This window comes from Balaenoptera physalus, assembly GCF_965194825.1.
Source record: "Balaenoptera physalus genome assembly, chromosome: 15".
NCBI classification, from domain to species: Eukaryota; Metazoa; Chordata; class Mammalia; order Artiodactyla; family Balaenopteridae; genus Balaenoptera; species Balaenoptera physalus.
The window spans coordinates 48,721,432-48,865,610 of NC_138894.1; positions in this window are offsets into that span (position 1 = coordinate 48,721,432).

The following is a 144,179-nucleotide window of genomic DNA, read 5'->3' on the forward strand; positions in this document are numbered from 1 at the left end:
AATAAATAAATAATATGCTAACTATTAAAAAATATTTGATCTTAACAAAGAATATTTGAGATCTTAAATTAGATATCTTAAAAAAAAAAGAAAAAGATTTTCCTATCATATTACCATACTTATGCTACTAATAAAAAGTCAATAATATATAATTAAAAGTTGCATGCTTGCTGTTATTGTGCCATAGAACTTTGTTGTAACCTTGAACATTTCTTTCTATGCTATCAATTTCAGTTAATATATAGTGATCGATCATTTAAAAGTAATTTTAAACAACAGTTATAATACTTTTTATTTAAAATAATATTTCTGGAAGTTTAAAGTAATTCTTTCTTTTAAAAACCTATGATGTTTGCAGTATTTATTGCAATTTTAGAAACGAGGTTAAGAAGGCTGCCCTGGTTATTAAAAAACAAAACAAAACCGAAACCAAAACCAAAGGCAGAGCTAGAGGCCATCCAAGCCCTGTACACTCAACTCATTTGACTTGCTCTCATTACAGCTTTTGAAAATTAAGAAACACTGTGCTTGAAAAGTATTAGCATTTTGGTTTAAAATTCAAAAAGAAAGAAAAGTTAATGGCAGATGAAAAACTATGTAAAAAGAGATGAAAAGATGGTTGAAAAAGAATAATTTCACCCTCTTAGAAAGCTTCTTGTATTCTTAACATGCCACTTTTAACCTCAGAGTAATCCATGGTTGCAATACTGTCAAATAACATATATCTGATCATTTGACATATTCCGTTCTGTTCTTCCTTTTGTACCCAAGAGGGTGCACATATGCGTGAAGAGGAGACCAGCCTCTAGGAGACACCCTTTTACTCTTGATGGCCCATTATTCTCCCTTAAAAGCAGAATTATTTTGATGATGTATAAAAGTATTTTAATCTCACCTTGACATTGATCATAGACATTTTCTTCAATAAATCACAGAGGAAAACACTGTAATTATTCTTAAAATACTATAATTCCCTTCTCCAGGTCCTCTATTGTGAGTATTCAAACACAACACTTCTTATCACCATCTCCAAACCCCCCTGCCTACACATACACACACACACACACACACACACACACACACACACACACCTTCTTTCCTGTCTTTACTAAGAGAGTAGGGAACTTAAGTATTAATCAAGCAGCAATATATGGTTTTCATTAAATTATGTGATTCTTCCTTTCTTTAAGGAGGAAGAGATCCACTTGGGTACTCAGTAATCAGAGGCAAAGTTAGTTGGTTTATGCATTTTATTAAATGCTCTACCTGCTTTCGGCACTTCTTAATGTTCTTTAAAAGGGGCGGGGAGATGATTAAAGCAAAAGGATGGTTCAAGGTGGTTCCATAGTCAACACTCATACATTATTAAACAAATATGTACTAGGTGCCAGAAACTCAATTTATTATTATTCGACCCATATTGCAGAGGTGAGCAAAACCAGACTTAGTCACTAGGCTCATAGACACTGATCAACTAATTAAACAAATAAAGGCATTATACAAACTATGGTACAAGGTGTCAGACTATAAAAGAGCAAGATGTGCCTTGGAGGAATCAGAGAAGGCTTTCCAGAGGAAGTGAAGAAAAAATGGCCAACTAAGGTTAAGTAAGACATGACCAGGTAAATGGGGGGAAGATGATGGAGGGATAGGGTTCCTTGCAGAAGAAAAAGAAACCATTTTTCAATGGTCACGTAGTGGAAAAGAGAAATGACTGGCTAGAGAACTGAAATATGTCCAGTGTGGCTGGAGAGCAGCATGTGAGTGGGAGTGATGGAACTGGAGGCTGATTAACTGGACATCAGACTACACAAGGCCATAAGGGGCTGGGAAAGGAGGCTTTCGATCTCTATTCTTAGAGCACCAGGAAGTCACTAAGGAGTTTATTTACATGTAAATGATAAAACAGTAGCTTAAGCAGAAAAAAATCTGCCCAATTTATACAAGTAATTAGAAATATGGCACTTAAAAATATTCTACAGATATATGCAAGTTGATCTTTGTTGGAAAACATAATAATTATCTACCTAATCATCACACTTTACAGTTCAATGTCAACAGTCATGATTCCACAGACTAAAGAGACAAGAAAGGAAGACAACTGAAGAAAAATCTGAATATAAGTATGTGAACTGAATTAACTGAATTGAGGAATATATAATACACAATGTAAATAAATTATGCATATGTATTTTATATTAATAATTTGGTAAAGGAAATTATTTAGTTTAACAAAAACTTACAATTCTACATTAAAAATATAACAGAAATGTATAAAACCAAAAATTTCATACATTTATAAGCTAATACCCACTACACAGAAAAGAATAGACGGCAGATTTGAAAACTCAATGTTTAAATCCGTAAAGTTTCCCTAAGTGTTTGATGTTATCACTTTTATCTTTATCTAGACCAGAATCGTTCAAAGTAGCACAACTGAAATGGACTTATTTGTTGAGTGAATTAATGAACTTTCTCAAATGTTTAATATACAATAAAGCAACCTAGGTAATTTAAAAATATTGTGCCTGTTTATAGTAGCTGCTGTTAATAACAAGTTGAAGCAGAAAAGCAATGCACAAATGTTTGCCTTTTCTCTGCCTCGAAGCATATCAAGAATCCACATTTAAGAAGGGAAGGAGGGAAGCTCAGTTTCATTCCACTATTGATCTATCAGACAGGAACTTAATCAATCTTCTTTATAAGCTATTAAAGCTGAGCTTGAGAAATGAACTCACCTGATGCATTCAACATTGATTGCCTCTTTCTAAAGACTGAATGCGTCAGTCTTATCTACTACTACAGCTGTGATTCAATTTTTAAGGGGTAAGATTTTCCCTTCATTAGTTTCCCCAAAATGCTCCAATTAAGAAAAAGCAGTTTTGATAGTGGTCCACAGTGAATGACAAAAACAAAATGAAGACCATCACCCTCAATTTCAGTCACAGCCTCCAGAGAAAATGAGAGACCAAAAGCATACGTTCACCAAAGGAAATTCAGCACTAGTCCCAAGACCCTGCTCTCATGTGAATTCTGGAGAATGCTCTGGCAGCATAAACTAAAGTTGAGACCTTAAGCTCAAATAAACCTTGGAAATTCAAAGGGAAACTCAAGACAGCTATAAATCTGTCTTTACTGCATATACATTTCAGCCAGGGGCTTCTATATGTAGTATTAGGTTATGTGACATCCCATTCAGCATCTAACTACCTCATAAATAGAGGCAGAGAGGTCATTTTATATTTACAGGGCACCCCCAAAGTGCTAGATGCTATACACTGAGGGTGGCAGGAGGTGGGGGGGCGGCCCTACATTTTCAGTTTATTAGGAAAGGTTAATAGCACAAATCCTCAATGACCAAAGAGAGTTCCCTTCGGCTCAGCTTTCTGGTTTCCATTTCCTCTTTCTAGGTCCCCTAACAGTCAAGAAATTAAATACTGGGAGAAGCAGCAATAAAGAGTTGTCTCTTGAGGGTATCTGCCCAGTTCAATATGGAAATATTGCCAACTCCCTAATATAATAAGAACAACATTTCCCCTGGATTTGTTGTTAGCTTGTCTTCCTGTGGTAGATAAGAGGGGACAGAAATATCTAGTGCGAACCCCGACTTCTCCTGCCTTTCTCTCTCCTCTCTGCAGATGTAACACAGCTCCATCACAGGCTTTTGGGTGGCTTTGACAAGGTCTGATTTTCACTGGCTCCCCAGTCATACTCACCTGAATCCTTTCACAACATTCCTAATGAATTCACCCACAGGCAGGGACTGGAGCCAAGTACAGAGAGAAGCAAAGAGCCTAGGGCAACATTCCATATCAGAACTGTCTCCTGCACCCTCCCTCCCAACTGTCTTCTGGAAGCTTCTCTAAAGCAGGTTAGGAAAGGGATTAGATGGAGCCACACTAAGGGCCACACAGCCACTGGCTAGTTGAATTCCTTCCTCAGCATCTTCACCCAGCCTCAGTGCTCTTCAGCTTCATTCTCAGTAAAAGAATCAACCTCTTCGCTATTAAAGATGCTGTTCTATGCATGAATTCCCTTAGAAATCCAAGGAGTTAATGGCCTCAATATTTCTAGAATACCTAATACATTCAGGAGGATGGGATGCAGTATGGGGTCTAATGTTTATTTATTGCAAAAGTCAAGAATAGCTGGAAGTCCATTAAGAGGATGTTCAGCAGATTATATTAATTTGCAATTAATTTTCAGTGGTATTTATGAGAGAACCCTTTAATCAGCATAATTCAGACTTTGGAAATTATAATATTAACTAATATTAATTAAATAATAATTTATAAATTTCAATAGTTTTAATTATCTTTTGATTAAATTACCTGTTAGTCAATTCCACACTGCTTTTGATATTAATTAGCTAGCTTAAACATGATCTACTGAAACTACTCCCCCATGGATTAAGGCATATTGTCTAAACAGGTCAACACTGAGATACTTAAGTGTGACAATTTAGATTGCCTGATTAGGGAAATTAATTGTTAAAGGCACTGGCTTTTTCATTCTCACTTTGCCAGCGGGTAAGGTCTTTAAAATATGCCCTGGGTTTCCCTAGGCTCGAATTCTGAGACAACCCACATTCTGTTCTTCCCCCTCTCGTCCGTCCCCCACTCCTTCCTTCCCTATCCTGTTACGGAACATTCCAGTCTTCTGAGACCTAAATTAGTGTCAGCCTATTAATCAGCCAACAAAATATGTCAGAGGAAAATGAAGTTGCAATCCCACCTCCCTCTACAGGCCGATGGCTCGGCCCCTCTCAGCGGGCTGTCTCTGCCCGTGGAGCTGGGACCACAGGGCCACAGCCCAATTTAGGCCTCCTCTGTGCAGTGACAACCAGCCCAGACCTCATTTTTTTTTTAATGTTAATATTTAATTTAAAGCCACCGACCCTCAAGTTCTCACAAATGAGCGCGGCGTCCCTGCACGTGTTGCCCTCTCGCGTTGGCTGGAGCCCCAACGCTCCCTGCCTCCACTGCCCAACCCCGCCTCCCTCTTCAGAAGTTCAGATCTTCTGAAAATGGGTCTTTTGGAACCAGTTGTCAAAGTGACAGTTCAGATTACTCATGAGTGTTACCCAGAAAGGCAGAAGGATATACACTAAACAAATAGTAAGAGAGGGATTTTATTTTTTTTTGCCCCCTGAAACATAAAAAAAGCATACTGGTTTCCAGAAGCTCCAACTGACCATCTCCTCTGAGGAAACACCAAGTGAGTACTGAGGCTCACACCAGCTAAGGGGACATAACTTTGGTCACAGATAGTTCTGATACAGGGGAAAAAAATCCTCACCAAGAAGGTGTTACAGTTTTTACAAAACAGAAGGTGCAAGTGGTCATTTTAGGTTATTCATATTATAACATGTTTTATATGCTAAATAATTTCATCCCAGAACTCATTATTTACAATGATTTATGAGGATAAATTATATTTTAGAGCCCTTGACCTTCTCCAGACTGTATCTGATATGAGTGTCCTGCACTGGAGCTGAGAATAGTATAGTACTTGCACATGAAAAGCCACAGCAGCACATGAAGTAAAATAAAATTTCACAAACAAGAAAAAAAAAATTTGTAATTTCCAAATGTTGGTTGTTACTTCTGACTTATGTCACATAGTTTTGCCATTTATATAAGCTAAGCCTCTAAAATGTACATATGATATAAGCAGGGATATATTGCGTACTTCTGAATTATTTTTATATCTATTATGGTTTTCTGTAATTCAGGGTCTAGTGATTTTCTTTTGGTTTTACCTTCCATTGCTTAGCCTATTCTTAAAAAACAAAAAAAAAGTCATGAGTTGTTTCCTTACCAGACACAATATAGAAAATTCTTCTCTCTACAGATTATACTTGGAAAGAACATTGTTGTTTGTTTTTCCAAAAAGTGATTTTAAATGACTTGTAATTATTTGAACAGTGTTAAACTTATCTTCATGGTGTATTTCTGGATGGATGATTGATAAATTGTTCAAATGACAGGGAGTTTTTGTATAAATACAAATGACAACTTCTGTTAGTTATTTTGATAAAGGGAACAGGGAGTGGCAGGGATAGAGACGAATGACCATAACATGAGAATTTTAGAAATATATAATTTTATATTTATTAAATTCATAAACATGAAATCATGAGTTATGAAAAAAGGAATTGACTGTCTGAAAATACTTGCTCTAACATGAACTCAAATCTTCAGTTACACAGCACAAAGAGAAAGCTAACTACAGGTGGGGCTCATTGGGAAAACAGCACTTAAAATAAAGCTACATCTCAATTGGAAATCACTTATATATAATGTGTGAAATACAAAATACCTGAGACTAACCATAATGAGAAAGGTCTAGAAATGAAAAAAAAAAAAAAAAAGCTTTACTGAGCTATAAAAAAGACTCAAATAAATGGAGAGACATAGTTCTCTTGAACTGGAAGACCCATCATTGTAAAAAATGCAAAAAGATTTCCAAACTAATACATAGTTGTACATAATTTCAGTTAAAATCCAACTTTTTTTGAATTGGTCCTTCAAATGCTCATCTGTCAAAACTAAGTAAGAAGAATGGGCAATAATCAATAAGAATTTGAAAAGAGTATTGGGGAGGGAACTGACACTGTCAGTTATTGAAACGGATCACAAAACTATAATGGTTAAAGCAGTATGATGCTGGTTCCAAAACACCAATCATATAAAGGGATAGAATAGAAATCTCTGCAAACAAATGCAAAAGAATACTACTGTTCACTGTTACAATGATGGCATTTCTATCAGTGAAAAAAGAAGCAAGGTCCTGGGATCTTTGGTAAACTATTTGGGAACAAAAAATGTGTCACACTTATGTCACATTATATTAAAAAGAAAAATAATTCCTCCAGTAACCTTCCAACGAAATTTTTATCAAGTGCCTCTATGTTCTAGGCACTAGTTGCACTTCCCAGGTATAGAATAGTGAAGGAAGGTAGGAACGCAGGTGGGAAGGTAGGAAGGAAGGGGAAGGGAGAAGGGAAGTCCTTGACTTATATGAGTTCATATTCTGGAGCAGTCAGACATATTGGGGCAACCAGATAGTTAACCAAGCAACCAATTAACTGATAATATCATTTTAGATAGCAGTTAAGTGCTTTGAAGAAAACTAACTATGAGAGTAACAGGAGGGTCAGACCTTCGGATAGGATGGTCAGAGAGGGCGTTTCTAAGGAGCTGATATTTGAGAGGAGACCTAGATGAAGTGAAGGCACAAACTGTGTGTTTGGGGGCAGCGTTTTCCAGGTAGAGGTGACTGCAAGAACAAAGGCCCTGAGGAGCGAACATGCTTTCATGTTCAACAGCTGCAAAGTGGCCAGTGTGGTTGGAACCCGGAAGCGGGGTGGGAAGCAAGGAAGCCTGGAGCCAGGTCATGCAGGGTCTCACAGGCCATGGTGAGAACTTAGCATTTTGTACTATGTGTGATTGGGGGGGCGGGGGGGGGGGGGTTGACATGATCTAATTTACACTTTGAGAGAATTACTTTTTTGCGAAAAGTAGACTATCAGAGGCCTGACTGAAAGCAAGGAGACCTATTAGGAACTCTTGCTGTGATCCAGGTGGGAGTTGTGGTGACTTGGAGATAAGGTAATCATAAATGGTTGGATTCAGGACACTTTGAGGGCAAAACCAACAGGTTTTGCTTATATATTGGATGTGGGACATAAAATAAATTATCTGCATGATGCAAGAAAAAATAACCAAAACAATATCATCATATTGATAATATAAATATTTTAGCCAAAATGAAAATCTTGGATAGGATACAAAATAAAGGCTTTTCAATAAGCAGAAAAAAATAGTTTTTTTCACTAGTGAAAGAATAGTGGATGATTCCATAAATCATGTATTCAGAATCTGAGAGGTAGGTAGACAGTTACTTTAAGGTTCTGTAGGAGGCACCATTGTCTATTTAACTTTAGTTTCCTCTTCTGACCTCTGTCCCCGCTAGTAGATGCTACTTGATGCATTAGAATGGAGTTCATAGTAGGAAAAAAAAATTTAAATCCATGGTCCCCAAAGTCTCATTTCAATAATTCTTTTCAACCTGAGCAACCATCAGCTGCTTTGCCAGGGGTGCTGACAAGGTGATACAGTTGATGATTTAAATTTCTACTCCTTATTTTCTCTGCTCATATTCTAGAGAAGGGGCTATATGCTGTGAACTGGTCAAAAATTAACCATCCAAATAAAAAATAAAGATGTGACGGTGGCACATATTCACGTGATAAAATAATCATATTGTGCTTAGAAGTAGCTAAAGTCAAATTCAGCAACAGTGCTAAAGTTCTGTCACAATTCCTAGAAATTTTTAAAGAAATTGTGATATATAACTAAGGATAACATTACATTTGGTTCTTTGAGTTTACTGACATAATTATTTTTATTTGATTGAGATAAAGATAATATGTAATATTATTACACACAGTCCGACTTACCAAATGTTATTAGAGAGATAAGAAACAAAAATTGATCTTGAAAACTGAGCTAAAAATATTGAATTTGAAATACTGCCCTTTATTTTCAAGCATATGTCTATATTCATATCCTTACATATTTCAAATGTTCCCACAATATCTAACTATTAGATGTGAGATATACAGATTTATCTCCTTTCTGGCTTTTATCTAAGATTTTACATAGCTCGTAATAATATGTCAACAAAATTGGTGATTGTACCTTGACTTGTAAAATAAAACTCATTTTAAGAGTATCATAAATCTAACAGAGCATGTCTTGTGTTCTGATTGGTAGAAAATTGGGTATTAAACACTAGGGACAAACTGATCTTCTAATTCTGGTACTTGAGTAAGTACTAAAAGAAAAAAGAAAAGGAGAGCAAAAATCATTACCTGGAGTTGATAGTTTAACTGATCATGATCAATTTGAAGTGCTTATTGCTTAAGTAAATGACCTTTGGGGTGATTTCATTAGCTCCACATACTGCAAAAGGTTATATCTGAATTCGATTTTATGATTGAGTCTAGGCATATAAAATCTCCGAATAGTTTGAAAGGGTGTAAAAAAAGAAAACAAAAAAACAAAAAATACAGATTCCTTCTGAGACAAAGACTGGACTGTGAAAATCCTGCTTGCTTCTCTAATTACTGGCTTTTTGTGTGAGTAAACATTTGAAAGAGGAATGACAGTGCTCTAATACCGTCATCACTTTGATGTTTGCGGTTAGGAAATGACTTTTAACATTAGCTACCCGTTCCAAATTCTTAATACTGTAAATTACAGATTTGGTCCCCCTGGATCTATTTTATTTGTTTGATGAAGTCTCTTCACCTTTATAGAATTGTAATACCCTATGATGGTTTGATAGGGTTCTACCTTCCTTTCCCTCTTAAAAGTGCTACAAAGCATATGCTTATTATTTTGTTAAATTAAGATACATCTTAAATGCTTGTGGAAAGAATTTTACATGCTTCCTTGAGACATACCAGGCAGAAGAACCAAGAAAGGATGTTTGAAAGAAAGATTAGGCATAGAAACTTCCAATTCTCACATGTTATTGGTAGATGAAAAAGGGCCAAATGTTGTATCCCCAAATTAGGAATAATAGGGTTGGAGAAAAAATGCAGAAATTTATTTTTTAAAATGAAACTCTATTTTTATCCAACTGACCTTGAAACCAATATAGCGATTCATTTTTTGATGTTTCATTCTCTTCAGTAATCACTGCTTTTTAGGATATTTCAAAAACACTATGATAGTCCCCATCTTTTATATGAGCCTGTTTCCTAGTAAGTCTCTTGCTTCAGAGTTCAGGACCACTTTTGTACTCCTTTTCGCTCTTGTGATCTGCCCCCTGCCACCTTCTTCTCTGTCCCCACCGCAGGCTTTTTCACACCCAGGGCAGCTTGCTACAACCTCAGTCTCAACCTCTTCCGGAGTCTTCCCTGTGGTCAAGGACAGGGTCTGTGGCAGCAGTGGTCAAAGGGGAAGGGAGGAGGAAAGGATGTGACCCCCTCAGTGGTCCCTCTTTCCTTCCTCCTCTACCTCACTCTGGCATCCACATAAAAGACTTCACTCCGTAAGTCACTAGATATGTGACTTAATGCAATTACATTGCATCTCTGAACCACCCCAGCTTTTTCACCAAGTGAGACTCAAAGTTTCTCCTCTGGGCTTCCCTGGTGGCGCAGTGGTTGAGAATCTGCCTGCCAATGCAGGGGACACGGGTTCGAGCCCTGGTCTGGGAGGATCCCACATGCCGCGGAGCAACTGGACCCGTGAGCCACAATTACTGAGCCTGCGCGTCTGGAGCCTGTGCTCCGCAACAAGAGAGGCCGCGATAGTGAGAGGCCCGCGCACCACGATGAAGAGTGGCCCCCGCTCTCCACAACTAGAGAAAGCCCTCGCACAGAAACGAAGACCCAACACAGCCATAAACAAATAAATAAATAAATTTATTGAAAAAAAAACAAAAAACTTCTGCTCTGCCTACCTTAGTAGGGCTGCTAAGATAATGCTTATCAGTACACTAGAAATGAAATCCTCCTCTGAGGTCTAGCCTTGCTCTTCTGAAGCCCAGGAATTGCTTCTTATTTAATCAAGTTTCTCAAGTCCTTCTTTGAGTCATTTCCCTGTTTAGGAATAGGTACTGCTAAGAAGTCTCCTGAATTAAAAGCACCTGGTGAATTATTTGTTACTTTAAAACGTTAAAAGACGGCTATTAAACATTTTATTTTAAAAGAAGCAGGAGGATCAAGCAGAAAGGGCGGGAAGCAGAGACCTGGCTTTGAGTCCCAACGGTGCCATTTCTTCCTGGTTATGTGCTCCTGGGCACTTCACCCAACCTCTCTGCACATCTTAAGAGTAGTAATAATGATATTAGCTCATCTATCACCCATAAATTTCCTATTTCCTCATCTGTAAAAGGAATAATAATGATATTAACTCATCTATCACCACTAAAAGGTAGTAATAATATTTACCTCAATTTTATTGCAAGAACTGAAAAAAATATTTCAAAAGTCCTTTGTACAATACAAATAGAATATAATAGTTGTTAAACTGACTCCTAGCCCTTGTTACATAAAGTATAGGATACTCTTCCTTAGTGAAGGGCAATGATCCCTGAGGAACAAACAGTATAACCCTTTTTTTTTTGAAACACTGGTAACTTTTTAATGAATTTTATTTATGAACCTAGCACTGCACAGTATGATTCTGTGATTATTAAACTAGTGAGTCAGTGGACTGATAGTATGGAGTAAAACAATTTTTAGGCTTCTGTGGTTTGATGGATATTTGATGATTTTAAAAAAGAGTTAAAAATAGGGCTTCCCTGGTGGCGCAGTGGTTGAGAGTCTGCCTGCCAATGCAGGGGACACGGGTTCGAGCCCTGGTCTGGGAAGATCCCACATGCCGGGGAGCAACTAAGCCCGTGAGCCACAATCACTGAAGCTCGTCCACCCTAGAGCCCGTGCTCCGCAACAAGAGAGGCCGCGACAGTGAGAGGCCCGCGCACCGCGATGAAGAGTGGCCCCCACTTGCCACAACTAGAGAAAGCCCTCGCACAGAAACGAAGACCCAACACAGCCAAAAATAAAATAAAATAAATAAATTTATTAAAAAAAAAAAACTGACATAAGCAGAGTGGCTCGCTTTAGGGAAAGGTATGGGTCGTGACTGGGTTGCTAAGTGGATGGAAGGGAATTTCTGAGGTGTTGGGAATGTCCTTTTCTTGACCAGAATGAGAGCTGCATGCACGTTCACTTGGAAATACTCATTAAAGCTGTGCTTTACGTTTTATATGTTTTTACTAATTGTGTGATATAATTTAAAAGTTTTAAAAATTGAAAAAGAAAAATGTCACTGACAGTTTTGACAACTTTCCAAATTTACCGTGCTCCATGGAAAATAGGGGTTCAACATTCTTTTATACTTTTTCACTTTTTTTTTTTTAAATAAATTTATTTATTTATGTTTTGGCTGCATTGGGTCTTCCTTGCTGTGCATGGGCTTTCTCTAGTTGTGGTGAGTGGGGGCTACTCTTTGCTGCAGTGCATGGGCTTCTCATTGCGGTGGCTTCTCTTGTTGCAGAGCACGGGCTCTAGGTGCGCGGGCTTCAGTAGTTGTGGCATGCAGGCTCAGTAGTTGTGGCTCGCTGGCTCTAGAGCGCAGGCTCAGTAGTTGTGGTGCACGGGCTTAGTTGCTCCGTGGCATGTGGGATCTTCCCAGACCAGGGCTCGAACCCGTGTCCCCTGCATTGGCAGGCGGATTCTTAACCACTGTGCCACAAGGGAAGCCCTTTTTCACTTATTTTTTAAATTAATTTTTATGGGGTATAGCTGCTTTATGATGTTGTGTTAATTTCTACTGTTACAGCAAAATGAATCAGCTATACGCATAACATATATCCCCTCTTTTTTGGATTTCCTTCCCATTTAGGTCACCACAGTGACTTTTTCACTTATTTTAATGGCAAGATCTCATTCACACTGAATTTTCCTATATAGTGAAGGATGTATGAACATAAAGAACCATGGGTCCTGCATGTCAATACTGTCATGACACACAACAAGGGGTTATTCATTTTGCACTTAATAACTTGCACTAACCCATTCCTCAGAGTTGATCTTTCCATATGACTGAACATACAGGATATGGGATAATTAAGTTCCATACATTTTGAAGATTTAGGAAAATAAATGATTACTTTGGCCAGGTCTAGAATTTTGGAAATTCTACTTTTCCCTTTTTTTAAAAAAAAGAAACACACATCCTCTTCCTGCTTCCACCCCCATTTCCAGGAAATCTTTCCAACTAAACATTAAAATTAAAATAAGACTGTTTCATATAGTGCAGTAGGTAAGATTCAGATTCTGGAGCTAGACTGCCTGAATTCAAATCTCATGTGCCCTTTTTATTCGCTGTGTGACTTTGTAGAACTGTGCCTCAGTTTCTTCATCTGATAAATGGGTATAGTAATAGTACCTATGTCATAGGGTCGTTGTGATTTAATACATGCAAAGTGCTTATGACCAGGCCTCACACACACATAGTAAATGCTTATCCGTACACTAGAAATGAAATATTCCTTTGAGGTCCAGCCTTGTTCTTCTGAAGCCCAGGAATTCCTTCTTATTTAATCAAGTTTCTCAAGTCCCTCTTTGAGCCATTTGCCTGTTTAGGAATAGATACTGTTAGTATTATTTATTTTGTTGCATTTCCTCTGGTCACTTGCTACCTGAAGCAGATCTTATAATGTGTTTTTCTTTCATGATATGAAACCTAAAACATTTTGGGGTGGATGGTTCATTAAAATATCAGTTATTTTCTGCCTTTGAAAGGCCAGAGGGCCTCTCATTCATCATCATCCCATCCCACCCTTCCTCCTTCTCAGGCAGCGGGATTCCACAGTAAGTTCTATGGTTCTCTTTCGTCACCCAGGCAACACAAACAAGTGCTTTTTAAACCGTATAGAAAACATTTCAAAATATTTGGAATAAACCACTTTGTATCCAGGTTGATGTGTTTGCTTTTTGGTAGAGATGGAGAAAAGGAGGAAAGATGAGGTGACTAAGAATGTAGAGTACCTAAGAATGTAACCATTACTACAGTATTCCTTCAGATGGTACAAATCATAGACTATGATTGCTAGGAGGAACCTAAAAAAATTATACCAGCCCTCTGCTACAGGTAAGGACACTGAGTTTCTGAGAGGCCACTTCCTTCCCTAACACAGTCAGGAATACACACAGAATAGAACCAGGCGTCATGCCTCGGGCCCAGCATCCTTCCTTTCCTCTAGCTCATGGTGTCTCTCAGCTGAAGTGTCTATGCTGTGATATCTCAGAGGAAGAGCAATTAAGTATAACTATCCACACAGCTGAACAACAAAGGTACATGGCTTTTATACAGCAAGGTACAATCTGGTGGAAATACCACTTCCATCTTCAGCTGTTCAGATAATTAACACTTTTAGAATGCTTAAATCATACTCACATACATTTAATAATTCCAATAACCCTATGAGAAAACGTACTTTCTCTTGCCCAAAGCCACAGAGCAAGTAAGTAGTTAACTCCCAGGCTCAAGCTCAAGTCTTCTTTAAACACTGACTTACATTCTTAAACAAACCACTCAGCAGTTACAGAGGCAGTATTAAGTGCTTGGTGCAGAGAAGACAGAGATTAAAGAGCTCAAACCAGGTAAACAACTACACAAAATCAAGGTAAGCACAGCGATAGAGGTATGCGTGGGATGCAATGGAAGCCCAGAGGAGAGGGTCAGAGAACTTTTTTGGAATATGTAACGCAAGCTAAGTTTTAAAGAAAGAAAAGATGTTAGCTAGACCAGGAAGTAGGAGAATGGCAGTTGAGTGACTAAAGAATGTGTGATAGAAATAATAACAGCTGCCTTATATTGAGCACTTGCTATTCTTTATGCTTCACCCATTTCAACTATCCTATCTTGTAGATATAGTTGAAAAACGCCAGGACCAGCGAGATGAAACAATTTACCCAATGTCACACAGAGCCTAGATTTCAACTTAGACAGTCAGGCTTCAGGAGTCCACATACTTAATCACTGCGCTACACTCCACCACTCACATCATGTGAAAGAACAAGACAGTGCTTGCTCAAGGACAGACCAGTTGTCTGGATTGCAAAAACACAGAATATGCATGAAGAAGTGTCCTCCAGTCTCCTAAAGGCTGGAGAAATGGGCAGGAACCAGGTCTTAAATCTGCATTCTCTGCAAGAATGCTCCAGTGCTTGGTGCTTGGTGTTTGATTCTGCCCTGACAGTGTTGGGAATGCATGCACCTAAACGAGTATTTACCACGGAAGAGGCATAATTCCATCTGTGATTAGACAGGTCCTTCTAGAAAACACAAAGGTGATAAATTAGAGGGGGTGAGAATGGAGACAGAGAGACCACTTAAGGGTTAATAATAACACAGGCAAGAAGTAGCAATGAATGAAACTAAGATAGTGGTACTGGGTATGGAGAAGAACAGATGGATTCAACAGATATTTAGGGTGTAATATACATAAGACTTGGTGTTTGAAGGAAGAATCTGAACTCACACCGGTAAATGGTGGTGTTATTCATTTAGACATCAATTATAGAGAAGGGGAGAAGACTGGGGGCTTTGTGTGGAAATTAGTTCAGCTTTGGACATGATTTTGTGGTACAGTGAGAGAGACCGGAGAATTATCTAGCAGTCAGTTAGGTACGTAGGTTCAGTACTAAAGTTTGCAGAACAACATGTGGTGTGTCGTAGGGAGGGTCACGGATGTGAATAAGAGTAGCCAGGCAGCAATTTTAGAGTCAAAAGAGGAGCACACCAAAGAGGGAGCCCTGAGAAATGACCATTTAAGGAACTTGCAGGAGAGCGCCCAAGAGGCTGCTTGAGAGAGAGGAGAAACCCAGGAAATTCTGGTGTCACCCAAGTTCAAGGGAGAAGGAACTTCAAGGAGAGAGGATGGGTCCATAGTATCAACTGTTACAAAAAGGACAAATAAGACAAAAGCAACCTGGAAGTTAATTGTTGACTTTACACTCACCATCACATTTCTTCAAACCATGTGAGAGCAAAACACCAGTAAGGAAAAATGCAATGGCTCCTTTGATAATTCAATTTGTTTATATGTGGAATCTCCACTGTGTATATAATTATATACTGCTCCTTAAAGTGTAAGAGAAATTAAGCAGGAATATAAAAAAGTGCAACTTAACAATTTATTTGGCCATGCTATACACAATTAGAAAACAATCTGAACCAACAAGTTGGATATAACAGAGCCATGCAAAATTGCACTATGGAGGAAAAGGTATGAGTTAAGATAGGCAGATTCTGAAAGATAAACATTTTATAACAGGTATTACGGAAGTATATTGTCAGACAGCAGTTTAAGAACTGGTCAGCAGCACCACAGGCAGGGGAGCTCTAACAAGTTAACCCACCAGTGCATCTTTGTTATGCGTCCTCTGGGCTCCACACTGCCAGAAGCACTGTAGATGATACCCCAGAGTATAAGACAGGGTCCTAGATAAGGGGACAGGCAAGGCTAACACAGAGACAAAAACAGGGGTCAGGAAACAGGGAAATAAGAACCAGAGCTTCTCTGTCAGACAGACCAGGGATGGAGTTCCCTGTTCCACCCTTACTAGCCTTTAGGCAAGTTAGGAAACTATTCTATGCTTCAGTGTTGTAATTCATGACATAAAATACTCTATTGTTTCCTGATAATATCGTAAGAAAGTAATACCTAACATCTACTGTGTACTTTTTTTTTTATTTTAAAGTTTTCTTTTATTTATTTATTTATTTATTTTTGGCTGTGTTGCGTCTTCGTTGCTGCGCGTGGGCTTTCTCTAGTTGCGTCTACTGGGGGCTGCTCTTCATTGTGGTGCACGGCTTTCTTGTTGCGGTGGCTTCTCTTGTTGTGGAGCACGGGCTCTAGGCACGCGGGCTCAGTAGTTGTGGCTCGCGGGCTTATTTGCTCCGCGGCATGTGGGATCTTCCGGGACTGGGGACCAAACCCATGTCCCCTGCATTGGCAGGCAGATCCTTAACCACTGCGCCACCAGGGAAGTCCCTGTCCTACCTCATTTAATCAGCACATCTATCCTAATTGGTATGCTACTATCATTATCCTCCTTCTCCAGATGAAGAAACTGAGGCACGAAAGTGTTCAGAAACGTGTTCAGGAACATACAGAACGGTAAGTGGCAGAGTTGGGATTTTTAACCTAGACAGTCTTAGCCTGGAGGACTTGTCGTCTATAGACCATATTGTCCTGATTCTCAATAAGCATTATGTGGGTTCCAGTAAACACAAATGTCTGTTTCATGAAGGCAGAGGGATGGGATTATGAGACAACGGATTTGAATAGGCAGAGAGTGTTCCTAGCAAGCCTGCTGTCCACCAGGCCCTTCCCAAACCCAGGCACATTAAAATTCCTATGGATATATATATATCCATAGATATATATATATATATATACACGTATACATATACACTCACACACATATATGTACATATAAGTAATTCTATTTTTATATGTGTGCACATGTATGTATAAAATAAAGCACTATTTTAAGAGAAAATATACTCCCATGACTGCAGTGAAGCTTTTCCTTGCTCAAGTGAAAAGTGTTGGTGGGAGTGAAGTTTAAATTCTCAGCCTCTTCCCCTGCTCAAAAGCAGACAACCTGTCAATCAGCAGGGAGGTACCCCACCCAGGAGTAGAAAGGCAGTCACCTAACTGCTCCCTACCAATTTAGTCAGGGATTCGTCCTAACTCTTATTTGAAGTGCCTAGAAATTAATGTAATATTTCCTGTACTCATTTGCATTGCCTGCGGGCTGGAAGAGCCCCCTGTGAGGGCCACCGAGTTAGGCAGGGAGCTGTATCCAGGGCAACTCAGCACCAAGTTAAAGCAGGAGGAGCCCTTGTAGAGAGAGGCTGACACTGGGATTAGGATCTGTTCTATGAGACCGTGCCCAGCTGATAAATTGAAGTGGTAATTTGGGATTTAACCAGATAGAGCAATAAATGTATTAGAATGAGGAAAATCCAAGGGGAGCAAAGACTGGGGGAACCATACAAGTTGGTGAGTGAGGTTTTGTTTTGTTTTGATTTTTAAAATCCAGTCTCTCCTTTTGGCTTTGCATTTGAATCCTGAATTTGAGCATCTCTTCTGCTACAGCAAATTATTAGTAAAGTGGATTGCCTTTGTTAGTCTAAATTGCTGTGTGTTTGCAAATACATTTCGAGAGAATGACACTCCAGAGAAAACTTCTCTTGGACCCAAATCACAGTGTCTACAAGTAACTCTTGACCTTGATGCATCTATGCCCTGTGTGTAATGAAAGTAGGTGCAGAAGCAGTTGAAATTTTCCCAAACTATTCATCTCTTATTGATTCACTTGTTCTATTGTGAGCAGAGAGACACCTACACACTAGTTTAAAATTAGGAGCTTCCAAGACTGTGATGAATGAAAGAGACATGATTTGCCCTCTGGGATTTAAAAGTACAGAATTTTCTCAGCCAGGAATTGTTGGGGGCCTTATTATCCTGACACATCCTAAACACATTCATTAATTTATTTCTTTAGCCTACAGATCCCCAGTCATTTCTAGGATCACTATTTTTTTAAGCCCAATTACTTAGCAATACTTCAAAGTGCTATATAATTTTTAAATGAATAAAAAATAATTTTTGAGAATTTGAGTTAATTAGGGGAATATTATGAAGAGTTGGCTGGGGGAAGGCAAAAGGTTTGGAATTCTTCTACTAAATTAGAATTTAGTAACCCACAAAGGATATTGCTGCGTACACACCAGGGAAAAACCAACCCATTCACATAAACAGTTTGTGAAAGCATCATAGACCACTTTAAACATATAGAGTGTCCTCTATTTCCACTGAAAATATTTCTCTCAATTCTAACACTTTTATTTTTAAAAACTGGGTAAAATAAACATAGTCACCACCACGCTCATGGGAAATTTGTCACCTCACTTTCAGAGCCAGGGTTTATTTTCAAGCTTCTTCCCCGGAAATCGAAAGTAACATTTGGAAAAAGCCAGATGACTTATCAGTTCCTAAACCCTAAGAAAGACCCATATGGCAAGGGAAAAGTTACAGGGGTATGTGGCATGTGGCAATAAGTTTTCATTCTCATTATCATCTTCTTTGGTCTTCCGTACACACAGTTCTGTAACCCCCAAAGCATTTCGACCCTGCTCCTTGGTTCATAATGCTCCATCCACGCAGAATGTCTTCCTAGAGGCAAACGTGCCAGGAAGCATTTGCTTGAGCCCCTTACAAGTCCCCAGTTTGTATTTATAATTTGCACTACTTATCTTAAAAAGTGACCCAGCAGTGTACACATTTCAGGCCCCACAAAACCTAGATTCTTCCTAGGCCTGACCTATCCTTTCTCTACTTTTTCAAATCCTATTCACCTCCTAAGACACTGGCCAGGTCCTGCTTCCCTCACGTCACTGACTCATGTCCTGAAAGCCTTGCAACAAAATAAGGAAAGAATAAAATCTGGACTGCAAAAATATCAGACTGTCCTTTCATTAGCTTAGCCTTCTCTAAATAGTATAAGATATATAATGTATATAATGAGAACCATTTTAATTTGCATTGTGTGAAAATATTACATAAATACTAGGCAAACTTCATGTTTACTTTAAAGTCACTGATCTACATTTCACTGAGATAAATGTTTTGTCAACAGAGGTCATTTGCTTACATACAAATATATTACTGATTTTGTATTGCCTTCATCTGTCTCTAAAATTGTACATACAAAATTGATTTTGAGCTTTTCGCACTATGATATCAAAAACTTGGATTGAACCTAGAGGACTAAGCCTTACATGAAATAAAGATAAACCTGAACACTTCTGCATTCCAAACAAAGAAGGATCCTTAACATCGTGAATAGCGTGTCTATAATGTATCTGTTCATTTATTTTTTCCTAAAATGGCACTTTATATACTCCTGATATCTGGCATATTTTATCTACTCCTGATATCTGGCCTATAGAGAACAATTTTAAAAAATACAGCATTTTATAATTCTGAAGGAGAGATTTCTTTCAGAGGGTTCTAATGTGTTAGAGAAGAATTTGTAGAAGCCACTTCCACTTTTTCAAAAAGCTAAATCTTGACAACCTGTTACTTAAAGACATTTTTTGCATTAGAAAAAAAGAATTGATGGGAGAAAAGCAAACAAAAAATTCATTCTCCTTACACTGTTGATCTAGAGCAAAGCTTCGCAACTATAAGGTGCACACACACCATATAAGGATCTTGCAGATTCCTGGTCTGGCCTGGAGCTGGGGAATCTGCATGTCTCACAGGCTGCCTGGTGATGCCGACCTTGCAGGCCCCTGGATTACACTGTGGAGCAAGGGCCTAGAACACATCTCCATTTTCCTTCTTCTGCCTCTTCCAACTTACTTTTTCTCTTTTGAAACACAGATCAGAAATCCTATGACATTCCCATCTCATTAATGGGAGCTAGAAAACTCTTTGTAAAGAGCTCCAGTTCTTCAATGATTTGGGTAATAATTAGTATGTGAATGGGAAGATATGGCTAAGGAGAAGATCTGAATCCTAGGCTGGAAGTAAGGAAATGTGAATTTTTATTACTGAGTCTAAGACTAATAACAGTATGATCCTGGACAGGTCACTGGGTTTTTCCAAGCCTTGGTCTCTTCATGTTTAAAATCAGGATGTTGGACAAGGTCCTTGCAGAGACCTCTCTCCAGTTTCTAGATTCTATAACGTTCGTTGGCCATGTGTTTGCATGTGTCATGAAGGATAACACATAATTAATCTGTTTACTTTGCCCATTTTAATAATCAGTGCAGATTGCCAATCAACATATCTAAACAACCAATATAATGATACTGGGGCTTAGTATCAATTAGGAAGATTGCTGAATAAATACTTTGTTTATTTCTTTCTTTGTTCATTTGTTGCCAGCTATAGACTCTGCTTTTGTGCTTTACTCATAGTAGAGGGTCATTCCCAAACTGAGAATTAGGAGGTGTGAATCAAGACTTGTCTGTACCACAATCAGCTATGGGGCTTTGGATGAGTCACTTAAACTCTCTGCAAATGGGCTTTTCAACCCCTATCCTAAAAAAGTAATACCTGGCCCTACAAACTCACAGGACCATTAAGAAGCCAGAATAGGACACAGTTTACAAAGCTGCTTTATAAAGTTTTTAAAAGTGCCTTGCAAATGCAGGTTATATTTTTATCATTCCCCATCTCTTTTCCAAATAATTTATCAACTAGCAAACAAAAATACACTTTGCATTTTGTTATGCAGGCATTTTCTTTTCATTTATTTATTGACTGAAATAAACACAAAGAGGCAGGAAAAACAGAGGGATGAGTAAATGAAAGAAAACATTCTCCAACAACACACAGAAATCTATGGAAATAGATTTTCTCTGAAGAAAAGAGTCTATTAGAATATTCTTAATGATCTAATACAAGAAAGGAAAAAGACTCAAAAGTTTCATAAATCATCTTGCACTTATTTTGTTATTAGGAGAAAAGGGAATTGTGTGGCAATACACAAATTATGAACAGAAGAAATTATAAAGTGCACATCTGCAAAGGAAATACATGTGTACTTCACTGGGAATATAGTTAATAATTATGCCCATACCATTTTACATTGTGATGGAGTAACTACCAAACTATTATGAAAACAAAAAATTTCCTTACAAAGATGCATTTTTAATAGACTCATAATATGTAGGATTTTTCTCTTTTTCTTCCTACTAGATGAGTACAATGGTAATTATACTAAAAGTGATCTGGTTCCATTTCTTCTCACTGCTCCTCTAATGCTCAAAGTTTATGTAATATATTAAAATATGAAGAATATGCTAACACCATCAAAGAACCTAGAGAAATTGTTTTAGGCATTTGTTTGGATTCTTTATAATTCTAATACAAGCAGAAACACAGACCACTCCCGAAAATATCAAGTAAACTTAGTGACCGTGCAGTCTTGCTAATCTGGCTTTGCTGCCCTACCTAAAAAGCAAGACAATTCTCAAGTCCCTCACACACGTAAGTTTTAGTCACATAATTGAATAAAGGTAGAATTTCCATACTTCCTTCTTGACATAAAAGAAACAAGTAAACAAACACAAAACAGGTGTGTCTCTGGATTCTTGAGGTTAATTGAAGTTTCTGCACAACTAGCAAACAATATTATTGTAAAACCTTATTCTGTTAGCCCTAGTTGAAAGCGTTCTTCTAGATTTGTCCCGGAAAATGCAGTCTGGTTAGCACAATGAATTCTTATTTCATAATTAAATATTTTGCACTACCTCAGTATCATTACTTCCAAACATCGTCTCTCATTGTCCAGGATGGTACACATAAAAGTTTAAGATGTTCACATCTTAAGTATCCCTGGAATTTTTTGTTTTCACACATAACATTATTTTCATATGGCTGCTAAAATTAAATAATAATTACAATTATTAAATAAATAAAATTAAAGAATAAAGAACTGCCCTAGTTCAAACTCTCACCATCTTGAACCCAAACTAGTTTCACACCCTCCTAACGAGCCTCCTAGCCTCAGTTTCTCCTCTTTCTACCCTCCATCTACTGCCAGAGTCATCTTTCTAAAGCACAGTTCTGTTAAGTCAGCCCTTGATCTTGATTCCAGCTCGAGAAAGCAAACCAAGCACTCATATCTACCTTCCCTTCTTTTCCAAGTCACACTGAAATGGCAGAAGAGGTTGTTTTATTTTGTCTTCCAAAGAATAAAACCCTAAGAGCCCTGGTAAATAAGAAAACAAACCAGAAGCAAACCATAAAGTTGGAGGAAACTGATTCAAAGAAAATGGAAGTAAATTAAAGGAGAAAAGACTAGAAAGAAAACTGCAGTCCAAAACTTCAGAGAAAAAATCAGCCCAAGTTGAGTCAACAAGCTCAAACAGTAGGAGAAGGCTGTGAGGCTGTCGGCAGGGAGGGAACTGGATAGTTACATTCTGAACAGCTGACCCACGAAGATCTTTCTCCCTACTCTCCCTCTCCAGCATGTGATGTGAGCAGTAGCAAACTATAGTCCCCCCCAAAAAAATGAACAATTGCTTTCTAAAGAAAGTAAGTGATATGGCTGGTAAGTAAGCCCAGTGAGGGAGTTGGGCCTGAGAGAGAAACAGGGCAGAGTGGATGTAATATTAGACCTTCTTACCAGCAACCAAGGAGAAAACAGAGATCAAAGTGCCCCATGGCCAAGATAAAGCATCCTATGTGCCAGTTACGGGAGTCCCTGAGTGCCTGCCTGCCCCCCCACACACACCTCCTTCAGAAAAACCTCACAAATACTTAATAAAGCTTCCACGTGACGGGAAGTTCTGTTGGAAACTTACACAGCTGCAGTGGCAACACACGTGGAGGATCACCATATTTGATAGCATTTTATTCAATAGCATTAAAAAAAAGAACCAAGAACTTGCAAAACATATGAGTGAATGGAGAAAAGCATTGTTCAGCAAATAAAACTTTAAAAATTATAATTAGTATCTTTAAAGAGATTTGAAAGAACATAATATCCATTAACAAGAGCAGACTGTTTATGAAAAAGTGAGAAAGGAAAAATTCCTGGAAATTAAGAAAAAAAAAGACTGCCGAAATTTAAATATATATCCATTGGACTTGGAAGCTTGGGATCCCCTCCTTCCAGCAGTGGGAGTTTAGTGAAATATTGTTTACTTTGCCTAAGTCCAACCAAAATACTTGGTCCTGGTTATAAATATTGAAAATATTTACATAACGTTAATACTGTTTTATTGGGTTAAAATATATAGTATCATCCTATAGTAGTGAAGAAGATGAGGAGGAAAAAGAAGAAAGAAGAGGAGGAGGAGAAGGCTTAATTCTGACTGCAGAATAGAATGTACATGTTATCAAACTTGACAAAAATCAGAATTTGGAGAAGTAAGAGGATATGGAAGGCAGTGATTGTGTGAAAAGAATTCGCCGTTCATCGTAGACAATCATCTGAGTGGTCGAAGATTGATAACTCAGAAAATGAAAGAATAATTTTACTACCTGGCAATATAATTGAGTAGAAAACAAAAAGAAAGGGAGAAGGAAAAAGAGAGAGCTGGCTGGAGGGCAGAAGGGAAGTGAAGAGGGAAAGAAGCATAAAAGAGTTAAAAGTGGTTTCCAAGAGGAGTAAAGCTGTTGGTTAAGGGAAACGTTCACTTTTCATTTCTGCCCCTCTGGACAGTTTAAATTTTAAAAAAGTTAAGTACAGGTATTATTTTTACTTTTAACCCACAAATTAATCACAAGTGCCTATGAATTAAGTTAGCTGAAATTTCAGTGTATGTACAATTTTTCCCTGGCAAAATGTCACAAAGACGCAACATGTTTTTCTCTCACTAGCCTTGACAACATTTTTCTCATGGACTTTACTATAAGACTGAAGCCTAAAAGGTTATACTATAAAAACATGGAGCCCACAATCATATTTTAGCCTTTTATTTTAGTTTTAAATTTTAAAAAGTCCGGTTTTATATGCAGTAATTACTTAGATATTAGAAAGACTAAGGAAGTTGATGTGATATAAATCATACATATTCAATATTAACATTTAAAAGTAAGCATTACTCCAGAAACCATACCCTTTTTGTGTTTGTTTTGCTTTGCTTTTAATTCATGACTTATACCCGACTTAGGACATCTCTGGGCTGGTCCTAATCACACGGAAGACTTGGCCAGTTACGCCAGTTTGACACTCACACACACACAGCTGTATATTTCACTTTTGATGCTACTCTATTGGTGTGCGTGTGTGTGTGTGTGTGTGTGTGTTTGCATTCACATGTCTATAAAAAAAAAAGCATGTTTACACCTTGGCTGCCCTGGATGAAATTATAAATGATTGGGCTTCCCTGGTGGCGCAGTGGTTGAGAATCTGCCTGCTAATGCAGGGGAGACGGGTTCAAGCCCTGGTCTGGGAAGATCCCACATGCCGCGGAGCAACTGGGCCCGTGAGCCACAACTGCTGAGCCTGCGCGTCTGGAGCCTGTGCCCCGCAACGGGAGGGGCCGCGATAGTGAGAGGCCCGCGCACCGCGATGAAGAGTGGCCCCCGCACCACGATGAAGAGTGGCCCCCGCTTGCCGCAACTAGAGAAAGCCCTCGCACGAAAAGAAGACCCAACACAGCCAAAAATAAATAAATAAATAAAGTAGCTATTAATTAAAAAAAAAAAATTATAAATGATTTATGCCTCAGGTATTTATGGAAATGATAACCACTCAGAAGCCCATCTTTAAAGGATACAATTTTCCCAAAAACATACTTAATAACTGCTGTCATCCATGAAGTTGTTCCCAAAAACTGCCCAAGAGGATTTCCTATATTCTTAGCAGAGCCAGAGCCCCTGATAGGAGTTGGGGCCATCAGATCATGGGAAAGGTCATGGCTTTGAAAACCTCACATTTTCCATGGCCTAGAAAATACAAGACAGCTTTCTGAGGATTATTACTCCCATTCCCAGACAGAGAGTTAACAGTGCAGTCCATACTACAGCTGTGTTCCAGGTAGTATGGTATGTATTCCACTTGAAATACAAGAAGGCTTCCCTAGGACTTGAAATCAAATCACCACTTCACTGCTTGGTTAAACAGAGTGGAGGCTATCGCTTGGCTCAAACTGAAAGACCCCATTTAAGTCTTTTGAGTTTAGTGCACTTTCTTTCCTACCTGCAATGCAAATGTCTCATATTGGTTGTCACTCTTCTAGGTTAGTGGGGAGGCTCAGGCCCCCCATCAAGGATAACTTCTTTAAAAAAAGACTAAGAGAAAAATCTAAAACCAATTGCAAGAATTATAAAACTGGATCCTGATGTCGTCAAAGAGCAATGAGTAGGAGGATAATGAAGGAGAAAGACATTTTTCTCTTTTCTTCATTGCTGGGGAAAAATTTTTAAATTAATCAAATCATGTCTACCGTGTGTGGTTTATTTTGCTCTGCATCATGACAGATACAAAGTAGTATATGGAGCCATTACTATGGAAAAGGAACTTAAAAACCAGTTGATGAGATAACAAATAAAAATAGAGAAAAAATTACTGCAACATGGCAATACATGATGTGTGCCAAATGAATGGTCCAGAGCCCAGGGGCTCAAGGAGGAAGAAAGAAAATTATTATTATTTATCAGAGGCCAACCATATGCCCAGCTTACATATAATGCATTTAATTCTTAAAAGAACCATATGGAATGAATATTATAATCTCCTCTTTAAAGTTGGAGTAAGTGAGATTACTAAACTGAGGTTAACTAAATCGCCCAAGGTCATGTAGCTAGTCTGTGGTATATACCAACAAAATTTGTTTGACTCTATGTTCCCATTAAAGCACATTTTGTGCAGGTGAGCAGGTGACCTTTTGAAGCAATGGTGACAAGTGAAATTGGGGCTTGAAGGATTGGCAGAAATTGGACAGGTGGAAAAGAGAAAGGAAGGATGGAAGGGCATTTTAACCAGGGGAAGGGGGTGAATGAAGAAATGCACAAGGTGTATTTGGAAACACCTGAAGTCGAAGATTTGTTCAGGGGAATGCAAGACAAGAGCAAAAAGCCAGTTTGAAGACCCATCCCTCCAATTTTAAACGCCCGGGAGTAGAGTTTCGATTCTGCCCTTTAGAGCAGGGAAAAGCCAAGGAAAACTTTTAAGGAGAGGGGAAGTTCCAAGCAGTGGCAATAATATAAGATTCTCCTGAGAAGTATGTGGAATGTATTGGGGCTGGCAAAAAGACAGGAGGGGTGGAATGAAGAGGTTCAGGGGCTCCTGTTATTACTATAAGTGTCTCAAAGACTGAGAACTTCAAAGAAGCACTGACACCACTTTAACTCTGTCCCGTGCATGTTCTGTATCTATTAAAATCTGGTTCCATTTTCATTTATCTTTCTATTTTTACTAAAAGAAAAACAGAACTTCAAAACGGAGCCCCAGTCCTAACCAGTACACTTCAGACCCCCAATGTTAATGGGTCAAGTCCCCGGCGGGCTCCACATTTAGAACAGACTGTTTGCACATGTGAACAGGGCTCATACATTTTGTCCATGCCCCTGAAACAATTGATGTACTCCAGTATATGGTGTATGTTTTTTCTAATTACACCAGAAGAAAGCATTCTTTATGGAAATAAATGTGCTTTTTAAAAACACATTTCTGAAAAGCAGCAGGCAAGGCATTAATAACAAAGTGGAATGATAAACTGAATGGAAGTCTGAAAAGAATTCTATATTTGTATTATACAGGCATTGTTTTCATTCCTGGCACCTTATTTTTCATGTACATAAAGAGAATGCAAGCTACAGCAGGGTGAGACAAAGATCAATGCTGAATGTATTACTTGGCACTGGTCAGACGCAGTTTAATAAGAAAAAAATTGATCCATTAAACTAAACCTAATTTTTGGCCGAAAATGGTTGAAATCTCTTCTTTATATTGCTAGCTTCATAAAGACCTATAATATTTGGAAGAAACAACTCAAGGCTGAGTTTAATAAGATTAAATGTATTGCAAATATACTTAACAAGAATCTATCAAGTTGTTAATGATTGCTATTAATATCAAACAATTTTTGTATAGAATTCTTTATTAGAGCAATTGTAAAATAGAGCCACAAGAAATGCAATATAAAAAGGTTTTCAGGTAATCTGTAACAGCTACAGTTGCAGAACTCAAATCTTAACCTACAAGATATAGTAATTTATTTTATCAATCAGTTTGTAACACAAGCACAATTCAATTTGTAAAGTATTTAAGTGCTGGTCTTAGGCCTATGTAGCCAAGTTCAGAGGGACCACATCCACAGCAGGCAGTAGAGCCATTACATGTCAGGAGATTATAAAGTTGAGGATTTGGTGTTATAAGACTTGGAATTATTTTTGAAAAGGCAAAGCTAATTTCAAAGAAATTATTTTAATTCAGCCTCAGATCATTAAAAAAGCAGAAGTTTTAGTCTCAAATGTCATTGAATCATGGAACTTTAAAGATAGCAGGGAATTCAGTGACTGGTTCCATCTGCCCATCTACAGATACAGAAACTATAGCTACAGACTGAGTTTGTAAAATAATCTGCCAAGTGTGCATACACTGGAGGAATACTGAATGTTTTTATTCGTGAGATGAAAAATGCAGCTAATGAAAACTGAGACAACAGAAAAGTGAAATAGACACTTGTAGCCATAATCACGATATATCAACTGAAGAACACATGGACAATAAATACCTTTTTACCTAAATAATAAACTTTGGTTTGAATACTCTAATTCTATGCTTTATTTAAACAGATATTCACTAACTATTACATTACAATAAATCCAGAAACACACATACGCACACCCACATACACACACACACACACACTCACCTATACACATTTTGCTCAGAAGTTAAATAATCAGTATTTAAAATGGATCCATGAAAATTAGAATAATTTAAAGATCATGATTTATATAAGCAATTATACTAATAACATATTTTTAAATGACTATTCCTAAAAATTGGGAAAGGAAAATCACGTTCTTGTATCTGTTCAAAAAAAAAAAAAAACAGTCCCCTACAGCCTGGGCACTGGGTGATGAGCTATGCCCTTTTACCTTCAGGGTACCAATTTAAATCTCTTCTGCATCAGAAAGGAGAAAATATTGTTTCCATTTTAATGGCTGTCCAGTGTTCTATGCAAAAATGGATAGGAGGTTTCAGTTCAGTTCTTAGTAGATAGATGCTTACATTATAGAACTGTCACCCAGGAGAAAAGACAAGGACTGAAAGATTATGGTGGAGAGGCACCCTCTCACCCTACATACAGCATATCCCGAGTGTGGGAAGGACACCTAGGGTGCTTAAGAGTGCCTTTCAGTTCATGGGAGCTAACTGACTATACCTCATAATTACTGGATTTATTACAATTTGTAAAATCCAAACATTTGCACGTTCATATGTTTTTACATACAGGGCACCAGCTTGCAGGATCAATGCTGGTGGTCAAATACTCTGATCATGAGGCCACAGGGCACTGAGAATACCTTTTTCTGAATTTTAGCTCCTGAATATTTTAACTGCAAAGTATGATATAAGAACTCTATTGATGATTAATTTGTATCTTAAAGCATATCAATCACCTCTTGGTTGCCACGCGAATACTGATTTAGAAAAATACACACTTCAGTTTATATTGATCTGTTGTTCTAATTTGTCATCAGAAGAGTCTAATATGGTTGCTTTTGCAATTTACTTTCAAAGTTATCCTTTTAGGAGATGAAGTAACCAAAAGATACTGAAAATCCAAAGTAAATTACATCGCACCAGTTAAACTTCCCTGAAGGAATGGATACACCCCTGTAATCTGCTCAGCACACAGCTAATAGGCAGGGGATTCAGCTCTGTCTTAATCTTTACTAAACTATGACTCTCTTCTTGGCACACAACATTTGTCTTCAGGACATCTATCAAATATTTAGTGTATCTTCTAACACAATTAAATTTCCTATTAAATTACAATCTGATTATGAATCAGAGCTTTAAAATGTACATACAATCCAATATTATGTTGTGATACTTATCAAAGCACACCAAAAAGGGATGCTCTGGAAAATACGGTGCCTCATTTTTAAAGCCCTGAACATGTAATTTAAAAATTTTTTTAAATCCCTGGTTTCTTGAAGCTGGTTTACTTATAGGAGTTGAGTTATACATAATTTGCTAATGGAGAAAGGGCCTAAACATACACCCCTAAAGGAAACTAGAACTTGAATACTGCCATAGGAGAACACACAACAGTTGTCATACAAAACAAAGTGAAACTGAGTCATAGCTGAATATATATATATATATATATATATACATACATTCACACACACATACAAATCTTGCATGAAGACAGATGGATCAAATATGCATATATTTAATGCCTTTAATACCATAAAAGGAATGTTAGAGAAGGAGGTACCAGATGATAAAGACTACTAAAATTTTTCAAATTAACTAAATTTAACTAAATATAATCTCTAGAGTAAAAATAACGTCAGAATAGGAAAAAGCTTACTTTACTGGGTCTCCTATCCCTCTATGTCATCTAGAGAAAAAAAAATTGCATGTAAAACTGTAAAAAGTAGAGTATCTAGAAGTAATCAATGTTTCAGAATTCATTGAAATTTGAAAAGGAAATTAATATAAGAGAGCTCAACACTAAGAAAAATACAATCATAAGAGAAGAGATCTAAAGGAATCAAGCATGGTGAAGGAGCTTTAAAAGGGTAGCAAGTTTTGGAAATTTCTGTAAAGCTATAGGTTATACCAGGGAACTCGTGGGAGGGCTGAATGGCAGTTTAGTGCGTGGTTCAACAAGGAAAGAAATGTAAGAGAGGAAGACAAAAATGAATATTATTAACCATCGCATAAGATCATTTTCTTCCTTTCCATGAATACGAGTTGCTGTCAACCAACATGTGTCTGCATTCCTTTAAAAATTTATAACAAACCTATAGAACAAATCTATAACCACATGTCGTCTGCCATATGTTTACTGCTGTTAGTGTACAATTGTTTTTGTTAACTCACAATATCTAAATCCTGAAGCTAGAAATAGAAACTAGGTCTTTTGATTTTTAGTTTACCTTAAAAGTTAATGTTAAATGCTGCTTTCTATGAGGTTTCCTAATAATAAGCAGTCAGTTTCCAGTTAATCAGGATAATGGGGAGACAGAGGTCATAGATCACCAAAATTATGACTAAGACAAAGCATAAAGATATATTTTAAATGGAGTCAATGTAAACTTACTTGGTTAAAAGTTCATCCAGTTGGCTAATTTAATTATGATGCATGTAGACAATGAAATACATGCAACTGTTTATTAAAAGATGAGGTTGATATATGTATATATGTATATATATATGTATATATGATTGATTGTATAAATAAATGTATAAACATATACATATATTGGAATATAGAGGCAGAAATACATTGTAATTCATCTGAAAATTGTGTGTGTGTGCACATAAAACCTGACTTCATTTTTTACATCTGCAAGGATGTACACCAAAACAGAGTGATTGCCAAAAAAATATGTTCAGTATCAGGAGAGTCTAATCTGCTCTTGTTTTTGCTAGCTAGTTCCTCCTGCAGATCATGGTTCTCTGTTCCTCCTCCCAAAACACTCTCACTTCAATGTCACAAACCCTGGCTCCAGCACATCAACATATTTTCATCCACTTGTTAAACATGAATCCCAGGGTGCTGTTTGTTTCAGGCTAACCTACCAGAATGTTCACCAAGGTTACCTTCCATTCTGAAACCATCAAACAAACACTTTGCCTTCTCAGCCCAGATTAACACTGATTCTGGCATTCCCTGTGCCCCATTCTGACTGAAAAGAGCCTAGCATATCTTTGTCAAGATCACCATGAGGGAGTGTCCTTTCACGGCTTTAGGGCTTTATCTCTTTGTTCTCCAGTCTATTTGAAGAACTTATGCCTCAAAAAAAATTCATTTATATTTTCTTAAAATGTTTTCCTCTAAACTATAATGCAAATTGCTTAATATTTTCCTTTTTGTCTAATTGTTTGACCATTTCAAGATTTTTTTTTCTTGAATGTTAAGCATTATCCTGTTTACGTTAGGTTGACAACATTTTAAGTGCTTGGCTACTCATCTGATGGGTAAGTGGCATAGACATTCGCAGGTAGCAGGAAACATTGTGTGATATTTATTAGTTAATACATATTTCTAAACAGTAAATGTCTTCTAATATCTAGGGAGTTTGTTTTGAATCGACTTATAGTGGTTCTATTTCATGTTTAACCACAGTAAATTTGCAAATTGATTAAATATTAATTAATTATATTTACTTTTTAGCTATTGCCTCTGTTGCACCACTAGCTAGTACAGTGTCACATAACTAAATTGAGTAGATAGATAGTACAAATGCATGAGGAAAGGCATTTACTGGGGTGTTGAGACTCTTTCATTTTGTAGAGTCATCATCCCACCCCGTCAGTCCTTTCTGCTTCTTCCCCACTGAGAAAATGAGAAAGAATGAGAGAGAGAGAGAGAGAGAGGAGGAGAGAGAGAGTTTTTTTATTCTTTGGTTCGGGTGTATATTTGTTTCATCTAGGACATTGTTAATGCTGCTCAAAATGTTTGCAAAAGATATACTATTTTACTTAACTAGTAATTATTTTACTTAATTTGTCTTTCCCTCAATCACCGAAAACAGATTTAAAGAATGTCAACGGTAAAAATGGAAATAGGATATTGAAACGCTAAGTGTAGACAAAGTCTTAGCAGTGATTCCTCCAGGTCTAGAAGTGTATGTGGAGTGTTTTCAGGATTATTTTACCTATGCTGACCCAGCACTTTTGGGAGAAGTCTAGTCCCTAAAATTAACTGTATTCAAAATGACTGAGAATAAGTATATATTAACAACTATGATGTTTAATCAGTAATACCACTCAATTTGATCATTTTAATATAGATTACATATAAATCTGCATTTCAATTACTGAAACACATAGCTATCCCTAGGCCTACAGGATTTTACCTATGTAATTTTTTTACACATATGTATAGATACCACCTGTGGTGGTGTGAGCACCTATAAAGTTGTCTTTACAATATTTATGATCTTACTTTGCATAGTCATATACCACATGGCCTATGTATTTTAAAATGTTAGAAATAAAAATTACTGCCTTATATTCCTGAGTGGAATAAAAAGTACGTAAAGGGAAAAAAGGAACATTGGATCCACATGTTCCTTTGAAGCCCTCACAGAATGAAAAATTAAATGGAATAAAACAAAGAGATCAAATGGGAAAAGCAAGGGGAAACAGAGGAAACTAGGTTATAAATTCCTCCAGAGAATTATCCTTATTTTTTAGTTCTTTTGTAACTACCCTCAACACCTACATTGCTGTTTAACATATGGTGGGCTCTCGCTAAATATAGCTAACTTGCTGGGAAGATAGAGCAGTAAGTGTATCTGTTAAGGAGAGAAGAAAGGAATGCCTGGGCAAGATGCAAAGTTATCATTATTCACTCTCCATATTACCTAATTCATATTTTCACCTCCCGTATCACTGATGACATTTTATTGGTTTTCATTTTTTATACCCCCAAATTAATATCTTAATCATTAAGAGAGGCATATTCTCTCTAACATGAACATGCCTAAGTTTCCAAAAGAAAACTTTCTCAGGATCCTACGCAAACACAAAGGACCAAAATAAAACAAAACTACAATATAAACATAACGTACAAAAATGTTATGTCTGGTGACACTGGCCTTAAAAACAAATGCTTTTACTATATTGGATTTTAGACCTTCCTACAGTCTACAGGCTGAAAGAGAAAAGGTCCAATTTCAAAATACTAAAACGGGCTACCTGTCAACCCTTCTTTTCTCTCTTTGCAATCAGAATTGCGGAATTCTCACTGAAGGAATTAAGATTATATTTTCCAGCCTTGGAAATAGAAGATACTATCTTCTTAAAGAGAACACACATCTCAAAAGTTGAGGCTCGAGTATTCAGACAACAGAAAAACCATTCACCAGAATATGTGGCCTTAAAGACGGTTAAAAATATGCATCTCTTTTTTCCTATGACTATTTCCTGTTGTTCTTCTAGGAAGGTAGGAAAGCGAACCTGTCAACCTAGTTTGGCAACCAAAGATCATAGGAGAAATTATCCTTCAGGGAAACAGTCCTAATACAATTTTTTTTTAAAGTAATCAGCTCCAAAAATCAAAATTGCAAAATATTCTGAGTTTGTGGAAACATAAAAAAATTTTAATTCAGAGAAGTAAACTTGTGGTTACTTTCATTACCATAGAGAGCATAATATTTCAGAGGTGACATCTCCATTACCAACAGGTACCATAACAAGGTTTGTAAAAGCATGGAAAAAGAATTTTTTTTAATGCATGAAAAAAGAACATTGTTATATATAATTAAGAGGCAAAGTCATTTAGGAGACAGTCCAGTCCAGTACAATAAGGGTGTGGGTTTGAATCTCACCTGTGCCATTTGCTAATTATGTGACCATGAGCAAGTCATGTAATTTCTCTGTAACACAATTCAGTAAAATTGGGTTATTACTATAAGAAAAATACAGCTACCTAGAGTTTCTATTTCAGATCTGTTCAGTGGAGAAAGTTAGTCCTTGCGATTCAAGTTATTTCTTAGCCCAATGCCATAAATATTCTTAAAGTAGAAATATATGCAGGGAATTTCAAAGAACAAACATCAAGCACTTTTGGTTCATAAGACCATATCTATGTGTGTATGAATATGTTAAATATACATCAAAAATCTCCCAAAGTCTACATAAGAAATGATTGGTAGTATTTCTCTGTGGGAAGTGAGACTGGGAGTTTTAAGGGGGAAGAGCTCAGGAAGGGAGATTTTAACTTTCATTTTATTCCCTCCTGTAATGTTTAAACCTTTAACAATGTACATATATTATTACATAATTCAAAAAATAATTTGGAAGACAAACAAATTATCTCAAACATCAGCAAGAGGTAATATATCTTTTTCAGTATATGAAAGTAATTAATCCATGCTCCTTTTCTCACAAAGACTGAATGATCTATGAAACTTAAAAGTATAAAAATTACCAAAAATAATTCATTTCTAACAGGAGATTAAAATGGCAATAAATGATTTTTTAACAATGCCTTGTAGGTACATGATGCCTTTGGGCTAATGACTAACATTTGTATTGCAAATAGTACAAAATATCCTCAACATATGGTCCTTAAGATGTAATCAACCACTATTACTATTACCACCACCATTTTCATAATGATGACGACTACAAACACCTTAGAAAAAATGGAAACACTTTCAGGATAGGGAACAGGATCATTCTTATGTGTCTTCATATCTCCGTTGCATACCACAATGCTTAGCACATGATAGATTTTTAATAATTAGTTGTGGAATAACTAAACAAATGAATAAATTTTAAAATGAATGAATAAATGACACAGAAGCATACCAATTCAATACTTGCTCCAAACTCTTAGTGACCATACTGGAGATGGTCCACTCTTTCATCCTCAGCTCCATCTTGCTTAGAGAACCTGCTTCTTAGAGTAAATCTTCTCTGCTAACTGGCCAGCGGCTCCTGCCTTTGCTCTAGGTTGATGGGACCAGAAGTGGAGACTGACATGAGCTAAGCTCCTAGATTCTCTTATTTGTCATTTGCTTCTTTCTATTGGACACTTGAACAAGAAAGCTAAATTTGGGTCATGTGAAAATGGAGGAACAAAAGTCAGTATCCAGAGGTGGAGAGGAACATATCTAAAACTCAAGAGAAAAGAGGTGAGTCCCCTCATGAGGCTCAACTACAATTAGCCTGGGTTTTCTGAGCCACCACTATAGTCTTCCAAAAATTAATTTTTTCAAACTTTATTTATTTTAAATGAGTTTCTGTTCCATGCAAATAAGCATTGAGACTCCCCGTACAACAACTACCTATAGAATTTTGACTACATGTTCTTGCTTCTCCCACTATTAATACAGATGAATGATAAATATCTATATCTAAAGCCAATCCCTCTACTTGTGCACTGGATCACATTCCTTCTCGCCTACTCTGGGAAATGTAATCCAGCAATTCATCCCTTTCCTGACTACATCAACAATTTTTAGCTATCTACTGGATTAATCTTTTCAGGATGTACAAAGTAGCTGTTATTTTCTCTCATCTTAAAACAAAGCAAAACCTCTGTTGAGCCAGTGGTGTGATAGAGCTGGCTCATGCCAGCTTTCAAGAGCCCGTTGTGCACATCTGTTCTCAACTCTTTATTCAGTGAAATCAGCCATGACTGGGGGGTATTTACACTACTGAAGTTGGCAAAAGCTACAAATCAAACTTGTTTTTTTCCCAGAGAACCGGTTGTTAAGTACCTACCAGCATACCACTTTCTTGACCGCATGATCTTCACCAAGTATCATCCGTTGTCTTTGCTACCCTTTCCAGCAAAATATATAAAAAGAGTTGTGCATAAACATTTTCTCCATTTTTTTCACTTGAATCCATTACAATCAAGCTTCTGTCCCTAATACTCCATGGAAACTGCTCTTATCAAGGTCTCCAATGACTTCTGCATTGCTAAATCCAGTGGTCAGTGCTCAGTCCTCGTATGACTTCATCTATCAGCAACATTTGACCCAGCTGATCATTCCTCTCCTCCCTCACGGGTCATTTCTTCTGTCTCCTTTGTATGTTCTTCCTCTTTGCTCTGACCTCTTAGTGTCAGAGTGCTCCAAGGCTCATTCATTGGGCCTATTCTCTTCTCCATCTACACCCGCTCCCTTGATGCCTACTTTCAGACTCATGGCTTCAAATACCATCTAGAAGCTCGTGGCTCCTCAATCTGTATCTCCAGTCTCGACCTTTCTCTTGAATTCCACACTTTTAGATCCAACTGACTACATCTCCACTTGGATATCGAAAAGGTATCTCTAACTCAGCAAGTTCAAAACTGCACTTTTAATCTTCCTTCCCAAAACCGTTTCACCAGCAATCATACGTCTAAGACAATAGCAATACCACCTTTCCAGTGGCTCGAGCCAAAAACCTTGGAGTTATCTTTGATTTCCTTCTTACTCTCACACTCCACACCCAGTCCATTAGGAAATCTTCTTGGATCTACCTTCAAACTAGCTCCGAAATGTGCCATTTCTCACCGTACTCCATTACTGCTAACCTGGTTCAAACCTATAGCCTGGATTATTCTAAGAGTCTCCGGTAAAGCCCTGCACTGTACTGTTACCACAGTGCCCATATTGTTAAAAAGCCAAATGATCCCTTCAAAAGTAAAATCAGAAGGTGTCACCTCTCTGCTCAAAACCCTTGGATTACATCCTAGTTTGCTCAGAGTAAAGGTCAGAACCCAGATAATGGCCTACAGGCCCTTCATGATCCAGCCTCCTGTTAACTTCCTGAACCATCTCCTAGTTATCTCCCTCTCACTCATCCTTTTCTGACCACACTGAGGCTGCACCTTGAATATGCTAGACATGCTTCTGCCTTCAGGCTTTTGCTCTACCTGTTTGCTTTGCCTGAAACTGTCTTCTCCCATCTATGAACTTGGCTGACTGCCTTACTGCCTTCCAGTTTTTCCTCAAATCTTCCCTATTCAATATATTGCAATTTATCCACCAAACCTCTACCCTCAGCACCCTGTTCTTTTTCCATTTTTTATTGCACTTACTACATCTTAATCTACTTTATAATCTACTAATTTAGTATGTTTATTGTCTGCCTTTCCTCATAGAACATAAACTTCATGAGGGCAAGGATTATTGTCTGGTTTGCTGATGACCTGAGTATTTAAGGTGGTCTAGCTCCTAGTAAATTCTCAATAAATATTTATTGAAAACAAATTAATAAATGAACAGCAAAGAGCATGTGGCAAAGACCTTACTGCATTATCACACAGAAATAAATCTGTGGTTATAAAAATTAGAAGTTTTAGAATTGTTTCCCTAATGAAATTTTTGCTTCTACAGTTTTCTGGTTGAAATTTAAAATTTACAGAAGAAATGCAGCAGTATTCGCACAACTGTACCTAAACCTCTCTCATATCTGGGACTCAAATCCTGGCTCATATAAGAGTTCACAGCTCCTATAGGAGTTGTGCATTTATCAGTGGTGACACAAATGTGCCCGTGTAGTATTTTGTACATATGGTGTTAACTTTTATGCTTTAATATATATGTGCAATATGTCTGAATTATACTTGCTCTAGGAACCATCACTTTTATTTTACTGACTTTTGTGTATTTAAAACCTCAGTCATAATACAGTATTGAATTAAAGTTTTTTTGGCTGTTTAATTTCCACAGAAGTAAGAAAAAGAATAATTGTTTTAACATTCAATTTTCTTCATGGCTTGTACAATGCAAAATTCTCCAAAGTTTAGGAAGTGCATGAGACCTAAATATTAGAAAATGGATGTGAAGTCCCCAAACATCTCTGAGTCAACTTCAAGGAGGTTTCTAACACATGCTTATTATGCCTAAGTCATCTAAAATATGTCCAATAAAAGAATAATGTGTGGAGTTATAAATATATTGATGAAATACACTCATTCAAACATGAATTAAAAACTTATTGTAGCCAAGGACACAGTCATTTCAAACTGAATCTTACTCTTCAATTTAATCGTATAGTTATGACAACACAAGAAAACATCTGAAAAAGAGTGCTTAATTAATTTTAAATGTCATACGCCCATTTAAACGAAGACAACAAAAAAGAGTGAACACAAATATAAGGAGGCTAAAAAACTTAATTTAAAGAAAACGTAAGAATCTCCAACACAAAAGAATAAAAATTAAGAGTATGTATTATGAATATATCATGTTAATTTAGTATTAACTAAATTAATAACTAGATTGGATAGCTTTTAAAAACCTATATAACTAGTTGATATGTAAATATTATATAAACCCATAGATATACCTAAGAAAGACTTCAAAAAATTTTGCAAACACATAAAGTGAAATATAATTCTACAAAATAAAAAGATCAATCAAATAAAACATCTTCAAATACTGCATGGATTGTATTCAAGCTTACTTTCATCTATATTTATCAGAAATTTTATCATAATTGAACTACATCACATTCTTGGCCTATGGACATGAAGAAATAGGGCCCAGGCTATAACTAAAGACAACTATTATTGGCAGGGCAGTGGCATGGCCCAGATTTTCTAAAAAAGTTTTAATTTCAAATATTCTCTCCTTACTTATCAGTTCAAACATGAAGTTTGAAAATTCTCTTTGCCTATTGTAATTCTAAATTTATAAAAATTAAGAAACAATTTGAATTAACATATATCCATCCAAAAAAATAAGATTTTAGGGAGAACATATTATTAACCCTTTAATTCAATACTTTTTTTTTTTAGTACTTTGGCATCATCATTTGTATATAAATAATGTACTAGTAATAACCAATTCTTGTCTTTTTGATCTGGAGGATCTCTACTTGAAAAATCTTATTAGCTGCAAGTTTTACTGAGTGAAAATAAACTGTATTTTTTTAAATTTCACAATTTATTGGTTTATAAAACCTAGACAGTTACTTAACCAAATAACAAATACCTAAGTAGGCTGCTTGAAATCCTGTTCACTTATACACTCAGTCAGGTCCAATAACCATAGAATCACTTGCCTTTGCTAGAGGTAAAGGACTCCCCCAGGGAGGAACAGTTTTTCTAGAACTTTCTGCATAGGTCCACTTTGATATTACTTACAACTCTCCTTTGAGAATTTCCTAACAGCAAATAAACACAAAGAACAACCAAAACATCAGGGAAAGATTGACCCTAAAGGCAGGACTGTCCTAGTTGTTCAGCTTTACTTGTACCCCAGTGGGCGAGAAACCAAAAGAGTGTGCTATAATTACTTGTCTATCAGCTCAGAAGCCAGCACAGGAAGAAGGTGAGCAGACCATAAGGTGAAGTGGGATGATGGGGAAGACCAGCCAGGAGCCTAGGAATCAAATGCCCCCCTCTCTCTTCTGTGGTTATTGATGCATAGATGTTTGTGCAGCTCACCCCTGCTTACCATCTTACTTTCATTTCTCACTTTTTTTTTTTAATCTCCATAATTATCTGCTAACTTCCTATTAACATCTATCAGAAAACCTGGCTCCAGTTTTGACCAGCCTACGGGCATTAGGTTGAATTGGGTCATGGAAAATATGAAATAACTGATCTAGTTTCCACAAAGTCTTTCATGGACTGAATGGAAATTATTCAGAAAGCACTGAAGGAGATAAATATTCATATTTTGTCTTTCTGTCTGTATTTCTCTCTTTCATGGTCTCTTCATATTTGTTTTTGATGGGAATCTGTATCTCTAAGGAAAGTTTAAAAAAAAAAAAGAAACTGCAGCCAGTACCTGAATTATCTTAAGCTAATGATAATATGCCAGACAGAGGGTATGAATGGGTCGAGATTTATAATTTTCAATGAATATTTTCAAAGTTTCTCTGTATCATCTATGCTGTCTTCTGGTTAATATAATTTTTTTAAAAGTCACCTTCAAGGTTGAAATATGACATGTTTCTGATGAGGAAAGCAGAAAGAGAGAAAACAAAGGAGGCAAAAAATAAATAAAATCAGGCTTAACAAATACTTTATATTTATTCAACAATTATTCATTTGCTCCAAAAATTATTGCATGCCTACCATGTGCTAGGGAACAGAAAAGTAAATAAGTTCCTGCCTTCATATTATAGTATTGAGACAGACAATATACCATAAAAATCAATTAAAAGTGATAGCTGCTGTGGAGAAAAGCAAGGCTGGGAAAGAGAGTAGAGTGGGGTGAGGTTTCAGTGGGGTGGGCCAGGATGTTCTCTCTGAGCTGGTGACCTGGGGGCAGTACAGGGAATAAAGGGAGGAAGCAAGTCCTGTACCTGGCTGTCTGTGGGGGGTGAAGGCATTCCAGGAAGTGGGAGCAGCAACGATAAAGGCTGTGCCACAAGGGGTCTGACGAGCTGCAAAGAAACCAGTGGGACGGAGCACTGGGTTTGATGGGCTGTGAGACAAGCAATGAGGCTGGAGAAAGAATCAGGGGCCAAATCATATGGGGCCTTAAGGGCCCTGATAGGTCTTTGAATTTATTCTAAGTGTGATAGAAACTCATTGGAAGATGTGCCATTATTTGATTTACCCTTCTGAAACTTCATTGGTTTGTTGGGTTGAGAATGCATTGTAAGGGGCCAAGAGTGGAAGCAGGAAAACCAGTTGTGGGTCTAACGCAGGAGGACATCCCAGAGACGATGGCGACTAAGACTAGAAATGGGAAGTCAGGGACTGGAAAGAAGGGTCAACTTTGGGATACACCTTGAAGGCAGAGCCAGCACAGATTGCTGATAGGGCTGGATGTACTGTGTGAAAGACAGAGAGGAGTCGGGGATGAATCAAGAAATTTGGGCTGAGCAACTGAATGATGGTGATCCTAATACTCACTGAGATGAAGAACGCTGGGGGGAGGAGAGGTTTGCAGAGTTGAGGCTAAATGAAACCAAGTGTTCTGTGTTAAACAGGTTAACGTGGAGATGCCTATTAAATGAGGATAAGCAGTGGGAGCTTGGAAGAGGCAGGTGCTAGAGATTAACACTTGGGGTCGTCAGCACGTAAAGGGCATCTAAGCCAGGGGAGTAAAGGGTGGTGGCCTCAAGAGTGCGGGTCCAGAGAATGACACGTAGGAAGACTGGGCCCTGGAACACACCGGGATGGCAAGGTGGCAACGAGGAGGAAGAGGAGGATCCAGCAAAGAAAGCTCAGGAGACAGAAGTGAGGTAGGAGGGAAACCAGAGATGCGATGTCCAGGAATACTAGCCACGAGAGTGTTCCAAGCATATCAAATGCTGTTGCGACGGCAAAGATGAGGATTGGAAGTTACAGTAGAGAGGCAAGTATAAAAGCCTGACCGGAGTGTGGTCAAGAAAGAGGAAGAGGCAAGTGTGCAGAGAAAACCAGTACCTTAGCAACAGCCTCTTGCCAAATTAGCAAAGTTATCGCCTGGAATTGTGTTTCAGGTTTTTCCTCAGCTCTTAGCTGCTTAGTTTTCAGCCTGGCCTCCAGTCATTTTAGTATTGAACTCCTGAGTTCAGTGTTTGGTGCTGCAGTTTGAGCTTCCTTTTGAGCAGTTTAAGTAAGAAAAAAGAGAAGGCAGAAAGCATGCAGGCACTTCAATTTAGGATTCTTCTATAAACCTATCTTGTTGTTAGCATTATATTATGTTAATTATCTGATGTTAATATTTATGTAGTTATTTTTTCTCTATATTTGCCTAAGAGAAGAAGTTAAAGAACTACAAAGCATTCAAATGACAGAATTTTTTAAAGCCTATGTTGGAATTAACGAGTGTTTAGTTAAATAGAAGTAGGCTTTGAGGACATCAGGTGTCTGAGATCATTTTGAAAGAGTAGCAGGAAAGTGATAGACTTAATGTGATTGCTGCGATTTTTCTTTTATTTTTCCTTTCCTTCTCTTACCACAAAACAAAATGAACCATTACACAGACAGATGAAAAGTATACTCTCATACCCCAAAGAATTTTCCAGCTGTTTTCCTATTTCTTCTTGAACTTTATCCTTTCCTCAGTGCACCTCTTATTGACTTTAACAAGAATGTTATGAATAAGAATTACAGGATAATATTAAAGGAAAAAATACTTGAAACAATGAGCAAAACAGTTTCACTTTAATGTACTTGCATGTATCCAAATTTTTCTCCTGTATCAAGATCCAACTGAAATAAACCTCCGTTGAGACCTTCCCAATCCCCTCCTCTTGGAATAAATTTCTCTCACCTGTAAATTTTAATAATATTTTATCTGTAAATCTCATGTTTTTCATTCATCCAACAAATACTCACTGAGTGCTTATTATGGGCTGGCACTCCTCTAGGTGCTTCAGATGTATCAGCGAACAAAAAGATCCCTGCTTTATAGAGCTGAGATTCTAGCGAGGAACAGACCACAAACAACAGACATCATAAACAAATCATCACCTAGTGTATAGAAGGTGATCAATTCTGCGGTAAATGTAAATGAAATGTAAATGTAAAGCATGATGAACAAATGTAAAGCATTTCATAATGATGAAATGTAAAGCAGAGGAACAAGGCGCAGGGGGTTCCAATTTTTAATACAGTGATTAAAGTAGGGCTTACTAAGAAGGTGAAATCTTAGCAAAAACCAGAGGATTTGAAGGAGGGGAGGGAGTCAGCAACATGGATATATGGGGAAGAGCATTCCAGGCAGCAGGAGAAGCCAGTGGAAAGCGCTAGAAGAAATACACCTGGCGTTTTTAAAGAAAGCAAAGAGACCAGAGTGGCTTGAGGGATGTGAGGGAGGGAAAGAACAGTAGGAGATGGGGCAGAGGCTCATGGGGTGAGGGTTTGAAGGGCAGATTATGGCAGTGAAATGGAAGCTATTACAGGGTTCTGAACTGAGGAGTGCCATGACCTGACACTGAATTCAAAAGGACCCTCTCGCTGCTGTGTTGAGGATATCTGGGCTGGATTGGGGATGGGGGCGAAATACGAGTAGCAAAAGCAATTAGCAGACCCCGCAGTTACCGAACAAGAAATGGTATTGACTCCTACTCAGTGAGGACAGTGGAGCTGATAAGAAGTGGTTGGAGTCTTTTAGCATTGCTTTTTTAAACTTTTGTCATATATATGTGCGTATCTCATCACCACTTCTAAACTCTACACTCCTTGAAACCAGGATTTGGGTTCATGCTTACATTTCCAACAAGGGGTGCTCAGTCATATGTTTAATGGCTAAACGAATGAAAGGTCACTAGACAAAGAATCTAACTTATCCATCTCTATGGCACACCCTGAATTTCAAGGCATATTTATGAATGGACAATAGCACCACCAAGAGCATCAATTTTGAACAAGAATTGCAGAAAAAAATCTGCACACTGCGTAACTGATGGCAAATAATATAAAGGGAAAGATGTGTTCATACATGTGAGTTTTACTTAATTGCTTACAAGTTTCTAGAAGTAATCTACTGCTACTGCATTTTCTCTGCTTTCTCCTTAAGGTAAAATAGTAGCCAAGGGAGAAAGAAATTTCTAGAGAATACAGGTTCACGGTAGGTTTTGTCTTGGAAATATTTATCATTACAAGAGCCAGTCAAATGACATTCCATAATGCTAACCCTTAGTGTAGTTAACACTGCAGGGAAGAAATCTATCTCTGTCTTCAAATTCCATTATACATAATAATAAAAAAGAAAACAACACATACATGTAAAATAAATAACTTCTCCAATACATACATATTTGGCATTACAATAGCCAACCGATGCAATCGTTTGGCATTAAATCAAGTTTCTGAAACTTCAATGTAGCAAGAGGGAAATTCCTTCAGACAAAAGGATACACAATGATGTCCATTCATAGTTACAGAATATAGCTAAAGAACTTTTCTTTTTAAATAAAGTGATCCAGGTTTGAAAAACACAACATCTAATTTGGGTGCAGAGTTCAAGAAAAGCTGCTACAGATAATGTGGAAGTAATTTACTACATGTACATATGAAAAACTGGGAAGGGGGCAGATTTCCATCTCTCCCTTAAAATATGACATCAGAGAGTGGGTTCTAGGCTGCTACAATTCCTAACTGAGTCTGTAATCTGGAGGACTTCATCTCTCTCTAAAATATGTCCCCTAATTCCACTTTCTTTAGGAACCACGGAGAAGATTAACTTCAACTTATGATAAATCTAGTTGAAACATATCATCCTGAATTAAGGTTAATGCTTTGAGACAATGGTTCTTCCATATAATTATTTCACAACTATTTATTGAGCACAATATTTCCTGGCAAAATACACAGTCACTACCTTTGAGAAGTTCAAAGGAGGAAGACAAACAAACAGGCAGTGAAACAGTTTGACAGTGCTCTGATAATGCTAGGCCCAAGGTGCTGTGGGCACCAGGGTGGGGACACCCTGACAAAAACAGGGGAGCTAGGGAACCTTCACCATCGTGTTTTGAAGGATAAGCAAAGCTGGCCAGAGAAAGCAAAGGGAAGGCGAATTTTCAGTAGAGGGCAGGCATAATCCTGAGCTGATTTTTAGAACAATTGCCTCAACAACAGTGCCAAAGATAGACTGACAGAGGCGGGCAGGAGGCGGGAGGATCATCTCAGAGCCTTAAAGGAAAAAAGTTAGGAAATAATGAGGGTCTGATTATAGAAAATGACGGTGGGCATGGAAAGAAGGAGCAAGTTCAAAATATATTTAGGAAATAGGCCGTAAAAGTTGTGGTACTGATGGACTAGGGAGAATGAAGTAAAGTGAGGGGCTTAGGACAACTGTCAGCTCTCTAGGTGAGAGGCTGGGTGGATGGAAGGCTGTGCTCCAAGGTAAGGAATGCAGGAGTAAAAGCAAATAACAGCAGAGAGAATTCTTTTAAAAAATCAAAATAAAAGATCTGGCAGGATACATATTTGAGATTATGACTGAATTTATAAATATAAATCTGTGGTCTGAAGATATTCTACCCACTGAGCTTATCCAAAGTCATGAATAGTACAGAGATCACTGAGGAATACTTACACAAATTTCCTTCCTTTTCTCTGGTCTCCAGATGCAAAGTATTGATAAGATAGAAACTAGTAGACAGTATAGATTTTAAATATTTGTGTCTGGTGAATATTTACCAATTTTGCAGTCAGAAGCATGGCTTCTTTTTTTTTAAATTTTTATTGGAGTATAGTTGATTTACAGTGTTGTGTTAGTTTCAGGTGTAGAGCAAAGTGAATCAGTTATACATACACATATATCCACTTTTTTTTTTTTTTTTTAGATTCTTTTCCCATATAGGCCATTACAGAGTATTGAGTAGGGTTCCCTGTGTTATACAGCAGGTTCTTATTTGTTATCTATCTTATATATAGTAGTGTGTATATGTCAGTCTCAATCTCCCAATTTATCCCTCCACCGCCATCCCCTGGTAACCGTAAGTTTGTTTTCTACATCCATGACTCTACTTCTGTTTTGCAAATAAGTTCATTTGTACCCTTTTTTTTTAAGATTCTACATATAAGCGATATCATATATTTGTCTTTCTGTGTCTGACTTACTTCACTCAGTATGACAATCTCTAGGCCCATCCATGTTGCTGCAAATGGCATTATATGGTTCTTTTTTATGGCTGAGTAATATTCCACTGTATATATGTACCACATCTTCATTATCCATTCCTCTGTTGATGGACATTTAGGTTGCTTCCATGTCCTGGCTAGTGTAAATAGTGCTGCAATGAACATTGGGGTGCATGTATCTTTGCAAATTACAGTTTTCTCCGGGTATATGCCCAGGAGTGAGATTGCTGGGTCATATGCTAGTTCTATTTTTAGTTTTCTTAAGGAACCTGCATACTGTTCTCCATAGTGGTTATACCAAGCATGGCTTCTTCTTGAAAACTTTTCTTCTACTCTGTCTCCCACAACGAAATCTTAGCATACCATATTTTAGTGAACATTGATGTATAATGGAAAGCAGAGTAAAACAATAATAATTTTCTAAATATATGACTTTCCCTACAAGTTAACAGTGGTGACTTTTTCATCTGGGATCCTAATTTCAAATTAACTCACTCATTAAAATTCGCTCAATACACTGTGAAATTTCATTATTCAAGGACTTCCTTGCCGTAAAAAGAAGATGAAAAATCTCTCTCTGATTATTTGTCATTTTTGTGTTTGTATTTTCTCTCTTTTTTTTTTTTCTGCTTCCAAATCTGCACTGGAACATCAACAGTGTCCATGAAATGAATCCCTTCTGCAAGCAGGACATCCTGAGTTATAAATATGATGTATCACTCTGCACAGCTCCCATTAAATAATTTCTACAGTTTCAATAGTAACAAAACTCTTGAATAATGCACCCTAGTATTGTCTATTTCAAGACCTTTAACACCAGAAACATCAATGAGAAAGCTTTATATCTTTATATTTCTACACTCATAAATAATCGTAGACTACACAAGTATAATCCACCAATAGAATGCTTCCATTCCAAATCTACAGATTTTATCAACCTATTATAAAATAAGGAAGCCCTGTATGACCAGCAATAAAAAGCACTGTCTAAATCAATGTTTTCAAATTTCAGGTCGTGACCCATTTACGGATCATGAAATCAATTTGGTGAGTCACAGAATTTTTACAAAATTAGATAGAATTGATGGAGTAGATTATATCAGAATGCATTACATTTTATAAGAGCACGTGTGGTTTTGTGAAAGTTTTGTAAATAGGTATGTACTAGATCCTAATGTAAATTATTTCTTACCAAAGTCGCATTCAAAGAAATGTGAGAGTCACTGTTTAAATACCTTGTCCATGGGTGTTGTTAAGAAATGTCAGGGGTTTGTAGCTCAAATATGAAGTGAAAATACATTTTATAAAATGGGAAGATTTATTTTTGTACAACACCCCTCGGAAAATCGGAAAATAAGCACTCACTTATTTCAAGCTGTCAAATATCTTACAGAATAATACCTAACAAATAGGATCAAAGGTTTCTCCCATACTGTGTTTTGTTACTAGGAATGATTGGTCCAACATCACTAAATAACAGATTTTCACTTGCTCGATTTAGCCTTGCTACTTAATAGTAATTATGGACAGAAGTCTCATTCAGTTGCATTGATCTTATATTTAACTTTAGAATAAATTCAGAGCTTGAAACATAAAATGTACCGTATCAGTCTTTAACCCAGGAGGACCCTTAAAAGATAAGAAAGCAATTATAATCCTCATGAAAAACATACAAATGCATATGTCATCATTATTACAACCTATGCACACACACCCAAACATGTTATTAGTATGTACAAACTTTAGGATATTCTACTGTGCTTAAAGAATAAGTAAAGAACAAAAATACAATTCTAATGATTTTGCTTCAGTGTAATTGTATGAGAAGTCTAGGAAACATAAAAGTTACATACAATGTTTTATTTATGCCACCAAGAATAAATTTTATCCATGGAGATGGTGAAAAACTTAGCTTAATATCACACCCAGTTATTCCTTGCTTGTGATTCCTTAATTTATATTTTTGCAAATAAGTTTTAGATCAGTTGTTATCAATAAAGTATCAGTCATGAGTTTTACGTTGAGATAGTTTAAACTTGAAATAGTCCTCTTGTGAGAGAGCTATAGTAAATACGAAGTTCATATTTTATTTCATTCCTATCATTCCATTCCTTAGGTTCTTTATGGTGTTTTTAAAAATCCATAATATAATTCTATGAGAGTTAACATAATAGACTGTAACAGCTGTTATGGTCTATTGTGTAAATAAGTAATTACAGAATTTACAGACTATCATGTAAATATGTAATTATGGACTTTTTAAAATGTGCATTATTTACTCGATAGTCTATCGTTTACATATGTAATTATGGACTTTAAAACATGTATTATTTACTCAGTCTGTAACAGCTCCTTGGGACAGAGTCATTCTGGCCTATCGGGTAAACATGTAATTACAGAAATTTTTTAAATATGTATTATTTATCTGATAGTGCTGCTTACAGATTATCACATCCATACGTAATCACAGATCTTTAAAAAATGGTTATCATTACTTTGTATAATGCTTCTGCAAGTCAACTCAGAGACTTTCAGTTCATGGATCAGTTGTCCAAAACTATGCAGATTATCCAAAACTATCCATCATATAGAATATTTGCAAAGAATAGTGGTTTTCTGCAAGTCACCTAAGTAAATTTTCAAGTTTCCCCCCAAATGTTAAAGAACTGACCTCAAAAAGAGTAAGTCATTTGATAGAAAGGATGCTTTTATAATAGTCTCTAGCTCAAGGTTCTATATTTCATTTTTCCACAGTTATCTACATTACCATAATTATTTTGAAAAGCCAAAATTTCTTAGTATATTTGGTTTCTTTCAGGTAGGGTCTGGAATGCATTTCACCTATTTTCTTCTTTCATATTCAGTTATGAACATCTTACGATGACGGTTTAAACCACTTGCCAATTTCTGTGATGTAAATACTCCCACCAAGACTGATTTCAAGCTACCAGAGGGATATCACTTAACTCAGAGTGCCACTTAACAGCTGAACCATAATTGCTGGTTGTAGTCTATTTCACCACACCACTGCCTCTTAGGCCATTTCAAATTTCAATTATTGACTTGGGTACCTGAATCTTATTTGCCATAAACTCTGAAGGAGTCAGAAACAAAAGCCCAAGTGCTAAGGGCACCTCAGGGATTTAAAACTTAAAATTCAGTGACACACCCTCAATTAAGAGTCAGTTGTGACCTCTGTAGTGACCTCTTCCTTGGTTCAGAAAATGCCTCAACTCCCTCTTAAGTGTGTTGAGCAGTACTCTGAGGTTGAGGGGTGGGGAAGGCATTGTTCAGTGCATGGGATAGAAGACCAGTCTTGGAATGACTCAATACAATTGAGGTACACCTACGAAAATGGTTTGGCAAGAATGTTTTAGAGGTAATTTAAGTGTTCAGTGCATGGGATAGAAGACCAGTCTTGGGATGACTCAATACAATTGAGGTACACCTACGAAAATGGCTTGGCAAGAATGTTTTAGAGGTAATTTAAGTATCAGTTGGTGGTTAGGCTGGAGAACTTTAAGATCTCTTCTAATCCTATGATTTTATGTTTTTGTAATTGAATAAATAAATGAGATAAATGTTAAATATATCACATTTCAAGAAGCCATCCATAGTTCCACAGTTGTATAGTAACAGATTTAATTGCCATTTTTGACTGAGTAATAAGTTGTAAGCTCAGCTAGGCAACTCTGGAAGATGGACCTTTAAGCAAAATACTGTAAAAATGAACTTCAGACACTGCTGATACCAAAACTAAGGACATTAAAGATGTGTCTTTTATTTTAATAACAAACTTAAACATTGTTCTGAATTGAAATTCAGAAACTGAAATTTTTTAAAACTTTCCTACTTGTTTACTCCAGTTTTTTTAAATCTCTGATTGAATATTCAAAGATAAATCATAAAGGTGCATAGTATAACCAGTGGTTATTAATTATTTCAAATACTCATTTCAAATTTAGAGGAGACTACACTGATCCCCTTATAGAGTACAGACAAGGGATCCGCGCACATATACGTGATTAATTCTCTCTACGATAGCGTTAAACACATCATACCGTGTGGTCAATATACTAGATTGCTAGGGTGAAAGAGCTTTCAGGGAATTTCCAACCAAAGGGAATGAGAGAGTATATACATTTGTCTAAGATGCTTATAAGATTTTGTTTCATTCACCACTCAAAACACCCTGTGGAAGACAGGACCTTCCATGGACACTAAATTTTAGTTGTGTGGAACTTAATCAAGACCTGACACCATGGGTTGCATACCTTCAGGGAGAGATTGTGTTCCACAATGTTTAAATCCCCATGTAGAGCAAAACACAAAATATACACTACATTAGAGTATCACATGGCCAATGACTGACTAGAGAGCATGTCAGGAAGAGGGCAGGTGCTGCCTGCCAGAGGCTGCAATTTAATATCCTGCTATAAAAGCAATAGGAGGCTCCTGTTCATCTGAAACCTAGAACAGTGAAATAAAAATAATAAAAACAGTGAACAATTCAAAATTGGCATGTTACTCCTACTGGCTGTTTATGTGCCCGGATCTTCTACCATGCCAGAGTTGCAAACTGTGTCCAGTCCTCTGAAACAACTGGGCTCTTCTTATTTGTAAGGTGGAGTTTGGAGTAGTGAGGGATTTACTATATAGGAAATTCTGTTTTCTTTGTCTTAAAGAAATGGGTGTAATATATGTCTCAATGGTTATTTGAGGAACTCGCTTATTCTGGGTTTATTAAAAGGCTGAACTACGTAATTTTAAAGACTTCAACAGTTAACAACCTGAGGCATAGAAATGGGAAAGGTAAGTCAGAATTTATAAATGTTCATTTCATCCAGGTGCACCTCACTTTAAACAATAAATGCATCCCAGAAGTGAAGTGAAAGTAAAATACTTATAAATCGAATCGTATTTTAAATTAACTAGGGATATGGTTACGTAAAGGAAGCTTCAGCTGGTTCTTTGCTAATGTGGATGGCTGATTTGCAATTTGTCAGTTTCGGATATATGAATTTTCACGTGTTAAATTTTAAAGCAGAGTGCATATATATATTTATATACGTGTATATACTTGCAACTCTATGTCCTTTCAAATATTCTAAAAGTCATACAGTTAAGATCAAAATACAGTAAAGGCATACAGGAAAATACATGTTTAGCTTGATCCACATGAATTTGCTGGGTTTAAACAAACGTGGAATATTTGCTTGAACAAGAATGTGTTAGAAAATGAAAAACAAAGGTTTTCACGATTGCAGTTAGTTATCTGTGAAGTGGGAGTGCCAAGCAGTAAAACTCCGTGTCCACTTGGCTGCAACAATTAATATGGAGCTATTTTCAAGGTGGGATTATGGGCAATGGAACCTCTAGGGATGGGCTGTTTTGCCCATGCGTTAAATCCTCATTTTTGTGTGAACTTAATGAAAAGATTGCAATATGTTCTGTCACTGGTTCCTAGAGCATGGAGATGTCTCTTTCTTTTTCCCCTGAGTAAATATAGTGCGATTTGTGCTGCATTTTATGGATGGAAATGTAAAGAAAGTTTGTGCTTTTAACTTTGTTTAAAAGTCCTAAAGATAGACTTAAAATCATGTAGGGAAATGCAGTTGGTCTAAGGATGTAGCATTGACTGGATACATAATCAGTACATTTGGAAACTTTGCTGTGTTTGGGGAAAACCTCTAACTTTGTAAAATACCAAGGAGAAAGACGAGTTTTTCTATAGCATTTTAAATTAAGCAGTAGCTATTTTCAATAGAAGCTTGTTGGTCTGCTCTAAAAAAGTTTTTATTTATTATTCTAACTAATTTGAATTCACAAGTGTGATGTGCTCCAGCCAGGATAAAGACTGGCTATGCACAGAAATGTTCAGATGTTGTAATACAGTCAAGTGTATGCTTATCTCATTTTGATAAAAGAGACTGTTTTTAGGATAGCAAACAAATGCACAGTACTAAGTAACAAAAAGCCCAGAGCAGAATGGAAAGGCACAGAAACCAACAGGTCCCTCACAGTTACTATACATGCCAGTAGGTATCCAGTCAGCTTTCAGGCTCCCCTAGCAAACCCTCCATACCCTAGGTACATCAGTTAGGAGGGCCTCTTAGAGCTGAACTGATACTCAGATATCTCTTTGAAGTCAAGGGTCACCCAAAGATACCCGTGTAATCAGCTCCTTCCCTCCACCCCTCCTCAATCCAGGGCTGAGATAGAACAAAACTTGTTTTCCTTCAGGGTTGTTGAAGAGCACATCACCTTGGGATTCTTGGGACTACAAAATACTCAGGGTCCTAGCAACAACTTAGAGAGGTTCGTCAAAATTAGCACCAGTGACTCAGCTACCTAATCCCTGAATACTGTCCTTACCTAGAACCCAGGCCTCAGAAGTTGTGGAATCTAAACAGGTCTTGATTCAGCAGGCCAAAGTTTGTTTTTAACACCATAAAATTCTTAGGATGAAAGGGGATCTTAGAGATAATTTGGTCAAATCCCTTCACTTTAAAGTTATGAAAGCTAAGGCCCAGAAAATTAACATGATTTGGCACAGCTGATTAGCGACCCAGCCATAGGTAGACCTTCATTCCAAGGGAAAGGAAGTAACATTTATTAAGCTAAGTGTAAGGTAACACATGTTATCTTATTTAACCCTCACAAATCCCTAAGAGGTACTCATCTTTATCATCCCCATTCACAGAGTAAAGCAAGTGAGATTTAGAAGAGTGACTAACTTGCCCCAAATCATATATTTTTAGGGCAATTTGCTGCAGATCCCATTCACCAAATGGCCATTTACCAAATGATGAATTTGAAGAAGGGCCAATTTGCTGAATTTACCAAGAACTTGTTTCTTTAAACTTTTACTTTTACAGCAATTAATATTATCCATAGTCATTAAAGCTTTGAAGATTATTTTTAAAGTTGACTATTTTAATTTTGTTGTCATGGCAACATTTTTTAGGAATTTGAATTCACTTTGTATTGGTGATTAGTATATGTCAAATTTGAGGTCCTAATCACATGGTCTGTTATAAAATCCCTTCTGGGCATTCCTACTTTTTTTCTACTGCTTATAATAATGGTATTGCCTTTCATCTTGAATCTTCCTACAAACTAGTACCAAGCCAACATAACAAAGAGACAGAAGGTATAACCTTTCTGCATTTTAAAAAATGTCTAGCAAATTGAGTTGCATAGGCTAGTTTAACAGCCCTAAATGATATTTTAAATCTTTAGTTTAATATTTAGTCTTAATTCTAGTTTTTTTAAATTTTATTTTGCCCTAGCCATTTAAGCCCAGCAGCTCTGCAGCACATTCATTGGTCCAAATAAGCTGTCATTGCCTGTATGCTTCACATTTTGGACACTTTTTAAATGTTTAGGATATATTTCATGTAATCCATTTGATTTATCCAGTTAGTAAATCTATGAGTCAAAAAAATACAAAAGAGCATGGGCCAGATTAAAAATGACAGAAACTTACCTTGTCCTTATGATTTATAAAAGTCCTTGATTTTAAGACAAGCACAACACTGTGACTTGAAATACAGTAATTATAATTCCAGAAGTCAGAGATCAATACTCTGAGGAAACCTGGAGCACACTAAATTTTAGTCAGTGCCTATCAACTAGTTAACATAAAATAGCTGCAGCAAAAATGAAAACTAAAAAGAATTCAAACCAAACTAAACTAAAACTAAAACTTTAAAGTATCCCCAGAGTTGCTGCAGTCACTTTATACAACAGGATTTGACATAAACTTTAGGAAAACTTAATAGAAGGAAAGTATTGATAATCAATGATTTGGCGAATTGGTCATTTCATGAATTGCTCAGTAGGGGAAGTGGATTTTGGTGAATTGACTTTCAGAGAGGTTATTTTTGGAGAAATAACAATTCAAGGAATGAGTGCTTCTTCAGAAAGTTGTTTTTTGGTGAATTGACCTGCTTCTGACCACCAGAGAGTAAGCCATGGAAACCTTTCTGCTGACTTCAAAACTCAAATTCTAGCCTCTTTACATAGTCTTTCTAATTAACTACATAACCACTGGCTAAAGAATGGAAAGGTTTTTGAAGTTCTCAAAAGCCAGAGAAAACAAACATGGACTGAAAGTTTTAGACCACTGAAGAAGTTTCTTTAAATGTATTAAAATAAGTATACTGAATAAAATCTCATAGTTGAGTTCAATACAAATCTTGTACTATATGTCCCAGTAGAAGAGTGAGACACAGTGATTTTGACTTGCCTAGTGAGAAAGAGCTTTCCCTGATACCAAGAACCTTAATTTAAGCAAGACTCAAACATTTATATTCATATCACGTGGATCTGTCTGGCCACAGTTAATTTGAGCATGTCACTTTATTCCCTGTACAGAAGATCTAAAGCTTTAAGGCAGATTCAGGAAGCCTTTTTTTCTTAAAACACAAACACTTACACAACGCTCTCATTAACTGGAACTTTCACATCTGCACTGAAGTGAAAATAGGACCTAAAGCTCTGTCCTACCTAGTGTATGTCAAATAGCACAGCTTAAAGAGGGTATATTTGACAATGGCATTTTATTCAGGCATTAGAGGGAAAGAGTTGGACAAGTCATAAACCTGCATAGCCATGAAATAAAAATAACTGCGGTGACGTTTAAAAGATATTCTAAAATGAAAATTTTAAAAATATTCAATAAAGGCAAAATTTTGCTTGTTACTCATTTGACTTTACTGCAGTTTGTCACCACCATTGAAAAGGTGTATCTCTACAGCTTTAAAGGTAAAACCATTCCCAAGTCATCTGGAGCCACAGATGGACTTGGGAGTGTGTTTACCACGGTGGAAGAGAAAAATAATTATTTGCTGGCATCTTCAGGTTGGAATAATCTAGCCAGTTCTGCCCACAGAAATATAATGTGAGTCATACATAATTTTAAATTTTCTAGTGGCTACATTTTAAAAGGCGAAATTATTTTAAAAATATATTTTCTTTAACCCCAAATGTATCCAAAATATTAGCATTTCAACATGTAATCAATACAAAATATTATTGAGATATTACAATTTTTTGGTAATAAGTCTTCAAAATCAGTGTGTATTTCACACTCACCACACAACTCAATTTGGACTAACCGCATTTTAAGCACTCAATAGCCACTTGTGGCTGGTAGTTACTATATTGGATGGCACAGGTCTCGACCTTATTTGAAAAGGGAAAGGTCTTATTTGAAAAGGTCTTATTTGAAAAGGGAAGGTCCTTGAAGGTACTGGAATTGGGTGATTCTGTCTGGATTCGACAGGCCTGCGATTTACTGTCGATATTGAACATCGGAGATCTTGTAATTGGGCCAAAAAGAGCCCAGTTACAAGATCTCCAAACTCTAGGCTGTAATGGACTCCCCAGGGAAGGTGCAATTAATATTTCCAAATTTTAAAATGTTTGGGCTGTTCCCTGGTTTTCTAAGTATTTTCCTTAACATCTAGAGCCAGGTGGATACGAAATACAGGAACCCTCTTCCCTTCCCTGCACCCCACCTCCAGTCACTCTAAGTGTTCTACTACATTTCCCTCCACTGGATTATCAACAGCAGCCATTCCCAAGTATAGTTTTCTTTCTATTTTGACACACAAGATAGAGGTACCTTGAGCCTTAAAGTGGGCTGCTCCATCTCCTTGTAATGCCCTTTGAACAGTGCTGCCTGCACCCCTACATCTCCAACACCTGGCTGACCTCAGGTTACTATCTAGAGTCAACTTTGCTTTCATTTGCTCTTAAAACCTCAAGACCACCCCAAAGACCATCCTAGACTACCCCCCAAAACCCAGACCCAAAGTTCTTTCTCCCTGTTCCCACACTGAAGGCTCTTATGCCGCAATATTTCCATCGTGGCCCTTATCCCGCAGTATTATCACATCTGTTTATTGTCCCTCTCTTGTCGCCAACTAGACGGTGAGCTCCTAGGAAGTATCTCACTTACCTCTGTGGTTACAGTGCCTAGTACAAAGCAGTTACTCAGTAAAGGCTCATAAAGATGAAATGTTGAACAGTACATAGAAAGTATAATCAAGGTCATTTATTCAAAGAATAAATTGTTTAATAAAAGCATATGTCTAACACATTTTACAGCAAAAAGGAAGCTAAAATTCAACAAACATAGTTATCTTCCAAGTTCCAGGTATTGTGCTAAATGTTGAGGCTATAGAAATATCAATAAATGAAACTCCAGACTCTCAAAGACGCTGGTTAAGCAGTGGCTAAGATGAAGGCTTCTCAGGAACGTGAATACCAATCACCTGGGGAAGTTGTTAAAAAAGCAGACTCTGATTCAGGAGGCCAGGGGTATGGCCTGAGGTTCTGCATTTGTAGCAGGCTCTCAGGTGATGCTGCTGGGTCACACTGTAAGTAGGAAAGGACTATGGCCTAGGAGTCAGGAGACCTGAAATTTAGCTCTGACTCCTGCTGTATGGGTATTAGTTATTCCTCTTAATACTGTCAGATCTGCTTGCTCAACTCTTAAATTTCCTGAGAGAGGAGAGCAGATGACTTCTAAATTATCTAAAAACTCTGCGGTCCACACTCTCCATGCTTTCTCAGCCTGCGGAAGATGATAGGGACTAGAGCAGTGATTCGCAGTTTTGTCTGCTCCGTAGGATAACCTGGTGCTAATTTCAGAACGCTGATGCCCAGAACACAGCCCAAACCTATTACCTTGGACTCTCTGCCTACGGGGCCCAGACGTCTGTATTTTTCAACTCCCAGGACTGAGAACTACTAAAGAATGTTACTTGCAATATGTGTTGATTATCAACTCAATAGATTGGTGTTAATGAGGTCTGAGATAAGCAAAGGATGGTCCCCTGCCAGATACCTTTATTCTTTTCTGTTGGCAATACTGCGATGCCATTCTTGGTCCAAAGAGCCAAATTAAAGTCATTGTGAAATATGATTCCCAACACTAAAAAGGCAACACGAAACACGGGCCTTGATGTGTACAACTGTGCACAGAAGAAAAGCTTTGCTGATATCTTAAGGAATCATCAGCCAAGCTGCCCAGCTTTTTGCAATCACCCCCTTGATTCATGAGATCAAATGAAAACAGGGACCTTTTTTTCTATGAAAAATAGAAAAACCAGCATCCATTGGACTAGACATGTTGCCTTGCAAGTGCAGTCATATCCAAAGTTCTTTTTAAATTAGTTTTTAAGTTTGAAAATTTTAAATGAAAAAGTCCAAACAGTTTTTAACTGTACTTCAGTTTTCAAAAAGGAAAAGATTCTTTGTAATTCTCACCCCCATCTCTTTGGGCTAGGTTAAGAAGAGAAGGAAATCATCCAAACTTCTAGTCTATACTTTTAAGGTAATTTCGTTTCAAACTTTTCAGTATCTAACTTTTTTTTAAATTTGCTTGCTTGAAGTAAGAAAGAATTAAGTTCATTTATCATTCAACTGAAGTAATGAATTGCTTTGTAGCACAGCAGTAGAATGTCACTAAAATGCTGATTTTCCCCCCTTTATTAGTTTTCACTTTGGTCAAAATAAGCTACTCAGACTTTTCCAAAAAAAGATTTATGTTTAACAAATATATCAACAAATAGCTAAAGAGTACATACAATAACCCAAATATTCTAGGATTTGAGAGGCAAAAATATATGATGTCCTGTTATCTTTAAGTGCCCATGAACCTGCCTGAGAAGATTAAACTTATATTCTATGAAAAGATAGTTAAAATTATGGGCAAAAATAATAAACGCTAAAATAGTAGCTTTAAAGAGTTCAGAGAGATTCCTCACTTCCAGCTGGGTTAGGCTAATAGAAGGCTTAAATAGAGAAAGGAAGGGTTTCACCTGAACCTTGAAGGATGGGCAGGGATTAGATCATTAGCCCAGAAAAAGAAACTCTATGACCAAGAACATGAAGAAAGGAAAGCATAAGATGTATCCCCAAATAGTAATGAGGCGAGTACGGAGGGTAATGAGACAAGAGTGTTTGAGCTGGGTCAGGCAAAAAGTTTCATATCATCCAGGCTTAGATCCCAAGGATTAAGGACTATGGACAAAGCCAAAACACAGGTAAATTGGGCTAGTTCTCCTGCTCTCCAGGGACAGGGTAAAGTTGATAAACATTTATTGATGTAAGTATAATACTTGACAAAGATAAGTTAATATAGGGCCAAAATGGAAGTACCTGAAGGCTAGACTGAGGATTTTTCATTTAAAATTTTCCTATAGGTAATGGGAAATCGATGAAAACTTTTGCTTACTTGCTTATCTAAGTAACACAATAAAAGGCATGTTTTCAGGAAGACAAACTTTGAAGCCATATATATAGCACAGGTTGGGGTGGAAGAAAACTTGAGGTGGAAAGAACAAACTAGTAGAGTGATTTAGAGAAACTGATCTGAATCGTAGCAATAGAAAGAGGAAAGTGTCAGAGAAATTAAGGAGGAATAATAAAAAGTAGAACTTGGTGATAGATTAAATCTGAGAGGTACCCGCGGAAACCCCACCCATAAACTCCTGGCACTCACTTCTTCACACTGAAGCCTGCTTGCTGGGAACACCTGTGAACTCTGCTTCAGGTCTTCAGCCTGGATGGGGGAATATACTTGGCCCAAGTGCAGGACAAGCCAGAAGTGCCAGAGACATAATGCCCTTAGAAGCAGCCTGAACCAATAAAGACAGGGATTTGGAGGATAGAGCTGCTGATTAAGAATAACTCACCCCTCCATTAGAGTGACTCTGAGTTCTACACTATCCCTCAGAATTACCCCAATGGGATTAAACTTTAATTTCCCAGTGGCAACTTGCTTAATAACACACCATCTCTTGTCTTTTTTTAATCCCTTATCTCCTTTCCCCACTCCCTTATCAGCATTTCTTGGTATCACTCCCATATAAACTTGTGGCACTGGGATCCTTGCCTTGGCATCTGCTTCTAGAGGAATCTAAATTAACAGTTAGAAAGAAGAGTAGAATTAAAAATAAGGCAGAATAATGGCCCCCCAAAGATGTCCACATCCTGATCCTTGGAATCTGTGAATGCGATACCTTCTATGGCAAAAGGGACTTTGTAAATGCCATTAAGGTTAATTAAAGACTGTGAGACAGGTGTGCCCAATCAAATCACATGGATCCTTAAAAGCAGAGAACTGTGCCCGGGTGTGATTAGAGGGAGATGTGACTGTGGAAGAATGGTCAGGAAGATGCAACATCTCTGGCTTTGAAGATGGAGGAAGGGGGTCATGATCCAAGGAATGTGAGTGGCCTCTAGAAGCTGGAAAGGGCAAGGATATGGATTTTCCCCCAGAGTCCTTAGTAAGGAATGCAACCATGCTGACACCTTGATTTTAGCCCAGTGAGACCTCTGTCAGAGTTCTGACCTACAGAACTATAAAGATGATAAATCCGTGTTGTCTTAAGCCATGAAGTTTGTAGTAATTTTTTATAACAGCGATAGAAAACAAATACATTGTGCTTAAGTTACAGACTACAAAAACTTCAGGCAGTCATAAAAAGTGAAATGAAACAGAAGACTGAGTTTTCAGGATATGTTGGTCTAAATGTTCAATATGTTGAGTCCTGTGTGTGTTCTTGATAGCACGATATTCGTAGAGATCCACAGAACCTCTTGTATATAGGCAACATCATTCTTCAGCTAATTATGAGCATGAGAAGCATGTTTGATATTTGTTGTGTTTTATTTTGTTTTAGCCAGGGAGTTGTCTCTTAATCAGTTCTGTTAAATCATATGTGATGCCCTCAAGAAGATACAATTTTCAAAATGCATTGGTATAGAGGAAACTATGGCAATAAATAACAAAATGCCATTGTCAAACTCACTGTCTCTTTCTGGTGCTCAGTTTCACCTGGGCTATGTTTAGAAGCTTTCATTCGGAAAGGACGGCTCTAGGATAAATGTGTTGTATGAGTATATTCTTTGAATTTAAAATTTTCATTGAGTTGTGGCAACACACAAGGGCTTGATACAAGAATTTTGACACATAAATTCAGAGCTAGTTAAAGTAACTTCCAGTGCATTGTTGGAAATATATACTCCTGGACACAGTTTTATTGGAGCCTATGGTTTTTGCTTTCAAACCCTGCATCTTTGGTATATTATGTTCTGAATATTTCATTATATTCTAATCCTACAGTCTCATTGGGTTACTCCATCTTTCTCAGACCCTGTTTTTTTCCCTACCCTGTCCATGCAATCTTTGCAGCCACACTCAGTCCTCGACCCTCCCCACATAACATGCACAATAGGGACACAATAGAATACTTAAAACTCTATAACCCGCTGGTGAGCTGGATTTGGCAAGAGGGTTGGGTCTGCTGCCCCTGTTCAAAGAGTTCTGGGGAAATAGCCACACCTCCACCTAACCTCCTTCACATGCAGCCTACCTATCTTTCTGACTCATCTTCTGCCTGCTTCCTGGCTTGTATGCTGGTACTACTGGAGCCCAGCTGTAACAAGGCTAGGGCCTCAGCCTCTTAAGGAAGAAGTGTAAGCCTCTTACATCTCAAAATGTTGCTTCCACTAGCTTTCCTAACTGGCACAGAACTCTTTGATATAGGCATCTGAAAGCTGCTGCTTCTTTAAAACCCTGCCTTCCCTTGATGCAGATTCCACAGGTTTGGGTTAGCCTTGTTCTATGGCCTGGGTTGTTTATATTGCTGTTTCCTCTGAGGTGGGCTGGAGACCTTTTCGGCTGCTCCACTTTGTTTTCCACAGCCTCTGACTCATAGCAGCCCCTATTGACCCCGCAGTCCTGCTCCAAGCACACAGCATACCTCAAAGCCACCTTAATGAAATCAAATTCTTATTCTTTAAAAAAAAAAAATTATCTGCGGATTGTCACCTAATATAAGGCCAAATGTTTTGCCTTTCTCACAATATACCGTTCATAATAAAATAAGTTCTTGCCAAAGAAAATTTTAAAGAACGCATTTTATACATATGCCTTACAAGTTTAAAGCCTGCATTATAGATAGATTCAGTTCAATTTCTTAAGTGGCAGGACAGGACAGTAAATATTGCTGTTCTCCCTGGTAGGCTGTGTGGTCTGGTGTTGCAGAGAAAGATCTGCTCACAGCACATCCTCTAACTCTGCAGATATGACGCCAGATGCACACACCTCAAAAACAAACAACCACAAAAAACTTCCCCTAAATACCAAGATAATTTGTAGAAAGGCTGTATGGTTACAAAAGCATTTTGGCAGGGCTTCAGGAAATGAAATAAGGGAGAAAGCAAGTGCACAAGACATTGAATTTCAAGTAAGAATGGGCTCAAACACTTTAAAGCCAAAAATAATCTGTGTACCCTAGAGCTTGGGGACCGTCTGCCTCCACTGATCACAATTCTGCAGCAATGTGTCACCAAACAACTAAAGAAGATGATTCAAGAGGATTACCTGTTGGTACCGGCTTTTAATGCTGACAAATGTGGCTAGTTTTGAAGGCAGGTGCCTTGCACAGCTTTTATTTGCTGTGGAGTTTTTAACGTACGTAATGCTGTTTTAATTTTGTTTCTACTAAGATCCTATTATCTTAGACTTGGTCCTGTGAACTGAGGATTTGCCAGTGATAGTGCCTTTCAAGAACATCATTCCAAAACATTCTTCTTTAAAATTATCTACTATAACTTTCTCACCATCTTATTCCTCTTTGCCCTCCAACAATCTTGCCTCTCACCTTAACCCCTCAATCAACACTACCCACCCCAAGGTCATCAGTGACCTCCTCTTGGCCAAATTCAGTGGCCTCTCATTCCGGGGACCAATCCTTTGTTTTTGAAACTCGCAGGCCTCCTTGACACCCTTCTTAGCCTTGATTTTAGAGAGATAAAAATGTCCTAATTCTCTTATATTTTTCTGTAGAAGACTTCTTGTGTTTGATTATATTTTTGTTTTTGCTTTCATTTTAATAAATGCTTACCAATTGATCAATTCAAAAACCTCTACTGGAAATTACTGCTCCTTCTGTGACCTAGCTGACAGAACAGACTCAGTTTTGAATGAAGTTCTAGAGGAAGCAAACAATCTATACAACTCCTGATCTATTGCATGATTAGGAGTATAAATTTTGCAAGTGTTTAAAGCAGTTTTCCCAGCATTATTGACATATTGACTAACAAATGGTGAGATGAAAAGAGTAATCACTGATGATACTCATTCCACCAGGAATCCAACTACCTTGGAATGTTCTAGAAATTTCAGGAAGGCCAGGAAAGAAGAAACATGCCAAGGATTTAATAATACCTTATAAAGATTGATTTCTAACGTATGTTGATCACAAATGTGTGCCTCGTTGGGGCCTAAGATTCACACTTCCTGGAAGGCAAAGTCTAGGCTTAGGCATTGACTACAAAGAGCTATTTATTCCTAGCCAGCAATTTACGCAGACCATCATTGAAAATCTAAATATCGTTAAACTTGACAGTCATTCAAATGCACACAGAAGAATAAGAGGGCCAGCTACAAATGAAAAGGATGTCAATTTAAAATCCTTAATGCTTATATGTATTTCTCCCTTTGGAGATGGTGTTTCTAATTGAATATTTTTGTATATTGTCAGATAAGATTTTGCATCCCAAAGTCATATACAGTTATAATATTGAGTTTTCTTTTCTCTACAAAAGGGTTTATTTAACTAACCTCTTTAGTTAAAAAAATTTTTAAGGCCATGATGAATATTGATTAACCTTGGGAACCAAAGAGTAAACATAAAAACAATTTCTTATGCTAAGTTCAGGTTTAACAATGTGCTAATAGCCCATAATGAAGATAGCAGCCATCAGTTAATCAACCCATTAAGTTGGGATCAGAAGTGTCAACTCAAGTGCAGTCTACTAATTTACTGACCCTTAATGGGTCAGCAAGATCTATAACCCAAAGACTGATCTTTCTGCTTCTGTTAAAGTCACTTTGGAGGCCAATTCACTTCCTTCCATGATTCTGATCTCTGACCTGGTATGGGCAGGGAGTCAACATAAAATCCATTTATGAGAATGTGCTCGGGGTTACTGAGTAATGGAGTCTCATGCTAACTGGTGAGTTACGTGTCTGGGTAGAAGCTGTTTGTGGAAGTACCAACTTTTTTTTTTTTTTATAAAGTCCACACAACCATGAAAACAGACATGTACAATCTTCAGTGGGAGCTTCTGACTCCAGGAAGTTCTGCGTTCCTGAGTTAGCTAAGGCTTGCCACCCACTCCCATTCCTATCCTGCTCTGTGAGTAAATCTTAGTTTTTGAAACGTCAATGGGTCAAAAAAGAACTCAGTAGTGAGATGGCAAGGTGTAGGGCTACACCTGCCAAATAATAATTATAAAGTAAGTTTTGCTTTATTAAAGATGTAGTGGGCTGGACAGAACATTGCTTTGGTAATTACTAAGCAAAAATAGATATAATTTGGTTGAATCTAATAAGTGAGACTCAATTACCCAGTGTCTGCTACTTTTAAGGGGAAGGGGAGGAAAACAGCATATCTTATTCCAGATGGGCCTTTGAGAGGGTATAATAAAAATTATGAATCAAAAATTCATTCACTTGAATCATATCTGTATAGAAAAGATATAATAATAATTGCCACGATAATACAAGTCTTTTTTTTTTTTTAAATAGCAGCATTTTCTTTCTCAGGTGATAAAGCAGTTCACTGAACTACAAATTACAATGTCCATTAGCAACCTGTTAGCCACCTGATGTCAGAGACTCGAACATATGCAAGAGGTGCCACTTAGCTTGGTTCTGTTGCCCTGGTCCCCAGCCAACCCTGTGGCAAGGCTACTTAAACGCCACCAACTCTAATCCTGCTCTGACATACAGTCCTGGCTGTGATTTTCCCCCAAACAGGACACAGACAGATAAGATATATTAACTGAGGTTCTGGAGGAAAGGGGAAGCAAGAGAAAAAAAAACAAACTACTAAATGCACTAAACAGTAAAAAAAAAAAAAAAAAAGTTTCATGGAAGGAAAAATTGAGATTAATTTAAAGGACCTAGGATTTGTTTTTCTCTCTACAAAGGAAATATGTCACTTTCATGCCAACGATGCTTGAAGGATTCCCGCAAAGGAAACCATCTTTGCTGGGAAAATAGAGAGCCCCCTCTGTTGTTGGTGACATTGTCCTCTGTTTTTTCCCCTATTTGTTGCCTTTGTTTTCCGCCCCTGTCATTAGCCAGCCTCCTGGTACCACTGTACCAACCTCAGCACAAAGACAGCTAAGAGACCGCTAAAAGCCTCGGTAGGAACGACAGAGTTCCTCCCTATGGAAAAAAGCGAACCCCGGGGCCAAAAAGATGAGGAAAAAGATTCAGCCTTTGGAAAAGCTCTCACAGACGTGGGTGGCTTTGGCAAGGTCAGCCTCTGGAGGTGACCTCCGACGCAGGTTCTCAACCTTAGGGCCAGCCTGAGGGACGCAGCGAGGGGAGCAGGAAAGGCGGGGGGAGCGGGAGAGAAAGGTCGTGGGGAAGGGGGCAGGAGAGAGGGAGTGAGTACACGTCGGAGACCGCTGGAACAGAGGCAGGAAGGCTGGGGCCGGGCTCTGAGCGGCCACCCCGCCCTCGGCACCGCGCAGCCCGCGGGGTCACGGCCGGGCCCCACCTCCCGGGCTGCGGCGCGCTCCGCCTCGGTCCTCCTCAGCGCGGAGGCGGCGGAGCGCGGCGAGCGCACCCCACCAGGGAGGGCCTGACCCCGGGAGGCCACTGACAGGAGGAGGGGCCCTGCTCTGCACGCGGCGCTGCTGCCCCCACCCCAACTCTCCGCATCCCTTCCCCGCGGCGGCAGTAGCCGCGGCGGCAGCAGCCGAGGACGCGAGCCTCGGCGTCGCCGAAATCTAAGCTGAGCCCAGCTGTGCCGGGGGCCCGAGGAGGGGGCTGGGGCGGCGGGGGAGGGGCGGAGGGCGGGGTGGCGGCGGGGGCGGCGCGCGGGGCGGCGGCGTCACTTACCCGGCCGGGGCGCGGGGGCAGCTCGCCGACTCCTCGGGGGCCGCGGCGGCGGCTGGGGGCCGGCGGTTGCTCGGCCCGGGCGCTGCCAAATGTAAACAATCCGCCATGATTTCTTTGTTTAGCTAATTGAACCTGCCGCCGTCGCGAGTCCCGGGCGCTCCCTCGCTCCCTCCTCTCCCCGGCCCCTCTCGCTCGCGCGCGCTTTCATTTATTTATTTGTCTTCCCCCCCGCTCCTTCGTCTTCCCCTCTTTTCTTTGGCCTCAGTAGCTGCTTCTCTTGGAAGTCGAGGCAGTGGGGTGGTTGGTGCAGGGAGTGCGGTGGTGGTTTTTAGAAATACAGGTAAAAACCTACCCAAATCTCAAGCTGAGGTGCACTTGCTGAAAGAGGAGGAGGGCGTTTCCCTCCCTCCCTCGCTCTCGCCTTTCCCGCCACCCCCCGTTTATTAGACTAGCCTCCGTGGAAAGTGCCAGACAAACGGGGTACAACTTCCAGTCACCTTTTCTTGCCGCCGAACTCTCTAGTACTGGAATTCTCGGGCGGATTTTGGACTCGGCAAAAGCGCCAGGTTCTTCGTTTACTTTGAGAACCTCAAATATGTGACGTCCGGTTGCCTAAGGGCTCACAGAATAGTCTCCGCCACGCCAGGGGAGGAATGAACATAATACAGCGCGCTCGTCGGGGGAGGGTGACCTGTTGGCGTCAATTCAACGCCTTCTTTAAGAAAACACTGGATTTTACACACTCACCCACGCCCGTGCACACACCATCCACGCTAGCACCAACACAGTGGAAAGGTAGAAGAGCGGGACCTTTCAGCCATACATTTGCATAAATTATTGGTATTTGCATAACCATTTGGGGAGGGGTTAGACTCTGAGCACATTTACCGAGTTTAAAACTTCGAGGAGATAGGTCCTGGTAGGAAAGGAGGCTTAGCACCTGTCTATGTGAATTCTGTGGGTGGAAATGCATTTGATCACCAGTTTTCACTATAGTTAATGCATGCATCGTTTAAGCCCTGTTCTAGGTGGATTTACGATGAGATTCGGGGTAATCCGTGGCAGAAAAATTCAAGGGCTATGGTCTCATTTATTAAAAAAAAAAAACTACTTCGGTTTCGCTTCTTTTTATAGCCACTATGTTGGCTGGACACCAAAAATGATTCAATATTTTAATTCATAAGGAGGATTGAAAGTCATCTACATCTTGCAGAGAAACTGTGCCTCTTATTATCATCAGACTTAATCGCATTAAAAGAAGTTATTGCCTTACCTGCTTAATTCTTGTGGGAGAGCACTGTTGAATAGAGTAATGTCATCCTTAGAAGTTTGGACCGACCATTTACAGGTCATATAATATATTGATTATAAGTGTAGAAGGGCCATCTGGTCCCATCAAGAGAACTGAACTAAGTAATATTTACACTGTAGGCCAGTCACTGTGGTGGTTTTAACCTCTGGGCCAATTAATAAATAGGTGTTCAAGCATTCTGATTATATAGAAAGAAAAAGGAATTGTATTACCACGCAATCAAAATGACCCCAATCAAATCCCCTGTTTACACATGGCTTTAGTCTATTCCCTCGGGAAAGTTCAACATAAGTTATAACCATGTTTTTTTCCACACTTGTGATGTTCCTCTCTATAGCAGGCTAAATTTTACATGTTTTCCCAAATTTTAACCTAAATCTGACCTTAATGAAACTCGTGGTAACATTTACCCTCTCCTAATGCTTGTGCCTAACTTCTGTTGGCATCAGATATGAAACTACTGAGCTTCAGAACTGTGTGATCAAGGCCTGTGAGTAGGAGATTCATATACTCAGTACATGAAAGAATTTCTTATTGCGTAAAAATTAGACTGAAGGAACCATAGTTTCACTTTTAAAACTTAGGTGAAACAAATATGTTTTGCATTAATTTATTTAAAGACCTGGCCTGCTTGTATAGAATTGCTGACCCATGTTGACATTAATTTTTTCTAGTACGGTTGAATGTTGCATATTTGCACCATTTTCCTGTCCATCCTCAGATTCATTTCATGTGTCACTTGCCGTGAACTGAGATTTGTTTTGGAAGTTGGAGGGAGAGGGGCACGTGGAACTGCTCTTGAGCCCATTCCAGATTCTCACATCTCTCCTTAACCAGGTGTATTTGAAAAACTGAGTCTTCTCCTGGTGTCTCCTTACTCTCATACTACCATACTCACAACACTTCACTTCTGACAATTCTGGTCACCAAATGTGTGGGCTTTTTTCCTACACCAAGCAATTCTCCACGACACCATCTGGGTATCCCACAATTTAACTCAGTTCTGGCACTGTCTACCTGGAGATAGTGTCAGATACCGTCAGTGTAGGGCTCAGTCCTGTACGACTGATCCCAGCTCACTTCAGATGCTGATCACAATAGCAGGTCCACAGGTTACCTACAACTCCTCTCTGACTTGGCTACAAATCAGAGGTTCCCATGACCTCTTTCCCCTTTGGATTTAATTGATTTGCTAGAGTGGCTCACAGGACTCAGGGAAACATTTACTTACACTTACCAGTTTATTAAAGGATACGATAGCGGCTTCCCTGGTGGCGCAGTGGTTGAGAATCTGCCTGCCAATGCAGGGGACACGGGTTCAAGCCCTGGTCTGGGAAAATTCCCACATGCCGCGGAGCGACTAGGCCCGTGAGCCACAATTGCTGAGCCTGCGCGTCTGGAGCCTGTGCTCCACCACGACAGTGAGAGGCCCGCGCACCGCGATGAAGAGTGGCCCCCACTTGCCACAACTAGAGAAAGCCCTCACACAGAAACGAAGACCCAACACAGCCATAAATAAATAAATAAATAAATTTTTTTTAAAAAAAGGATACGATAAAGGATACAGATGAACAACTAGATGAAGAGATACACAGGGTAAGGTCTGGGAGCAAACGGAGCACAGGAGCTTCTGTCCCTGTGGAGTTGGGGTGTGTCATCCTCCTGGTGTGGATGTGCTTGATAACCTGGAAGTTCTCCAAACCCTGTACTTTGGGGACTTTTATGGAGGCTTCAGCATGTAGGCATGATCAATCATGAACTCCATTTTCAGCCTTTCTCCCTTTTCAAGAGAATGAGGGGCAGGGCTGAAAATCCCAAGTTTCTAATCATGGCTTGGTCTTTCCAGTTCAGGAGCCCATCTCCTCAGGAGAACAAAAGTTACTCCTCCTGTTCTTAACACTTAGGAATTTACAAGGTCAGGGAGAGGTCAAAGGCCAAATATTAGAACCAGAGAAGCTCCTAGGGCTCTTATCACTTAGGGATTTACAAGGGTTTCAGGAGCCTTGTGTCAGGAGCTAGGGGTGGAGACCAGTATATACATTTCTTATTACTTCACACCAGGCAACACCACATTATAGATTTGTGTGTATGTATCTTCCCCCCCTTACTAAATAGCATTCTTTAAGTTTTCGTACCTAGTAAAATGTTAATCATATACCAGACACTTGTTGAATATATGTTGAAAAAATTGAAAACTCATACATAGCTAGATTTTATTCTTAGGTTCTTACAGTAGACTGTTAACACTGATGGCCTGCAATCCATCACACATCCCTGTATTCTTGCTCTTATATAGTTCCCTCACTGACCATGGAGTTAGCCATGTGAATTACCTTGGCCACTAGGAAGTGTGATATAAGCAGAAGCTCAGTAAGCACCTGCACATTGGGGCTTGTCCTTTTCGATGTTCCCTTTTGGAATGCAGCCTCCAGGCTTTAAAGAAGTCTAGATTATCCTGCTGGAGAGAGAGGGCACATGGAGAAGAACTGGGGCATTCCAGCCTAGATACTAGCTGAATTCATCACATGAATGATCTAACTAACACTGCATGGGGCAGAATAACTGTCCAGTCAATTCTTGGGATCATGGCAATAAATCAATTTTTTTCCAAGCCACTAAGTTTTGGAGTGGCCAGTTACACAGCAATGGGTAACTGACATAGCAATCACCAATTTCAAGCACTAGAGACATGGTCAGGTTACTACAGAAGATAAAGATTTATCAAAAGGATGGCGGAGGGGAAGAAGGAAACTGAAAAACTGCTTGGTAGAGCTTCACAGAATTAGAACTTCATTGGTCACCTCTTAGAATTCAATGACACAGTTACTCAAATGATGGAGTAACCATTCTGGTGACAGTCTTTCTGTCATCACTTTAGAATTAAGCACCTTTGAGGCTGTGAACAACGAGGGCAGAAGACACAGGATCTGGAGTTGCTTTCTTTCATTCAAATCCCACCTCTGCCCCCAAGTGACAAAGTAGAGTGAGGCCTTCTAGAAATTAGATATATTTTTAAATGTACATTTTCCCCAGGAAATTGTTCAAGTGAGACCAGGAATGAGAAGAAATCATGAGTAGTGCTTGAAAATTTAGGGCTCAGATGTAAACTTAATAGATGAAAGTGGTTGTCTGGTTACCCATAAGTCATCTCCCTGAATAAAATAGTACTTGGTTGTGAATTAGGCACCTAAGGTCTTAGGTCCTGTGACCTTGATTTGGTTTTCTGTATTTGCTGCTGATATAAACACACACACACACACACACACACATACACAGAGGCACACACACAGAGGTCTGTTATCCAGATTATAGATGGGGGTGAGGATGAATAAAAGAGTATGGATGTCTCAGTGTGGCAAAGGATGGAGTAGAAGGTTCATAAGATGAATTCTCCCAGGCCCTTAAATGCTCAAAAGTTTTATAAACCATGAAATAACATACATTTACCCATTAATCAGATCTATAAAGCCAATAAGACCTAAATTAACCAATTAATTTAAAGTGATGATGTTTTGCCTAAGGTAAGTTACCGCTAGCCTTATGAATATGGCACTGGTGATTACTGACATTCCTATGCTACCAAGTGCCAAGTAGTCAAGCCATGAGCCCACCATTTTTGGTATTCAAGGTTCTGTGACACTGACACTCTCCTTTGCACAGTTCTCCCTCACCTCATTTGGCTGTCACTTGGGATGCATTAAGTTCTTATCTGTTTCAGTCCAAGATAAAGTTGGGCTAGTTAGCACCAACTCTAGACACAAATATAGGCATTAAAATGATCATGAATATACTTATTTTTCAGGTTATCATTGAAGCTAAAATCCCAATTTGAGAAAGATTACTATCAGTTAAATAGCACTGGGGTGGCAGAAAGGAGACCTGGGTTCAAATCATATATTTGACACTAATCACAATGTAACTTGACTGGGACTCAGCTATTTCAATTTGGGAAAAGGAAAAATCTGAGAGTAATAAAAGGACTTTTGGTAGAGATCATAAAGTAATGCTTTGTCATAGTGGAATCTCAGCAGTGTGGCAGAGACAGGGAAAACTTTTTGTGGCAGGGGGCCTTTCTAGTGTCTCTCCTGCAATGTCTGGCTTTTAATTCCTCCTAGACTTAAGGCTCATCCTCATCTCTCGCTCTTTGGTTTAATTTTCCCTCCCTCAATTTTAATTCTATTAAACTATTTCTCCTAAAAATTAGGCATATAGTAGTAGTATTTTCATGGTTTTCTTAAATTATACTGTCTACTTGCAAAATATGTCCATTTGTGAGGAAAGAAACAACTCTTCTATTATAGCTCCCAAATGTTCATTAGGTTTTCAGGAAATAAAATTGCTTTCAGTCTTGGGAAAGGTTTTGGATTAAGATTATTTTTCAAATCCGAGGAGGGTAAAAGTTGGAAAACTCATGCATTCTGTAGTTTTGGGGATGAATATAAGGTTCTAATATATGGCAGAGTTAGGAAAAGATCAAATTCTCCTAACAGTTTTATTTTCCTTTGTTTTCTGGAAACCTGTAGCTATAGCATCCATGGCAAACCCAAAGAGAAGAATTGCAGGGTCTTGACAATGCTTCTCCCTGCACTTGGCACAGGTAGTTGGGAAACAAATTTCCCACTTCTAGCCAGGCACTTCTTGGAATGGGTGCAGGATCATCTATGGGCGCAGCTGCTGCTATACTTGAGGGGTCCCAGAACCCAGACACAGCTCTTTGAGCAGCCACATGGGTATCTTCCCAAACCACTACCACCTCATTCACTTTTTTTTCAGCCTAAAATATTAAAATTAGCCCAAAGTGTTTTAAAAATATAATTACACCCTTTGGAATCTGGGCTTTGAAAAACTGTTATTTCTCCATTAAATAAACCAATATATGGAATACATACATACATACATACGTACATACATATGTAGATGTATATATTAAAAATATGCTTGGAAAACACACTTTACTATAACATACAGCTTAGTAGGAAAAATAGAGAAATTCACAGTTCACACTTTAATTTTTTTAAAAGATTTTCAGAAAATACCTAGCAAACTGTTGTCTGTTCAGTGATGCATACACTTGAGTGTGAAGCAAATCTTATCACTCGTCTTACTAGTAACCTTATGGGGGTGGGGAGAGATGAAAATGATTGCCGCTTTTGTATCCTTATACTGTACACTCTTTAAAGGTGGGTCTAGTAATGTTCTCTATTCTACACAGAAGTAATAAATACTGTCTTTAAGAAATGGTGATTATGATGCTCCCTTGCCAAAAAAGTAACAAAGGTATTTTAAATTGTATTTTTATCATGATAGGGAGATTTCAAATAATTTAGCTAATTTTAACTAATAACTACTGAGAATTAACATTATTATTTAATGCAATCGGTACTTGAATAGAACATAAATCCAAGGAGTAAGCACTAAGGAAGATGTAGAACAGATAAGGCTTAGAGATTTGTAATTCTCAAGGATTGAAAAGGGAGGACCCAAAGGAAATTAAGTGCTGGTTTTCTCAAATAAGGAATTAGATTTTCTTATTTCTTAAAATTACCCTGCAAGCCATATATCTTATGACATATGTATGTTCTTATAATATTCCAAAATCTATAACATAAGTTATATGCATTTTCTACATTAAGACATTATCTTATTTCTAGTTTGTTTCTTTCCTTGAACATCAAAATAAATGGTTACTTTATCTTGTTTTCATAGATTATTTGAAAAAATAAAATATATTTTAAATGTTTATCTATTATAAGTACTCTATCAACTTGCTCACTTTAATAAAGGCACTTAGCATTGTGGTTGCATTTGAGAACTATATAAGCACCATAAAACTTCACTTAATATGCTCTAGCATTTCTTCAATAAACATTATGAGGTCAAATTCCTATGTAATTTAACAGTTGCTAGTAGCAGCACTCTGTGATACTAGTTGAAAATAGCTACTCTGAAACATGAAGCACAAGGCAGAGAAATTATTCTATAGATTTGCACATTTCCCAGGGTTCTGTCCAGATTGAACCAACTGGTGCAGAAGCATGAACTTGAGAAAGAGCGGTACGAGCAAGCTCAGATGTTGAGCTATTTTAGCTGTTTCTCCCTCCCCCTCCTTCTGTTCTTCCCCTCGGGTCACTTGAAAACACAAATAAAAGTGACTAGCATTTTAAAATGCCAAATAAAGTGGAAAATTATATAAAACAGTAGTCTCCAAAATAGAATGCAAGAAAAATGATTGGAACTTCTACCTATAGGCACGTATTATTTTGTTATTACTTTTCATTATTTTCATCTAGAAATAAAAATAAATTCTGCTCAACATTTAACAAATGAATGGACACCAGTGCTCTCAATGATCTGTATGGCCAATGACCACCTGTCAAGTATGGTGCACTTGAATCCTGATGAAAGAAATGTGTACGCAGACAGACATCATTTCAGTAGATGTTGCAGCTATTCTGACTCTCTGATACCCTGAATTTAGCCCTATTCCTTCGCTGATTTAGAGCAGGAAAAGATGGGGATACAGAGGGTTGAGCCACATTCAGGAGGAGCCACATGCCCTCTGTAGGTACCAACCATCCAGAGGAAGGATTTCTGAACCTCTAAGGGTCTTGCACCTTGGGGACAGTATTGAATGGATGGGAAGCTGGACCTTTGGGGCCATTGTGGTATTTTCATTTTTGTCCATGTACCATTTGAATAGGTTCCTTCCTTTCTTCTCTCCCTCCCTCCTTTCTTTCTTTCTTCCTTTCTTCCTTCCTTCCTTCCATCTTTTTTTTTTTTTTTTTTGGCCAATATTAGAGTCCTTAATTTAGTTAAACTATGTCTGGGGAAAAATGAAACCTGCCCACATAAGTCACATAAGTTATTCTCTCATGCTGTTTTAACATGCTTCTATCATGAGTTGTCACACAGCAGTGTTTATAACTAAGAAAAGATGCTAATGGATTATGAATATTGTTGGCATTATAATGACATTAACTAAATATACTTCTATATAGAGACTCCAAAGTTTTCTAATGACTGCTCCATCAGTAAAAACAGTCTTTGAGAATGAATACCTCGAAATATATATTTATATACATTTAAAAATATCAATGTAATATATATTGTATATAATTTATATATATCTTTATATATGATATGTATAAATGTATACTTATATAGTACCTAAATATTTCTTAAATAATTTATAAATATAGACTAAATTATACATTATATTTAATACACTATATATTTATTTACATGCCACTATACTAATAAATTATGCATTTTATAAAACAAAGTTTTTAAAAGTAGAGTAAATAAACAATATTATTAAAGTTTTTCATTTTATTATATTCATCAATGGCAATTCAACCTTTTATTCTCTCATATGATGAATACACTCTCCCCCTAATATTCTGAATATATCAGTTAGGGTATAAGCATGAAAATAGAGGCCTATCTAAGGATTTTTTTTTTTTTTTAGAAAAGGAATTTAGTACCAGGGGTTGCTTACACAGGAAATAGAAGAGTTAGGAAACTAAGCAAGGGATGGTGAGGAGGTAGCTCAGGGATGAGCAAGTGCAGGATACCTGGAGAAGAGGGGGACCAGGGGCCAGACTTGCCTGGCAGAAGCTGACCAGGAGACATAACCACTGCTAGGGGCACTGCATAGACAAGAGAAGCTAGAAGAAATGCGCCAGCCTCTTGCTGCCTTCTGGTCTGCAGTGTGTGGCCAGAGCCTCCCATGGGCAAACCTAGCCTCAGGCAGATGTCTGGAAGCACATCCCACAGGGGTAGCTCTAGCTGCGATACAGAGTAGATCAGGGCAAAGTGTGAGGATGGAAACGAGACAAACCCACCCAGTTCCTGTGCACAGAACTTCTCACAGTCCTCTAAATAGTCCTTGTTTTTTCTTATCTCTACATATTGGCACATTTCCATTCATCTGCCAGGAATGCCTTTCCTTCTTTTCTTTGCCTATCAACCTCCTGAATGTCCTTCAAGAACCAAGTTATTTCACAAACATTCATGGAGATACTATCACAGGCAATGTACTGAGTGCTGGGTTATCAGAACTATCAATTTCTTTTGGAAATTAGTCTATTTCCCAAACTTTTCTGGAAATTCAATATATATTGAGTTAGCATAGTCTGATAGTTCTGAGTAAGGATTCAGGATCCAAACTATCTGGGTCAGATCCTGGCTCTGCCCCCTACCAGCTGTACAATCATGCCTCAGTTTCTCATCTCTAAACAGGGAAGGATAATAATATGTACCTTGTAGGATTATCAGATGGATGAAATGAGTTAATATTTTATAGCACTTACAACAATTTCTGGCAATAGCACTTAAAACAGTTTCTTACACAGTTTCTTTATCTGTGTTTGTTAAACTAAATATATGCATACTGAGTCACTCCTTTTTCTGGGCTTCCACAGCCTTCCATCCATATTTCCATTATAGAATTCATTACACTGAGCTATAATCTGCACATCTGTCACTTCTGGTAGGATATGAGCTCATGCTAGGGAGTCCATGATTAACCATCTTTGTATTCCCAATGCAAAGAACATAATAGATGCTCAATAAGTGTTTGTTTAATTAATTAATCACCTTATCTAAACCTCCCCTGTGTCACAAATCATGAAATGCAGTGATGAGTGCCAAAGAAAAGATATTTTTAAGAGTTCAGAGAAAAGAGGGATTAGTCTGCTGGACTTGACATTCACGGAGGAAGTGGCATCTAAGCTTTTTTAAATTGGCTAGGGTTAGACACATACAGCTAATCAGAAGAGCTGAGGGAAAATATGAGCAAAGGCCTGGAAGTGGGAAAGCATGGGGGCATGTGCGGAAGCCAGGAGAGAAAGGAACACAAGTAGAGAGGATTCAAATGGTAGATGGGAGTAAAATTGTGAAAGGCATGTAGGAAGATCCACTTTATACTGTAGGCCAAAGGCTCTCCGTCTCTGTTTCACTGTGATACCCTGCAGTGTAAACCCTGACAGTTTTTTGGTTTTGGTTTTCTTTTTCTTATGACGCAAGTGCCCGACTTAAGCTTTGATTACCAAGGCACCCACTTCAAAGAGGCACCCACGTCAAGAGGGCTATCTTGAAGAAGCACATTGGCAGCCACAGAACTAGATAAAGCGCCAGGCTGCCTCCCCAATCTGAGTCTCCTTTGTTTCAGAGATCTTGGCTGATTTTGATAACTGACCATTTCGGCCACATATTTTTTTTCTCGTCCATGCTTTAAATTACCACTCTTAGGTTTCAAATTCACCAATAAAGAGTGAACCCGAAAAGCCATCGGCCCACCCTCCACCCCAATAAAAGCAGAACCCCAGCCCTGTGTACTCACTCTCTCTCTCCCCACAACCTCTCTGTGTGGCCCCAGGTGTACTGTGTAATTTCCAGGTTCTGTAAATAATAAACTTTTTGTTTTCAAAGTTTCCTGATGATTATTGCTGAAGGGCATCTTGCAATCATAATAAGAACCACAAGAGCTAGTCCAACCACAACATTGGTTATTGATATGCTTATCAATACCCTTAATAGCATACCCTTAATAGGTCAAAATTACAAAGCATACCCTTAATAGGTATACCTATTAATAGATAAAGCAAAGCATACCCTTAATAAGTAAAAATTACACCTTTATCACACACCTAAGCTTACTCAAGATTAAGTATGGTCCCAGGACTTCCCTGGCCGTCCAGTGGTTAAGACTGCGCTTCCACTGCAGGGGGCACAGGTTCGGTAGATCCCTCTTGGGGGAACCCTGGTCAGGTGAACGAAGATACCGCAAACCATGCAGGGCAGCAAAAAAAAAAAAAAAAATTAAGAATGGTCCCTTTCTTACCATTCAAGAAGGCACATGTGTCTCTCTATCCATCTGTCCATCTATTTCTCTATCTCTCTGTCATGTATAACCTGAACTGTTTCTAGTACCAAATGTACAGATGTCCCAAATTATTCTGTGATTAAAATAGTTACTTCAGGTAATGGGAAACAACTGGAAAAATGAGTATGTTTAGGTTAATCTTCAGGGAGACTATTGTGACAAAAATCTATAAAGTACTAGTTGATAACAGTGTCTGGGGTAGTATCATGTAGGCAAATTCTCCAAAATGATAGATGAAGAAAGAAAATCAAACTGAAGAATAAAACGCATGGCCAAAGTTCTTAATTCAATAATTCAATACGTATAAAGGCATTATTCTGTACCTCATTCCAGCTAGAGAATTCATTCTAAAATCCGAGAATTGAGACTCTTCTGTAAGCGGCTTTGTTTTTCTTCTTTTACATGCGTGGTGCACTGCAAAGCTCCTGAGAGCTGTCATTCGGCTCTGACCTACTTTGAAGCACGTTTCATTTTTGGCTGGGAGCTGTGAGAATGTATACTTCCTCAGGATAGTTAGAAATGCCCATCTTTGGGATTGAATCATGTTTCCCACAGAGGCACTCGATGGTGAATTGGTCTCAAATAGTCTAAATCCTTTGTCTTGTGTCGTGAGGTTGTTCTTATTGTTCGGTTTGGTGGTGAGTAGCTTCAGGGATCTCTAGGTGAGGTACAATCCACCTTTTCGTCCAAATTACCTTTCTGCCCTTTTACAAAATTCATACATCTCTGTGTCCCTCTGCCTCATTTATGGAACTTCTTTTCTCTATCTAGCAAGTGAAACTTTGTGACCTCCCCTGGCTGTGTTATCAGCATCTCTATATGAATTGGTCAGCAGGACGGATATATTTTCAGAACAATTCGGCCGGCATATATAGTCCATCTGAGTACCAATCACCTCAAACCTCACGCATAAGTCCCTTGATACTAGAAAAGAATGTTTTCCTGCATTTTATGCTTCCTGATTGTGCTTGGTTTTTGCTTATTTGTTTTTTTGAACTTAAGTTGAGAAATTTTAATAGCTTCTTTGCTTTACAAAAGTGTTTTATTCATACAAAAGGGTTTTATTCATACAAAGAGCTATGTAGAATTCCATTATGTTGTAGTTCATCAGTTAGTGTAGGCACTTTCTTTGCACTCTGATCTCAATGTCTACTTGCTTTCGTGGAAGGGAATGTGGTCCAGGATAACCTGGTGGCCAGGCTCCAATATGGCTCCCAATGAGTGTTTATTGGGACTCCTGGTATTTATGCCTTTATGTGGTCCCCTTCCACATTGAATAACATCAAATATCATGAAAATAATGGAGTGTGGCTTCTGGGATTATGTCACAAAGGATAGTATAGCTTCCACCTTGCTTTCTTGGAAATCATTCTCTTTGGCGAATGCCAGTCATGCTGTGAAGACACTTAATCAACCCTACTGAGAGGTCCACATGATGAAGAAGTAAGGCCTCCTGCCAACAGCTGGCACCAGGCATGTGAGTCAGCCATCTTGAAAGTGGATTCTCCAGTTCTAGTCAAACCTTCAGATGACTGCAATCCCATTTGATACCTTGACTACAAACTCATGAGAGCAGAACCACACAGCTAAGCCACTTCTGACTTCCTGATCCTTCACAATAACTGCATGAGACAATAAGTGTTTCTAGCCCACAGAAACAGTTAGATAATTTTTTATTGTTGCTTCAAGTCTCTAAGCTTCAGGGAAATTTGCTTGGGATAAGGAAGGGAGCTTCTGTTCTTAACTCCAGCTGTTTTACCCCTCAAGTATCTACATTTAAAAAAATGTCTCCACTGTGAGAACAAATTTTCTCCCCAAAGCCTTTCTGCTTTATGTGTGAAAATGTTATTCCTCCTATTACCGTGCTTTTGACCATTACAAAGTATATAATGTTAACTGACAGTAATTGGTACCCATGCCCCACACTTCTCTTAGTTACTAAGTTCTACTCTAACTTCTGTGAGGGGTGAGGAGGTAATTGATATGGAGGAAATTTAATCTCAGCCTGCTGCAAAGGAAAAGCAATACACACAATATGTTACTGCAAAGTTGATTTTTTTTCCTGAGAAGAAAAAAATTTCTTCTAGAGACCATTTTTGGTCTTATCCACTACTCCATCAACACACGGATACCATATGTCTTATATTATCTTCACAACTTTCACTGTAATTAATGGATTGAGAGCTAAGAATCTGGTGTTCAAGTTTTAATTGTGCTACTTTGTAGTCTGTGATTGAACAAAGTAATTTTTCTAGTCCTTAGTTTTCTTGTCTGTGAAATGAAACCATTAAAGTCCATTTGTTCATTCAGCCCAAATCTACATGTTTTGTTTATTTGTTTGTTTGTTTATTTATTTATGGCTGCACACTCTGAGGCTTGTGGGATCTTAGTTCCCAGACCAGGGGTCGAACCCAGGTCCCTAGCAGTGGAAGCATGGAGTGCTAACCACTGGACCGCCAGGGAATTCCCAGTCTACATGTTTATTTTGCATCTTTTATATGCCAGGCCCTGCACCAAAGATGAACAAGACAGGCATGATTTCTGCCTTCTTGGACTTTACAACTTACATTTGACATCACATAATTTCATTTTTGGAATAAGTTCAGGCTGGGAAAGGATCTACAAAAGGAGGCAATTCAATGCATATTTTTTAGCATCTGTGATATTAATTATGAGGTGCTGATTCTCTAGAACCATAATCAAATACCCCCAAATTAATAATGCTAGATCATATGTAGCTCTTTATACTTTGCAAAGCACTTTCTAATTATCATATGTGAGCCTCTCAAAAGCGATTTGTGATTGCTAGGTTATTACCTGGACTACCCACCCATCCTCCTCTAACTCTGCCTTTGATTATATTAGATTTCCCTGCTGGGATATTCTTAAATGCATTTCTCCAGAGCATTTATCCCACCTATAATTAAATAGTGAACCAGGGAATTTATTAAAGTTTGCTTCCCATTCTAGACTGAACCATAATCTAGCTCATTGCTCTATCCTAGTATCTAGAACAGAGAAGGTACTCAGTATTTATGTACTGTGAATAAATTTATTTTCAAATTTTTAATGTTTATAGATGAAGAACCTGAGTCAGAGAGGTTAAATGACTTGCCTAAAGTCATACACTGAATTGCATAAGCATCAGATTTAGGCCTACACCTACAGGGAAGATTTCAATGCTACTTGGGTTAGACAGGATGTTTATTTACATCATTGGTCCTATGCCTCCTACCTTGATTCTTTTTTGTTTTTTTAAGACTTTAATTTTTTTAGAGAAGTTTTAGGTTTGCAGCAAAATTGAGAGGGAAGTCCAGATATTTCCCATATACCCCCTTCCCTAGACATGCATAGCCTCCTCAACCATCAATATCCCCTACCATAGTGGTACATTTGTTACAATTGATGAACCTACACTGGAACATCATAATCGCCCAAAGACCATAGTTTACATTATGGTTCACTATTCTTTGATTCTTTTTTGTTTTGGGTCACAGCTGCAACAGGGATAACAGCACACTCTGACAGAGATGTTAAGGGGAAGACAAGAAATAACCAGGTACATAATCCCTGTTGTTCAGGGGTCTTGCTCATATGGCGGACTCTCTCAGTAAAACAAATTTTGCTAGTGAGAAGAAAAAAAAAATTGAACCCCAAATTTTAAATTTTCAAGTGGAAGCATTTTTAATATTAAATGTAAATTAACTTAGCAGATAATTAATTCCTTTGAAAATTAACTGTATTAAACTTAAATTTCTTTTTAAAATATTTATTAGAAAATGTGAAACATGGGAGAAGTTTGCCTTTATGTCTTGTATCTCTTACTATTTTCCCTTCCCCAATTACAGAATCATAATGAGTGGATTTGTCCAAATGGAAAATGTGTCTGTATAACAATAAAATTATATTTCTCTTTCCGCCTTCAAAAGCTGGCTTCTTTGTTTAGAAAATTGTAGTATTTGCTCACTTGCATTTTGCGTTTTTGCTCAAGTGTCAATTTCCCTGTAAAGTCTAACTCTATTAAAATATATTTGCCTGTGGCCATGCTGTCTTTAAATTTACCTTAATTTGCATGCACTTCATATCTCAATGCAAAGCCTAAAATGTCTGACACAAGGTCTATACATAACAATACTTTTGATTGACAGGAAGGTTTATTATTCATTGATATGACACCATATTTATGGATAACAATGACTTTTTGACTGACAACTAAGCAATGATAGAATTCTGGACACCTATAACCAATTTTTTTATAAGACAAACTAAAATATCCAGATAATTGGCTGAATTTTTCAGTTTTCACCAATTGCTTAGCATTGAGTATGGGAAGACACAATGAGCTAGTGTCTCATTCTTTGCCTTTTCCAGTGGTGAAATGTATTTTGTGCCAGTAGAACATCACATGGTTCCACTTCTTTTTTTTTTTTTAATGATTTTCTGTGTTAAAACTTGGCAACTCTGATATTAAATGAATTGATTTTTTAAAAGAGGCATGCTTACAACTGATCTGTGGAATATTTTCAAGAACCTGCTGGTAAGAAGAGAAAAATCTTTTGAGATTCTGCATTTTGGTCTTATGAGAAGGCTCGTTCAGGAGACATGGTCCACATCAGTACACATCAATGCCAATCAATTAACTGGTCTTTCTAGAACATCTAACATACAGTCAGCATTCAACAGAAGAAGGACTTAGGGAGTGCCACCAGGCAATACATAATGAAGTGTTAAATAATGCAGTAGTCTGTAAGAATCCAGAAAAAGGCAAAGCCAGAGTGGGCTGGGAAATATGGTGGCCTGCACTATAAGAGACTCTGTGTCACCTGAACTTTTATGCTAACCAGATGGATGACCTCAGGCAAGTTGCTTAACAGCTTCATGTCTCAGTTTCCTCATCTTTAATGTGAGCTGGAGTGATCTCCCAGCTCTATTGTTCTATGACTATATAAGACAAGCTTCACAGACAAAGCAAGGCTTACACTGAGCCTGGAGAGCAGATGTTTAAGCCAACACTAGTAACTATAACACCATGGTGGGCATGAATGGGCGAGTGAGGATGCCCATGTCAGGAAGAGACCCTACACAAATCCAAAGACTCTGCCATAAAAGTGACCCTGTTCTTCCCCAAATCAGCATCTAATGTAACTCAACGAAAAACCAGAATAGTAACCCTACAATAATAGAATGCTTGATCATTCTCCCAAATAAATAAACAATTTTAAAAAATGTTTTGGGCACTGGTCATCATCATGGTGAAATGATTTGGAGCTTCTGTGTGACGCCATAGCACTGGATTGTAACAACCAGACTGGGGCATCTCACCCAATCACTCCTCTAGGAAACAGTTGCAAATAATGGGTTTATACTGCAGGCATAAATTGTTGTTTTCTCAATTCTACAAGTTCCCTGAGTACATTTTCCTATGTTCTTTATGAAAAAGTATGGTGGCCAACTCTGTAACAATTTTGGAAATAATGAAGTGGGCATTAGTTTGGGCTCTGGCCTTCAGAACATCTGGGAAGGATAAAAGATTCTACACTAACTGGTGGAAAAGAGCAGTCCTTTGCCCACATTAGGATGTAAGCAATAGAAGATTTTTGACACCCTTACAAAAGTGACAACTCTGCTCTTTTTTTTTTTCCATGTTGCCTCTTCTTACACCTTTGATACCTATAAACTTAGACCCAGATACTCTGCTTTCACCAACAGTTGTCCACTGAGCTAGAAACAGACACAACCAAGCAATTTGTGTGCAGTAGTTATTTATAACGCACAACTTGTTTTCCTTTTGCCAAATAAAAGCTGCTTTAGAATAATTCTGCATTATTCTATTTGGAAACATTAGGCTCCCATCTAACTGTGGTTATTGGCACTCAAAGTTCATCTTCAATAGTAATTAACAAAGAAAGTGACTTTGGCCTTTTTTTCTCAAGAGAAACTAAGTCCAGTATTATACTCCAAGAAAAGATATAAAACAGATTCCATTTTATGTAACAAGGAAATGGATGGGATGAATAGATGAATATCTCAGGTAAAAGTCATGATGTTCAAGGCTATTTCTATAGGCTAGAGAGTAAAATATAAATAATTACCACATATTTTATTGATTTTTCCCATGGGTTCTAATCAACATAGTTTGGGAGATGCTGGGTTTATTTTTTTGTTTTTTGCATCTGCATCATGGAAAAAAAAAAACATTTGACAACACTGAAGTTAAAGATTCTCTATATAAATATATATGTCCTTCAACAGCATGGGCTGAAATTTCCCCAAAACTGGAAGTTCACATTTAGGAGAGACAAAACGAACTTAGCGCTTCAGAAATATCTGCTGGCATTGTCTACTAACGTAAATTAAACAACTGCAAGCAAAATAATAACATTCTACAAACCTAAATTTCTACAACCGGCACCATGGGAGCCCTTGGGAGTGCAGTGGCAGAGCACCTGCGTCACTGCGGGCTGAGGGCCCCAGGCAGCAGAGGTGTGGGTGTGCGGCAGCCAGCAAGCACAGACCAGTTCAGACACCCATGAGACCCCTTCCAGAAATACTTCACAGAGGAACCTTGCCAGGTGCTGGCTCCTGCATGACCAGGTTTGTTGTTGCGGTTTCAGGTTTGTTTTTTTTTTTTTGTCAGTGTTGGGTAGAGGTGGGTATCAAATGTCCAAACAGCAAAATTTGAGTATACATTCTAAGAAAACCTAATTTACTTCCAAAGGCTGCTGCACTCTGGGACAGTAAAATAACACGAATGAAGCTTAGAATATCTTCCTAGGCTGGAGGGACTCCAATCGGCAAAAGCGGTCCTTTCAAGATAGAAGGTCAGAAGAAGGCAGAAAAAATCGGTTTGAAGGCACACATTACTGGGAAGGCACATTTTTGAACTGTGAAGGATGTTACTTTCATTGGAACTGTGGGGTTTTTTAAAAAGTATATTTGGAAATATGATCTCATACTCATGTCAGACACATGGAGAGAAGCAAGTAGGAAGAAAGTTGTGGCTCAAATAACTTGTGACTGGAAATCATCTTCAATTTACGTAAGGGGAATCCACCCATAAACTCCACCGATGGGATGCTGCTGAAGGAAGTGGAAATGAAGCTCACAGTGGTACGGGCCTTGGGAAATCCTAGGAGTATTCCCTCTCTGCGCTTCCATGCAAACATCCTTTCCTGATTGCCAGGCAACACAGTGGGAAACCTCCACACTGCCTTCCAATCAGGGACCGAAAGCTCTTCGGGAGCAGTGTTGTACATCATTCCGTCTTCTCCTTCAGCACCGTGTCTTTGTGCTTCAAAGAGGCTTAATACCTACTCACCGGCCCAAAAGAAAAACAAAATGGCAGGGCTTCCCTGGTGGCGCAGTGGTTGAGAATCCGCCTGCCAATGCAGGGGACGCGGGTTCGAGCCCTGGTCTGGGAAGATCCCACATGCCGCAGAGCAACTAGGCCCGTGAGCCACAACTACTGAGCCTGCGCGTCTGGAGCCTGTGCTCCGCAACAAGAGAGGCCGCGATAGTGAGAGGCCCGCGCACCACGATGAAGAGTGGCCCCCGCTTGCCACAACTGGAGAAAGCCCTCGCACAGAAATGAAGACCCAACACAGCCATAAATTAATTAATTAATTAATTAATTTAAAAAAAACAAAACAAAATGGCACTATCCCACTTGCTTTCAAGTTGTTTTATCTGTCAATCCTAAACTTTTCACTGTAAAACGATCTCTGTAACATTTTTGTTCTTCCTAATTTGCATACGAAGTAAGACTATATATTATTCTTTTCCCATTTTTCCTTCTCCCCTCATCCACTCTCATTAATTTTAAATTAAGAACGGCCCTATAGGGAAATGCCTTCATCTTGCCGTCTTTCATTGCTCTGTTTGTATTCTTTCTCGACGTAATAACTCAGTTCTTTGGTGTCTATGTATTCCAGTGAAATAACCTGGTTGTTTCACAAACACACAAACACACACATAGCCACATGCGTGTACACATGCACACACACACACACTTGGAAATTAGTTCTTTTCTTAATGAGGCAAATTAGAATCACATCAAATTTAAACTCACATATATGCTTATAAAATTTTTAAAATGGATATAAATCATTCTGAGTTCAAAATGGAGAAAATGGTCGAAATGATGGAAACATATAGCCCCCAGAGGCTGAAATATTGTGATAATAATTTTCATAATTCAAATGAATACATAATTGTTAGACATCAACAGGGAAGATTTACAATTGGCTCAAATAAACCAAAAAAATCAGTAGCAATCAGTACAGGAAAATGTATCCTCATATCTGAGGTAAATTAATTTTGTTACTGAAATGTCATTATGTTGTCACATTTCCACTCATCACTTATTCAAAGATATCCATTTTTCATTCCTAATGTTTCATTGCTAAGATGATTGAACTTTGCAGTTTTTATCTCAAGCTTATATTACTTAAAAATCTCTGTGTGCATTATTACAATGAAAGGGCAAAGGTAGAAATGGGACTTATTTAGCTCTCATGGTTTATGATTGCATTGAAGCTCACAATTGATTATAGCTTTCTAACCTCTCTTTTCCTTCTCATTACCCTCTTCATTTTATACCAGTATTTCCAGCCATTAGACTATCTTTATTTAGAAGACACAAAAGGAAAAGACCAAGAAGAATTTGAAAAATAATATATTTTTTGTTTTGATGTTTCAATTTAATGCAGGTTTGAAAATGCTGAACTGTCTAAGGTATACTAAATATTCATTAGGCAGTTTAGCTTTTACTAAGTTCTAAATGAAAATGACCCAGCAAAATCAAATTGAAATTTCATAGAGTACTTTTCAAGTATGGTTCTAAAACATACATTAAACAAAATGCATTCATTTGAATGCAAGTCTCTCTTTCTCTAGAATACATACACACCCTAGGGTCTATTATGCTTTCAGTTCAAGGCCTCCAAAATGTGTGTGGTGTGGATCAAATAAATAGTTCAACAGCTTTCATAAGCAAACAATCTCATGGTCTGGTATACCTACAAACCTCTTGTGCTATTTCTTTATGCTTCCCCACCTATAAAGGTTAATGCAGATTTCACTTGAATTCAAGCAAGATATCCTGCATTATTTTCTACATAGTTAAATCTGTTCAGAAAGAGCCCATCAGAATTTGTCCATGTGAATCCAACAGCCCTTTATGGACTTGTAGAAGCATAGCAAATGTGCTCACTTTTAGAACTCAGACTTGCCGCTGGCCAGCCCTGGAGTCATAGTACTTACAGCAGGCGGGACTTTAGAAATCACGTAGCCCAACCCTCCCATTAAAAAAATGTAGAATTTAGCATACATTCAAAATAGACTATTTTGTCATTTCAAAATGTCTTTCTTTACCTCACATTCTTTGTCTTGATGCATGCTTTATTTGATATTAATATAAGCACTTTAGCTTTCTTATTTCTTATGCTTACATATTTCATGGTTATATCTTTTTCCATCTTCTTACTTTCAATCTATTTGTGTCTTTATGTTTAAAATGTATCCATTGGGGCTTCCCTGGTGGCGCAGTGGTTGAGAATCTGCCTGCCAATCCAGGGGACACGGGTTCGAGCCCTGGTCTGGGAAGATCCCACATGCCGTGGAGCAACTGGGCCCGTGAGCCACAATTACTGAGCCTGCGCGTCTGGAGCCTGTGCTCCGCAACAAGAGAGGCCGCGATAGTCAGAGGCCCGCGCAGCGCGATGAAGAGTGGCCCCCGCTTGCCACAACTAGAGAAAGCCCTCGCACAGAAACGAAGACCCAACACAGCCATAAATAAATAAAAATAAATAAATAAATTTATTAAAAAAAAAAAAAAAAAAAAAAAAATGTATCCATTGTAGAGAACCTATAGATGGGTCCTTCTTTTTGAGCCAGTCTGACAATCTCTGCCTTTTAACTGGAGAGGGTCTATATAAACTTAATGTAATTAGTTTATTTTTATGTTGTCTGTTTGCTTATCTCATTTTTTCAAATCTTTTGTTCCTCTTTTCACCTTCTTTTGGTTTAATAAAACATTTTTAAATAAACATTTTATTTTAGAACAATTTTCTATTTATAAAAAAATAAGTGCAAGTCTTCCATAATTTATATTTAGAAAAAAAAATTGTGAAGATAATTCAGAGAGTTCCCATATACTCACACCCAGTTTTCCCTATTACTAGCATCTGCATGTGTTATTAATGAACTGATATTGATACATTATTATTAATTAAAGCCATAGTTTATTCAGATTTCCCTAGTATTTACCTAATATTCTTTCGCTGTTCCAGAATCTTATCTAGGACACATTACATTTAGTCACTCATCATGTATGCTTAAGCTTCTCTCTTGGCTGTGACAGCTTCTAGACTTACCTTGTTTGGCATGACCTTGACATCTTAGAGAAGTACTAGTCAGGCATTTGGTAGAATATTCCTCAGTTGGAATTTGTGTAATGCTCTACACATGGTTAGACTGGGGTATTTTGGAAGGAAGATCACAGAGGTAAACTATCATTTCATCATATGCATCAAGGTTACATTGTATCAATATCAACATGACTTATCACCGTTGATGTTGACCTTGATTACCTGCTTGAAGCAGTGTTTATCAGTTTTCTCTACTGTAAAGTGCTCCCTTTGTATACTGCACTCTTTGGAAGAAAGTCACTGTGTGCAGCTCACTCTTCAGGGGTTGGGAATTATGTTCCACCTTCTTGAAGGCAGGGAGTCTACATAAATTATTTGGATATTTTCTGCTCAGATTTGTTTATTCTCTCCCATTTATTTATTTATTCAATCATTTATATCATTATGAACTCATTGATATTTATCTTATAATTTATAACCCAATAGTACTTTATTTTGTTGCTCAAATTGTTCCAGTTTCCGAGCTCTATCCTTTGGTTCCTGTGTCTATTTGGCATACCTCCATCATTCTGTGGTTATTTTTGTTTGTTTGTTTCTTTGTTTAAGCATTTCCTTACTCTCTGGCACTACAAGATGCTCCAAACTCATTTTGTATATTTCCTGCCCCAGTCCTAGGATCAGCCATTTCTCTAAGAAGCCCCGGTTCTTTTTATTAAAGAGTGGTATTAGAAACCAAGATCTGGGTGCTAGGTGTGCTCATTACTACTAGGGTATCATTGTTCTAGGCCCTATCAGCTGACATGGCAAGGAAATATATAACCCAGTATATATTATACATACCTATAATATTTCTTTGTGTAACTATATATATCTATATCTATGTATACACTAAGCTAAACATGAGTTGATATGATTGCCTCTAACTCTAATCCATTACCACATGGGTCATCATAACCTCTTCCCCTTGTGTTGTGTAACCTTCTACTCCAATAGTGAAAAACCTGGCTCCCACCATTCGTCATCCAGTTACTTAATTGTTCAGTTCCAGTATATGTATGTAGCAGTATCAGAATTGTTTACCCACACGCTCATGGGAAATGACTTGATCCACAAGAATATAGTGCTTATGTACAGATTATTTTGCCTTTTGTCTTACAGACCCTACTCATTTCCAGAGCTACTTATGTCAGCAGTTTTTTCCTGTAGTGCCTTCAAGTAAAGACGTTTGAAACATTTCTAATAAAGATATATTGTTTTGTCACATTCTGCATTTTATACTGGGATCCCACAACCTCCTAAATGATTTTTTTAAACCTGCATACGTTAAAATGTACTCTTTGTGCTGTAAAAATTCTACAGGTTTTGGCAAGTGCGTAGTGTCATGGATTTGCCATTACAATATTATTCAGAATAGTTTCACTGCCTGCCCTGTGCTTCACCTATTCAGCCCTTCTCCCTCCCCCAGATTCTTGGCAAACACTGATCCTTTAACTGTCTACAGTTTTTCCTTTTCCAGATGCATTTAATTGGAACCACACAGTCTCTAGCCTTTTCAGACTGGCTTCTTCATGCAGTAATGTGCATTTAAAATTCACTCATGTATTTTTGTGTCTTGATGACTCATTTCTTTTTATCATGGAATAATAATATGTAATATGGACATACCACAGTTTGTATACCATTTTACCTATTGAAGGACATCTGGTTTGCTTCTAGTTTTTGATAATTATAAATAAAGCTATTATAATCATTCATATGCAGGTTTTCATGTGGACATGTTTTCAGATCAGTTTAGTAAATAAATAGGAGTACAATTACTAAATTATATGTTTAGCTTTGTAAGAAACTGCCAAGCAATCTTCTGAAGTGTCTATATACTTTTGCATTCCCACCAGCAGAGAATGAGAGTTCCTTTTGCTCATCCTCAGCAGCAATTGATATTGTCAGGTTCGGGTTATTTTGTTGGTTGGTTGGTTTGTTAGGTTTTTTGCTCTTTTAATAGATGTGTAGTAATATCTCCTTGGAGTTTAATTTGTAATTCTTGAATGACAGATAATATTGGGCATGTTTCATTTGCTTATTTGCTATCTGTACATCTTCTTTGGTGAGGTGTCTGCTCAGATCTTTGCCCATTTGTCAATTGGGTTTTTTGTTTTCTTTTTGCTGAGTTTAAGAGTTCTTTGTGTATTCTGGGTGCAAGTCCTTTATCAGATAGGTGTTTGCAAATACTTTCTCTCAGATTGTGGCTTGTCTTTTCATTCTCTTGACAGTGTCTTTTGCAGTGCAAAAGTTTTAAAATTTCCTAAATTCCAGTCTATCAGTGTTGTCTTTCAGGATTCATGCTATTGATGTTGTATCTAAAAAGTCAAACCCAGTTCACCTAGATTTTCTCTTATGTTTTGTTCAAGATGTTTCACAGGTTTTCAGTTTACATTTAGGCCTATCATCCATTTCAGGTTTATTCTTATGAAAGGTGTAATATCTCTGCTAGATTGACTTTTTTGCATATGGACATCCATTTGTTGAAAAGATTATCCTCTTTTCATTGAATTTCTGTGATAGAATAATGTGTACCCCCCCACCGCCCGCCAAAGGTGTTTTCACATCCTAATCCCCTGGATCTGTGAGTATGTTAGGTAACATGGCAAGGGGGAATTAAAGTTGTTGATAGAATTAAGATTGCTAATCAGATGATCTTGAGATGGAAATATTATCCTGGATTATCCAGGTGGGTCCAATGTAATTGCAAGGGTCCTTAAAAGTAGAAGAGAGAGGCAGAAGAATCAGGGTCAGAGAAGGAGATGTGATCATGGAAGCAGTGTCAAACTGATGCAATAAGAGAAAGATTTATTGGCTGTTTCTGGCTTTGAAGGTGGAGTTGATCCATGAGCCAAGAAATGCAGTACCTCTAGAAGCTGAAACAGGCAAGGAAATGGAGTCACCCTCTAGAACCCCTTGAAAAGAACTCAGCCCTGCAGACAGCTTGATTTTAGCCCATTGAGACCCACGTCAGCCATCTGAACTCCAGAAGTACAATATAATAAATCTGTTCTGTGTAGGCCACTAAGTTTATGGTAATTTGTTACAATAGCAGCAGTAAATGAATACTATTGCCTTTGCTCCTTCATCAAAGATCAGTGACTATATTTCAGTGGGTCTATTTCTGTGCTCTCTATTCTTTTCAATTGACCTGTGTGCCTATTATTTCACGTGTACCATGCTGTCTTGATTACTGTAGCTTTATAGTTAAGTTCTGAAATTGAATAGTGTTCTTCTTACTCTTTTTGTTGTTGTTGTTGGCTATTTTATAATCTTTTGTCTTCCCATATAAACTTTGGAATAAATTTGTTGATATCTACAAAATAGTTTGCTAGGATTTTGATTAGAAGTGTGTTGAAGATCAAGTTGGAAATACTTAACACTATTGAATCTTGCAGTTCATGAACATGGAATATATCTCCATTTATTTAGATCTTCTTTAATTTGTTTCATCAGAGTTTTGTGGCTTTCCACATATGGATCCTGAACATAGGTTGTTAGATTTATGCTTAAGCATTTGCTTTTTTTGTTGTTTTTGGTGCCATTGTAAGTGGGATTTAAATATTTTTCAAATTCCAATTGTTCTTTGCTAGTATATAGAAAAGCATTGACTTTTGTATATTAACCTTGTGTCCTGTAGCCTTGCTATACTCACTTATTAGGTCCATGAGGTTTGGGAGTTTTTATTGTTCTCGTTGTTTTTGGTTTTTGTGTTTTTGGCAAATTTGGGGGATTTTTAACAGAGGCAATCACATCATCTACAGATAAAGACATTTTTTCTTCCTTTCTAATATGTATAACTTTTATATCCTTTTCTTGTGTAATTGAACTAGCTAGATCTTTCAGTACAATGATGAATAGCAGTGGTGACAGAGGATGCCCTTGACTTGTTCCCAATCTTAGAGGTAGAGAATCTAGTTTATTACCATTAAGTATGTTAGCTGTACAGTTTTTGTAGATTTTTTTTTTATTAAGTTGAGAAAGTTCTCCTCTATTCCTAGTTTACTGAGAGATATCATCATGCATGGGTGTTGGATTATGTTAAATGCTTTTTCTGCATCAATTGATATAATCATGTCTTTTTTTTTTTTGTCTTTAGCCTTTTATCTGGTACATTGATTGATTTTCAAATTTTGAACCAGTCTTGCACACCCGGAACATGGTGTATGATTCTTTTTATACATTGTTGAAACTGATATGCTAATATTTTGTTGAGGATTTTTCATCTATGTTCATGAGAGATATTGGTCTGCAGCTTTCCTTTCTTGTAATATATTTGTCTGCTTTTGGTGTTAGGTTAATTCTGGTCTCATACAATGAGACAAGAATGATTTTAGAAGTGTTCTTTCTGCTTCTATTTCTGGAAGAGACTGTGAAGAATTGATACAATTTCACCCTTAAATGTTTGGTAGAATTCACCAAAGAAGACATCTGAGCTTAGTGCTTTTTTTTGGAGGGGGAAGGTTATGAGTTTTATTTTTAAATAGATATTTTTTTAAAAAGTAGATAATGGCTTATTCAGATTATTTATTTCTCTTTGTGTGAATTTTGGTAGTTTGTGTCTTTCAAGGAATTTGTCCATTTCACCTAAGTTATCAAATGTGTAGGCATAGAGTTGTTTGTAGTATTTCTTTATTATCCTTTACATTTCCACAGGATCAATATTGATAACACCTCTTTCATCTGATATTGATAATTTGTCTTCTCTTTTTTGCTTAGTCAGCCTGCCTTAGAGGTCTAACAATTTTTTTGATCTTTTCAAATAACCAGTTTTTTATTTCATTTACTTTTTTATATTTTATAATTTCATTGATTTCTGTTCTAATTTTTATTATTTCTTTTCTTCTGCTTGCTTTAGGCTTAAATTTCTATTCCTTCCTAAAGTAGTAGATGGTTGACTTTTCTTAAAAGCCAGCATTAACATTTTAAAATTTTATGTGGAGCATTCAGTATATTTACATTAATTTTAATTTTTTGTATATATAGAATTATTTATACCATCTTATTTTATCTGTCTATCTCTTTCTATGATTTTCTTCTCTCCTTTCTTAACTTTCTTTAGATAGATTATTTTTCTCATTTCATTTTCCCCTTACTAGTTTGGATTTCTATTTTCTATTTCCATTTTGTAGTTTTTACTTTAGGAAGTTAAATTTACATACATTTAATTTACATACCTAATGTATTATAGTCTAAAGTTAATGAGTATTTCTATCCTCTTTCTGAACTAGTCAAGAACTTAGAGTGCTTTATTCCAGTCTCCTCTCTCATAGTAAATGCTATTATTTTGGGGAATATTAACTCAACCTTTTTTTTTTTTTAATGGTTTTATATACTTGTTATATTGTTGTTATTTTATTTTACATAGTTAATGTTGATTTAGATTTACTCACATATTTATTTTTTCATTGCTCTTTATTTTTTTTTATCTGTAATCACGTTTTTTTTGGCCTGAAAGCATATCTTTTAGAATATTATTTAATAAAGATCTGTTGGTGGTAAAATCTATCAAGTTGAGAAATTTCTCCTCTGTTACTAGTTTATTCCTGATAGGAATAAACCTATCAGGTTTTTTTTTTTCTGGAAAACATCTTTTTTTTTTTTGAATGATATTTTGCTGGCAATGGGAGTGTAGGTTGGCAACTGTTTTCTTTCAATACATTAAAGATATTCCCCTGCCTTCTGTCTTCCATTTTTGCTGTTGAGGAGTCAGATGTCAGTCTAATTCAGGGGTCAGCAAACTATGGCCTACCTGTCAAATCTGCATTACCACCTGTTTTTTTAAATAAAGTTTTATTGGGACACAGCCATACTTATTCATTTATGAATTTTCTATGACTGCTTTTACTACCATGGCAGAATTGAGTATTTGCAACAGAGACCATACAGCCTTCAAAAGCTAAAGTATTTACTATCTGTCCCTTTACAAAAAAAGTTCACTGATCCCCTTTCTATTATGGTTCCATTTAACATAATCAGTCTTTTAAGATGATATTTCTGCAATTTATAGTGCTCTGCAATTACAGTATGATTTAGCTAGGTATGGACTTTTTATGCTTGGAATTTGTCAAGCTTCTTGAAGGTAAGGATTATTGTTGGTTATTGGTTCTGGCAAAATTTCTGGCAAAATCTTGCTTCTGCTACCTCTTTTCTCCTTTTTAAAAGGCAAATTGTCTCATTCTATGCTCCATATCTGTAATATCAGTCTTGTGTAATTTTCACCTTTCTGTCTCTTCATTCTACATTCCAAATAATCTTTCAGATTCACCTTCCAGTTCACTTATTATTCCTCTAATTTAGTCTGCTATGCAGTTAATACAATCTACTGAATTTTTAATTTAATTATTATAATTCTAATTTCTAGAAGTTCTCTTCATTCTTTTCCAAAAATGCTTGTTCCTTTTTTATATATTCTCTTTTTCCCTGCTCATATTTTCAAGCTACTCTCTTATTTCTTAAACACATTAAGTAAGGTTTTTTCATAAGCTGTAATTGATAATTCATGTATCTTTATAGTCTTTTTCTGCTGTATGTTATCTCATGTAGAACATTATCTATCAGAATTCTTTGAGACCTTTAATGGAGGTAAATTCTTCCAAAGAGCATCTGTATTTGCTTGTGTCTGGTCTTTGGGGGCATGACTAGCCCAGGACCACCTGAAGCCATAGTGTTATCCATCTGAGGATTTCTGGAGGACCTAGCCAATGTAAATTGGCCTATAAGGCCTGGGGGTAGGTATTTGGTTAACAATTTTCAAGGAAGAATTATTTCCCTCTTTCATTAAACAGCATGGTTTAAAGCAGGCAATTTTCCTTTTATTTTGGGTGGTGTGGGGAGTTGAGGATTCAGGGAAGAAGGAATTTGGTTTGTTTCTAACTCACCCTTAACCTCTTACATAGGAACACTTCTGGGATCCTGACTTCACTTAGTTTTCATTTGCTTTGTAGTCATCTTATCAATAAAGAGGTGGGAAAAATTATTCAACATTTTTAGTTTTTAGCACAGAGTAAGTTAGGATATCTCATCTGCAATATTGATGGAAATGAAAGTCTAAATCCTCTTATTTAAATATGAGCATACTCAGGTCAGAAGAAGGCAAGTGACTTGACTGAGATCACACAGTTCTTATTGCCCAGAATAAAAATTTACTGTTCGATTTACTGTTGACACCAAATTCTTTTTAAACAATGTTCTTTACAAGAAAAAAAGTTTTTAAGAAAAAATTTTTAAGGAATCTAGAATTCAGAAAATAATAATTCCTGGGATAGAAGTAAATATCCATCAATATTCCATAGGGTAGATTACTTATTAAATAGATAGTCAAATAAGTGCATTTCAAGCCACAGAAGACAGTCATTTGATTAAAGATTTTAATCAGATTTGCGGTCATTTCCACCTCAAATCAGTGTGCCTCAGACAAATGCCTGTGTTTCATTTAAAATTTTCCCAGCTGCCCTACTTCCTAAACACCAAGGGAATCACCAGCTGCTATCCTGGTATTTAAACCCAAATCGCTGGCATTATCTTTACTTTCAAATCTTCCTTCTTCCACATATACTCATTTATCAACTTTAGCAACTTCCTTTGCTCTCAGTCCCTTGTTGGGGCCTGGTTACTTCCTGATTAGAATATTGTCAGTTTCCTCCTGACTTTCTAGTCTTCTACATCTACCTATAAAGTTTCCAACTTTATATAAAACACATGTACACATACATAAACTGCACAGTCACTACAATTAGTCTATATATTTTGTTTGGGCATCTTTTATATAAATAGAGAGAATCTGCACAGTGATTCCTTTGGAGAAGAGGGTTCTAAAATTAGAGGAGATAGTAAAAGAGATTTTGCTTTATGTGTGATGTTTTGTTTCACATTTTTTTAGTACAAAGAAATTTACCTTGTACTACTTAGGTACTATAAATTACAGTATTAAGAAAATGCTTATTTTCATTGTCATAGCAATGTCTCTAGACTTCAGCCCTTTATAGTGACTCTTCATCCCTATGTACTTTCGGTTTGTCCACAGTTCCCTCTTTAACAGTTAGCCCTTGAATTTTGTGACCTATTTCATGGGTCAGGACTTCCCCCCTATTTTTTCATGCCATCTGCTTTCTGGCTCTTAAGCAGAGAAAAATTCATGCAAGGTTCACACTCTCTGCACACCTATCAGGGTGGGAGATTGAACACAACTTTTTAAAAATAGCTTTCGCATTATTCTACTTTCAGAAGTAATTTTCTAAGTGTTGTCTTGACCCTTTCTACACACCTTACCTTTCTGTTCTCTATACTTAGTTAATATTTTCCACAATGCACCTTTTCCTCTACCTTGTCTAGAGTCCTAGAATTTTCAATTCTTAATCTTTACCTTGTAACCTTCAAACCCAAATCCTGGCTGTACTGGTGGTTGTCTCTGTTTAACTGTATGCACTTTCAAACAACCATCTGAGTCAAGGAATTGTCCAGAATGAAGCCCGGAGAGACATAGAAATAGAAAATAGAAAGGTCAGGTTAAGAGATATAGAAGATAGAGTGAGAAAATTCAAAACACGGAGTTGCAAAAGAAGATAGTAGAGACCATTGGGAAGACAAAACATTTGAAGAGACAATGAATGTAAAAGACATAGATCCTCATATTCTAAAAGTACAACAAACATCCAGAAAGTTTAAATAAAAAGAAATACACTTAGATATATTTATATTACAGTGAAATTGAAGAAAACCACAGGCAAAGAGAAAGTTTAAATGTAGCCAAAGAGAAAAGACAGAATATCTAATGAAGGATAACCAAATAGTCAATAGCTGATTTTTTAATAAGACAAATGTCTTTAAAGTGCTGAGAGAAAAAGACAATTAACCTTGAATTATATACCCAGTGGAAAATTTCCAAAAACAAAGACAAAATAAAGGCAAAGACTGAATGTTTCATAAACAGAAGCTCAGTAAACTACCTTCTGAAGTAGTTTACTAATACTTACTTCAGAAAGAAGGAAAATATTCTCTGGAAGACAGTTTGAGATTCAAGAAGAATTGTCAGCAATAAAAGTGTTTAACATACAGGTAAATAGGAAGACAATCTGTATAAAACAATAATATAACTGTATTAGTTTTCTATTTCTACCATAGCAAATTGCCACAAATATGGCTTTCAAAACCACAAATTTATTATCTTATAGTTCTGTAGGTTAGAAGCTGACACACATCTCACTGGGCTAAAGTCTTGGTGTCTTCAGGACTGCATTCCTTTCCAGAGGCTCTAAGGGGAGAATTTGTTTCCTTGCCATCCCCAGCTTTTAGAGGATGCCCACATTCCTTGGCTCATGTTCCTCTTTCTCCATTTTCTTTTTTTTTTGGCTGTGTTGGGTCTTCGTTGCTGCAAGCTGGCTTTCCCTATTTGCGGCAAGTGGGGGCTACTCTTCGTTACGGTGCATGGGCTTCTCATTGCGGTGGCTTCTCTTGTTGCAGAGCATGGGCTCTAGGTGCATGGGCTTCAGTAGTTGTGGCATGTGGGCTCAGTAGTTGTGGCTCACGGGCTCTAGAACACAGGCTCAGTAGTTGTGGTCCATGGGCTTAGTTGCTCCGCAGCATGTGGGATCTTCCCGGACCAGTGATCGAACCCGTGTCCCCTGCTTTGGCAGGCAGGTTCTTAACCGCTGCACCACCAGGGAAGTCCTCTATCTCCATTTTCAAAGCATCTTTCTGAGTATACTCTGTAGTCACATCTCCTCCTGATCAGAGCCAGGAAAGATTCTCTGCTTTTAAGGATTTATGTGATTGGGCCCAGGATAATCTCCAAGTTAATCTCCCCATTTCCAGATCCTTAACCTTAATCACATCTGCAAAGTCCCTTTTGTCATGTAAGGTAACTTATTCATAAATTCTGAGAATTAGGATGTTGATATTTGAAGGGGGCTAATGTACTGCCTACCACAATGCTATCTATTGATAATTTTTGGAGTTCATACTCTTCTGGATAAAAATATAAAACCACACTGAAAAAGTATTGATCAGATGGGTAAGAAGCCTTAATATGTTAAGGATGTAGGTTCTTCCCCAGTTTATCTATGGTTTCAAAGCAACCCCACCCAATAAAAATCTCATAAGGTTTTTCATTAATTTATGAGGCTGATTCTGAACTATATGTGGAATAGTGAATGTCCAAGAAAGGCCAATAAATTCTCAACAAGGTAGAATAAAGTGGGGATTCTTGTCCTACTACATCATGAGATTTATCCTAATGCTATAGTGATTAAAACCATTCAGTACTGGTAGGAATAGATACCAGGAATAGAATAGAAACCCCAAGCATCTTTCCACACATATTGGAAACTTGATGTATGAAGACATGGCAATACAAGTCAATGAGGAAAGTCTGGATTTATTCAATACATGGAGCTTGGACTATGGTTTACTGATATGGAGGCAATAGATTGCATCCTTCCTTCCTACCACACAAAAAATTAATTGCTAGGTTTTATTAGCTGGGTATGCTAGCTTCCTTAACGCCCTAGATTACAATGAATCAACACTGAAAGGATTTTTTTCTTATTTGTGTCACATACCAATGCCTATTTGTGGGGGCAGATGTGTTGGTGCTCTGATTCTCATTGTCATTCACAAACCCAGTCTTCTTCCAACTAGTGGCTCTGCCATCCCTTTGATTTAGTCTACTCATGCTTCCCCATCTGGCTGGCAGATAGGGCAAATAGTATTGAGGACTATGCAGGAAATTTTAGGGCCCAAAGTACATTCTATGGCTCTACCAAACTACACATCTGGCTAGAAGTGTAGTCTTTTGTACCATTAGAAAAATGAAATGTGTCTCTACTACATAAGTGAATTATGTAGTTAAAAGTGAAGGCAATTCCAAAACTTATAGAAAAATGTAGAATATTTTTAAGAGCTCAGAACAGGTAATATTTTTTAAACAAGAAAGATAAATACAAGCCATAAGGGGAAGAGTGATACGTTCAAGCATATTAAAATTAAGAACTTTTGTTAATTAATAGACCGCATAAAGAAACCTAAATGATAAGCCACAAAATGGAAGAAGTTATTTGTTGCACATAATAGACAAAGGATTAGTTTCCAGAATATATAAACTAGTACTAAAGGTCCTTAAGAAAATTTTAAAAATCCAGTAGTATAAAAAAGGCAACAAATATGACTTCAAGGAGATGAAACACAAATAGGCAATGAACATATGAAAAAAAATGTTCAACTCCTTTAGTTGTTAGGAAAATGCAAACTGAACCTCAGTGTGGCTTTAATTTCATACCCATCAAATTGGCAAAAATTGAAAAGTCTGACAAGGTTAACTACCAGCAAATATGTGGTGAAAAGGGAACTTTTAAAATGATGCTGGTGGGTATAAATATTGGTGCAAATATATTGGAAAACAATATAAAATTAACTTATAGAGTGGAATCAAATCCGGCAATAACAATTATGGACAAAAGAAAATCAGATCACTCACACACGTCAATCAGGAGATATGTTCAACAATGTTCAGAGTAAATTTTATTGTAATAGTGGAAAAAACAGAATAGTAAATAAAATTCACATCTGTTGATAGGATAAATAAAGTGGGGTACAGCCATAGAATCCGCAACTGTGAAAGTGAATGAACCATAACACACACACACACACACACACACACACACACAGGGAACATTTTAAAAACAAAGTTGAGGGAAAAATGAAAATTATGGAATATTTATAATTTGACTTCACCTATTTGAAGTATAAGAACAAACAAAACTAAAACTATTGTTTTAGGGTATGTATGTATGAGGCCAAACTATGAAGAAAAGCAAGTAAATGAGAAACACAAAATTTAGATCTGGAGCTACATTTGGGCATGATGGAAACCAGGATGACACATCAAGAAAGGGAAAGAGGGGACTTCACAGCTACTGATAATGTTCTATTTCCTAAACTAAGTGGTGAGAACGTGAGTGTTCATTTTATTATTTTTCTTTAAATTTACTTATTCATAATTTTAGAATAAAATATTTCACAATAAAAGATGAAAAAAGGAAAGAACTTATTCAATAAATATTTTCTGAAAAACTAAAAATATTTTTTAAAAACATAGCACTCTGCCTAGCACAGAATAAATGAAAAATATGTGTTAGGATTTATTATTGTTGCTATTGCATCTTCCTTAAGTCTTCATTTTTGCCTCTGATTCATCTTCTCCCCCTTGACTGTGTTCTCCTTCATTCCTGCTACCACTTGGTAGTATATTTCTTACACTCTTCTGGTGGTAGCCCATAGTATCTCAGGACCAGGAATCCTGAGACAAAAGGAATTTGGATCTGGGAAAGATTTCACTAAGTATGTTCCATAGGGAAGAGGTAGGGCTACAAATGAGGCTGTAAGTTTAACATCTGAAAGTAATTGGCTTTTAACTGCAATAAACTGTAGGATGTAAAGTGAGTCTGATAGGAACTGTTTAGTAAGAGTATGGGATTCTAAGTATAGAAAAAAAGAACAGAGCCAAATAAGATTACAGATTGTATGTAATTGTTTGTATTAAAATAAATTTGTATTATAGTTATGTTAATAAAATAGTTTATAGAGACCTATGCATTCTATAATTGGGATTTCTCTGAATGTGAGAAAGATAATAAGGAAGTAATTTGGTGCAATAAACTAACACTATGCAAAATTTGTATCCTCGAAAATCTTTGTTGAGTTCTAAACAATGGAATTTCCTTAACAGTAGATGCAGATTTTCACTGAGCACTGAGAGTAAGAAAAACATATCAAGCTCAGGATTCTAATCTACAAAGGTTTAACGGCTTCTTAGTTCTTTTAGTCTGGGATTGAAATGGTATAACAGTTCTCAAAGGCAGGATACCACTAAGTACTAAAGCCAGGTAATAGGGCACATTAGCCAGAGAAGCAAAGTCATTTGGAGATTATATATTTATATACACAAATAAATACACATGTATGTATGTATACATATAATTTTTTAAGGGATTTGACATTACACAATTGTGGAAGGTGATTGGGTAGTCTCTGTAAGGCTGTTGCCTTTGCCACTGATGCTGAAGTTTGAAGTCTGCAGGGAAAGCAGATTCAGGAAAAGAAGGTGTAAAGTAGAGGATTACAAGAACAAGCTGGAACCCACAAGAACAAGCACCAGCTGGCCATTCTTGTTGCTCTGATATGTTGATATGAGTATCTGCAGGAGAAGCTGGCATTCTTCATCACCTGGCCCAAGAGTTGGAGAAGCTGAAGAATTAAGGAGAAGGTGGAACCGCTGCAGCCCTGACTACTCATCTGTGCCAATGACATAAGCCAATAGATCAACATGTGTGAGTTTTTAAACAATGGCTGCTGCTTTGCTTCTGCCCTCCAGCTCTTGCACAAGAGCTTCTCTTGTAGCCAACTCTAATGGGCAACACAGTGGGAAAGGAATTCTGGGAAATGTAGTTCAGTTTAGCCACATTGACACATTACAAAGCCACCACAGTATACTGCCATTGACCCTTGAACAACACAGGGGTTAAGGGTACCCACCCTCCCTGCAGTTGAAAATCTGCCTGTAACTTTACAGTCAGCCGTCCTATCCGCAGTTCCACATCCATGAATTCAATCATCTGTGGATCAGTGTAGTACTGTATAGTACATATTTATTGAAAAAAGTCTGCATGTAAGTGAATCCAGGCAGTTCAAACTCATGTTGTTCAAGGGTCAACCTTGGCACCCTGACATATCTTCTTAAACTGTACTTAAACTCCAAATAAAAGCAATAAAAAGTTATGCATAACATGATACACCTATTCTGCACATAACCAAAGGAGGCTAACCCTTTCCTTGGAAGACAATATAAAGTTCTTGTTTTTGTCTGTGACTAATGTTCTTTCCTTTTCTAGTACAGGGGTTGGAAAACTATGCCTATACGCTAAATTTCAACCTGTTTTTGCACAGCCTGTGAGATAAGAATTTTATTTTTTAATATTTCTATAATAATTTAATGATAATATAAATAAGTTAAATACCAAATAAAATAAAAAATAACGTATATTTTATAATAATGTTTTTAAATAAAGTGTTTTCAAAAAAAGAGAAGATGCAGCAAAGACTATGACCCACAAAGCCTAAAAAAGTCTAAATTATTTACTCTGTTGGCCCTTTGCTAAAAGAATTTTTACCTATTCTAGCTAATTCATACTCTTCTTTTGTTATGCTATAACTGAAATATTGAGAGGTAAAGTTAACTACTATTAACACATGTTAGATGGTAAAGGTATGAAAGGGGACGTAAACAAAAAATATTTGGTCAACATATGCACAAACATATTCATATCAAAATATCCAAAAAAACTCATAACTATGACAGTTCTCATTTCTGCAACTGGTCACTTGGTCAGAGCTAGTATTTATAACCACCTTCTTTCTCTAGCTACTCCATAATCCCTTTGCCATCAGCAAGCAGCTCAGCTGATCATGGTTCCCTGTCTGGTGGGGGGAGCCTAACTTTTATTCCTGAAGGATTTGAGCTGGTAACAGTCCTGCCTAAACTGGATTGTGGTAGTTTTCCATTATTTTAATCACAGGGCATAGAAATTCCTGTAGAGGATCTCCTGCATCCAGACATATTCCTCCATGTTTCCATCGTGTAGTAACAACCTAATTTCCATTGATAGGATCAATTACCCGAGCCAGTGGCTTCTTTGCCTATTGGTTCACAAGCATGTGAGCTCAAAGTGACTAGGTGGCAGTCTCAGCTTTCCATTCAACGGAATCATTATTGTGTCCCCTGATGGAAGCTATCCTCTCCTTGAAAATAAGACCTCTAGACTAATAAAGCCTAAAACCATGGATATGGGAAGCAAAATTTTTGCTACAAGATCACTAGGGGTAATCGTGGGAGAAACTACTCTCATTTCCACCTCTTAATTCCTGGACCTGTGAATTCTGGCTATGAGAGAAACAGGATCATACAGTGGGCATTTAACTACATCCTGAAGGGCACTGCTTCAACTCAGCAAGGTGTTGCCACTCAACTGACACCATAACTGGGTCTCAAAAGACTGTTCCATCATTCTATCAAGCCAGCTGCTTCAGGATGTTGGGAATATGGTAAAAACAGTAAATTCTATCAGCATGGCTTCATTCCCACATTTCATTTGCTGTGTAATTACTTCCTAGGTCAGAAGAGATGCTATATGGAATCTCATGATGGTGGATAAACATTCTGGTAGTTTTGCCTAAAGATCTGCAGGTAGGGAAGGAAGTCTATATCGAGAGTAACTGTCTAATCTGTTAGAAATAAGTGCTGCCCTTTCCATTTTGGAAGCAATTTAATATCAAGTTTATGCCAGGTAGCTGATTAATCCCCACCAGAGGTGCTATATGAGGGTTTCTGTGTTGGTCTTTGCTGTTGGTAGACTAGGCACTCAGGAAGAGCCAAATTGGCCTTGGTGAGTGAAAGGTCTTGCTGAGCTCATGTAAAACTTTTATCCTTGCTGTTTTGTTCATGAATGTATCGGGCAATAACAGTAATGTCTGGGGAAGCAGGCTGATTGAAATCTATATTTTATGGTCATCTTATCCACTTGATTATTAAAACCTTCTCTACTAAGTCACCTTTTGGTGAGCATTCACATGGGATGTAAATATCTTCACACTCTGTGCCAATTTAGAGAGGTCTATTCACATACCTCTTCCCCAGACTTCCTCCTCACCAATTTTCTAATCATGTTCCATCCAAGTCTCTGGCCATCCAGCCATAACCCATGAGTCAATGTATATCCACACCTCTGCCATCTCTCTTTCCAGGTAAAATGAGCAACCAAGTACACTACTCTGAGTTCTGCCACTTAGAGGATTTCCCTTTACCACTGTCTTTCAGAGCTGTCCCAGAGTGAAGCTGAGGTGCTACAACCATAAACTTTTGTGTATTGTCTGCATATCAGGCAGAATCATTGTGCTGTAAACCAAGCCCAAGTTTTTTCTTCCTCAGTCAACTGGTTATGAAGAACTCTGCATGAGGTCATAGGTGTGGACTGAGAGGGAAAGAGAGGCCAAGAAAGAAGCTATAGTCTTTTTATAACCTAATCTTGGAAGTGACATACCATCACTTTTAGTGTATCTATTGGCCACACAGACTTACCCTGGAATAATGTGGGAGGGGACTACTCAAGTATATGAATACCGAGAGGCAGCCATTGTTGAGGACCATCTTAGGGCTGGCTACCAAACAAGGGGAAACCAAAGTTAGGCAATGTGGCCTAGAATCATTTACCAGAATATCAGATGTGACAGATTCCAAACTGTGACTGAGTACATTTTAAAAGGCAGAGATTGTGATTTTTTTTTTTTTAACTTGGATTCAGGTGCTATATAGTCCATATTTATTTTTTTAATCTAAAGTTTGTTCATGTTCTCATCCTCTTTCAAGGCTAAGGCTCACTGTTGACGTCCATCTTCATACTTTCCTTAATAGGTTGCCAGAACCTGATGATGAGATTCTTCAAAACGCAATCCCTAGCTTAGTTGGAATTTAAATATTCCAATATTATTGCTTTACTTTCAACACTCTTCCACACACACTCACCTGCAAACTTAGTCTTAAAAGGGCTTAATGATATGTACTACTTCTAAGTTTAAGTAAATTAATTTTGTTTTGGAATAGTCCTTGTCTTTCTTTAAATAGTTAAAACACCTTATATCAAATTCAGTTTTGGAAATGAGTGCGCAAGATCAGGCATTTGGTCTATCCACACATCTGTCCATGACGTAGTACAGTAGTTCTAATGCTTGGACTTATACTAATATTTCATGGGATTCTGTATAGTGATTTAGCCAGTTCTGCTAAGAGACTGAACTAGAATGTGGTAGTGGAATGAAAAGACAGAGACAGATGCTACAGGTATTTTGAAAGGTAAGCAGGAGAAAAAGATTTAGCAGATAAAAGAAGTTAAAGATGATTAAAAAAAAAAGATAAAGTGACTCAGATTGAGAAAAGGAGAGTAGTTTTGGCAATGACAGAAGTAAGGAAATTGAAGGGGGAAGCCAGGACATTATGGAATCGTATGCGGGATGTGGTGAGTTTGAGGTAATGGCAGATCACCCACTTAGAAGTTAAAATTTAGGAATGAGGCCTATGTGAGAGATTGGAGTTATGAAGATAATCTTTTCAGGCAATTTATTATGCAAATATTTGCCAAATCTCCATGACAATAAACACTATAAAAGCATGAAGATAAATGTGGAGCAAAGGAAGAAAACTAACGTTTATCAGGCATCCTAACACATGATAGACAACTTATTGGAAGAATTATGTTTTGTTATTCCCCATTTTTAGGATGCTTTAGAATTTTTCTGAGTGATTAAGTAAACTCTTTCTGCCATATCAAAGTCCATGTTATCTTAACTACAGCAGTCTACCTCACTCTGTTCTCTGTAGGCTTATACTCTTATAATGGAAAAGAATGCATATGCTAAAATAACTTTGATATAAAACTGCTTGCATCCAAGTTCTAACAAAGGGGCTTAAAGCAAGGACCATCAGAATCCAGATGAGAAAGATAAACTCTACTGGCTCAAGGTGTTCAGGGAAATCTCAGTGGAAGAGGTGGCATTGGACCTTAATCTACAATGATGGGAAATAATTTGAAATAGAGATGGGAAGAAGAATGTTCCAGTTTTAAGAAGCAGAAATAACAAATGTAAAGGAGTAGAAAAGCTAGGACGTTTAGAGCTTTGTGACTGGCGCAGTTAGAGTATTCAGGGAAAATATTAGAGATAATATCAATTGTAGATAATCTAGGGCCTTAAATACCAACCTAAATCTGTAAGCTATTCAGAAAGCAAAGGGAAGACATCAAAGGCTGTTGAGCAGGGAAATGATGTAATTAGTGCTATGTTTTAGGAAAATTATTCTACCTCCTGGCCACAACAATTGGTTCAGTATGGTTGAATGACAGAAAAGGAACCTCTCTTTCCTCAGGACTTGAAACATGGAGAGTGAGCCTGAAGATGCTGGGAGCTACCATTCATTCATTCATTCTTTCATTCATTCTTTCAATATTTATTAAGCATTTACTCTGTGCCAGGTATTAGTACATGTCTGGGTTCTGGAGATAAACAAGATAGATGATGTGGTCCCTACTTTTGTGGTGCTTATATCTTAGTTGAAGAAAAAGATAAATACAAAAATTAAATTAAATAAAAAATAAATAAGCTAATATCAGACGATAAGTTCCATAAAGAAACTAGAACAAGATAGAAAAATAAAGAGTGACTGGGAGCTTCTCAGATTAATATTGGGAGGTCAGGTTGAATGCTGCTTTGGATAAGGTGATCAAGGTGTATCACTTGGGAGTGATGATATTTGAGTTAAAATTTAAATGATGAGAAGAAAGAATAATTGTCCTGGGCAAGGGAATCAGCTTGGGCAAACCTTCCAATCTGGGTCAATGCTTTGCCTGTTTGAAGTGTAGAAAGAAGATTAGTGGAACAGGATCAGAGTGAATGATGGCAAAAATGGTAGGAGAGGAGGAATTACCAATTCATATTTTTGTATTTTCTTTTTAAATATTTTATGATATGTGATGGTTAATTTTATGGATCAACTTTACTGGGCCAGGAGGTGCCCAGATATTTGACTAAACATTATTCTGAGTATACCTATGAGGGTGTTTCTGGATGACATTAACATTGAATCAGTAGACTGAGTAAAGCAGATTGCTCTCCCCAATGTGGGTGGACCTCACCCATCCTCTGAAGGCCTGAATAGAACAAAAAGGCTGAGTAAAGGAAAATTTGCTCTTTCTCCCTGATTGTCTTAGAGCTGGGACATCAGTCTTCTCCTGCCTTTGAACTCAGACTCGGACTCAGACTTGAACTTACACTATTGGCTCTCCTGTTTCTTAGGTCTTCAGTCTTGGGCTGGAACTATACCATCAGCTCTCCTGGGTCTCCAGCTGGTCAGTTGCAGATCTTGGGACTTAGCCTCTATAATTGCATGAGCCAATTCCTTATAATAAATATATATATATACACACATATATAAACACATATTTAAATATTTACATATATATATCATATTGTTCTGTTTCTCTGGACAACCCTGACTAATACAGGCACTCATGAATTCTTTGGTATTTAAACAAATATTACATTTTGAAAATAAAATATAGACTTTATACTAAAAATAAAGAACAGAGAAACACTGTAAATGTATTGGGCAAATTCCTTGGGCAAGTAATTTGATTTCAATCTCCTCATTGTCAGATGACAGTAATAATAATCCCTACCTCACGGGTACCGTAAGGATCAAATAAAATGTGTTTAGAACCACGCTTGATACAGCAGTGCCAGTTATCAATTGTCGTTGCCAAAGAAGAGAATCAATAACTGAGTCTTGTTGTCTCCTGAGAGGAAGAGTATCTGGCAAAAGAAGCCAAGAAAGAGTGGAAAGAGAGGAAGCATGAAATTTAGGAAATGATAGCATCACAAAATCTAAACAAAAGAAAATATCAGAGAGGGAGTAGTCAGAAATTTAAACGCTGTGGAGAAGGGCATACCTAGGACCTTATTACATCTAAATTCTATTTACTCTCTTGGCCTATAATAGTCCTGACTCCAGCAGCAGGTACTTATGAACTCACTTTGATGTGTTGACTTGTACATGTTTTAAATCATATTGGTTTACATAACATCTGTGCATTATTTTCCTCTATGTATGGTCTCCTCAAACAGACTCTAAACTCTTCAGAGAAAGATTCATATTTTTCCCCCTAAATAATAAACTTTTTACTTTCTACTCTCCTACATCTTTTCTGAACATACCAGAGCACTCCCCCCAACACACACACACACACACACACACACACACACACACACACACACACACACAAAGTTGGTAGGGACACAACAGAATATCAACAAGGATCTGACCTACAGAAGTCCATAAAGACAGAGGTACAAATATTACATTTGTAAGAAAATTTTCAAAGGACAGTTTATGTTTAAAATTACATAAACTGTCCTTTGAAAATTTTCTTACAAATTCTTTATCCAAGAGCATGCAAATGTATATGCTCCTATCAAGAGCTTTGTTTTGATAAATTCTAAATTGTATACTTGTCACATAAAATGATGAAACACTATCTCTTTGGAATGTAATATGAGTTGCTCTCTTAATCTTCCAACAGGATATCTTACAGGTATTACTTTAAAGGAAATTTTTAAAAAATAATTTTCATTGTTTACTTCTATTAACTAATTCAGTAAGTGAAATAAGATATTTCCCATTGTTTCTTTTTTTTCTGCTTTATTCAGTTACTTTAGTCATTTCTACCCAGATGAGTAGAAATAAATGAGTCTCTTTTATTTTGAAATAGATCATTTTTATGGTTGCAGGCAATATCAAAGTTTTATAAAAGTTTGGCTTTTAGCCCACCATATCTATAATGAGCATTTTCCTTTTTAAATCCCAAAAGGCAACATTTAAATTTTATATGATGAAGTAAATCATCCCCATTACAATCCTTTCCTTGCTTCCTTAAAGAAACCCAGAAATAAACTTTCATAGTGAAAAAGTCCCAAAGGGTCTTTAAAAATATTGTAATATAGATTTGTGCATGATGAGTATAGAAGATAAGTGATAAGTGATGAAAGTAAATCTTCATTGTGCTATTATATAAAATGACTAATTGTGTATCTTTGAAGTCTTCATCTTGGCCTTAATTTGGAGGACTCACTTTCAGTTGACAACTTTGTTTCTTATTTATCTGAGAAAATGGAAGCAATTCACATGCATCCACCACCAAAACAGCAAACTTACCTAAGTCCATCTTTATATTCTGGTTCCCCTGCTGTTACTGGAGATGAACTGCAATAGGAGTCATACCTCCTACCTAAGGCCAGTGCCTCCCTGGATCTTGTCCCCTTATACGCCCTCGACTGCATCTGCAGTTGTCCCTTCTGTCTCCTGTATCATCAGTTTTGGTCATCAAGAAAGCAACTCTTTGAATCTAACTCTCATTCCATATACCTCTCTCTTTCTCTGCGTCCATTCTGAGCAAAATTTTACCTTATGAGATTCATCTATACTCACTGTGTCCAGTTCTTCTTTTTCCTTTCCCTTGTGAATTAACACAGTCAGGTTTTCGTCCTACCACTCTTGTCATCAGCTCTTGTCAAGGCACAAATGACCTCCACATTGCCATATCCAATGGTCAATCCCCATCCTCATTTTATGTAGTCTATCAGCCTCTGTAGACATAGAGAATTGTTCTTGAAATACTTAGTCACTTGAGACACAGAAGAATGGTCCCTTGATATTTTTCCTACCTCACAGGCCATCCCTCAGTTTCCTTTGCTGGTGATTCTTTATTTTTCCAATCTTGAAACTTTGGTGTTACTCAGAGCCAAGTCACTCTTTGAATTCATTCTCTTTGTGACCTCAATCAGTCTCATGGGTTTTGACATCATCTATCACTGATGACTTCCAAATTCGTATTTCCAGTCCAGGCCTCTCCTCTGGGCTCCAGATTTATATATCCAACTGCTTATTCACATCTCCATTTGTATGTCCAACAGCCTTCTTAAAATTAATTACAAATCAACATTTTGATTCCTCTTTCAAAACTTCTGCTTCTTTAGTCTTGTTTCAGCAAATGGCACCTCTATTCTTCTAGTTGCTCAGACCGAGAAACTTGGAATAATATTGATAATACATCCTATCTATGAAAAATGTACCTTAAGAAATATGTCCAGGACCTAATCACATCTCATCTTCCTCCAATACAACCATTATAGTACAAGCCAGCATCAACTCTATTTCCCTTGATCTGCTTTATTTTTCTTTGGAATATTTATCAACACCTGATGTTATGGGTTGAATTGTGTTTCCCCCAAAAGATATTTTGAAGTCCTAACTTGCAGTACCTCAAAATGTAACCTTAATTGGAAATAGGGTTCTTGTGGATGTAATTAGTTAAGGATGAGGTCATACTGCCATTTTGTGGCGTTTAAAATCTAGTCTCCATTAAAGGAGACCAAGACTTCATAGAAAAGTAATAATTCCAGATCAGGGGCAAGAATTATGCAATATGAGCCTGGTATATCTTTTTTTTTTTTTAACATCTTTATTGGAGTATAATTGCTTTACAATGGTGTATTCGTTTCTGCTTTATAACAAAGTGAATCAGTTATACATATACATATGTTCCCATATCTCTTCCCTCTTGCATCTCCCTCCCTCCCAAGCCTGGGATATTCTGATGGATTGGAAACCAACATATCAACCAATGTATCATGATGGGTCTCATGTGTCAAATGGACCTAATCGTCAATATGGTGGGCCTCTAACTGGCCAAAGATGGAACAATTTGAGAACAAAAAGAATAATTAATACAATTGATTGAAACCATTAAATGCTATCTTATGAATTCAAAATAATATTTTAAAAGAGAGAGAAGTGGGGAACAAAAGAGAACTCTAAGGTAAGAGGGTGGGGCAACATTTCATTGGACACCACTGAAAGTAACTCAGCTCCAACATCTTACCCTGAAGACTGGCAAGTAAAAGGAAAGAGGTAAGTATTTATTCTGCCTCTCCTGTCTAAAGTCCTTTGCAGACTAATCCAATAACCCTATTGATGAGGGAAGAAAAGTTCTTTTTAAGTAAATTCCATAAATTAGTAATAGATGATAGAATTGGAAAAAATCACTACTATTTTCAAACTTTGATAAAATAAAATGATTCAAGCAAAAACCATCAATGGATGAACAATTAGGTGAATAGTTGATGGAGGGATCAGACTGTCAACACTTGAACCCATTGATCAATCTAAGCAGCATTAAAATAGGGCTTAAGACACTGTATGCCTTCTGATATAAAGCACACAGCACCACCTATAAATTATCCTTGCTGTAAAATGCTGAACTTGAACCTAAATAAACATCTAGGGGTCACCGCAATGTTCAGCAAATACAAAGGGAAAAAGGAAAAACTAAATAACACCACAAGAAAGAAAATAGACAAATCCAGACTGTGGGATGTTCTTCAAATCAACTGACCCAGTTGTTTTTGTTTGTTTGTTTTTGTTTTTTTAACATGTCAAAGACAAAGAGCATGAAAAGGAGGGAGCAGAAGAGGGGCAGAGGGGAAATGCTTTTGATCGTAAGAGGCTTCAGGGACATATCAAGAAAATGTCATGTGTGGGCCTTGTTTGGATCCTGATTCAAACAAAACAATTATAAAAAGACATTTTTGAGATAATTGGGGGAAATTTGATTATAGTACTTAGTATTAGATTATATTAGGGAGTAATTGTTAATTTTGTTAGGTGTGGTAATGACATTATAATTATAGAAGAAATATCCATATTTATTTAGAAAAATGTACCCAAACGTGCAGCAGTGAAATGACATGATGTTTAGAATTTCTTTTGAATAATTCAGCAAAGAATAAAGAAGGATAAATGAAGCAAATGTGGCAAAACCTTGATAATTATTGAGTATAAGTGGTGGAGATACAGAGTTCATTGTGTTGTTATTTGCCCATATGTTTGAAATTGTTCATAATAAAACATTTTGGTGTTAAAACATTAGGAAATGCTTCTTCAGAGGAATCAGGGGATGATTCTTCAGAGAATTTCCAACTGGGTAGCAAGGGAGAAGATAGATTGAAGTATGTATATAGAGCAAATTGGCAATGAAGAAGGGGGCCAATAAGTTTAGATTCTTCTACTCACAGAGCAGTTAAAGAAGGAGAAACCGCAGCACAAGTTGAGAGAAGATGGTGTGTGCTCATATTGTGTGTGAGTTTGTGTACGTATCTGTGTGTGTAGGTTCGTGTTTGTGTGTTTTAGATTTACAAAGAACTGAGCCTTAAAACATTTTGACAGGTCAAAAACAAAATACTCCAATAAAGATGTTTAAAAAAATTAAAAATTAAAACAAAATAATAAAGTGGGTTTCTTGCAGAAAAAAACAAAACAAAAAAACCCCCAAAATAGTAAAAAGTAACATACCCATTATTTTCTAGCATATAAAGATCTTGAGGGTTTGGTTTATCCAAACAGTCTTATCACTTTCTCCCATGTTCACAGTAATGAAACAAGAATAATTGATTTAACTTAAAGCTGGAAACATTTATATTAGACCAAATTCTGGTTTTCTTTTTTTGTCCAGACACACCTGCTCCAAATCCACTTCTCCTGCCTGCACTCCGCATCTATGGCTATGCCCTCTTGGCTCAGAGGGTGAGGTTGATGGGCTCTCTGCCGGCAGCTCTTTCCCCACCAGCCTTCCTGGCCATGCCTTCATCCTGTCATTCACCCACAAAATGTCTTCAGTGACTCCCACTGCTCTTTGGAAGACTAGGCAATCCTTGAGCCTTAGTCTTTAAAGCTTTCCACTGCCTAACTCCAATTCTACTTGTTTTATTTTACTATATTTAATTTCTTACAATCTTCAAATGAACACTTTGCTCTAGCCAAGTTGTTCTACTTGTGCTTGACCTAAGGCATCTCATGCAACCCTCCTTCCCCTACTTTACTCCTACTTGTTACTGCAGGCTCTGCTTAAAAACCATCTTCTAAAAGAAACCTTCTAGGGCAATGCCCAGTGACTGCTAATTTTTCCCTTTCTCTGAGTTTCTATCAGACTTAACTATGTCAAACACTCAGGTAGGGTTTCTTAATTTATATTTTTATAATACAAAAGATTATTTGCTGTAACGTGTAGCATATGATTATATATACAATAGTACAAATAAAATAGTTAAAGATAAAACCAAGTTTTAATTTCAAAGACATAGAGAAAGATGTATTTGAATGAGATCCAAGGAAGGCAGCTAGCCTTTGGTCATCTACTGCCTGTATAAATTTTAAATGGTTCACGTGCCTATATTTTTACCACTTTTACCAGAATATGTGTTCCTCAAGGACCAGAATGATTAAAGATTAATTGATCAGTTTGGTGTGTCCTTAGAGATCTTCAAAAAGGGAAGACCCTTCTGTCCCACATGATAAATATTCATCTCCTGAAAGCAAGACAGTGTTAAATGATCCCCAAAGTACCTTCTAGTTACATCTTTTAGTAGTGAAACTTCCTTCTTTTTTTTTTTTTAAATCTAAGTTTTGTTAAGTAGGTTATATATATATATATTTTTTAATATTTATTTATTTATTTGGTTGCGCTAGGTCTTAGTTGCAACAGGTGGGCTCCTTAGTTGTGGCATGTGGGATCTAGTTCCCTGACCAGGTATTGAACCCGGGCCCCCTGCATTGGGAGCACAGAGTCTTAACCACTGCGCCACCAGGGAAGTCCCAAAACTTCCTTCTGTTAACAAATTTCAGTAATGTATAGAGCACTACTGCTTAAAGCATGGTCCCTAGGCCAGCAGCATTGGCATTACCTGGGAACATAGTAGAAATGCAGAACCTCAGGCCCTGTCCAAGATATACTAAATCAAAACCTGCATTTTATAAGATGCCTTGGTGATTCACGTTCACATTGAAGTTTAAGATATATATATATATATGTACACACACACATACATATATACCTATTTTAAAATACTATATATGTAAGCATGCATATACTTTTAAGATATTGAAATGTTTAATGTATACATTAAAACAACATATCAATAATACTAAGGAAAATGTTTTTTCAAGAAAAGGATTATAGTTTACCAAAGTATAAACCATTTGATTTTTGCTCTTCTAAAAATAGAGTGCATCCAAAATAAATGTTCAGAATTTTCACTGGCAGTTGAAAAATGTAGCACTTAGATATTTAACAGATATCTTTTCATGTGTTCATTACTTTAATCATATTTTAAACCTATGTGCTAGATTACTTTTTATTAGCAAAACTCCAGCATTTTGTTCAATTTTTTCTTAACAGTCCTAATTTGACTCCTGGCAATCAAAAATAAAAGCAGTTTCATTACTTATTTTCTTGGCTTATTTACCTATTGATATATTTTAAATGCCAGCAGCTATGTTCATATTTCTTCATTTGCATTATTTAAGCTACAAAACAATAGTTATGTTATATATTTGTAAACTTCCCTCTAGCATCAAAAAAAAAAATGATTCTTGGTGATACAGCTGAAGATTTCCATGAAATTTCAACCTCTCTCTTAAATGTTTCAAATTGCCATTAAAAAAAAAAAAAACCCTGAGAAATGAGTCTTTATGTAGAAAGTTGCTGCTGGAGAGAGTTTACTGAAACATTTAAAAAATGAGGAAATACATTCTAAAGTTTTAGTTCATCCATAGTCTAATCTGGTTCTTGAAAACCTACATGATGTGAACAGTCCACAAATACATTCATTTATTCATTCTTTACTTCTGTGTACAAATATTTATTGTTTCACTAATATGTGGCAGGCAGAAGTCTAGGCAGCATATATCCAGTGTAGAATAAAATAGAATGATCTTCCTGCCTTCATGGGGTTTACAGCCGGGCCCAAAATGAGAAAAGATAACCAGGGAAAGGATGTAGCATGAGTATTCCTGAGTCAGCAGAGTAAAAGAAGGCCAGATTGACAAAGCCACGGCAAATCTGTTGGAGAGGAGCACAAGATACCATGGGAGAAGTAGGTGCAGGCTAAATTATGCAGGGCCCTGTTGGCTACAATAGGGAATCTTTGAAGAGTGCTAGGCTAAAAATATATATTTTTCCATATATAAATATGTATTTTAAAATATTTTATTATGGAAAATTTTAAACATATACAAGGAAAACAGAATATATAGTATAATGACCACTGTGTACCTATTATCCACTTTCAACAGTTATTAACATTCTGCCATTTTTGTTTTACCTATACTTCTTCCCATTCCCTATTCCCACTTGATTTTTACTTTATATTTCTTTTTTAGGTAAAATTTATATATTCTTAAGTGTACAAATCTTAAATATACCATTCTGACCAATGAATTCACCCATGTAACCCATACTCCCATCAAGATATAGAATATGTCCATCACCCAACAATTTTTAAACAGTTTTATTGAGATAGCATTCACAAAGCAACAATTTACCCATTTAAAGTATATAATTCAATGTTTTTTGGTAAATTCACACTGTTGCAGAATCATCACCACTATCTAATTTGAGAATACTGTTGTCTCCTCCAAAAAGAATCTCTATATGCATTAGCAATTACCCCTCATTCCCCCTCCTCAATTCACTCAGGGTCCTAGGCAACCACTAATCTACTTCCTGTTTCTATAAATTTACCCATTCTAGATATCTTTTATAAATGGAATCACACAATATGCAGTCTTTTTTGACTGGCTTCTTTCATTTAGCATAATATTTTCAAGGTTCATCCATATTGTAGATGTAATGGTACTTCGATTCTTTTTATTGATAAATATTAGTCCATTGTATGAATATACTACATTTTATTGATCTATTCCTCAGTTAATGGACTTTGAGTTATGTCTTCTTTTTAGATATTATGAATAACACTGCTAAAAACATTCAAGTATAAGCTTTCATGTAGACATATGTTTCTATGGATATATTGGATATATACCTAGGAGTGAAATTGCCAGGAGAGAAATTTTGAGGAACTGCCAAACTGTTTTCCAAAGTGGCTGCAGAGTTTTACATTCCCACCAGCCATATATGATGGTTTCAATTTTTTCACATCCTTGCCAGTATATTGTTGTCTTTTATTACAGCCATCCTAGTGCAGGGGGTCTGCGGCCTATTAGGAACCAGGCTGCACAGCAGGAGGTGAGCAGTGGGCCAGTGAGTGAAGCTTCATCTGTCACTCGCCATTGCTCCACATCGCTCACATTACCGCTTGAACCATCCCTCCCCCACCCCCATCTGGGGAAAAATTATCTTCCACGAAACCTGTCCCTGGTGCCAAAAATGTTGGGGACCAGTGTCCTTCTTTTTTTGGCTGCATCGGGTCTTAGTTGCAGCACGTAGGATCTTCGTTGAGGCATGTAGGATCTTTCCTTGCAGCGCGCGGGCTTCTCTCTAGTTGTGGCATGCGGGTTTTCTCTTCTCTAGTTGTGGTGCACAGGCTCCAGGGCGCGTGGGCTCTGTAGTTTGTGGCACGCAGGCTCTCTAGTTGAGGTGTGCAATCTCAGTAGTTGTGGTACGGGGGCTTAGTTGCCCCACGGCATGTGGAATCTTAGTTCCCTGACCAGGGATCGAACCCTCATCCCCTGCATTGTAAGGCAGATTCTTTACAACTGGACCACCAGGGAAGTCTTTCTCATGTGGTTTTCTGGGTTTTTTAACATTTTATATATTTATTTTTTTAATACAGCAGTTTCTTATTAGTTATCTACTTTATATATATAAGTGCATATATGTCAATCCCAATCTCCCAATTCATCCCACCACAACCACTGCCCCTCTGCTTTCCCCCCTTGGTGTCCATACATTTGTTCTCTACATCTGTGTCTATTTCTGCTGTGCAAACTGGTTCATCTGTACCATTTTTCTAGATTCCCATATATACGTTAATATATGATATTTGTTTTTCTCATTCTGACTTACTTCACTTGGTATGACAGTCTCTAGGTCCATCCATGTCTCTATAAATGACCCAATTTCGTCCCGTTTTCATGGCTGAGTAATATTCCATTGTATATATATATGTACCACATCTTCTTTATCCATTCATCCGTCAATGGGCTTTTAGGTTGCTGCTATGAACTGGCTATTGTAAATAGTGCTGAAATGAACATTGGGGTGCATGTGTCTTTTTGAATTATGGTTTTCTCTGGGTATATGCCCAGTAATGGGATTGCTGGGTCATATGGTAATTCTATTTTTAGTTTTTTAAGGAACCTCCATGCTGTTCTCCATAGTGGCTGTATCAGTTTACATTCCCACCAACAGTGCAAGAGGGTTCCCTTTTCTCCACACCCTCTCCAGCATTTGTTCTTTGTAGATTTTCTGATGATGCCGTTCTAACTGGTGTGAGGTGATACCTCATTGTAGTTTTGATTTGCATTTCTCTAATAATTAGTGATGTTGAGCAGCTTTTCATGTGCCTCTTGGCCATCTGTATGTCTTCTTTAGAGAAATGTCTATTTAGGTCTTCTGCCCATTTTTTGATTGGGTTGTTTGCTTTTTTTAATAATGAGCTGCATGAGCTGTTTATATATTTTGGAGATTAATCCTTTGTCTGTTGATTCATTTGCAAATATTTTCTCCCATATGATGGTTGTCTTTTCGTCTGGTTTATAGTTTTCTATGCTGTGCAAAAGCTTTTAAGTTTCATTAGGTCCCATTTGTTCATTTTTATTTTTATTTCCACTACTCTAGGAAGTGGGTCAAAAAAGATCTTGCTGTGATTTATGTCAAAGAATGTTCTTCCTATGTTTTCCTCTAAGAGTTTTAGAGTGTCCAGTCTTACATTTAGGTCTTTAATCCATTTTGAGTTTATTTTTGTGTATGGTGTTAGGGAGTGTTCTAATTTCATTCTTTTACATGTAGCTGTCCAGTTTTCCCAGCACCACTTTTTGAAGAGACTGTCTTTTCTCCATTGTATATCCTTGCTTCCTTTGTCATAGATTAGTTGACCATAGGTACATGGGTTTATCTCTGGGCTTTCTATACTATACCATCAATCTATATTTCTGTTTTTGTGTCAGTACCATATTGTCTTGATTACTATAGCTTTGTAGTATAGTCTGAAGTCAGGGAGTCTGATTCCTCTAGCTCCGTTTTTTTCCCTCAGGATTGCTTTGACTATTTGGGGTCTTTTGTGTCTCCATATAAATTTTACGATTTTTTGTTCTAGTTCTGTAGAAAAAGCCATTGGTAATTTGATAGGGATTGCATTGAATCTGTAGATTGCTTTGGGTAGTATATTCATTTTCACAATATTGATTCTTCCAATCCAAGAACATGGTATATCTCTCCACCTGTTTGTGTCATTTTTGATTTCTTTCATCAGTGTCTTATAGTTTTCTGAGTACAGGTCTTTTACCTCTTAGGTAGGTTTCTTCCTAGGTATTTTATTCTTTTTGTTGAAATGGTGAATGAGATTGTGTCCTTAATTTCTCTTTCTGATCTTTCATTGTTAGTGTATAGGAATGCAAGAGAGTTTTGTGCATTAATTTTGTATCCTGCAACTTTACCAAATTCATTGATTAGCTCTAGTAGTTTTCTGGTGACATCTTTAGGATTCTCTATGTATAGTATCATGTCATCTGCAAACAGTGGCAGTTTTACTTCTTCTTTTCCAATTTGTATTCCTTTTATTTCTTTTTCTTCTCTGATTGCCATGGCTAGGACTTCCAAAACTATGTTGAATAATAGTGGCGAGAGTGGACATCCTTATCTTGTTCCTGATCTTAGAGGAAATGCTTTCAGTTTTCACCATTGAGAATGATGTTTGCCATGGGTTTTTCATATATGGCCTTTATTATGTTGAGGTAGGTTCCCTCTATACCCACTTTCTGCAGAGATTTTCTGGAGAGTTTTTATCATAAATGTGTGTTGAGTTTTGTCAAAAGCTTTTTCTGCATCTGTTGAGATGATATATGGTTTTTATTCTTCAATTTGTTAATATGGTGATTCACATTGATTGATTTGCATATATTGACGAACTCTTGCATCTCTGGGAAAAATCCCACTTGATCATGGTGTATGATCCTTTTAACGTATTGTTGGATTCTGTTTGCTAGTATTTTGTTGAGGATTTTTGCATCTGTGTTCATCAGTGATATTGGTCTGTAATTTTCTTTTTTTGTAGTATCTTTGTCTGGTTTTGGTATCAGGGTGATAGTGGCCTCATAGAATGAGTTTGGGAGTGTTCCTTCCTCTGTAATTTTTTGGAAGAGTTTGAGAAGGCTGGGTGTTAGCTCTTCTCTAAATGTTTGATAGATCTCACCTGTGAAGCCATCTGGTCCTACACTTTTGTTTGTTGGAAGATTTTTAATCACAGTTTCAATTTCAGTGCTTGTGATTGGTCTGTTCATATTTTCTATTTCTTCCTGGTTCAGTCTTGGAAGGTTATACCTTTCTAAGAATTTGTCCATTTCTTCCAGGTTGTCAATTTTATTGGCATAGAGTTGCTTGTAGTAGTCTCTTATGATGCTTATTTGTATTTCTGCGGTGTCTGTTGTAACTTCTCCTTTTTCATTTCTAATTTTATTGATTTGAGTCCTCTCCCTCTTTTTCTTGATGAGTCTGGCTAAAGGTTTATCAGTTTTGTTTATCTTCTCAAAGAACTAGCTTTTAGTTCGATTGATCTTTGCTATTGTTTTCTTTGTTTTTCATGTGGTTTTGATTTACATTTTCCTAATATCTAAGGATGGTGACATCTTTTCATGACCTTATCATACATTTCTATATCTTCTTTGGAGAAATGTCAGTTCAAATCCTTTGTCCATTTTTAGATCTGGGTATCTTTTTATAACTGTGTTATAAGAGGTCTTTATATATTCTAGACACAAATCACTTATCAGATATATGATTTGCAAATATTTTCTTCTATTCTGTGGTTGTCTTTTTACTTTCTTGATATTTGCAGCATGAAAACTTTAATTTTCATTAAGTTTAATTTATTATTTGCTTCTTCCTTTTGTCACTTGTGTTTTTTTGTTGTCATATTTAAGAAACCAGTGCCTAAACTGAGATCATGAAGATTTTATTCCTATGTTTTCTTCTAAGAGTTTGACAGTTTTAGTTCTTACATTTAGATCAAAAGTCCATTTTTAGTTAATTTTTGTGTATGGTGTAGTTTCATTCTTTGTCATGTGACTATCCAGTTGTCCTGGCATCATTTGTTGAAAAGAATATTCTTTTCCCATTGAATTTTCTTGGAATTGTTGTCAAACATCAGTCATGGGTTTACTCTGGATTCTCAATTCAACTCCATTTATCTATGTGTCTATCCTTATGCCAGTGTCTCTCTGTCTTGATTACTGCAGCATCACCCAGCAATATATACTTTAAAATGATCACTCCCTCAATGTTGTATGAAATGGTTTGAGGAGGGACAAAAGTGGAAACAATGAGAATGATTAATAGGTGATTACACTAGTTCCTGTGGAGAAATCATGGTGACATGTATCCGTGCCATTGCAAGGACATAAAAGTGGACAGATATATTTTGGCGATAGGTCTTAGAGAAGGACTACATGTTGCAAATTAGAGAGAAAGAGATAACAGAAATGACTCCTGGGTGCCTTGCTTAATCAAAGAGGTGCATGGTAGAACCTTTATGGAAGTAGGAAAGATCAGAAAAGAGGCACATTTCTGGAGGGTAATTTAGAATCTGGTTTTAAGATTATATTTATGAGATGTCTTTGAGGTAGCCAACTAGAGATGCCAATTATAGCCTTTGTTATAAAATTATTTCTGTTTCTTATATTAGCGAAGCTCAGGGTTGTTGTACCTAGAAAACTCTTAACCTAGACCTTAATTTGTTCCTTCTCATCATTCATATCTAGGGCTCAGATGTTCATCTACCTGGAAAGACTATCTCTGAGCCCTGCCTCTAATTCCCTTCAAATCCCTAACCCCATCCTAGTTTTACTCCGTGATGTTACTTTGCTTCTTTTGTCTCATTTAGGACTATGAGAAATTCTCTCTTTATTTAAAACTGGTTTACTGTTTGCTTTCCTCAACTAGAATGTAAGTTCTATAAGAAAGGATTCCTTAACAGTTTTGTTCACTGCTATGTACGTGGAGTGGTTACCTGGTGCTGCTACTATGAACTGCATTGTTTCCCTCCAAAATTATATGTATGTTGAAGCCCTAACTCCCAATGTGACAGTATTTGGAGATGGGGCAGTTAGGAAGTAATTAGGTCTAGATGAGATCGTGAGGGTAGGGCCCTCATGATAAGATTAGTGTCTTATGAGAAGAGACAGAGAGCTTTCTCTCTCTGTCTCTCTCTGTCTCTCTTTCTCTGTCTCTCCCTGTCTCTCTATCTCTCTCCCATGTGAGGACACAGTGAGAAGTTTGCCATCTACAAGCCAGAAAGAGAGCCCTCATAAGGGAAGCAAATCAATTAGCACCTCAGTCTTGGACTTCCCAGCCTGCAGAACTGTGAAATATAAATTCCTGTTATTTAAGCCACCAAGTCTACAGTTGTTTATTATGAGCACAAACTGACTAATACACCTGGATTAAAGAAGATGCATTATATATATATATATATGTAAAGTATATTAAATAAATGAATTCCAAAGCTCAGAAGATTGAAGGTTGGTATGGGAAAGAAATATAATTTGGTGAGTTTTCAACATTTAGATAGTATTTAAGCCTAAAAAAATGGATGATGTCAACTAAGGAGATAGAAAGAGAAGATGGTCCAAGACAAATTCCTAAAGGAGCCCATGAAGGAATAGGTAGAGGGCAGGAGAAAAATCAGCCAAGACTACAGTTTATTTCAAGAAAGAGAGAGTATCAATAGTGCCAAATGCTATTGAGAAGGCAAGTAAATTACTATCAGCTGAATCATTAATTCATCAGATATTTACCTAACACTTACTATACAGAAAGCTGGAGCTAGTGGATGGGAAACATGCACAAAATATAATGACAATATGTGGTGGTTTATGACCTAAGTCATAGAAGTAAGGGTGAACTCAAAGAATACACTGGATCCTGGGATGTGAATGTAGAGAGAAGGACATTCATTCATTAGATCATACAACAAACAGTTTTTGAGTACTATTCCAGGAAAAAGAAACTGTATTAACACAGATAAATAATCTTAGAATAGTCCAGGCTTTTTCATTAGAATGAAGGACAGCATGCTGCTTCCAGAATTTTTCACTTGCAAATACTGTAATTCCCTTTATCTTGTCTCTACATGAAACAATTTATTTTCCTGAGCATAAGGAAAGAAAATGATTCATTGACATTGGAGGGGCTTCCATGATGGCACAGTGGTTAAAAATCTGCCTGCCAATACAGGGGACACGGGTTTGAGCCCTGGTCTGGGAAGATCCCACATGCCGTGGAGCAACTAAGCCCATGTGCCACAACTACGGAGCCTACGATCTAGAGCCCACGAGCCACAACTACTGAGCCCACGCACCACAACTACTGAAGCCTGCACGCCTAGAGCCTGTGCTCCACGGTAAGAGAAGCCACCGCAATGAGAAGCCCAGGCACCGCAATGAAGAGTAGCCTCTGCTCACAGAAACTAGAGAAAGCCCACGTGCAGCAACAAAGACCCAATGCAGCCAAAAATAAAAAATAAATAAAATAAATAAATTCATTGACATTGGGGAACCCATTAATGTAGTACCTTTGCAGGAAAACTCAAAGAGGACTAAATTTAATGAAGTAATTTTGAAGTACTTAATATGTATCTAACATTAAACTTAACCTTATAGTAATATGAAAGAAGTCATGGAAACTGTTATTACCAGCGTCCAATTAGAGTATAATTGAGTGTTAAACAATGGCATAGGGACCAGACATAGAACACAATGAGCATGGATTAATTTAATCTCAAAATATATTTTCCTAAAAGTAAGTTAAGATATCGTCCAATGATATACATCCTGAATCATTAGAGCCTTCCACCCCTCACCTTACTTAGCCTCTGCTAAAGATACAGCGATTTTTGTTCTGTTATGTGGGAAGAGAAAGATATGCATCCAGATATGCCATAACTTTATTTTTCACTAGGTCAAAAAAAACATATCTTGGAAAGAATAACATTATCTGAAGCTGGAGGAGTTTTAACATTTACATTGAAAATGACCTCATTTTCCTCCAAGGGCAAAATCTGGCGATAAAAGGCCTCTACCCTGAGCTTTGCCCAGGCCACAAATGGGGGACTATCAGCAATAATGAGGGCTATGTGGCTAAGTCCCCACACATTGTACTGAATACTTATCCCGACAAAGTGTCTGTAGACGTAAGGAATGTAACAGCCACATTAGAATTAGGCTGTAAAAAATATTGCAGTTTGAATTATTTGTCAAGAAATAAGATACATTGTAATTTGCCAAGAAACAACTGTCTAATGTGTTTCCTTTTTTTAAAAAAAGAAAAAGTGCTTGCTTGCAAAATATTTGGAAAGTAAATTATCTATTACTATTGCTTGCTTGCTAATTGTCAGTAATAATCCCTTTCAATTACTATGGTGAAGTAGGTCAGCCAATTTTTAGTGCTTATGAAACTTGCAATTTAGAGCCAGGCAGCATATCAGCAAGTTAGGTTTTAATATGACTGAGTAAATGGGCTTCCTTTCAGTCCTCTGAACCCTAAACATGGATGTAGATAAGCTGTAACATCTAAAAGCAATTATGCTTAGTTTTATTTATATTACTTTTGTAACTACTTGTAATGATGAGAATCCATTCTCAACTCTTTTAAATTTATTTTTTAATTAATAGATTTTATTATTTTAGAGAAGTTTTAGGTTTAGAGAAAAATTAAGCAGATAGTACAGAGTTCCCACGTATTGCCTCCCCCCATGTACCAACCATTTTCATTTACCAAAACTCTCCTTTGAGTATTTAATATTCTTTGGCGGCTTAGAATTCTGAGACTGTCTTTGTATAGTTTTAGTAATGTGACCACCTTCCTACCATGTTTACCCTCATAATTCCCCTGCTGTTTCCAGTATCTCATCCAACAGTATTTCTTATACAGTTCAGCTCTCACAGCCACTGGAGAGCTTTAGATGGGCCATTTTGATGAGTGACACTTGCAGCAGTGAGTGTGGAGGATGTGTTGGAGCAGGAAGAGTCTGGGAGAAGAAAAACCACAGTCCAGTTGGAGCTGATGAGGGATCAAACTTAAAGCAGAGGTAACTGGGATGAAAAGGAAGAGACAGATTGAGAGAGTTTGGGGGTAAATTCCATGTGACCTAACACTGAGTTAGCTGTGTGCATCGAAGGAAGAGTGGAAAGACGTCCGGGATTTTTGTTCTGAACTACTGGTGTGGCCATTAACAGAGATGTGGGGAAATTCAAGAAGATGGAGAGATTGAGGGGGGTTGGAAATACTGACTCGCCGTATTTCAGGGAACTCCAAGTGAAGATGCTCGCCGTGTGGTTGAAATAGGGGCACGTCCCGGAGGAAAGCTCTCGGGACCCGTTTAAAGCTGTGTGTGGATCGTCAGTGTGTCGTGAAAAACAGAGGCATGACGGTATGGGACAGGCCAGGGAAGCTGTGGCACTTTAGAAAGAAAAGATCAGTTTATAATCCTTCCAAGTCCATGGGTCTTGCTGGCATTTGGAGGCAGTAGAGGAATGGAAGCAGCTCTGGTATTAGAATATGGCATTCTCATTCTAATCCCAGCTTTCCCGCCTAACTGAGTGAACTTAGGCAAGTCATTTCATATCTCTATCTGCCTATCTCTCTGTCACTTACTGAAAAGAGATAATAAAGTTTGCCTAATTTAATTCACAGGTCAGCAAAAGATACAATAAATTAATAAATGTGAAAAATGTTCTCAGAAGTTAAATATAAGACCTTATCTTTGGAGGTTGGAAGCGCTTTGGCCATTCAAACTGGGAAGGAAGAGGACAAAGAGAAGGGGGGGGGGCTTCCCTGGTGGCGCAGTGGTTGAGGGTCTGCCTGCCATTGCAGGGGACACAGGTTCGAGCCCTGGTCTGGGAAGATCCCACATGCCGCGGAGCAACTAGGCCTGTGAGCCACAATTACTGAGCCTGTGCATCTGGAGCCTGTGCTCCGCAACAAGAGAGACCATGACAGTGAGAGGTCCGCGCACCGCGATGAAGAGTGGCCCCCGCTTGCCACGACTAGAGAAAGCCCTCGCACAGAAACGAAGACCCAACACAGCCAAAAATAAAATAAATAAATAAATAACTTTTAAAAAAAAGAGGAGGAGGAGGAGAAGCAAGGACGGGAGCAGGGAAGACCTAGAAGGGTAAGAATTTACTAATCGGGGTGTTAAACAGCCAACGGCTTCTTTAGGTTTTTGGGTTTTTTTTAATAACTAAATTTATTTAGCATTTACCATCGTATCATATGCACTTTACACTGTCTAATGTGACCCTTTTTTTTTTAATTTATTTTATTTATTTACTTATTTTTGGCTGTGTTGGGTCTCTGTTGCTGAGCGCAGGCTTTCTCTAGTTGCAGCGAGCGGGGGCCACTCTTCGCTGCGGTGCTCGGGCTTCTCATTGCAGTGGCTTTTCTTGTTGCGGAGCATGGGATCTAGGCGCGCGACTTCAGCAGGTGTGGCACGTGGGCTCAGTAGTTGTGGCACGTGGGCTCTAGAGTGCAGGATCAGTAGTTGTGGCACACGGGCTTCGTTGCTCTGCGGCATGTAGGATCTTCCCAGACCAGGGCTCGAACCCGTGTCCCCTGCATTGGCAGGCGGACTCTTAACCACGGCGCCACCAGGGAAGCCCGGCTTCGTTAGTTTTAATCCTTCATTCTGTCAAGGACTGTTATGGGTTGAATTGTGTCTCTCCCAAAAAGATATGTGAAGTCCTAACCCCAAGTATCCCAGAAGGTGACCTTATTTAGAAATAGAGTGGTTGTAGATATAATTAGTTGAGATGAGGTCATTCTGGAGAAAGGTACACCCTGAATCTAATATGACTGGTGTCCTTATAAGATGCTGGCCATGTGAAGACGGAGACATAGGGAGAATGCCATGTGAAGATGGAAGCAGAGACCGGGGTTATGCAGCTGCAAGCCAGGGAATGGCTGAGCAAACCGCCAGGAGCCGGGGAGAGGCAAGGAAGGATTCTCCCCTGCAAGGTGTCAGAGGAAGCGTGGCTCTGCCCACACTTTGATTCAGACTTCTGGCTTCCAGAACTGGGAGGCAATAAATTCGTGTTGTTTTAAGCCTCCCAGTTTGTGGCGCTTTGTTAACAGCAGCCTTAGGAAACTAATATTGAATTAATCACTTTCTGTTTAGAAAAGTCTTTAATAGAGCTCATGGATTCTGTTCCAAAGCAGATGAATAAAATAAACACAGTAGTAAGGTAAGTTATATTCAGGGGGAAAAAAGTAATTTTTTTTTTCAGTTGCATAGGGAGATTGCATATGCAAGTAAGTATACAGTCACTCTTTCCAGCATAAGAAGTTATTTATTCCAGCCGTTAAAGCATGGAGTTGGCTGATTGGACAGTCTGATCAGCCTCAATCTGATAGATCATCAGAGATTAAACAAGTGGCCCAAATGTCTTTCCAGAATCCAGAGATGTCAGATTATTATGTCCTGGGTGTCATTTCTGCCTATGTAAGCCTTGAAATTGCATTGATTAATCATTAGGTGGGCCTGCTTCCTACCACTGTTGGAACAGGATGCAAAGGACACCACGAATTCATGTCAGGTACTCAGCCTCTTTTTCCTTCATGGATTACCTCCCCCTCTCCCTTGCTGACATCAAACGGCCTCACTTATCTCAGGGCTACGCAGGTGGCCCTTGCAAATTCTTGTCTCTAGCTCAGCCAATCTAAATGGCTTGCAAGTGTTATATGGATAACGAGGTAGAATATTTGTCTTCTGAGTTGTGAACACTGGAGGCCAGTGCTTCAGGCAGCTGTTGTACTCTCACATGGAGCAAGCCTGCTGGAGAATGAAACCACTACAGAGGAAAGCAGGGCCAAGTGATGGAGAGAGGACGAAGACACAAGACATCATTGGAACCAGTAACTTCAGTTATGCCTTGAAGCCATACCATCCACTTGGATTTTCCAATTTGTAAACCTATGAATCATCCCCTGTTCCCTTTCTCCCTTTGCCTAGTTTGGCATGAGTTTTATGATTATATAACCTGGCTTTCAGTTTTCTCATCTATAAATTAAGGGGATTATCCTTGAACTTCTACCATCACCGTGAGAAGAGCATGCCCTGGCTGAACTGTCTGGTATAAGAAGGACAAGAGGCATATGAAGCAAGGTCACCCTAACTCGTCCACAGACCAGTGGCCTAAAGCAGAGCTACAAGCCACGCCCAGCCAAGATCGGCCAAATCCAGTCAACCTACCAATGCATATGCAAAAATAGATTGGCTTTTTTAATGCAATTCATGCAGTCAATTTTTTTTAATGCAATCAATTTTAATAACAAATTAAGAGGATTTGAGGATTTTTAAAGACAGTTAATTTTACATATGCTCATGTCTAAGAATAGAACATTAATAGGTAGTTGCCTTCCCATCATATCTCCACAAACTCAACTTCCTTGTTAACATCTCTGGTCTTAAGTCTAAAAGCATTACCATTTTTATTTTCAAATGTCTCTCATCTTCTCTAGGAAAAAACAAAAGCTGCATTTATTAGGCACCAATGGAAATAAAATAGGTGAAAATATCAGGGGAACCCCTTGAATTTTAGAGCTAGAAAGTAACTCGGAGATTATTGGGTTGGCCCAAAAGTTCATTCGGGTTTTTCTAGAGCATCTTACGGAAAAACCCAAAGGAACTTTTCGGCCAACCCAATAGTTCAATTTCCTCCTTTTACAGATGAGAATCCTGAGGTCCAGAGAGCTCTCATGACCTATCAAAGATCTCTCAGCTAGTTAATGTCAGGTGGGACTAGAGCCCTATGCTTTTTAATTCTTACCTCATCACTCCTTCTGTTATGACAAACCTATTCTGGTGTTTACCACGTTTGGAAGGATTCAAAGCTAATACTCCCTTCTAACCTCACTCTTTCTAGTTTTTTTAAGTGTATTTGGGACTTTTGAAAGCTGTGAGCTTGAATATCATAGTTTCTTCCTGTCCAAAAAATGAAGAACAAATAGACACAGCCAGTAAGCCTGATACTTTATTAGCCTGTTTTATGTTGCATACGTTTCCTATTCCAAAAGAGTACGATGCTTCTGCCATTCAAAAAAAAAACAAACCAGATTTAAGTCACCGCTCCATCTCTGTCTTTTATGACATCAATTTTTTAAAGGTTGAGCAGAGTCACCCCCACACCTGTTTCTTTTAAACTGAAAGGGGACCCGCTGCACTCTGCAGGGAAATCAAAAAGACAACCGGAGATCTTGTCAATTTACATCCAAGCTTGGCTGGAGAAAAGTGGATAGCTGATTTGAGAAGATAAGGGAATAAGTACATTTACCTGAAGATGAGCATGGCCTAGCTGAAGAGACCAGAGATAATGAGGAAGGCTTCCTTTGGTTTGGTGGGGAAATCCATGATTCTGTAACATCAATCAAGACAGTTTTATCTGATTGCTAAGTTTCAAGAAAACCAGTGAACATTTAAAATAACTCTACAGAAAGAGAAGAAAAGAGATAGGGGAAGGCACAATCATTCTCTGTTATATAAAGTTAGAAACTGAAGCCCTAAATGGTATAGAATTAATATTAAATTTCAATGTTATCACAATGAAGTAGTAAATTTAGGTTAATTTTATAAGAACAAATGATCCCCTTGTAGATTTCCAGGCCTCACCTGTAAGGGATTTTGACCCTGGTTCAACGCACATAGAAGAGAAACAGTGCATTGGCTTGCAAGGTCTAGGATAACAAGTGAACTTCTTTAAAACTGAACGTTTTTTAAAAGTCTCATTGAGAATAATCACATCATACATTCTTATCACACATCATATATTCTCCTAGATGTTCAATAAGTGTGGATTAAAATCATTTGCCTTGGGCTTCCCTGGTGGCGCAGTGGTTGAGAATCTGCCTGCCAATGCAGGGGACACGGGTTCGAGCCCTGGTCTGGGAAGATCCCACATGCCACGGAGCAACTAGGCCCGTGAGCCACACCTACTGAGCTTGCGCGTCTGGAGCCTGTGCTCCGCAACAAGAGAGGCTGCGATAGTGACAGGCCCGCGCACCACGATGAAGAGTGGCCCCCACTTGCCGCAACTAGAGAGAAAAGCCCTCACACAGAAACGAAGACCCAACACAGCCATAAATAAATAAATAAATAAAATTTAAAAAAAAAATCATTTGCCTTATACTTATTAGCTTGTATCATTTCACCTCCTCATTTACCTGTAGACTATAGCTGTAAGCAGCTTATTCTTGTGCAATAGGCAGCAACCAGGGGCATAATCTGAATGTTGAAAGAACCTCTTCATCCCTTTCCCAAATACACACACACAAACACACACTAGTATGCATGCTTTGTGCAAAAAGTCAATAGTAACTTGGCTTTAATGACTCACTCCTGGGCAGGAAATAATCTGCCTGATTATCCCATTATTGTTGCCAACTAGGGAACAATTCGATTTTAGAGCTTGTGGGAAAGATTGGAAACATAGAGTCAGTTAGGATCGTGGTACAGGTATCATGATGCTTGGAATTAATGGGGAGGTTCACAAAGAAAGGAGAGAAATGCTGAATGTCAGATTATACAAGCAACAAAAAGGAACCACCTCCTTCTCAATTAATTTCACTTACATATTTTAAAAATACAATTATGTGGAAATGATATGCCACAGTATTAATCATCTCTATATTTAAGGTCCCAACTCTATGATTAAGAATATAAAACACGCACATCTAAAATATTAAAATATACAAACAATGAATGGCAATGACTAATGACTAGTCCTGGCATTAGAGAACATAAATGTTTGGAGATTAATGATATTACTTCAAGGTGGGTATGGAGAGTGGAGTTCAAATAAGGCTTCGGTACAAGATGAGTCTTGAGCCAGAGCTTCAAAGATGGTAGGATGCAAATAGAGAGGGATGGGAAGAAATTCTACATGAGAGAAAAGATAAAAGCAAAGTGTGGAGGTGAGGAAATGTTGGAAGCTTGTGCAGAGGGCAGGGAGGAGACCAGCACTGACCCCAGGAGGAAGATTCTTGAAAAGGTACATATGACAAAGAGGCCAGAATGATAAGCTGTGAGCTTTTTTCCATGTAGAATATGGGGAATCTATTTTAAAAGAAAAATATCTGATTCATTTTAGTCAAGTTGACTTGCTTCTAATTACCTAGGCGAGGCCCCTTTCCCCAGAGGACGTCTGTTAAAGGTCTGCACTCTGAGAAGTCTCCCAACTGTTGATGGCATTTAGAGAACCACTGACCAGATATCCATTTGGACACGGAAAGGAACCCAGGGTCAGATTTGGAGTTTGGAGGACACATAGGCCCCTGCCAACCATACCATTTTATTTAATTTCTCATAACCTGATCTTTAAAAAAATCTCTCCGTGTAGCAACAGTTTATATTTCTAAATACAGAGAAAAAAACTTGCCTATGCCTTTCTGAGCCACCGATCACCGAGTACTTTTTCTCCCATTTTGCATCAGCAGGGGGACCTCCCTGCTCTTTCTGTTCTTGCCTATTTTGTAATGTGATTGAGGAAGCAGTAGATCAATTCGAGATTCTCTCAGAAATGCTGGGGATTGCTCTCTTTAGGGGGTCTAATTCTGCAAGCACTTCCTGTGTGGGCATTTACCTGTTTTTTCACATTTTCATTCCCTATTGAATCTTCCCTGGGAACAATAAAGCGCTACCCCTCCACCCTTAGCTTCCAATCTCCCACCCACCCTCTTTCACAGTCACAAAAGGAAAAAATAGTTCTTTTTTTTCCCTTCTAGCCACTGCCTATGGGCTAAATTTTACAGAATTTATATAACTTTGAGGAATAGGAGCCTGTTCTTAATACTGAAGCTTCTCTTGAAAATACGAAGGTGAACAGAAATTCTCACAGTCAATGCTTCATGAAGGGATGGTGGCATCTTAAGAAAATAATCTGCTAAATTAATAAACCTCATAAATTACAGAATCCCTGAATACCAACTGCTGAAATACAATCACTCTCTGACCTGAACCTATTAAATGAAGAAGTCTGCTGTGCATAATTTACAGCAGTGCTATGAATGAAAAATAGCTCCTTAGAAGGGAGATAAAATACAAAAATGGTCTTGCTGTAGAAACAGAATTACTGGTTATTTCAGTTCTTATTTATTCTAATATTGGTTTATGGGTCGTCCAATAATTTTTATCTTTATTGTTGTTTTGTTCTCAATTGCTCAATAATCCATGATCGAGACAGCATTACATTTTGCTGGTTGGATGGCAGGAGAGATGTTAAAAAGGCAATATTCATCATGTTATATTGTGCATATGCATAATGTTTCCTTAAAGTTATAAAATATAATATTGCATACAGATACCTATCTATTGGTAATACTGTTACCAATCTAATTAGTCATCTTGTCTAAAGAATCAAAATATTTTGAAGGTATTAAATCAATAGTTCTCAACTGGGAGCAGTTTTGTCATCTGGGACATTTGGCAATGCCTGGAGACACTTTTATTTTTTTGTGGAGGCATTTTCTATTGTTGTATCTGGAGCAGGGGGTGCTATACATCCTATAACGCACATCCATCTGAATAAAGAATTACTCAGCCCAGTATCAATAATGCTGCTATTGAGAAGCCTTGATTAGTGATTTAAAAAAAACAAGGGCTTCCCTGGTGGCACAGTGGTTGAGAATCTGCCTGCCAATGCAGGGGACGCGGGTTCGAGCCCTGGTCTGGGAAGATCCCACATGCCGCGGAGCGGCTGGGCCCGTGAGCCACAATTGCTGAGCTTGCGTGTCTGGAGCCTGTGCTCCACAACAAGAGAGGCTGTGATGGTGAGAGGCCCGTGCACCGCGATGAAGAGTGGCCCCCGCTCGCCGCAGCTAGAGAAAGCCCTCGCACAGAAACGAAGACCCAACACAGCCATAAATAAAATAAATAAATAAATAAAAAAAAAAAACAAAACCCACATTACTAGGTATTTGAAGGGAAAGGGATCTTTCAAGAACAATTTCTTGACAATTTTTTTTTTTTTTTTTTTAATTTACAGAATACTCAATCCCAAACATGCTACTCTAGATCAGCCAAAATGAATTTAGCACTCACTTCCCTAAGTTCCCTCTGGAATTCTGAGTAAAAGGATTAGCAGCAGCCATCCTTATTTGTTCAAAGACTGCATAAGGGACTTTCTTTCAGGAAGATTTTACCCAAACCATGAAAAAAAGCTGTTAGAATGTTGGTTGCAGTATATCTCATATGAGGACTATTTTGGAACCAGATGGGCTGAAAGAAATACAGAGAAAAAAAATCCTCTGTCCTGCCCCTCATGCTGATTCTATTAATGAAATCATATTTAAAATCTCAGTATCTATTATTTTGAGACTTTGAGGGTGAGCAATTGCTGGGATTGATTGGTTCAAAGACAAAAATGAAAAGGGGCATGCAATTAGGGCACTCTGATATTTGTATTGCTAGGTCAAATTGTAAAAATCAAGACAAACATGCAGAACTTTATTTTTTTTCTAGCTCTAAGGTCAGTTTAGTTCTGGAGCTCCTCCACTAAACACACACACACACACACACACACACACACACACACATACACACACACACACTCACTATTTCTACTGATGGTGGAAAATTCTTAATCTTCCCACTTCATGATTATTCTGTCTCTCTAATTTATAAACATATGTTCCTCTAGTCAAGTTTAAGATTCAAACTCAGTCCATTCAAGTTTCTCCCACTCTTCTGTCTGTCTCCTGGGAAGATGTAAGTTCTCTGGGATCTGATATGTTTGTAAGAGCAAAGGTTGAAAAAACTGTAAGTATCTATCCCACCTCAGAACCAGACCCACTGGGCTCTGGGACAAACAAGGCCTCAGGCAGAGGATATGTGAGGGTTCCTGTCATGTTACCTCTTTAGCAAACCTGTCTTGTGCTTCTGCTTCTCCTGTTTTGACTTTGCTTCTGGTTCCAGCGAATGACCATGCTCCTTCTTGTAACCAACACCCAAATTTGTTACCACAATTCCCACATGAATTCTGAGTTTCTCTCTGGTACACTTGTTCCTTATTCTCTCTCTTGTTCTCGTGGGCACCTAAGCGTGGGTCCTTACTCTACATTCCTTTTCTCTAAAAGACATGGAGTCCTGCATCTGAATTCTAGTCCGTAAAAGGAAGCCTGTTGCCTGCTGGTAAAAGGCCTGATGTGCCTGAACAGTAATTAGGGGAGAGGAGGGACGTCAAGGAAGACTGACAAATTCTAACATCTGCCTTTTCCCTGATGCTGGAGTTTGCCATGGTTTCTCAGTTCAAGCTCTCTTAGCATTTTTGGTTCATGGTTGCCAGTAAAATCCTGTTCCTGGCAATGAACTTTTCAGTTTTAAACTTGAAAACCTAAAGATGAATTCATGGCAATAACAACAGTCCTGATAAATATATTGGAAGTCTGAAGTGGAAATAGCTTAAATGACTTATTATGAAAGAAGAAGACTTATTTCTTCATAAAACCACCAAAAGTTCTAGTCACTAACTATAAGCAACTGCAGGGTCTAAATGTTGCTTTACCCATTCTATGCTAAACATTGCACATTCTTTTATACGCTCAACAATCACTTAATGTATTGTACAACCTACTAGAACATTTAATGTATGTATTAGATTATTTTAATGTTTAATTTTTCAAAATTTAAAATTGCTTTAAAGAATTTTAAAACTTTATTTTATCATTGGCCCAATCGTGATGAGTAATTTCGAATCCATTTTTTTAGTGGATTTATTTGTTAGGTATGTGTGTGTGTTTTACAATATATGTCCAAAATATTAGGAACTTGAACAAATTAAACTGTATTAGCAAACACATTTAAAAATTTTTTAATCTAGTTTGCAAAGATGCTTGCCTGGTGAGGGTACAGTCATTGTTAAAATATAGAGCTTTTAAAAAAATCCAATGTCATGGCTGTTGGACGTTAGGAGAGGCTGCAAACAGATCAGGCCTGAATTCATCCTACCTCTTACCAGGAATGAGGTACCATTGGAATAGATGTTAGAATAGGGAGCTCAGACCATTAGCCGCCTGGCTTAGCTAAAATCTGCTGCCATTTCCTCACGCACACCTGTAAATGCATATATGAAAGGCATTTTGAAAATAGAAGTGAATGACCACTGGATGACTAGGATTGATATTTTCGGCGATTTTGCCTTTCCTTCTACCTGTCTCCCATTGTCAGTGGAAGAGTTTCTTTAACTACTTGAAGATCTTGTCTCTGACTCTCTTTTAGGGCACCTTTTACTTTTTTGTGTTCTCAGTCAGTGTCAGTGAACCTCTCTGATTTCCCTTTTATTTCACACAAGTGTCAGCGTATTCAGCTTGAATGTTCTAAAATTCACTGATCTCTTCTCCCTTCTATCAACCTCTGTAGAAATCTCCAAAAGTGACTTCCATGGGCTCAAAGGGTCATGCTTTTCTCTGAACTCAACTTCTAATTTAATCAGTTCCTATTTAATTGAAGGATAAAATGCAACCTCAAGATAATTTTTAAAAAGACATCTTATCCAAGCACTGATCTAAACCCTGAGGTCCTGGCTCTCCGCCCATCTGGGTCAGTGCTCCTTCCATGGAATTCTGCTGCTTCCCTGAAGAAGGAAGCAGTAATCCTGTATTCACGTTCACTAAGGCAAACGTATAGCAACAGAGATGCAGTCACATCATTGTGATGAGTGTGACCCACTTACAGTGGGGACCTTCTAACTTGTTTTCCAGACAAGGGAAATCACATGTCACAACTGGTTGTGGACAAATACAAAAAATGGTATTTCAATTTTTAGATTTCCTTTTTCTGTTTAGCCCATTCTTAAGTCTCTGACTTACTAAAGGAACAAAGGTGGTACAGATATTTCCCCAACAGCTCCTAACAAGAACTAAAATGGATTTGTTTTAACTCCTTTTCACCAGGATCAAAAGAGGGAGATTGGAGAATAAAGGAGATGGATGATCTGTATCCAGCCTCCACTTTTGTTTACATAGTAGGACTTGGTATTTCTCACAGGCGGGGAAGGCAGTTCATTCTGTTGCTTAAACACAATGAGAGAATGTATTATCCAAAAATAACACCACCACAGCCCAATCAGCTATTCATATCTGAAATGATAACATGATACATTTATTCTCTTTAATTATTAAGGAATTATTCACTTATGAAATACCCTTAGTGAGAGATCACATTTAGCTCTGTCACTTTTTACACCTTGGGCATATGATAAGCAAGTATTAATTTGGGGGTGGTCAGCAGAGGACAGGACTGAAGTTATATAAATTTTTATCTATGTAGTATAGACAATGGGGGGCTGCAAAATTATCAAATGCACACTCATGCATTTTTAGATGGGGAAATTGAGACTCACAGAGGGTTGATCAAATACAGATCCAGGCTGAACACCACAGGCTCTGACTCCCAGGGCAATGGTGGAGCCACTATCCCATGGTGAGGTGGACATGGGACCTCAGACATGGCACAGGGATGTGAATGCCTGTGAGGATCTCCACACGCTGTTGAAAATATTTAAGAATTCTCTTGTGCCCACTGAGGAGGAGGTTCTATTGGAGAAAGAGAGAAAGTCCAATACAGAATTTTAAGGTTGAATAATACCTGAGGGATCAACTTGTCTCAATCTCTCAATTTCTGCATGAGGTAACTGACGCCTAAGATAATTACTGGTAGATCCAAGGCTAAAACCCAAGTCACCTGATTCCCAATCCAGTTCTCTTGCCACTTTATCATGCTTCTGCAAGGACTAGAAAATAAAAGTGGTTGCCCGACCTTCACAGAGAGAAAGAGCAGAATGCAGAATTAGAAGGGGAGGGTTATGTGATGAGCAGAGCCCAGGCAGGATTTCTGTTCTGGAACATTGTGAGATAGAGTGAGGTGAGACAACAGGGTGTAAGGAGCTGGCATTGCTAGCGTTGTCGTTGTCAAAATGTGATCCCCAGACTAGCATTACCTGAGAACTTATTAAAAATGCACATTCTTGACCTGACCTGGATCTATTGAATCAGAAATTCCACCAAGCTATATTTTAACACGTCTATCAGGTAATTGTGATGCACCTTAAAGTGTGAGAACCAATGTTGTAGAAAGGTCTTTATGAAGCTCCTCTGGACCCAATTCTCAGGACACGATCTTCTGAATAGGAAAAAGCTTTCTATATAAGGCACATCTTTGTTCTGTCTGATCTCTTCTAACTATGAAGATTGACCTGATTATTTTCATAAAACAGGCACAGGCTCTTAACATAGGCAAAATGTTCATTTAAATCTCATTTCTTTTCAAGCTCCAAAATTCTTATTTCTCTTATAATTATTTCTCACCATATCATTTAGTGCTATCTATTTATTTAGGGATTTTTGCCCCATGTGGATTCCATGCATCTATATAGTTCGGGATGGCAACATAAGGCATGCTACAATTATTTGGACTCACCATATCATAGAAAGCATATTTAACTGAAAAATATTTTTAAAGGATAAATCAGAGTTGTCTTGTTCTTTTAGGTCAACTCCGCATTTGTAAACTTTGTCATTTAATTGAGTCTTGAAGTTGGTGCAATCATGTTCTACTGTAGATATATTTAGCTCTGATTTTTGCTAGCCTAATGATTTTCCAACATTTTTATTTACTAAGCAAAAAGAAACGAAGACTAGTCAATAAAATAGGCAAATAACGTAGCTGACGAAGGGGAAACAGCTCAAGAAAAATGGATGCAAGAAGCCCTCATGTGAACAATGAAGAAACAGCATCGTGCTGTGGGTTAAACGGATTTGGGTTCGAGCCCCTGCTCTGCCCCCTCACAGAGACAGTCACCTGGAGCATATCACTTCTCCTCTTAGGTCTCTATTTTCTTATCTGGAAACAGGAATATGAATACCCACCTACTGGGTTTTTTTTTTTTTTTTTGGTAACAACCAAATGAATTAATTTATGTACAGTACATATTAATGATGTCCATTTATTTCCCCCTCTCTTCTTAATTTTCTGTTCTACTAACTTTGCCTTTACAATATGCTGTTTTGTGTTGTTAAGTGGCTCTCAACTGTCTTATTAGCTCACTGAGGGCAGAGAAGGTATCTGAGGTTTATTCATAATTCGTTTAGCCCTTTAGATAACACTCTCAACATCTAAATGTATGTAGTAGGTCTCCAACTACTGAGAGACAGCCAGTGTGCCATGGCAATGGTATAGAAAAGTGCCACCAGCATTTGTCCACCAACATTTATCATTCCTGCTGTAAAGGCTCCTGCCCCCTCTGGGGTCCCTACTCTCTGGCTTTCTGAAGCAGACAGACAGCTGTCATAGGGTTTAGCCACATCATAAGATGAAGAAGCGTTTTTTCTCTAAATAGAAATAAAAATTTGGTCTGATGCACTTGTTATATACTCTACAGTGGTTCTCAAAGTGAAATCTCAGGAGGTTCAGCATTAGCATGACCTGGGAACCAGTTAGAAGGGCTAATTCTCAGACCCCACCCCAACCTAAATCAGAAATCTGTGTTTTCACAAGCCCTCCAGGTGATTCTGATGCATATTAAATTTTGAGACCACTGGGCTAAAGCAATGCCTTTATTTCTCCTTCCTAGTTACCAGGGGTCCTGGCTACCATCCATGATATTTTTATGTCAAGGGTAGATATAATGGGATAGCAATGCATACAGCATGTCAATCAGCAATAGTTATGTAATGAAAATAGAACATGAAATTTCTCAAAGCGTGTTTAATGGATCAGTAATTCATAGGCTATTAATAAGTACTGTGTTTGAAAAAAGAAAAGAAATGACTTAGGCAAATAAGTTTAGTGTAACTAAGTAAGATTTCTTCCCTGAGAATTTCTCATTCTTTTAATATGCTCAAAAACATTCTGAGTCTCCAAAATTTCCCCAAACTTATTTGAAACCACTTTTCAAATAAAAAAAAAATATCTCTTTGCTGATATAAAGACCTCTTTTGTGGTTGTGTATCGTTATAACTGAATTTTGTTATAACTTGTCATTAAGAAGTGCTTGATGTTATGCTGTTTTTACTTGGAGACTTTCAAAAGTATTAGTCCAGTAGTTCTCAATCAGGTTGTCACACCACTCACTCCACCCCAAGGGGTTAACTGGCAATGTCTGGGGACATTTTTGCTTGTCACAGGTGGGATGGGGGGTTGTTTGCTACTGGCAACTAGTGAGTAGAGGCCAGAGATGATGCTAAACGTCCTGCAGTACAAGAACAGCCCCCTACAACAAAGAATTATCCAGCCCCAAATGTCCACAGTGTCAAGGTTGAGAAACTCAGGCACTTAGTGAGCTGCTTCTGTGTACACACACATCGGGCTACACGACAGGCTTGCCTTCTTCATCTTCAGAGTTGCAGTTCTTACTACACTGCCTGACACAAAAGAGACACCCAATAAGAGCTCACTGAATGAATGAATTAATTAAAAAATGAATGGTTGAGGGAAACTTGACTATCATCAGTGAAATGACAGCAAACCTTGCAAGGCAATATAAAATCCATATTATTATTATTATTTTTTAAAATATTTGTTTATTTATCTATTTATGGCTGTGTTGGGTCTTCGTTTCTGTGCGAGGGCTTTCTCTAGTTGCGGAGACCAGGGGCCACTCTTCATCGTGGTGCGCGGGCCTCTCACTATCGCGGCCTCTCTTGTTGCGGAGCACAGGCTCCAGACGCGCAGGCTCAGTAGTTGTGACTCACGGGCCCAGCTGCTCCGTGGCACGTGAGATCTTCCCAGACCAGGGCTCGAACCCGTGTCCCCTGCATTAGCAGGCAGATTCTCAACCACTGCGCCACCAGGGAAGCCCATCCATATTATTTAACACAGCAATTGAAATCCATGTCTGGGGGAGCTTTGAGGAGGAGGGAAGGTTGCAAATAATCTTCAATGATCAGAGCAGATGTGGGAGAGCAGAGAGCAGCCCAGCCGAGGGGGATATGAGAGTCGGCACAGAGAACAGGGGCAAGCCAGGTGCCCTGACACACCTCGTAGGTCAGTGCCACACAGCTTTACTGACAGGATTCTACCTACAGGTTCTACCCCATTCCTTTGATCCTATGTGCCATCACAGACAAGTAGCAAGTGGCAGAGATGACCAGACAATGGCCTAAAAGCCATAGGGTTTTGTTTACCACCTCAAGGTTCTGTTTCTCTGTTTGATTCTTTTAGGAGCTTTGTTTTTAACTGTTTTTAATTATCTAAGCAACATATTATGTATCAGTGAATTTTTTTAAAATTTCGAATGAAGCTTAAAGCCCCCCTTGACCTCCATCCAATCCACTCACCAGTGTTTGACACCATGTTTGTTTGTTTAATTGACTTTGAATGCCTTTTGGGGGACACTCTCCAGCTCACCACAGTCTCCACCTACTGCTTCACCCCCCAACCCCACTGCAATCTATATGCCACCCACCTGGCCCTGAGGTCACTTGCTATATAAGAGGAAAAGCACTGTACTTGGAGTCCTAAGATCATCCTTATTTGAACAAACCTTATTTCTAGGACCTGTGCTCCCTACTTGACAAAATTGCTATGAGGATTAAAGCAAATAACATCAGTGAAACTACCTGGCAAGCCATACTTTCCTGAGCAGGAGATGCCCCGAGCAAGGGAGCGTTTATCTCAAAGAAGCCTACCAAAGAGCAGAACCTCCCCCAGGCCCATGATCTATCTGTGAAAATCAAACAAAACGAATTCAGTTATATGATAAACTCCACTATAAGTAATAATACATGTGAAGCACTTAGACATTCCCAAAACAAACGCAGTTCATAATTTTAGTATCATTAATGATACTTTAATAGTAACGATAAATCCCTGCTTATTTTTATATAAAAATATGTTGTTACTTTCTATCAAGTAAAATTGATACCACAGGAGGACGAGTCATGTTTGTCCTACAGCTTCAGATACTTCCTGACACCCTGGAAAACATTAAACAAATGTGAGATGTTATGATTACCAGTTTTTCAAGACCTAGCTAAGCAGCTCTTTCATAAAACCTTCTGTGACCACACCAACTGAACTCCTCTGAATTCCAGTAGTGGTTATTTCTCTCTAGTTTTCTTGGGCATTATGTGTACACATGGCCTTGTATTGCTTCTACTGTTGTGACACTGTTATTTAAATATTTGTGGAATAGAGATGCTAGTCTTTAATTGTTCATGTGTTTATCTCATCTCTCCTCAACTGGATAATGGGCTTCTTTATGTCAGAGGCCATGTTCTCTGTCCCACTTTGCAACATGCCACACACACAGTAGGCACCCAGTAAGTGTCTTTAATTTCATTTGAAGAGTGTGTTAGATCCTAGAAGTGCCACAAGAATGTGTCTCTTAAAACTCCTCATCTGTAACCTTGTCCCTTCTGATTTGTAACCAGAGAAGAGCTTTGAAATGAGGTGACAGTGTGTTTCTCTCTTCTGTGTTCCTTGGTAGGAAAGTCCTTGTTTTCCACCCTGGCAAAGTGAGATGATTTGAAACTCTCTAATGCAAAAGCCAGTATATGCTGTTCTTTGTATTGAAGGTCATCTGCTAGAATCTGAAAGTATGTGTTGGCAGTAGTTACTTAAGTAGAGTATTTCTAATCTTCAAAGGGATAGTTCTGTGTTTAAAATGAATTTTCTTATTTGTCTACGGTTGCAACTTAAAAACGCTTTTCCTTAGATGCACTATAAAATGTTAATAGCTACATATAGAGTGACTTTACAACTGCAGTGTCATTTTTCTCAGCTTGATCAGCTCTTTTGAATGGCATCATTATGATCCAAGTTGTTTTACAGTAATAAAATATGAATAGTTTCAATAAAAAAGTAGGCACCGTTACAATTAAACAGTATCTGGCATTTTAGCATGTGGTAACTACTCATAATGCTGTCGTCAGATAAGCAAATCTACAATATAAACACAATCACAAGAATGACCTGAGCAAGTCTGAAGCACAGAAAGGAATATAATCGGGGGCAGTGTGGTGCCACAAGTTTGGGGGAAAGCAGAATATTCAACACACCTGGGTTCTTTCAAAGACATTGTGAAGTTTTTTTTTTACCATTGTATTTATATAGTACCCTTCATCTAGTTTTATCTCTGCAAGAAACAAGCAAATTTTAAAATTAGGACAACATGCTGAATGTCTCAATAAAACTTGGGTCTTAATACTTTGTTTGATAAGGTATACTGCAAAAATTAGCATATTCATATTTGTAGGGTTTTTACTCAATTATATTTCCAGGCTATTGGAAAACATAAAAACTAGGATATATATAAAATAACTCTATAAATCTTTACACCTTGTACTGATCCGAATGCAATAAAGTCTCCTTGATCCAGACACTGATTTTCAGGTTTCTGTTCCTTTTCTTTTTTCTGAAGATTGACTTAACTTCTGGTTCTTATATATACTCATTGTTACCACCGTTAGAGGGGTGGCAGGTAAGAAAAAAATTTTTTTTAAACATCTTTATTGGAGTATAATTGCTTTACAATGGTGTGTTAGTTTCTGCTTTATAACAAAGTGAATCAGTCATACATAGACATATGTCCCCATATCTCTTCCCTCTTACATCTCCCTCCCTCCCACGGTAAGAGAAATTTGATGAATTTCTAGTCAATCAATGTTGCTACTGGTTTGAGCTTCTTTTTTATTTTTATTTTTTAAATTAATTAATTAATTAATTATTTATTTTTGGCTGTGTTGGGTCTTCGTTTCTGTGCGAGGGCTTTCTCTAGTTGCGGCAAGCGGGGGCCACTCTTCATCGCGGTGCACAGGCCTCTCACTATCGCGGCCTCTCTTGTTGCGGAGCACAGGCTCCAGACGCGCAGGCTCAGTAACTGTGGCTCACGGGCCTAGTTGCTCCGCAGCGTGTGGGATCTTCCCGGACCAGAGCTCGAACCCGTGTTCCCTGCATTGGCAGGCAGACCCTCAACCACTGCGCCACCAGGGGAGACCTGGTTTGAGCTTCTGAAACAGGTTTGGAGGAGGTAAGAATGGTGGACTCTTTCTTTGGGGGATAAAAAGGGCTGGTTTCAGCAATGTTAGGAAAGGTGATTGTCTTCATAATGATAAAAGTGAGTAAAGCTGTGAGGGCTAACACAGAAGCAGCTGAATATGATTTGTTAGCTTCTTTATAGAAGAAGGGAAAGAAGCCATTTTTGACATGATTCTCCATACAGAGAGTAATTAGGAAACTTTGTACAAATAAATAAAAGGGTTGTTGAAAAATTTACTTGAACACCTCGTATGTATGCCAATAACACTAAAATGTAACTCCAGATGTGTGAGCTCTTTACTAATTAATTATTTTCTGTGAATAACAAATGTGCTTTCTCCTGCCAGAGTATTTCAATTTGCCAAGTGAACAAAGTCCAGACTTTGACCTTCTTTTAGGGCTTCCCACAATCTGACCTTGACATGCTTGAACAAACTTATGTCTCCCCAGCTCTGTATGTGAACCTCTAGCCCATCTACAGTTCCTTGAAAAATTGTTGCAAATTTGCGTCTCCCTAGAATCCCAAACACACACACACACACACACACACACACACACACACACACACACACCTGCCACCACCCAATCACAACCTACTCTCTACATATCTAAATCACATCTTTCTTATGAAGCTATTCAGTTCCTCCACTCCTTTTCTGTAACTGGCCTCTCCAAAGCTCCATCTTTTGTCAAATTTTGTCGTCTTTTGTCCTATTGTTTGTACCATCCACTCGGCATTTACCCATAGCTATTTTAGATCCCTGGTTAGCTACTTCTGGTTGTCTTTCACATAATATATCCTAAAGAATATTTAGTGGGCATTTTTAATATTCATGAGATATTCTGATTATAGCACAGAGTTATCCAACTAATGAAGCAATAATCTGTGTCCTTAGTCTGTAAGCGTGGAAAGAATTTCCTATAGATCTGGCTTTTTCATTTTCCTTTAGAGTTCAAAAAGTGTTTTTTTTCTCTCTTTGCTATACTCTCTGCAGGGGATACTTAAGTTGAAAGTAGAACAAGAATGAAAAACAAAATTTAAAAAAGGCCTAACCACTGAGATATCAGAATGTCAGCTGAAATTATTACTTAAAAATAATCTTCATCTGTATAAGCAAAAAAAGACAAGAGTCAACTGTGACAGCTCTTATCTGCAACAAGGACAACAATGCAAAGAGAGTCCATCCTTTGTGATGTTTTTGATTTCCACCCATCCCAAGGGCATAGGTATAAACTAAACAAGGGACTTCTAGTGCGGGAAAATAAAATGACAACACATGTTTTTACCATCACTTTACCAGACTCAATAAACACTGTTTTAAAGTAAAATTAGAAACTGTTAAGTTAGCAGTTTTTAGTTTAAAAGATCAGCAAACCCATTAATTTAAGAACAGACATGCAAACCAAGCAAAGACTGGCCAACTCAGGGATATCATCTTTGGACAAACATAAGCATAGCATATATGTTTGGCACCTTTACTTAAAGCAGTGATGTGGAAAACAAACTTATCTACGAAACAGAAACAGACTCATAGACATAGAGAACAAACTTGTGGTTGTCAAGGGGGAGGAGGGGTGGGGGAGGGAAGGATTGGGAGTTTGAGATTAGCAGATGCAAACTATTATATAGAGAATGGATAAACAACAAGGTCCTACTGTATAGCACAGGGAATTATGCTCAATATCCTGTGATAAACCATAATGGAAAAGAATATGAAAAAGAATGTATAACTCAATCACTTTGCTGTACAGTAGAAATTAACACAACATTGTAAATCAACTATACTTCAATAAAATTAATTAAAAAATAAAAAAGCAGCAGTGTGGGAAAGATGGGGAAGTTGAGGACTTTGGTGTTAGGCGCAATTATTTTTTGTTTGTTTCTTTTGACAAAAACTGTATATATTTAAGGTGTACAGTGTGATAATTTGATATGCATACACATCGTAAAATGATTACCACAATCAAACAAATTAACATATCTATCACCTCCCAGTTATCTTTTGTGTGTGTATGTGTGTGTGTATGTGTGTGTGTATGTGTGTGTGGGGGGGGGTGGTAAGAACATTTGAACTCTATTAACATATGTCAAGTATGTAATACATCATTATTAACTATAGTCTCCATGCTATATATTAGGTCTACAGAATTTATCTTATAACTGAAAGTTTGTGCCCATTGATCAATATCTTCCCTTTTCTCCTACCCCTCCACCCCTGGCAACCACCATTCTACTCTCTGTTACTATGAGTTCAACATTTTTTTAGATTCGACATGTAAGTGAAATCATGTGATGTTTGTCTTTCTGTGTCTGGCTTGTTTCACTTAGCATAATGACTTCCAGTTTCATCCACATTCTCTCGAATAACAGGATTTTCTTCTTTTTAGGCTGAATAATCCATTGTTTACATATACCAGATTTTCGTATCCATTCATCTGTTGACGGACACTTAGGCTCTTTCCATATCTTAGCTACTGTGAGTAGCGCTGCAATGAACATGAAAGTGCAGATATCTCTTCAAGATAGTGATTTTATTTCTTTTAGATACATACCCAGAACTGGGATTGCTGGATCATATGGTAGTTCCATTTTTAATTTTTTGAGAAACCTCCATATTGTTTTCCATAATGGCTGTACCAATTTTCACTCCCATTAACAGTGCTTAAGGTTCCCTTTGCTCTACATCCTTGCCAACACTTGCTGTCTCTTGCCTTTTTGATAATAGCCATTAGCAGTTGGGACGTGATACCTCATTGCAGGATTTTTTTTTTGCATTTCCCTGATGATTAGTGATGTTGAGCATTTTTACATATTCATGTTGGCCATTTGTATGTCTTCTTTGGAAAAATGTCTATTTGGGTCCTTTGCCAATTTTTTAATCGAGTTATTTGTTTATTTTTGCTATTGAGTTATATGAGTTCCTTATATATGTTGGATATTAACCAACTATCAGATATATGGTTTGCAAATATTTTCTCCATTTTGTAGGTTGTCTTTTCATTCTGTTGATTGTCTCCTTTGCTGTGCAGAAACTTTTCAGTTTGGTATAGTGCTCCTTGTTTATTTTTGCTTTTGTTGCCTGTGCCTTTGGTGTCAATTCCAAAAAATAATTGCCAAGAACAAGGTAAAGGAGGTTTTACCCTGTTTTTTTTCCTAGAAGTTTTATAGTTTCAGCTCTTAAGTTTAAGTCTTTAATCCATTTTGAGTTGACATTTGTGTACGGTATAAGATAAGGGTCCAATTTCATTCTTTCACGTGTGGATATCCAGTTTTCCTACCACCATTTATTGAAGAGACAATCCTTTCTCCATTTTATATTCTTAGAGCCTTTGCAGAAAATGAGTTGACTGTATATGTGTGGGTTTATTTCTGGGCTCTCTGTTCTGTTCCATTGGTCTGGGTGTCTGTTTTTATGCCAGTTCCACATGGTTTTGATTACTATAGCTATGTAATATATTTTGAGATTAGGAAGTATGATGCCTCCAGCTTTATTCTCCTTGTTCAAGATGACTTTAGCTATTTGGGGTCTTTTGTGGTTCTATACAAATTTCAGGATTATTTTTATTTCTGTGAAAAATGCCATTGGAATTTTGATAAGGATTGCATTGAATGTGTAGATTGCTTTGGGAAGAATGGATACTTTGATGATATTAATTCTTCCAATCCATAAACATAGGATATCTTTCCATTTATTTCAGATACCTTGATTATAAAATACCTGCAAGTCGCAAGAGAGAGAAAAGGAAATCCTCCAAAAAGGAGGACATTTATACAGACACACACACATAGGTCACGTGCCTTGTCAGTCAGCTTCTCGTGGAGTGCTCAAAGTAACATATGAATCAGTTACCAAATTTAGACCCAGGCCACCATTGCCAAAGTTTATATGATTTGCCCCAGCAACCTCACTTCTAGAAATCTATCTTGAAAAAGTATTTTAGCAAGTACACAAAGAAAAATATAACACAGATGTCGTGCAAAGTACCCCATCCTTTGAGATCTTAATTGTATTAGAAGTGTGTCCTGCACTCCACCCAATACTTCTTGAGAACTCTGAGGAGAAGAAAGCATAGATGTTTCCTAGTCTCGTCTGGTTCCAAAATCCTGCTTCCATGGAATTAGTTCTGTCACATGTAAACTGTCCCTGTTCAGTGCGTCATCCCACATAGGAACACAACCCTCCTTTTCTGAGATTACTACGAAAACATCATTCACACAAGGCCTTTGGGCATATAGCCAGCTTCATGAAAAGTTTAGAGTAAAAGAAAGATTTTACATCACTGTGGCACTTGGGACTTCCCTGGTGGTGCAGTGGCTAAGACTCTGCACTTCCACTGCAGGGGGCACGGGTTCGATCCCTGGTCATCTCTGGTTGGGGAACCAAGATCCCGCATGCCGCAGGGCACAGCCAACAACATCAACAAGAAAAGGCACTATGGCACTCAACCCTCTCCTTTAAAGATATTCTGCTCCTCTATCTTCAAGCTTGCAGGCAACCCACAATGGGAGCATTTTCTTCTCCTAATCCTCATATATATCTCCATCTCCTTTTTGGAAAATCATACCCCTTTTTCATAAAATGGGTGCATACTTATGAATACTGCATTCTCCAGCAGTATGCTTGCTCCAGACTGAGCTAACCAATGTAGAAAATAAATGATGTTATTATATGAAATATGTGCAACTGACCCT